Source organism: Ascaphus truei, chromosome 12, assembly GCF_040206685.1.
Source record: "Ascaphus truei isolate aAscTru1 chromosome 12, aAscTru1.hap1, whole genome shotgun sequence".
In the NCBI taxonomy this organism is placed as follows: Eukaryota; Metazoa; Chordata; class Amphibia; order Anura; family Ascaphidae; genus Ascaphus; species Ascaphus truei.
In genome coordinates this window covers 39355781-39499959 of record NC_134494.1, presented here as the reverse complement: position 1 = coordinate 39499959, position 144179 = coordinate 39355781, and the positions used below count along the sequence as shown (strand labels likewise).

The 144179-nt window shown below is 45.1% G+C and overlaps 1 protein-coding gene across 2 annotated transcripts; it reads right to left on the bottom strand.

Annotated features, from left to right (window-relative positions):
* Positions 1 to 24974: 24974 nt before the first annotated feature.
* Positions 24975 to 125613, bottom strand: SYT9 (synaptotagmin 9). 2 transcript variants are annotated; one of them, XM_075567378.1, is made up of 7 exons: positions 124767 to 125609; positions 103586 to 103928; positions 88930 to 89476; positions 37682 to 37802; positions 34631 to 34802; positions 30890 to 31019; positions 24975 to 25757 (listed from the first exon to the last, which is right to left on the bottom strand). In XM_075567378.1, the coding sequence occupies exons 1-7, from the start codon at positions 124912 to 124914 to the stop codon at positions 25686 to 25688; spliced, it is 1533 nt and encodes a 510-aa protein (XP_075423493.1). In that variant the 5' UTR covers positions 124915 to 125609; the 3' UTR covers positions 24975 to 25685. The 2 variants fall into 2 exon arrangements, 1 of the variants encoding a protein (XP_075423493.1); XR_012787608.1 differs by having other exon boundaries at positions 25742 to 25757; positions 30890 to 31014; positions 124767 to 125613.
* Positions 125614 to 144179: the final 18566 nt, after the last annotated feature.

Sequence of the window (144179 nt, the reverse complement as noted above, 5' to 3'; positions counted from 1 at the left end):
GGGTTAATTCCTTCAGGAGGCCTGGTGTGCGTTTGCAGCCTTAGATACATTTGATGTATCCAAGGGCGGGCCTAGCAACAGCCAGAAAGTGTCAGCTTGAGGGGTGGATACTGGTTGGGTCACATGCTGGATGTGATGGCTTGTCAGTATCCAGACCTGCTCTGTTATCGGGCAGGGTTACAAGCAAAACTCCAGGGTATAAATACTGGCACTTTCCTAAAAGTGGGTGTGTCTCTTTCCTCCCTCTGTGGAGTGAGTAACAGCTACCCTGGGTCTCACTAGGAGGCCTAAGGTGGAGCACCACGCAGAAAGCCTGGTATGGGAATCAAGACCTATCAGTAATACCTTCACTAGGGGAAGCAAGGAAAGATATGCACTGCTATAAGAACATACAATAAATACCACGGAACGAGATACCAGAGTGATTCACTGTCTTGCGCTAAAGAAAGGTCAGTTTGGGCCACCCTACTTCTATCCAGAGGATCCATGCTGACTTGAGGCGCTGCAACCACTGAACAAAGGTATCCTGTGAACCTGTCCTGATGATTCTCCCCACACCACAGTGGAGCAACTAAACCCTCCTGTTACCTCACAGGTACGCACCAAACCACAGTAAATATGAAGTAGCAGACCTAATCTCACTTAGGGTGGGGATCCAAGGGCTACACAAGCAATTCTTAACATTTGGGAGATTTATTTTAAATGCTGCATGTAGCACTTCTTTTCCTACAATCCATTCTGGGAATATATTAAAATGGCAAATTCACATCTTGCAAAACGTGGCAACATCTATTGTTTCAAATTCAATTTTATACTATACTAAATTGTCTTGTATCCAATTAACATCCAATTGCAGCCTGCCAGTCATTTTGACTTATCATTCCGCAGTAGTTATTTTCATATCAAAGCTGTTCATTCCACCATCATTTCAGTCAAATACATTTTTATGACACTGCGGTCTTGCAGCCATAGTAGACTGGTGATAATTCCAAAGAAAATACTGCATTTTAATGGCTTAGAACTTCAAATAGAATTGTCAAATCTTGATTCTCTTTAATATGTTGGTTTCAATACACAGCACAGGACTTCCAATTTGGTTCAGTGGAATTGAACTGCAGTCAAAATTTAAGCTAAAAATAAATAAATAAATATATATATCTTTCATATTCTATAAATATTGCACGTCGTTCCCTTTTAAAGCGCACACGTCTTTAAATATTTAATATATTAAAAATTACAGATTTGTAAAGCATAACCTAGTAGAATAACTGTAATTTTTTTTTACGATTTTAGGTTTGGTATCAAATAGTTTCAACTATAGCCTGTTCCACTGCGGGGGCAGCATTACAGCAACAATTGTTACAAATCGGTCCGGCAGTGAATAGGTTTAAAAATTGCATTACATGTGGTGTATCTTTTAGATAAAAAGTTCAAAGTTTCACATCTGTAAAACAGATATGTACTGTAATGTTTACACGAATGTAGTCAATTTAATCTTCCGCCTTGTCCAGAAACACCTACCAAATACACCCACGAAATATCATGGTTTTATCACTAGTTTCAGCACTGTTTTTTTGTATAGCTCCTTTGAATATATGCTGTATTTGTGCATGCTAATTACCCGGTGTGCTGATTACCACCTCCTCTTACCGTGCACCTCGCAACTGGAACAGTCTACCAGAGACTCTCAAAGCCGCCTCCGGTCTACTGTATGTTCTTCTAAAACGAAAGCTGTCTCACATTTTAATGTGATCTGTTACATATACGCCTATAACTTATTTTATCTAATGCTAACACTGCATAGGGCCCGATGTACTGCTCGGCTAAGCTCTTTCCTACACGATGATTGTGCACACGATTCTGAAATCTCCAAATAGGTTTTTAGGAGTGTGAGGCATTATGCTGTTATATAGTTACATAGTAGATGAGGTTGAAAAAAGTCACGCGTCCATCAAGTTCAACCTATGCTAAATTTAGACGGCAGATACTTTGTCCTATAACTATACGTACTTATTGATCCAGAGGAAGGCAAACAAAAAACCCCAGGGACATATCATCCAATGATATCTCATAATGGGAAAAATAATTTCCTCCCCGACTCGTAGAATTGGAAATCACATTACTCCCTGGATCAACATCTTTCCCATGGATACGTATTTGGTATATCCCTATATACCTACCCCATCTAAAAAGATATCCAACGTTTTTTTGAACAAATCTATTGTATCTGCCGTCACAGTCTCCATGGGTAATGAATTCCACATGTTAACTGCCCTTACTGTAAAGAACTCTTTCCTTTGTTGCTGATGAAATCTCCTTTCCTCCAACCTTAAGGGATGCCCTGAGTCCTTTGTACTGCCCCTGGGATGAATAGTTCTTTTGAAAGCTCCCTGTACTGTCCCCGAATATATTTGTATATAGTTATCATATCCCCTCTTAGACGCCTCTTTTCTAATGTAAATAAATCTAATTTAGCTAGCCTCTCCTCATAAGTTAGATTGTCCATCCCCTTTATTAATTTGGTGGCTCTTCTCTGCACTCTTGCTAGTTCCATAATTTCTTTTCTATGAGGAGAGGCTAGCTAAATTAGATTTATGTACATTAAAAAAGAGGCATCTACGAGGGGATATGATAACTATATACAAATATATTCGGGGACAATACAAGAAACTTTCAAAAGAACTATTCATCCCACGGGCATTACAAAGGACTCGGGGCCGTCCCTTAAGGGTGGAGGAAAGGAGATTTCACCAGCAACAAAGGAAAGGGTTCTTTACAGTAAGGTCAGTTAAAATGTGGAATTCATTACCCATGGAGACTGTGATGGCAGATACAATAGATTTGTTCAAAAAAAGGTTGGACATCTTTTTAGATGGGAAAGGTATATATAACAAATAAGTATACATGGGAAGGATGTTGATCCAGGGATTAATCCGATTGCCAATTCTTGGAGTCAGGAAGGAATTTATTTTTCCCCTTATGAGATATCATTGGATGATATGACACTGGGGTTTTTTGTTTGCCTTCCTCTGGATCAATAAGTAAGTATAGATATTGGATAAAGTATCTGTTGTCTAAATTTAGCATAGGTTGAACTTGATGGACCTACGTCTTTTTTCAACCTCAGCTACTATGTAACTATGTAACTATATGGTGCCCATAATTGTACTCCATATTCAAGGTGTGGTCTTACTAATGCTTTGTAAAGGGGCATAATTATGTTCACTTCCCTTCCATCCATTGCCCGTTTAATGCAAGATAAGATCTTGTTTGCCTTTGCAGCCACTGCATGACTTTGGGCACTTTTGCTAAGCCTGCAGTCTACAACCACTCCTAAATCCTTCTCCATCAAGGATAGCTTACAATGCTTTGGCCAAAGGGTTAAACTAAATGACCCTTTTTCAAAAGAATATATAAGTATTTTACTATGTATTTTTGTCATATTGGATGTAGCATTGGGCTTCTCTGTCGCTTATTGAATACATTTGCCACGCTCAATAGCTCTCCTTTTTGACACTTATATACATATATATTTTGTGGGGGCTCAGGGGTTTCTATAATGAGCTTGCTGGGGTTCTGTGTGTTGTTAGTTAACTTATTTTCAGCTGTCTCAGCTGTTGGAGGTTAGCGGCTCCTCCTTCCCAGGGTTTTAAGCCCGCCGTTCCCCACTTCCCAAGTCAGTAGGTCTTTTTCATTCTACTGGATATAGATCCAATGTTGGTCTTTCTCCCTCCCAATCGAGGTAAATGAGAATTGTAATCCTAATAGAGGTATTTTAGTATTTGATCTGGTAGTGTTAGGACCTGTGAACTGGGTCTGCCTTGTCATGGCTTACAATGCTTTGGCCAAAGGGTTAAACTAAATGACCATTTTTCAAGAGAATATATAAGTATTTTACTGTGTATTTTTGTCATATTTGATGTAGCATTGGGCTTCTCTTTCGCTTGTTGTATACTGTACATTTGCCACGCTCAATAGCTCTCCTTTTTGACACTTATATACACATATATTTTGTGGGAGCTCAGGGGTTCCTATAATGAGCTTGCTGGGGTTCTGTGTGCTGTCCATCAAAAATTCCCCTAATATATCCCCAACTAACTTGTAAGTCGCCTGTTTACTCTTGCTTCCCAAATGCATAACCTTACATTAATCTGTATTAAACCTCATCTGCCATTTACCTGCCCAAGTTTCCAGTCTCTCCAAGTCCTTCTGGAGAGAAATTACATCCGACTCTGATTCTATTACCTTACACAATTTACTGTCATCAACAAAGATGGAGACTTTGCTCCCTATGTCAACCTCAAGGTCATTAATAAACAAGTTAAAAAGCAGGGGTCCCAGTACCGATCCTTGAGGTACTCCACCTACGACTTTAGCCCAACCTGAAAAAGTTCCATTTATGACAACCCTCTGTCTGTCTGTCTGTCCTTCAACCAGTTTTCAATCCAGGTGCATATATTTGTACTGAGTCCAATTTGCTTTATTTTGTACACCTGCCTCTTGTGTGGAACCGCATCAAAAGCCTTTGCAAAATCTAAAAAGACCACATCAACTGCATTACACTGTTCTAAATTCCTACTTACCTCCTGTTCACAATCAAAACCAAGTTGTTCCACTTGATGGATATGAAAGGATATTTTTTTCATGGCGTTTGTGATGCAATGAGAAAGCAGAAGGTGACTGGGCAAAAGGGAGACAACCAGTCCCTAATGTGGCATTATTCTTGTTATTCAGTTCTATGTGTCACGGTGAGCTCACCCAGTACAAACAAAAATAAATAAAACAAACTCTATAATTCTATAATTCACTAGTCCTGTTGGGGTGTGGTCAAAAAAGCCCAACGCAAAAAAACACAAAATCACATAAAACACAAAAGCAACACACATCCAAAATCCCTAAGGGGGGGGGGTCATGCTATAACTGTCAAAGCGTCTGTTCTGCGATTTGGGTGGGGGAATGTAACTTGTGTTTCCCCTACCCGGTGGGAGATTTGGCAATTACTAAATGTGTGGTGCATGATACCTGCTGGTAACAGGAGGGCTGAGTCGTCCACCAATAGTAGTGGGGACGCAGGACTAGGTAATTGTTCTACCGTGGGAGATCACCTGCAGTTCCTGGAGCCTACGGCAGATGGAGGCACTGCACTGCTAAAGAATATGTAGGCTTCTGGGGTTCATACCCTACATATTCTTTAGCAGTGCAGCGCCTCCATCTGCCGTAGGCTCCAGGAACTGAAGGTGATCTCCCATGGTAGAACAATTACCTCTCCCCCAGTAAGGTCACGCACCAGGCAGGAGGTATAACAGGAACGGTTTATTATCTCTTCTGTACAGCACAGTTACACGGCAGGCTTCTGCCCGATGCAGTCTCACAGCTCTCACTGAGGATGGTCCCTGGACCGTCACTTCAGGCCAAGGGCACCCGCAGCTGTCCTAGCTCTTCCCTGCTTCCCTAGCAGAGACAGAGATATGGTCGACACTCACTCTCCCCGGAGGGAAGAGGACTGGAGAAGGCCCAATAATCAGCCTCTCTAACGTGTGACCTGCCTTCTTCAAGTGGTTGAAGTCACTACTGAATTTGGGACGGCCCTGCGTTTAAGTATTGCCAGGAGGAGGGCACCAGGTCTGGCTCATGATTGGTCATGCCCAGGCCTGATGTAACCGCCTCCCGCTGTCACTCAAATGCAGCTCCTCGGAGGGGGAAAACCCAGTATAAGGATTCAGCCGGTTCGCACCGGTTCGTGCGAACCTGTACGTAAAATTCCTCCATTCGCACTTGTGTGAGTCACCATTCAGGAAGAACAGCTGAGTGATCTTGAGCACTGCTTTGATCGATTTTTGACTTTTCCATTATATTATGTTTGGGAATATTTCTGATAGCTATAATCTTATTTGAATAAATACAGGTTTACACTATACATGTCCCCTCCTCAATTTTATTTTGTGGCATAAAAATAAGAATTTCTCTTGAAATCCTAAGCTTATTTGAAGAGTCTGTGTTCTGCTTACCATATGTGAGCACATTAGCATGTAAACACCATTCTATTGATTAAAACACATATTGCACTATATGTTTTCTATACTTCGCCTTTTTATGCTCCGAAGGAATTTGGACTCCTGATTATCTGACATGGATTTTGAGACTTCCGGAAAAGTCTAAGGTAACCCTGTCTTTTCCCTTTCTTGGTTATCTTATTCATTAATACTGGGCAATCCTTTTCAGCAAATAACCCCTGTAAAAAAACAAAAAAAAAAAAAACCTACAACCCTGTCTAGAAAAAATAATAATGATGAATTTGGGTTACTAAACAAATTTCATGCAATCCCAGAGCTTTGTTATTTTTTTTACCCCTTTTATATTTTGCAACATGGGGACCAGGGGGGGGGGGGGGAAGGGAGGGGGGCGGCCCTCCTGCAGCGGAACCACATTATTTTCAGCTCCCTTGTTCTGAGCGTCTCCGCCCCTCCTGGGGAAAACAAGATGGCTGTTTAAATCTTGTGGGCCACGGGAGCCAATAGGAAGCAGAAGTGTCATCCGTTGCGGCTTCCTATTGGATGGTCATTTAAATCCCCCAGGAGAAACCAGTAAGTACTGCCAGTAACTTCCTGTAAAAAAAAGGATCAAAATACAGAATTGCTGCTTTAAAATACGGACTTGAATTAATATAATCATTTGTGTGTCTCTATTTGACCAATTAGCTGTCATGCTACTGTACGCAGTCAGTTCAGTAATGTATATCCCACCTAGAATTTTTTCTTCATGAAAATTCTGCTCTGTGCCATGGCACGATTTCATAGTAATGATATAATTTGTGATTCAGGCTGGGGATACCACTTACACATGAACAGTTTCCAGTAATTATATCTTTCCGTGGACTTCAGGCTGTTGTAATTACTGTTGGAAGCCTAAATTATAAACCAACTATAATGATAGACGGAATATACATATGTTGCTTTTCCTTTGAATACTTACAGATATTTTTTCAAATGACAATAAATCCTATAGTTCAGTGAACATTGTTTATTTGTATTACATAACCATTTAACTCTGATTTCCAATTCTATTTTCACGTCATTGCGCAATGATATAGACCTTTCTCAAGCGTGCAGTTGACTTATTCTGTGTGTTTAAGGCTTTTTCTGGGAGAAAACATTTATGGTATTTGTTAAAAGTCATTTACCATCATATCTTCTCCTAAGATTGAAATGTCAGCATTCGGGTTTGGCACATAAAGAAACGTTTATTTCCCTGAGTATTCACAGATGTATGGTATATAAATCAAGTTGTTACATGTGTTCTCATAGATGGCGACTTGTCATTCCATCCTTCAAATGTCCTGTCTAGATGAATTCTTGTCCTAACTGATCTGCAATTCTGCTAAGTTTTGATGCAGAGAAAAACAAACCTCCGTGAGCATTTCCTGTTCTCAGTGTTATCGCTGAATAAGGCCTCAACATGTGTCTTTGTCTGTCTGGATCGCCTGAATAGCATCTTTCATATAATTCTTGTCAGATGATTCCCACCTTCATATGAGTTCAAAATCTGCTGTAACTCCTCGTAAAATGTGTCTTTGTCTTCATCATTGCTGATCTGTGCTGGGGCGTAGACCCCAATAATGGTCGTTGGTATTTTGCTGGCAAGCTCTAATACGGCGATTCGGTCTGAAATCGGTTGGAAGCAGGTGACAAATTTCTTTAGACTAGATTTCAGCATGAAAGCTACGGCTCTGTTAAAACTATCACCGCTGGAATAGTATAGGTGAAAGCGAGCCGAGTGGTTAGGGTTTAAGACAGTACGTTACCCTTGTCCAGGGAGTCTGGCTTCAGAAATTGTGGCTATATCAATATTGAATTTTTTACGTTTACGGAGTATATACCATATACCATCTTTCATATAAGGCGCTCAAACTTTATCTGAGCTATCGTCACAAATCTTTTTCTTACCAACAGCTGTCTGTAATCTATCTCAGCCACTATTATTAGGTGTTAATCACACCCCTTTACTTAAGATATCCTCCTCCAACAGCTGTTATTATAACCAATCATACACTCCGGATATCATTTCTAACAGTATTAAACTTTTGCCATCAGCAGGGAGAAGGTGTCTGTCCCATCTAGGACAAAATATTGAACGGCTTCACTGTTATAAGCTCTAATAGTATAACAGTATAAAGTTCCGACTTGGAGGGTTGGACTTCAGATTGTAGAAATCATGACAGACGTAGATAATATAAATTGTGAGCGCAAAACATCAGTCTGTTGGTGCAATTCCATAGTTATTTATACTGTTGGTGTTGTCTTACATGGCTTCACACAGCAGGATGGGTCTTATTCTCAGAACTCTGTCATTTGTAAATCCAGGGTCAAAATTATTACAGAAGTCAGTTTTTGTACTTTGGTATATATCCTTGCTATACAGTATATGCTTGCTATATATCTTTGCTATATATGCTTGGTATATATGCTTGGTATATATGTTAGCTATATACTTGCTATAGACACTTGCTATAGATACTTGCTATATATAGCTTGTGTTTTTCCTTTTTTGTGCCCTTTTTTTGTTTTATATGTCCTGGTTTATCCCGCTGACCATGGGAGAAAAGGAGCAGGAGAGGGATAACCATCCCTGTTTGGAATCAATGGAGATGGCTGGGACAGCGCGCACTTTATTCCCTTATTACAAAAAAGGGGATGTAAGAGTAAATATCCATACAGTAGAAATGATCAAGAAACAGTTAAAATGCAGCACTTACTCTGGGGGAGTCATCCCCCAGTTAAATCTGCATGCGTGAATATGGGCAGGGAGGCACTATGTTTTGGGTCATTATCCGGTAAGAACTGATGACGAGATGGGAACTGAGCCTGAATATGGTCAGCTATGGAGTCTATAATCTCTTCTTGAATTTTTTTTGTATCCATGATTCCTGTACAGAAAAAGGGATATAATGTCATACAGTACATTATTATGACACATAAAATTTCATTACCAAAAATGATAAACTGCTAATTACCATCAAATGTGATTATGGACCCTGGTCCAAGTCTAGAGATAGCACCCCATACATGGACCATGAGTGGGTGCTTGGGATGTGGCTTCAGGGATAGACTTTTTTTATGTAAAAGGCAAAAGTGGAAAATCTTTCTAGGGCAACTGATGTCTCATCTGAAAATATTACATTGTCAAAAGTTTCCCCACTATCGATCCAAGCTTTCACTTGCTGTACTCTCTTAATCTTGTTGGGCTCCCTTATCATTGGATACACTCTGTAGTGACAAGATAGAATTGTACAGGTTCTGTTAACTCGCACATGTGCATACTGAACAACAACACTATTATTGCATTATACAATATTGCATTAAAACACTTTACTTGACACGTCTGTACTTCCAGCCCAATTCACGTCTCATTCTCCTGATGCTGGACTTCTTTAACTGTGGCAGCACAACGTTCATCATTGGAATTGCTGATCTCATCCACAAGCCGCTTTGCCTCCCTACAATCGTACCAAAACGTGAACGATTACAAGTGTGCATACGTATTTGACACACGACTGAAGTTAAATATGACAACGGATAAACATTTTTTATTTCTACATAATTGACCCAGAAATTGTTATAAGAAACGAAGGAAAAAGGAGGAAGAGGGAGGGGGATGAGGGAGAAAGGAGCGAGAGAGGATAATGGAGAAAGGAGGGAACCAAAACAATAATGTTTTATTCAATAATATACAGACTGTCTATACAGTACAGTACTTACTCTGCTCTGACAAGCGAATCCTCTTTTTAACGTTTGTCTTTGCATGGGCATGATAGCAGACACAGCTATGAGTGACGTCAAGGCCCGAGCTATTAAACCAGGCTTGGATATGGCTTATTTGTTCAGGTACATCTGCCGTATTCTTATTCCCACCTCTTTTGAAATAACTGTTCTGGGCACTGCTGCTTTTGAAAAGAAATGTAACAAAGCGCAGTGAACGTACAGTAAAGTACGCACAGCATTTGTCACGTAACGTTAATGTTTACACCCTCTTGTAACACCTGTACCATCGAGTCGGGGGATGCAGTGCATAAAAGGTCAACCAAAATGGATCTCCTCCACAATGGCTGATCTGTCTCTGAGACAACTGCCTTCTGTCTAGATACTATATTGTGCTTAATCTTTTGACATGGATCAGTCCCAATTCTACCCGCGCAACAAGCGGCTAACTGCTGCTGTCCCTGAGAATAGAAAGAGAAATGCAGCAGCTGTCTGCGTGCCAAAGGCAAAGATGGCCAGAAAGCCGACGGTGCCTAAAGAAAAGGCACTAAAAGTTCCCAAGGCAAAACATCCAGGGCCGGGCTTTTGCAGGTAGAAAATTGGAACCGTCATAAATAAGGACATTGAATGGGTTCAAGCGAACGTTGCTGAACCAGACGACCCTCGGTCTACCCAAGCTGAAGATGAACAAGAAGTCCCCAGCACCACCTATGCACAGTCAGACGTCCACCTGACAACAGAAGCCGAACCAGACATCCCCTGCTGCACTGATGCACAACCAGGCGGCCCTATGACAACAGAACATGAACAAGATGTCCCCTGCCCCACTGATGCACAACCAGACGGCCGTATGACAACAGAAGCCGAACCAGACGTCCCCTGCCGCACTGATGCACAACCAGACGGCCCTCTGACAACTGAAGCAGAACAAGACTTCCCCTGTCCCACCGATGACCCCCCCCCCGATCACCCAACCTCTTAGAGAGAGAACACTACTCCACCCTCACACCCTGTCACACTTGCCTCTGATCCGCGCGGAGACCGACTCAGGGAAGCACCACGGGGCAGAGTCATGCGCCCACGCACTGCCAGGACAGTGCAGGCGCAGCGGCGTGATGGCGGAGCTCCGCGAGACGCATCGCGCACGCGCACGGGTTGCTCGGCAACCAGGAAGCAGGAGAACGTGAGGGAGCTGCTGGAGCCTCCCACAGGCGGAGACTTGCTGAGTAAACCGCATGACGTCATCACGTCGCGACGCGCATCGCGCACGCGCGCGGGTTGCCCGGCAACCAGACCTAGCATCAGGAAAGCCTAATTGCAAGCTGTTTTTGATCAGTGTCTCTCTGACACCATTGGTGGACCAGTACACACCCCTGCAAGGTAATTGGACCCTTCCCACATATATACCTGCTTCTGCCTGTCCTTCATTGCTGAGCATAAACTCCTGTTTATGCATTGTGCTCACCGCTGCTGTCTAGTTTTGTCTTGAACTTTGTCTGACCTGTTTGACCCTGCCTGTTACTTGGATTTCTACACTCTCCAGCACTTTGACCCCGGCTTCGTTACTCGACTACTCTACCTTCTATTACCCAGGACCTTGGCTACGAAACTCTACCTACCCGGACTCTCCAACCCTGGAACACGGCAAGTACCCTGACTACCCTGACCTCTCCAACCCTACGACGCGGTACGACTAGGACTACGCATTCCGGACAGGACTGCGTGGTTGTGGGTCGGTGCCTATCAATCCCCACCTCAGCCCCGCGGTCTTCCGTCCTGTTTGTGGTGAGCGCAGCGTGACACACCCTTTGTCAGCCCGAGCTCCAAAGGTCGCATACTGGAATTTTTAAGTGACTACGGAAGAATTTGTAAAACAACACAGTAATACAGGGAAAGAATGGAGGTAAAGTTGGATCAACTTTTGTAGAGAATGGAGGGGATGCAGAGGGGCAGGGGCAACATTGACAATGACATTGGTGGGACCTGGAGGAACACCATCCACCACCTGCACCTTCTTCTTCTTTGGAATAGGCCTGCATGCCGCCAAGACAACGCACACCACCAGAGGAAAGCATCCTACCAGACACTCAACCCTCGCTCACTCACAGAAGCACACATCTTCAACAAACACCCGCTGCACCCAGAGGTGTACAGGTTCAAATGCAAAGACCCACAGACCATCTATCCTCACCCAGTGAAATAAGCACACCTGCTGCACGACCCGCAGCACCCAGCAGAGCACAGCTTCAAATGCAACTTGATCCTTACACGATCCCAGACATGACGCTAACAGACCTCCCGCAGAGCATACGGGAGAAATACTTTCCCAGAAGCGCAGGAAATGTGACCATACTAGCCCTTCTCATTATGAAACACCATGTCAGTTATGAGCTGTATCTTCGGTGGTTTAAGGTGGTTAATTATGATGGCACTAGGGGCAGGAAAGTGCTGCCGTCCAATTTGCGCTGAAATATTATGGACGAAATTAAAAGGCATTTCATTATGACCCCGGTTCTTTTCCTAGCTGTGAAAGACAACATAAATGCTCTTTTTAAGGCATAGAAGGCATCTTACCTGCAGAGGCCTGCATCATTGTTCCTGATACCTGCTGCAATCTTCTGCTTCCAGTGGCGTCCACTACTCACAGTTGTACCCGGCTAGGGGGTGCTGTTTGTGCTGATGTACTGGATCCCCTATCTCTCCTGCAGAGGCCTGCATCGGTGCTTCCTGTTACCTGCTGCATACTCTCCATTGCAGAGGCCTGCATCGTTGTTCCTGATACCTGCTGCAATCTCCTGCTCCCAGTGGTCTCCACTACTCACAGCTGTACCTGGCTAGGGGGTGCTGTTTTGTGCTGATACACTGGATCCCCCGTTCCTGTTCCTGTCTTTGTTGGAGCACCTTCGCTCAAGCGTCCTGTTGCCGAACCCCAGCATGGATATCGTTTACCCAGCCTTCTCCAATCCTGACCCCGGCTTGTCCACGGATTATCCGGCCTTCTCCAGTCCCGACCCTGCTATGTACGACCACCGAATTCGCAACCCGGATCAGGCTTCGTGGTCTAAGGTCGGTGTATATCTATCCCCACCTCAGCCCGGCGGTCCGGTCCAGGTTTGTGGTTAGCACGTACGTTACACCTCCACACTGGTGAAATTTGGTTTACCGCCAAATGATTTGAAATTGCACAGTCCCTTTAGCCTCCAAGAGCCTCAGCCAGGGAAATCCTCACTACAGCTGATCAGACTAGCGTGATGACGTGTGCCCTATGCGTTTCGTCAGCTGACTCATCACACCGCTGATGAAGTCAGCGCCAACGGGATTTGATAGGAAGCCAGGAGAGGGATTTCAGCAGGGGAGATGCTGAGAGATTTAGGAAAGAGTAAAGGGATTCTGGCAGCAGTGCTTAGCATAGTTTGTAGGGGAGACAGATGATAGTCAGGAAGGTCAGACAGCAGTAGATTACAATAGTCGAGACAGGAGAGAATGAGGTTTTGTGTCAGAGTTTTAGCAGTAGAGCAACAGAGGAAAGGGCATATCTTTGCACTGTTATGCAGGAAAAATACTACAGGTTTTAGCTACATTTTGAATGTGAGGGAGGAGTCAAATGTGACCCCTAGGCAGTGTGCTTGTGATACTGGGTGTATGATAGTGCTTCTAACAGTAATGTTGAAAGAGTTAGTAGGACGAGGTTTGGGAGGAAGTATAAGGAGCTCTGTTTTTGTCATGTTAAGTTTGAGTCGGCGGAGGGCCATCCAGGATGATATAGCGGAGAGACATTCAGAAACTTTGGTCTGTACAGCAGGTTTAAGGTCAGGGGTTGAAAAGTAAATTTGTGTGTCATAAAAATAGATGTGATATTTGAACCCAAAAGGTATGATAAGGTCACCTAAAGAGTGTGTAAAGAGAAAAGAAAAGAGGTCCCAGGACAAACCCTGGGGTACCCCCACAGAGATCGATGGAGGAGGAGGTGTTAGCAAACGAGACACTGAAAGTACGTTGGGAGAGGTAAGAGGAAATCTAGGATGGAGTTCTGTTATGGATAACAAGAGTATGGAAAATGTGAAGGAGAAGAGGGTGGTAGCCAGATTGTAGAGGGTCTAGGAGAGAATAGGTGTTGAGAAAATGGAGCAAGCGAGAGAATACAAGACGTTCAAGGAGTTTAGCAGCAAAAGGAAGGAGGGAGACATAGGTAGAGAGACAGATAGGTTCAAGCTTGCTGTTTTTGAGTAATGGTATAACTGTTGCATGTTTGAAGGAGGAGGAAAAGGTACCAGAGTAGATGGAGGAGTTGAAAATGTGTGAGTGTAGGGATTATAGTAGGAGCAAGAGGTTTTAGGAGATGTGAGGGAATGGGGTCAAGACGGCAGGTGGATGAGGGAGAAGAGGAGATCAGCAATGACACATACTCCTCTGTGACAGCGGAAAAAGAGTAGAGGAAGGCAGCAGGAGAGTTAGGAAGAGGTGGACGGGATGTCCTGATATATGGATTCCACCTTTTCCCTTAAATAGTCAACAAAGTCCTAAGGGGAAATGGAGGAAAAAAACAGGTACCACATGGTGGTCTGAGTAGAGAGCCAAAGACAGAGAAAGACGGCGTGGGTTTGACTTGTGAGTGTTGATTAGTGAAGAAAAGTAGGCTTCTTTGGCCTGGAAGAAGGCAGAGTTAAAACAGAATAGGATACATTTGTAGTGAAGGAAGTCTGCGAGTGAATGAGATTTCCTCCAGAAGCGTTCAGAGAAGCAAGTGCAGGAATGCAGCGTGCACGTGTGGGAATGTAGCCAGGGTCTGGGGTTAGAAGGGCGAGAACAGCAGAGAGAAAGCAGGGCATGTAGATCAAGAGTGGAGGATAGAGCAGGGTTGTAGTTCCTGGCCAGGTTGTCAGAGTCCTTGGCTGAGCTGAGAGAGGAGAGGGAGGAGCGTAAAGTGGAATCAAAAGCTGGTAGGTAAATAGAGCGCAGGTCTCTACAGAAATGAGGGGTAGGTGTAAAAGGGGAGACGTGAGATAGAGAAAATTAGATAAATTGATGTCAGAGAGAGGAAAGGGGGAAATGGAGAAATCAGAGAGAAAAAAGTTTTTAGCGAAAACAAGGTCCAGGTAGTGGCCATCCTTGTGGGTGCTGGATGAAGTCCATTGGGGAAGGCCAAAAGAAGAGGTTAGGCAGAGGAAGCGGGAAGCCCAAGGGAGAGAGAGGGGTCATCAATGTGGCAGTTGAAGTCCCCAAGGAGAAGAGTAGGGGAGTCGGAGGAGAGAAAGAAGGAGAGCCAGGATTCAAAGGGAGAGAAAGACAGAAGGGGGATGAGTAGAGGTAGGTGGGTCATAGATGACCACCACGTGGACAGGGAGAGGAGAGAAGATCTGGACAATGTGAGCCTCAAAGGAGGGGAAAGCAAGAGATGGAGGAATAGGAAGGGCACGGTAATGGCAGAGAGAGGAGAGGAGTCCCACGCCTCCACCCCTGCCATCAGGGCGCAGAGTAAAAGGGGAAACGGTATTTAAAAAAAGTATATTTCTTGGGTTTTTTTTGTCAAGAAATGTATTGTATCTGTATTTTATAGAGCCAGGCTTATACTGCCACTATTTACATACTTCAAGTATTAGTCTGCATAATGCCAAAATATACCATGTCGTGTTTTCATTATGACCAGCAAAATGGTCAGTGCACAATATAACATTAACTATCAAATTAGTCAAATCTATTCACTCATTGTATAGCAACAGCTGAAAGAAAGTTTAAAGCTCCCAACTCTGGTATACATTATGTAATAAAGAATGGTGGGATGAGCTGCATGGAAGACCGTGGAAGTGACTGGTAGTAATGACAGACCAGCCTGCTAAGCAACGTGAGGGTCATATCTCTCTGCATCATTGCTAAGTGCTGGAGCTCATGCATTATTCAGATGAAGACTTGCATGATTGGTTTTACCCGCTGAAAAGTGCTTTCTATTCAAGCATCCTTAACAGACAGTGGCATTGAGTTCAGAGCTACTTTCTAAGACTCTTTAAGGTGTGGTCCTCCCTACTCAATTTAAAATAATTTTTATTTTGTCTGAGCAGCTTTTTGCCAACCTTTTCTGGCGTATATGTGATTATTTTGTTTGCATGCTGTGAGCTCCAGATATATCTACATGCAAATGCGAGATAATCAGGAGCACGTCCAAATACAAAGAATAAAAAACATATAGTGCAATATGTCTTATAATCAATAAAATGGTATTTCGATGCTAATGCGCTTACATATGGCTAGCAGAACATAGGTTCTTCCAATAAGCTCAAGGTTCCCTGAGAAACTCTTATTATTATGCCTCAAAATGAAATTGAGAAGGGGACATGCATAGTGTAAACCTGTATTTACTCGTTAAATAAGATTATAGGTGTCGGGAATATTCACAAACATAATATAATGGAACAATGAAAAATTGATCAAAGCAGTGCTCGGGATCACTCAGCTGTTCTTCCTTGACGGTAACTCACACAAGCGTCTCTGTAACCGTTGCGCATTTCGTGCTGGTCGGGGTGATGTCACTTCCACAACTTCCCTGCCCGATCTCAGCTCTCCTCCAACCGGCCCTAAGCGTTTCGCTGTGGGTGCAGCTTCTTTTGAGGAATTTTCCCCAGCGCCCATGAATAATATACTCGCGTGCCGATGAAGCCATAAAATAAAAACATATACACAACTCGGCCACATAAAAACTGCAAAAATGCACGAGGGTGGGGTGGGGTGGGGGGGGGGGGAGTCCGATCCTCTGCTTATCAATCTTCTGATCCACGTTTCTTCTCTTCAAGAATTCTAGAGCATGTCTCCCACGTGGCTGAGCCCACTGATCTGGAGCCAACAGACCAGCTAATGCCTTCCGGCTATTGTCTAGCTTTAAAATGTTTTTTTTTTTTTATTATTATATTAGGTCAGTGGAGAATGTGTTTCCAAGACAATCATAGCATAATTGTAGTACCATCCGCCCCTGGGATGTCTGTTTGTGCTAACCACATAGTCCAGACTTTTAGAAATTAAGCGCCAGTATCATTAACCGAACTTGTTAATTTTTCCATCTGGCATACAGACCAAATTCTGTTTCTGATTACAGGGATAGTTGGGATTTCAGCTTGCTTCCATAATGCTGTCATCGCACACCTCGTTGCTGTTGCGAAATGCGCTATTAGTTTGCCCTGTGATCTGGGTATGCCCTCTATTGGTCTGTTTAGAAGGAACAGCCAGGGGTCCAGTGGGATGGTGAGGCCCAAAATCCTCTGAAGCCAATCTTTAATTTGCTCCCATATGGGAAGCACCAGAGAGCAGGACCACAGCACGTGTAAGAGATCTGCCTCTCCTCCACATTGTTTAGAACACAATGGGGAGGATCCTGGACCAAATTTAGATCATTCTGGGTGAAATATCACCCCATTAAAACTTTATACGCATTCTCCTCAACGTCGCACATATTGCGCTCTTTGCTGTCCTCTGTGTTAATGGCTTCCTTTTTATAAGTAGCTATAATAATAAAATAGCCATAGCTCCAGGACCATGACACATAGAGACCTGAAACTGTGCGTGCATACGAAGAGGACCACGTGGGGAAGGCACCTGTGGGGTTTTTTTTTATTCTGGGATGGTCATTTCCTTTTTTTCCTCCACTTTTTTATAACTGTTCCACCTCTGATTGGTTGTTCCCTACCCACAAGGCTGCTAATTGGTCGGTTTCTAGGCGTGAAGCCGCTGATTAGCCTTTGCTTTGCAGGGAGGTATGTGGTTGGTCTCCGCGCAGAGCTGGCGGCCTTACGGACATTCCATAGGGAGAGAGCGTAGGCTGTGGGGGTGTAAGAGAGGGAAAAGGGAAAGGTGGGTGTGTAATAGAGGGAGACGGGAGAGGTGGGGGTGTTAAAGCAGGAGCGGGAGAGGCGGGGTGTAAGAGAGGGAGGTGGAGAGGTGGGGGTGTAAGAGGGGGTTAGGGGGGAGGTGGGGGTGAAAGAGGGGGTTAGGGGGGAGGTGGGGGTGTAAGAGAGGGAGGGAGAGAGGTGGGGTGTAAGAGAGGGAGGGGGATAGGTGGGGTGTAAGAGAGGAAGGGGGAAAGGCGGGGTGTAAGAGAGGGAGGGGGAGAGGTGTGGGTGTAAGAGAGGGAGGGGGAGAGGCGGGGTGTAAGAGAGGGAGGGGGAGAGGTGGGGGTGTAAGAGAGGGAGGGAGAGAGGTGGGAGTGTAAGAGAGGGAGGGAGAGAGGTGGGGTGTAAGAGAGGGAGGGGGAAAGGCGGGGTGTAAGAGAGGGAGGGGGAAAGATGGGGGTGTAAGAAAGGGAGGGGGAGAGGTGGGGGTTCAAGAGGGGGAGAGGTGGGGGTGTAAGAGGGGGATAGATGGGGTGTAAGAGAGGAAGGGGGAGAGGTGTAAGAGGGGGAGAGGTGGGGGTGTAAGAGAGAGAGAGAGGTGGGGTGTAAGAGAGGGAGGGAGATGGGGGTGTGAGAGGGAGAGGTGGGGGTGTAAGAGAGGGAGATGTGTAAGAGGGGGAGGGGGAGAGGTGTAAGAGAGGGAGAGGAGAGGTGGGGGTGTAAGAGAGGGAGGGGGAGATGTGTAAGAGGGGGAGGGGGAGAGGTGTAAGAGAGGGAGGGGAGAGGTGGGGGTGTAAGCGGGAGTGTGAGAGGTGTGGGTGTAAGAGAGGGAGGGGGAGAGGTGTAAGAGGGGGAGAGGTGGGGGTGTAAGAGAGGGAGGGGGAGAGGTGTCAGAGGAGGAGGGGGAGAGGTGGGGGTGGTAGAGTGTCACTGAGGAGGTAGGTCACTGAAGGATCATATCAGTGAATAAAGGTCACAATAATTTGAGAGTCTTCGTGACTGGGGCTTGGGGTGCAGCCTCACTCACAGCAAGGTGGAATTACTGATCGGGTAAAAAAGGGTGCCATTATCGATTGCAATTTATATTTCCCAATGAAATAATGAAGAAAGGTGACACCGTTCCTATTTTTTTAAATATTCTTTTTATACATATTTTGAGTAATTCATTATTTAGTATATATTTGTATTTTTCGTGCATGCGTCACCATCCAGGAAGGAGAGCGGCGGGTTCCTTAGCACTGCTTTGATCAATTTTTCCGTCATGTTATGTGTGTTACTGTTCCTGTCACCTTTTTATCTTATTTTAGGCATAATAAGAAGAGTTTCCCTGGGGATCCTGCGCTTGCTTGACGCGCCTGTGTTCTGCTTACCATATGTGAGCGCAGTCACATTCTGCCTCTGTTTTATATTTTCATGTGACGTGCACGTTTCTGATCAGATGTTCTGGTCTTCACACGTTGCACGAGATTAATCACAATCCTGGGGAACACATTATTACCACATGTGACACCTCAAAATTGGCAACTAACTGCGAGTGTGAGGACTAAAAATAGCCTTTAATGAGTGACATAGATAGTAGCCAGTGACCCTATCAGTATCATTTAGTTTCACTTAATGTGTTTACATTCTCTGAAAAGATATACACGTAGCCCTTCTGCTACACGTAGCCACTCTGCTACACGTAGCCCTTCGGCTACACGTAGCCACTCTGCTACACGTAGCCCTTCGGCTACACGTAGCCACTCTGCTACACGTAGCCCTTCGGCTACACGTAGCCACTCTGCTACACGTAGCCCTTCTGCTACACGTAGCCACTCTGCTACACATAGCCCTTCGGCTACACGTAGCCACTCTGCTACACGTAGACCTTCTGCTACACGCAGCCCTTCTGCTACACGTAGCCCTTCTGCTACACGTAGCCACTCTGCTACACGTAGCCCTTCTGCTACACGTAGCCACTCTGCTACACGTAGCCCTTCTGCTACACGCAGCCCTTCTGCTACACGCAGCCCTTCTGCTACACGCAGCCCTTCTGCTACACGTAGCCCTTCTGCTACACGTAGCCACTCTGCTACACGTAGCCCTTCTGCTACACGCAGCCCTTCTGCTACACGTAGCCCTTCTGCTACACGTAGCCACTCTGCTACACGTAGCCACTCTGCTACACGCAGCCACTCTGCTACACGTAGCCCTTCTGCTACACGTAGCCACTCTGCTACACGCAGCCCTTCTGCTACATGCGGCTTCTGCAAGCCAGTGGACATTATTTTATGGTTGCTACAATGTTGCACATGCATAGCGTGATATAACTGAAGCAGCGAATAAAAAGTGAACACAATCCGCGCTCAAGGTATTGATATAATATACATAAATAAGTGTATATACATATATTTAAACTACACCATATAGTGAAATAATGTGGTTATTTTAGTGACATATATAGTGCTTAGTGATTAACAGCAAGTAAATAATATAAAACCTGGTGATTCAATTGAAATGAATGAGGCTGCTGATGATGATTTCATGGATTGGCTCCGCAAACCATTGCGCTAATAACAAAAAGAAAAAGAGAAAACAGCGCATAACCTCATAGTGTATTATAAATAAATATATTGTGGAACAGTTTCAGCAGGTAGGTATCGCACGTACATCAATCAATAATTAGGCATGGCGTGTTAGGGACATGTTACCACAGCAGCATCTGTTCTACACCAGATCGCTTGGGTTCTTGCAGGGTTATGGGACCGAATTCCTCGTCCTCCAGGTGACGGTCTCAGCTTCCTCTTAGTCTCTGTGGATTCACATCTAGGGGGCTTTGCAGAGTAATACTCTGACCGGTGTAGAAGAATGCCGGTGCTCCGTTGCGTCCACGTGTCAGGCTTAGGAGGAGACTTCTGATGACGTCACATCAAGTCCGTCGCGTCTCTGGCAATACTGGCTGGTCAGAGAGTTTCGTATATAACTCCCACGAGTGGGATGTTGGAATGTCCACAATAAAGTATACAGACGTATACAAATACACCTCCTTCCAACGCGTTTCGTAAAACAAGTTACTTCGTCAGGGAACTGAAGCAGGCATGTAATAATAATCAATAGGAAGACACAAGGAATGGCATCACAGAATCCTATTGGCCCGCGTGACGAGGGGATATTTCAAGCCGCCATTTTGATAGCCCCACATACTGTAACACAGCCAAAGCTGTTAGTGGGACTACCTACGCAGGTATCTCGGGAAGCAGGGGGTCTGTGGAGCTGAAATTAAAGCGGTTCAGCTCCGGAGAACACCGGCTTCAGTCCTAGAACAATAACAAAACAAAAAAAGCAAAGCAGGATTGCTGTTTAAAGCCAGTGTAAAATTATATATGTAGATATTTATGTGGAAATGTTTTAGTTGCTGAACTCTTAGGTCCAGATTTATGAAACTGTGCTGAATGAAAGTAATAAGCAGGTAAATCTGGGTATAAAAGCATCGATTTCCCCCAACACCCGTTTTTAAATGTATTTTTCTTTACTTGCCTGATCCGTGGGGTCCTCCGACCTGTGTGGATGTTTGACACAAAAAAACTACGAATGTGGCTGCAAGGTCACCAATCGAGACGTGTGACGTCATCTCGTGATGACATGGCAGATTTCTATTGGTCGCAAGAGTGAGCCTACCCCACAGTCACTCTTGTGTCAGTACAGCGGAAAATGGGTGTCCCTGGAGGTCAAGGTTCAGGTACAAGAAGAACAAAATCCGCCCCAAATATTCAGCAGTGCAGACTTCTGCGTTAATGTGTTTTAACTAATTGTCAAATACAAATGATACTGTAGCATTTTGGCTCTCACATTTGTCTGGATGAAGTAAATATTGACATACAGTATCTCCCTGTTTCCTATTAATATAAGTGGGATGGTCCACATCCCAAATCACAGACACAGGCGTCAAATTAATAGTTCACATAAACACTGTTTAAATCAGGGGTGGGGAACCCAAGTCCTCAAGGGCCACCAACAGGTCAGGTTTTCAGGATATCCCTGCTTCAGCACAGGTGGCTGAGTCGAAGAGGATGCACCTTCAGTCAAATATAGCAGCAGAGGAATTGATGACATGATTTCTATATGTATACTATGTATACATGACATACTTACAGTTCAGGTTGAGTTATGGGAAATGTGAGTTGATGTTCTGTTTGTGAGTTTTGTTCTAGTTTGGTCTTTTCTTATCTCATGGGCCATTAACGCCTCCACCCTGGGTATTTATGCCCAAGTAATGCCCTCTCCGGGGACAATAACTTAACTCTAATTCTTATACCGTGTAAGTCTTATGTAATGTATTACCGTATATCGGCGCACCCCCCTCCCTCCCCCCCTGCGCTTCCCATTCCAGCTCGTACGGTAGTTCCATGAATAATTTGTGACGCTTAACTTCTGGAGTTGTGCCATTTGGTTACTGTTTCCTGAAAAATATAGTGTGCTGTGGGCAGCATGGGCTTGAAAGTGACATTCAAACAGTCTAGGAGGGAACACACATACAGTGATTTTCTAAGCCTATTTTTCCTGGGAAATCTGGCTAGAAATGTCAGTGACTGTGACACAGGTCCGCGTGACTTCTGCGTTACGATGAGATTATTTTGCCTCTCCGCTGCCAGAATTCCTGCACTTGTACAGTGCGTTTCTTTATACTCATTCCAGTTTTACACGGAATGTCTCAGCCTGACTTCCACGGTTTGGAAGACAAATGATGCCAATACGTTTGCCACACTGAAAGATAATAATTGTATTAATGCAGTAATTTCAAATAACATCTTAATGATACGAGAAAACATCAATATGCCTTCCTCTGCATCAATATACTCTAAGTACGGGTATTGGATAGGTATCTGTCGTCTAAATTTAGCATGGGTTGAACTTGATGGACGCATGTCTTTTTTCAACCTCATCTACTATGTAACTATGTGACTACATGTAACTATGTAACTACATGCAACTATGTAACTACATGTAACTATGTAACTACATGTAACTAATAGGAGTATGACCATAGTATGTATTTCTCTTAGTGATACTGGGAATTGTAGAAGTATGACCCATTGGTGCCTCTAGGGCAGAGGTGGGCATAGTATGGCCCATGGGATGGTTACCTGTGGCCCACCCCACGAGGTGGTGCAGGGGGTGGAGGCAGCGGCACGGCAGGAGCCCACCCAGGTGGTCCTAGCACGGAAGTTAGAACCGACCGGAAGTCAGGCCCAACTTCCGTAATCCCTGCCTGGGTGGGATCCCCCCCGCCGCCGCATAAGGAACCGCATCGGGCCCAACTACAGGAAGAGAGGGCTTGGGATGAGGGGAGTGGGAGAGAAGGGGAGTGAGAAGAGTGAGAGAAATGAGAAGAGTGGGGGGGTATAAAAGGAAGGAGAAGGGAGCAGCGTAGGCGATAGGGGGAGAAGCGTGAGAGAGGGGGAGTAGTGAGAGAGGGGGGAGAAAAGTGAGACAGGGGGAGAAGAGAGAGAGAGGGGAGAAGATTGAGAGAGGGGGGAGATGAGAGAGGGGGGAGTGGCCACGCAGCCACGGAACCCGTAGGATGTTTCTTGGTGCTGGTTGAGGCTTTGTGCAGTATTGCCATAGACTTGCTTGAGTCTCCACTACATTTGTGAACATTGGATTTTGTATTTGCCAGTCTGACAGGGCTGACTTCACCCGTATACGTCACTGGAGGTGTGTCGATAGCTCGGAGGTTCCCCCTGCCCGGTGAAACAGCTCCGCTGCCCGGGGAGCGCTCAAGCAAACATTTTCCTTCTGGAGGACTTGCGAACAGCCCCCATAGCGGATCGGACAGAGAGAGAGAGAGAGATACATGAATGGCTGCCACGGACAATAATCTCCCTCCAGAGAGGACGTCACCGGTGACCTACTTACTATCTGGTCTGATCTGGACCGTGCAGCAGCAGATCGTGGTCCCACTCTGGCCAGTTACAGTGTTTTACCCATTGCATATTTTATCATTGTTTTTGTAAATACATCTCTTACCTCTGCACACAATACTTTTATTTTTTTTTACATACTACAACATGAGAGTATTTGCGCTTTGTTTTCTTTCTCTATAGAGGGGAGAAGAGTGAGAGATGGGCATGAGGATTAAAAGAGAAAGGATAGTGGGGAAGAGTGAGTGAGAGAAAGGGAGGCTTAGAGTGAGGGTGGGTCAGAGATCGAAGGGATTAAGAGAGAATGGGTAGGGGGGGTGCAGGTGAGAAGTGGAGTATGTAGGGGGGAAGCTTAGGCCACTACTATACCCGAAACGACGCATGACGGCACCCGCATCGTGTAGGAAAAACAACATTAATAAAACCAACAGCAGCGCACATACCTGCTGCGGCGTGCGCATCGCGTGGAGCTGCAAGGCGGCTTTCTCCTGGCGCGATCTGCAGATTTGTTCTAGGCTGGCGACGGCCACATCACGTGAGCGGTTCCAGCCAATGAGGGCGAACCGCTCACGGCCACGCCTCCACCACGCCTCCTACCCACCGGCTCCCTGGTATAATCACTATGCATCTCGGCGGCAGCGCTGGGTGACGTCACAGAATAGCGCTGCCGCCCTGCAGCATTTGGTATCATTGAGCCCTTGGGGCGGGGAGAACTGATGAGGAGGGGAGCTTTGGTAAGCGTTGCGATCCACACACAATGTAGATTGTACAAGTGGGCCGCGAAACTTACCAAAGCTTGTCGGCTAAAATAATTGCCCACCCCTGCTGTAGGGGCCAAGAACGTTTATGAAATCTTCATCCTTCACTATGTCGGTTTGCAGCCATTCTTCATACAGAGAAAAAGAGCCAAGCAGGAGACTGGCAGCTGAGAGGGGCCACCGCATACAGGATGAACACTTTACAAGTCTAACTGTGACCTATGATACCAACCAGGGGTCTATGTACTAAGCCAAAATGTAGTAAAGAAGTCAGCACTTCAGTGTGTGTCTGCTTGAGTGTCTGTCTGTGTGTGTGGGTGCCTCTGTCTCCCAAGCGTTGACTGCGCATGCGAGGCGAGAAGCGGCAGTGTTTTTATGCGCATGCGTGAGCGTGACAGCAACAAGCAGCAGGCGCGAGTGACGGCGCGTGCCTATTACTATTGTGACGTCACTTGTGTTATGGTTTTTCGTTACAACGCGAGGATTTTTCCCCATGAAAACCCTGTAGGCGCCAGCAAAGAAGTTTCACTTAAAAATTTAGATTTCCATGCATCAATTTTGCACAAAATACGACACTTTCTTAGCATGGAAGCCCCCGGGAGCTGGAGTACTGTGGCTGAAATGGTCTGGAAAAAAAAAACCTCCCCCATGGCAATTGACTGGGAGTATATAAGTTTTTACTGCAAGTCCTGTACCAGAACCCATTGTAAATGGAAATGAAATAAATAATTCCAATGACACTGTTACTTACAATACATCATTTTATTAAGAACAAAATTATTTGTACATACTGGGCCTATATAAATAAAACACAGAACATTGAACTTGTGTTGATAAGATTTACACTGTATATAAAACTAGGAAAACGGTAATGGTATATTTCCTTTCTTATCTTGATTGACAATTAAACATGCACCACCTACAATACGCTACTGTATATGAGGATACACGGTTTCAATGCCAGATGCGGGTGCTCGTAGTCAATCTCATCTAGCAGTGAGGTACTTTAACAGTGCAAACAACATCATCAGAGGCAAGGTAGAGTTTTACGCTCATGAAACAGTGACCTATTAGGACTGATTATCAAACAGAACAAAGAGAAGTAAGAAGTGGAAAACATAAAGTTCTATGTGAACAGTATGTGCTATAAACCAATGTTATGGCAAAACAACACAAGTCTTACATAGGGATGTACTGTGAAGAGGCAGCATACTGTATGGAACTACTGGAACTAGCATGCAGCCGAAAGACACATTCCCATTCTAGAGATGTCTGCATTAGCCAAAAGGAAAATCAGCAAAGAAGAAAAGCATAGTAACATAAAACGCACGTCTCCTCTTATCTCAGCGCGACCCCTGTGGCGCGTTAGGGCGCTGGCTGCACTTGATGTCGGTGCTTCTTGATGTTCTGTATCAGGATCTCCTACAATGGATATGGTTCTATTTCATAAGTCTTTCTTCAAGGAGACGGGGGGCCTTTCAGAGAGTTGCACGACCCGTGGTTGGCAGCCGTGGCAGTTTGAGCAGACCACTGTATTTAAACACAACAAAAAACATTCGTTTAATTTGGGAAAAACATGTTATGATGGCAAACGTACTGAGGTCAGAGAACATTGAAGAAGGGGCGGTTTGTGGCATTGACACATTGGGCACTTGGGGCCTCATGCAGAGAGCAGCGCTATGAACAATCTCGCCATTTTCCGGCGAAAATCGCGCTAAAAACAGCCGAAAATGGCGAGTTTGGAAAAAAGCGCCATTTTTTTTTTCCAATTGAAAATCTCGCCGCGCGGCCGACGAGAAACTACATCTCGCAAGTCTGAAAAATATCCAAATTCAGAAAGGCGCGCTCGCCATCTAGCGGCTGTTTTTGGCGCGATTTTCGTCAATTTTCTCCGCCAACTAAAGTTGGCAAGAAGCCGGCTATAGGGGGAAAAAAAAAATGCGCGATTTTTTTTTCTCTCCCTTTCAGCTGCGCGCATCTCCTCATTTACAATTCTCCACATGCAGTAATGCTAAAAATAGCGGATTTCGCCCATTTCTGCATATGGAGAATAAAACTCTCCATTAAAGCTACTTTTTCTGAAACTCTCCAATTTTTAAATTCGCTGCTCTCTGCATGAGGCCCTTGGTCTTGTTTCACCAATACATGGTTTGTGTTGACCTTTATATTATATGTGTGCGTCTAACCTCTTCTTTTTCTATTTGGAGCTTAACGGGAATCCACACAGCTAAATATACAGTATGCCAAACCAACAGCTGTCAGCGATCTGATTAGCACAGGATTACCGCCATGTGACGTTAGCACTGACTTGTGTTAGCTTCGAATAACATGGCGTTAAGCAGATCTAAGCCCAAGGCAGGGTTACTCCCATGCAGACCCTGAATAGGGGTTTAAATAAAGTAACAAAAAAGAGAAGACAGGAGAAGCAAAGAGCCCTGTAAATAACAGTATGATAGTTAAATTATACCTAACTGGGGTCTTACATTTACCCAGATCCTGTAACAGACCTGTTTCCGGGGCGTGGATGTGAGTAACGCCGCCTTAATCTCTGACCTAACTAACGTCTCATTAAATCCCTGCAGTAACGATACCGGCGCTCTGAGGATCGGCGCTGTTACAGGGAACACCTCTTCTGCAGATCATTAGCACTAACGCCCGTTAGCACTTAACGAGATGTTAACTGAAGTTAAGTCATTAACAGAGCTGTGTGGATTTACCCCTTTGACTCGTGCTCAGTTCTGAAAGCCATATCGCCAGAAGGACAAAAATAAAGGAGGTTTTACCGCCGATAGGAAATTGGTCAGGCGGAGGGACGCGGCACTCCCCTCTTCCCTCCTTTTTCTCCCCCTTCCCTCCTCTCTCTCCCCCTTCCCTCCTCTCTCTCCCCCTTCCCTCCTCTCTCTCCCCCTTCCCTCCTCTCTCCCCCTTCCCTCCTTTCTCTCCCACCTTCCCTCCTCTCTCTCCCCCCTTCCATCCTCTCCCTCCCCCTTCCCTCCTCTCTCTCCCCCTTCCCTCCTCTCTCTCCTCCCCTTTCCTCCTCTCTCACTCCCTCTCTTCCCTCCTCTCCCATGCCCTTCCCTCCTCTCACCCCTTCCCTCCTCTCACCCCTTCCCTCCTCTCTTTCCCCCTTCCCTCCTTCCTCTCCCCCCCTTCCCTCCCTCTTCCCTCCTCTCTCTCACCCCTTCCGTCCTCTCTCCCTTCCTTTCCTCCTCTTTCACCACCCCTTCCCTCCTCTCTCACCTCCCCTTCCCTCCTCTCTCACCTCCCCTTCCCTCCTCTCTCACCTCCCCTTCCCTCCTCTCTCACCCCCTTCCCTCTTCTCTCCCCCTTCCCTCCTCTCTCTCCCCCTTCCTCTTGTCTCCCCCCCACTTCTCTCCGCTCCCCCCTACTTCTCCCCGCTCCAGCCTCCCCTTCCACCTCTCTCTGCTCCAGCCCCTCCCTTCCATCTCTCTCTCCCCATTGGTCAGACCAGGGTCATGTGACCCTGCTCTGAACTCCGAAGTAAAATTGAACTGTTTCCCTAAGCGCCAAGCTTTGGAGAGCGTACGTGCCCGTGCACGAGTGTGCGCACGCCACGTGAGCGGGGACGTGAAGATACTGATGACAAGAATTAAACTCGGCAAGCGCCGTGCACTCGGCGCGCTCAGTGCTAGCGTGGACACCGCCTTAGAGGGATGGTAGAGTGTATGAAAAGGTGAAACCATTACAAGAGAATACATCAGGTGATACTGACAAGCAGAATGCAGATCACAGTGACAAGTGTAATGGTTTTTGTTGCTCAGAAGATAGCACCACCAAAGAATGCGTTTGATTCTATGTTGTGTTTAATTATCATCAAAGATTCATAGAATAGTGTCAATGTGGCACTTGTCAATCTGACGTTCATTGTCTGTAGAATTAAAAAATGTATTTTTTCAGATGCTGTATCAGTAAGCATCTTCAGACCAGAGGAACCGCACATCCTAGAGGTTACACTAATCTTTTTGGAAGTGTCTGGATTCAGATTTTCTAGACTTAATGTCCTCTCTTCTCCTAAAGTTCCAGCTCTCTCCTAGATCCTCTACCCATGGCATTTGAATAACTTGCTATGTATATATAATTAATAGAAGAGAAATGGTATAATAAATATTTACTACCCTTGATGCATGCTTGTATTTTTTATATGCCATTGGTTCTTAACATTCTCGTCATGGCCTTGAGCGAGACAAGGTTTTTAGGTATCCATCCAAATGACTAATATTTAAATGTGGTGTATTTCTCCTGAGTGTACTATACATTGTGATACCATCACTGTCCTTTAGGTGCTGGAATAGGGCAGCTATGGCACTTTCCAATGCACAGAGAGTTAATCTCCCTAGAGAAGCCAGCAGCAGCTGCAAACTAATTGAGCAGGCTGAACTCCTGATTGAACAAGGAAGTGTTTTAAGGCAGACAGAGAGAGCTGCCATTGAGAGAGATTGCTGTCCCAGAGAAGGGGACAGAGAAGATTTCTCCCCAGCTGTGGAAGCTGGCACAGCCCCCCTAGACCTGCTGGACGGTGGTCACGGAGCCTGCTGGGACTGTCTGGGTTGTTAATCCCACGAAGACGAAGGAAGGTCGAGAGACCATGCTGAAGCGGGGATGTCCTATCATTAACATTGGATTTACAGAGGAGAGATTCTCTGAGTTCTCGTGGGGCCAGGCTCCCCTAGGAAGGAAGGACACGAGACCATGCTGAAGCAGGGACGTCTGCTCCATAACCTTGGAGTAACAGATAAGTGAAACACTTTATTGCTGTGTTCAGAGACTTTATATGTTCAGCTATAGTAGTACCTGTTTTGGGGTGGTAACCATCTTAGCTGTCCATCCAAGTAGTAAGGGCTGAAGCTGCATGTATAGTTAGTCTCCTAAGAGGAGTAGGAGTTTATTTTATGGTTTTGTTTTGACTTAAAGGGACGGTGGGCCTGGTAGTGTATTATTTATCCCTGTAAATAAACCCCATATAGAGAAATACTACATTTCCTGCCTTAATCTGGGACTAAAAGATGCTACAATGTGGTCTGGGCATCACAACATACATTAGTTATTGGTAAAACTTTGAATGAATAATAAACCATCTAAATATATTAAACATGGGCATTAGATACCTTTTGAAGTTGTCAGCCACTCTTTGATCTAACCTCTTAAAATGTTTGTTTTCATCATTCACAATTTCTTACTAAATATTTGACAATAGGCACAAACAAGATAAGCGACTTAATGATGAAGTTAAATGTAATTCTTATTTTGTCTCACAAACTCCCATAAAAATCAATATACCAAGGCATTTTTTATATATTAAACTCCTCGTTTAAGATTGAATGATTTCATTGCAAACATCAGTGTTCCAATCACCATGGGAAGTAGAAGTAAAGAAATAACCAATTAAAGTGTTTCAGTGCTCTGGAAATGACTAATGTTATGAGTTGTTATTAGGGAGATAAAGTGAGTTTTGTAACAGAATCTTATGTAATAATAAAGATGTCTTCGTACTGTCGCGTGGGACCTACGCTTTATACAGTATACATGAATTGGAGAAAATAACTAGGAATAATATTTACATTTACGACAGTAACTTTTAGACTATGCTTGTTATGGGGAGTGCAACAGGGTTCTCGTACCGGAAAGGGACATCTCACCACATCCAACTCGCCGCCGCCAATCAGTCACCGAGGGCAGCTCGCCGCTAAGGCAAGTTATTAAGGGGTTACGTTTAGGGGGTTTAGGGTAATGGGTTAAGCTTTTTAGGGTAAGGGGTTAAGGTTTTGATTTTTAGAGTAAGGGGTTAAGGGTTTTAGGGTGAAGGTTAGCGTTAGGGGTTTGGGTGTTAGGGTAAGGAGTTAATGTACGGGGCTTTTGGGGTATGGGGTAAGGTTAGGGGATACATTCGCAGTGGGACGGCGGCGAGCTGCCCTTGGCGGTGGCGAGTCGTCCTAGAACTTCTCGTAGTTCCTGAAATATCTGCATCTCAGAACAAGATGGCTGACGGGCCAGTTTTACGTGAGTGGCCAATAGAAACCATCAGATAAGAATATGGCTTTCTATTGTTGCCATACTGTATGGATATATAGTTTCGTCTGGAGGAATACTGTTTAAAACTACTAGCTGTTTAAGAGTCTGGCAATGAATTTGAGAAAAACACATTCTATAGCAACACACACGAACATGTGTATTCATACGGCAAAAAACGTATTAAGTCTATAATCCTGAAACACTAGGAGTCAAATTTCCTAAATGTGGTCAAACCAAAGAAAACTGTAATAGATTAAAAAAGAAAAATAACTCAAGCATATAATCCTGTCTAAATTCCATTCCTCGGTGAGAAAGACTTCTGTCAATTTTACTGTGGGGTGAACAGTCAGAATCTAGTCAAAAGACTGAAAGTGATTCATCTACACACACACCTCACTTTAGTATTTAATTTATGCATATATGAAAGGCGTAGGATGTCTCTCGTAGTGTAGATTTCAGCTGTTTTGACCCCAGAACAGCTACATTATGTTAACTCCTAATGGCATCAAATGAAACATTTCTATGAGACTGTACAGTATATGCAGCAGATAATAACCTTTTGTATCTACATTCAATCAAGTAATTTGGTGCCAGGATTTCAGTCCATTTCTGACAGATGAGACAAATCTTACCTCTGTAAGTGGATGCCAGTGAGCTACAGGTTTTCTAGGGTACGATAACATCTCGCTCCAATGCTCGCGGCCTAAGCTTCCTGCGTCGTTGCCAACTTGACCAACACCGATGACTTCATTGTGACCTACACTGTGAAAATGTTGCATAATGTTTTTTCTAAAAGTGTTACATCGAAAAATTACACTGAAAGCAAATGGTTCGAACTAGTGTTGTATTGGGTCCCAAAAATGACCGAAGACCTGGGGAAAAAAATTACCGGCCGGGTAGTTTTGACTTACGTGCAGCCGGCGGCAGAGGGTGAGGAGGACCGGGGTGGAGGGTGAGGAGGACCATGGCGACATCCTGGTGGCGGTGGGAGAAGCGGAAGACATCCTTCACAGCCGGTCACATGTTCCTCTGCTCCCACCAGCACCGGCTGTGAAGGATGCCTTCCGTTGCTCCCACCTGCTGAACAATGACATCCTCTGCTGCCACCACCTGAAGGATGTCTTCTGCTGCTCCCATCGCCACCAGGATGTCGCCGTGGTCCTCCTTACCCTCCACCGCGGTCCTCCTCACCCTCCGCTGCAACTAAGTCTTCTGCTGCTCTGTTCCTGCTATTCTCCAAGAGGAGGACCGAGGGAGCAGAGCAGAACGGGAATTACCCGGCACCGGGTCCCAGCTCCCTGGGCTGGTTCTGGTTAATTTCCGTGTACTTTAAATATGGCTGGGTAGGCCGGGTACCCGATACATCACTGGTTTGAACTTAAAGCAGCAGTCCAAGCTTCTGTTGTTTTTTTCATTCAATTTTTTCCCCTTTAAATATGTGCATCAATACAATCCACACACTGATAAGTAATTAGCTAAGTTGCCGATCGACCCGTTCTCTTGTGGTCGATCGGCGAATATTTAGTTTGGGGGTTCACAATATGGTTGTCAGTGCAGCAGAAGAGAACCAAAGATGCAAAGTACTGTGGGGAAAATCATGTGACCAGACAGTCACTAGATACAATTGGTGCACTGCTAGAGAGAGGGCAGGGCTCAATAAAAGAGGTGTGCCAGAGCCTGTTTCAGAAGAGGAACGGGATGTGACTTTGTAAATGGTTGCTATAGAAACAAAAAATGCTTGTTACATTATAGTACATGAAAAATTTCTTTAAAAATGATTATTTTTGTAAAAAAAATGCTACAAGTATTTTCTCATAGTACAGTGTTGAGGAGTCAGGGAGCGCAGTACACCAAGGTAGACATGAAAGGAGAAAGCATAACACAGGTGATAGTGCAACACTGTATTGTAAGGTGATAAATAGCTTGTGACTGGGGAAGGAAACAAGGGGAATAAGCAATGAATGGCAGGCACAAAATATGAAGACAAAAAGAGATTTAGTGAGCACACGTCATGGAGCACACAGATGCAATGGGGACTTACAAGAAAGCCCCAAATAAAGGCAGAATGAATAGAATACAGTCGGGGTCCGTTGTGTGCGGTGAAAAACCTGAGGGTGATGAAGCTGTTGCAGGGGGGTCAGGCTGCGCGGGCGATTCCTCCACTGCTACACATCACAGGACTTCCGGGTTAGAACCTCTCACTCAGTCTTCCGCTACACGTGACAGCGTCAGCGTCACACTGCGTCACACTGCGGACACCACGGGTTTCTAATTTTCTTTCTCTTGAGCCCTTGTTTCCTGTGAAATTAGAAACCCGTGGTGTCCGCAGTGTGACGCAGACAAGGAAGATCCACTGAAGGTTGAGCTGCATTTGAGCACTGGTTGTATATTTCCTTCCTCTTTTCTATTATACTGATTTTTATTGTATTTATATCACACCGGAAACACCCTCAGGAGCGCCTGGTGATTTTTGTGTTCTCATAGTACAGAACTGATTTATAAAAAAGAAATACACATGTAGGATATTGCTTGGTCTGCAGCTATAAAGCAAAAAGGGGACGGGAACCCGCAGTGGTTTTGCATTGATAAAGGGGCTTTCTTCTTCTACCCCACTGCGTGTTCCCTTCCCCTTTTTGCTCTCCAATTTCCCTTAGATGCACTCACCAAGCCCAATTAGGTAGCTACTGTGTGCTGAGCGGTGGGCTCCTCTATGTTTAGTTTTGAGCTTAAACTTAATCCCCTCTTCTCATTGACAAAAATAAATGGTATTTCCATTTTGTTATCGGCTGCCGTTTCCCTCACCGATATGAACCCTTCTCAGTTCTGCAGCGGCCCAGAGAGAACTGCGCATGAAAAAATTTGGAACATTTGAAATTGTTTTGGTGCTATTCACACATATTGAGCAAACTGAAATTGCATTACCCACAGGGAATGTCAAGTTCAAATTGTAAGAAGATAAACCCCCCGATACGCAGCATACATTATAAGAATGTTACTACTTCCGCCATTCCAGTGGTTGCTGCTGTAGCACATTCGGTATGTACAGAAGTAGCGGAATGAAATGTGAGGAACAAACCTTATTCTCTATTGTAAAAATAGGATAGTCAGGCGGTTCACTGCTGCCGTTGGGGTATGACATACCCCAACGGCAGCAGTGAACCGCCTGACTACCCTATTTTTGTCTATTTTCTCTGGGCTGGAGCACGCTTTGCAACACTTCCGGATCAGAGGAGCCCTACGTCATCGTTTGATCGGAGACCCGGCGCGTCAAGATTGTGAGTCATTACTCTCGTCTTCCCCCCCCCCTTCTCCTTGTGTGGTGGGGATCTTGGCCGTGTGTGACACCGGGTTAGTGAGGGCAGTGGAGGAGGGTTGCGGCATACTTAGCCGTTTATGGTTCCCTGGCAGGGGACACGGCAGTACCGCTGCTTCGTTTCCTCCCTACCACATCACAGCCCCTACCCGTGGGATAGTCACGTTACACGGCACAAGTGGGGTGTTCATATTACTTATTCATCAGTGGGACACTGGACGGGAGTGTGTTCATGAACTTATTTGTGCAGTAATTTTCCTGGACTGTTTGTAGTACGCATATGTGTACAATTAGTAGCATCAGTTACTCCTTGGAGCGATTCTGGGACATTTGCTATTTATTCTCTATTGTAAACTGCTTCTTTTAAGCCACTTCTAAAAATAAAAAAAGAAGTAACAAACCGCCCGGTTTAACAGCCAAAACGCGTGGGTTGCACTTGCTTTGGAAGAGGAGGGGGTGCTAACTCCACCCCCAGTCTGACTTAAGGGTTTTGCTCTCTCAGCCAAACCCATATTTCCGGCTCTGCATGTGACTCGCAATACTAATCTCACCCCCCCCCCCTCCCTCCCTGAGGTGGCGTGAAAAAAATGCGCGTTTATAGAAGGCACTAACAGAACTACAAGAATAGCAGGTTTAGTTTAAAAAAAAAAATGGAGTTTGGGGCTTTTTGACACACCGGTCGGATTAGCAGAGCCGGAGTGAAACCGGTTCTGAAGAAGCCTTTTAGACACAGATTGGACATGCGAGAAAAGCTTACAGAATACCAAAGTATGCCAATCCGATTGGAAAGGGCTCTTTAGAAGCGACACTTCAGACCTACGTACTAGATAGAACAGGCCCCTAAGTATTTTCTTTTTGTTCAAACATTTCGCAGTAACCGGATGACTGAGACATTATGAGTAAGTAGGTACGGTCTGTAACAGATGTGATGATAAATACAAGAGAAACATGAATATGTTAGAATAATGTTAGAAAACGATCATTGCACGTCCTGGGAGTTTGGGGGGGGGGGGGGCAGGGGGGGGCGGGCAATTGTATCTAATGCATGCTAATAGCTCACCGGTCGTAGTCCATAACAGCTATTAATAAACTTATTTGATCGATACTTTCTGGAGGAACATCAAAAACTATGGCTTCATTGTAAACTGGATTTAAGGTATTTCTCTTTGTGGATGTTTTCCTTTTCTTCAGCCTTCTCCCATCACACATTAAAGAAACTTTGACATAGGGATCTGTGAGGATCAGAAGGAAATACGGGTTAGTATTTTAGTACTTTTTCATGAAGAAAAGCACGTTTCCCAAAATCACCCCCACAAGACACCAGCTAAATATGTTTTTTTTTTGTAATCTGGGGAATGTGCAATCATCTAATGCAGGGGCGGCCAACTCCAGTCCCCAAGGGCCACCAACAGGTCAGGTTTTCTGGATATCCCTGCTTCAGCATAGGACTGAGCCACTGATTAAGCCACCAATGCTGAAGCAGAGATATCCCTACAACCGACGAAGCACTGCATAGTGTGAAATGCGTTGTGGTACCAGCCCCCCCCCCCCCCACCCTCCTGCGTCCTGTGCATTTGGGCATTGGGAGATCCACCATCGGAAGAAGCTGTGAGCGAGTGAGACGCACACTCACAAAGTGCATGTGAGACTTTTGAACCCGCAAGTATCATCGAGTCGGAGCTGATCCCAGCGCGCGGGATTTTCAGCGCAACACTCACTCTGCTCCCTACTCCACCTGGACTCGGTATTTGGCAACACGGGCATATTTTATCTGAATCCGCTGAAATGCAGCTACATTACATGTAAGTCTCTACACTGCCGACACACTTAATTGCAGTGCGGCCAGATCCGCAAGCCGGGAGATTTCCCGGCTTGCTAGTGGCCGCCCCTCGGCGTGCCGCGCGTCATAGACGCGCTGTCACGCGTCTTCGGGAGCCTGCGCCCCCTGCACGCGCGTCCAGGGCTACCCGAGGGAGCCCTGGTGTCCCGCGATGTGGGTGACAGCGGCAGGGGGTTCCGGGGGACCCGGCGGACCCGGCAGCGGTAGGGAGAGCGCCCCGATCGGAGGGCGCTCTTCCGCTGCTTCGGCGCGCGCCCGTCACCCTCGGGCGCGCGCCAGGCTACTGCTGCGGCCAAGAACGGGCAAATGCTCGAATAAACTTGGCCGCAGCAGTACTTGTTTATACTCGTACTGCATAATACATCTTTTACCTACCTTTGGTGCACTCTGTGTTTCCTGTCTCCTTATCCCTAATAGCTGGCCTGTTGGTGGCCCTTGAGGACTGGAGTTGGCCGCCCCTGCTTTAATGGCACAGGGGAAACGAGCTATGTAGCATGGAAACATAAACAGGATCCCGCAGAAACTGCACTGCATGGTGCAAATGTATCAAATGGGACTGAAACGTCTTTACTGAAATCAGCCAATGAGAAATCAGCTGAAATCAGCCATTGGGATCTTTACATGTACGATTCGTTTGTACTGTATGAAGCCGAGACCTTTTGGGGATTCAGCCATTAACATCCTATCCGCTGGGCTGTTCTAATGTTTCATCGGCTGATATTTGGAAGTATAGTTGAACAAGGTAAGTACTCTGTGAAAGGGACGTGCACGAAGATATTCACACGAGAATATGATGTTTCGCAAAGCCCTTTTAATCAGCATACAATAAAGGATAATGGAGTGGCGCCAATCCTATTTGACAAATGCAATAATTACTTTGAGTCCCGCAGCTGGTGTCCCAGGAGGTCAATCAAACTCCTCCTTATATATGATATCGGGAAAAAGAAAGTTGTCTTACAGCGGGTGGTCTTATTGCTCTTTTCCTTCCATATATGTAAATCAAAGAACACACCACAAACAAGTGGTATAATAGGCGTCGACAATCAAATTCTTATCTATAGAGAAGTAGAGAACGTAACAAACTTGAGGTCCGAGGACTACAGCTCCCAGCCTTCTTCAGGTGGAAGTGTGAGGTCAGAGAGGAGGTGTGGTAGGAGCAGTGCTGGGGAGAGTCAGTGCTTTTTGGTGCCTGCGGGAGAGAAGCTTCAGCTGCTGGAGGAGAGAGAAGGAGCCTGCATGGCAACAGCAGAAAGAACATAGAGGAGCACACACTACGGGAACCACACACAGGCAAGTGCTAAGTTCTCTACTTCTCTATAGATAAGAATTTGATTGTGGACGCCTATTATACCACTTGTTTGTGGTGTGTTCTTTGTTTTACATATACGGAAGGAAAAGAGCAATAAGACCACGCGCTGGAAGACAACTTTCTTTTTATCAGCATAAAGATGTTGCGTGTGTTTTTCATGCTGTGGGCCTGTATTAACATTTCCCACCTTTGTGATTTTTTGCTAAGAGTATATTGACGGAAATTGGCAACATCGTATAGTTTTCTATGGGAAATGTACTTTTAGTGACATTTTGTACGTTTGCGGAGTTTTCATGAGCGGCGAACGTCCAGCGTTTGCCACAGTCACAAACTTGGCTCACGGTTCTTCCCATCTCTAGTACATCTCTCCTTCACTAACTGCAGAACAGCGTGAGGCAGGGATTATGGCTGCGTTTCTTCACAGGTAACGCTGCCCCATATAATGTTACACTATCCCTGCCACCCAGCAGCTCTGGCGTGTGTCAACCAGGCCTGTAATCCTTATTTATCTGTACCAATCAGCAGTCTCCCCTGGCTTCAAAACCAGTATAACGTCAGTGCAGAAAAACAACTAAAATCCAGCTGAGTTTGTTGACAAATCTGACTTTCTTGACTTTTGAACTAATCTTCGGAGACTTTGATATGAAGACCCTTCATGTTTTATGTGATTTATATCTAATGCTTTTCTGTCCTAACGGACACTGACACTGTATACTGTATTCACGCTTGTATCCTGCAAGGTGTCAGAAGTGGGAGCGCTATGGAGAGAATAGCTTTTCTTTTGTGAGCTCTCGAGGGGATGGCATACATGTTTCTGCTCTTCCACCTATACAATATGTTATTCCCTCGGTTGATTATTTCCTGTCCCATGATTAATATGTTGTGTTTCGTCTGAAACTTTAGCTTTTCGTAAAAACAAAAAGGTGTCTAATTAAAGATCTGGCAGCTGGAAACTTTCTTACCTGAAGCTCCGGTTATATCCATTGCCTTGAGATTTCTTGCCTTTATGATGGTAATAGTGAGTCTTCCCGCAGTCGGAAGATAGCAGAGCGAAAACATCAAGTCTCCAAGATCCACGTTATCCTATCAAGCCGTCAAGATTTTGAAAGTAAACACAAGGTATATATATTTGTGGTTTACAAAAATAGAATCTGCTCTTTAACTGCAAATGCAGTCCAAATAATACTAATCAAATTTTAAGTGATCAATGCAATTTAAGTACAGTTCAACTAATTTTAAAGTATGTTCATTTTAGAATATTATTAGTTCTGCATTGAATGGTTAAAAGTTCTTTCCAATGTGCATCATTTGCTACAGTAGCAAGAGGCTTTCTATCGTTTGGAACATTGTTAACCTTTGTCGGTGCCTTTTTTCCTTTGGGTTCATTAGGTGACATTGCAAGAATGTATTTCTTTAGAATGAATTTGCCCTCCTAGCTAAAGTAACAACTGAAAGTCATTATCATACAAATTCTGAAAGACTTCAGGTTAACCAGTCAATAGTATATGCTTTAAGAAGACTGGTTACCATTTAAGACTGATGTTTATATATACTGCTGGATACATTTGTCATGGTTTAACTCTAGTCCTCAAGACCCCCTTCCCCAACAGGTCAGGTATTAAGGATACCCCTGCTTCAGCACCGGTGGCTCAGTCATTTTGACTGTACTGAAGCCGGGATATCCTTAAAAGCTGACCTGTTGGGTTTTTTTTGAGGACTAGGAGTTGGGAATCCCTGAATTATCTCACAGTACTGAATATCAGAAATCTAGTTATCATAATAGGTTTTCTATAATCTACCTATAATTTCCTAAAAAGGTAGTACTTTAACTATGATAAACAATACACTGGATACACTTCAGCCAAGTGAAGTTCTGCATCTTCTGCTGAAATTGGTTTTCCAATGGAGTGCATGGGGATTTATACACACTAATCACATCAATTGTTAACCGGATTTGCATAGAAAATGCTCCACCCATATAATGATTTGAAAATCACTCCTGTATATTTCTGTTTAAGCAGTGAGAATGTGACCTGACAGTCCTAAATACATTCCTTTGTTCTTGCTACACATAATTAACATTACAGATGCTGCTGTCCCTTCAGAACTGTCTCAGGATCTCCAGGAATTAAAGAGGCAGGACCACCACAAACAGGACAAAAAGGTGCTAAAAATAAAAAGAATGTTTCTAATTGAAATGGTATAAACGCATAAATAAAAGTAACCTACATTAACCTCTGCATAGGTGATGTTCCTCCCGGTAGTCAGGGCCGCCGACAGGGGGGGGGGGGGGATAGAAGGTCCTGGGCCCACTGGCTGGGGGGGCCTGGTGGCGCAAGTTTGCCCCAACTTCAGGCTATGCTCGGCTGCCGGTCCTCTCGCGGCTGGGCCCCCGGCTCTCTCTCTCAGATGCCTGCAGGCCTCTGTCACTGTCCCATGCTGAGGGGCCTCTGTGACGTCAGCACGCCGGAAGTAGGCTTGGCCTAACATCCGGCGTGCGCCAGCTCGGCATGGGACAGAGGGATAGAGACAAGCAGGCAGCTGGGGAGAGCCGGGGCCTGGCCGCGAGAGGACATTGCAATGCCGTCCGGACAGCCCCCTCGCAGACCATCCACAAGGTAAGTCTGTTTTATAAAAATATGTATTGGGGGTGTGGGGTCTTGTTTATATGTATTGGGGGAGTGGGGGTCTTGTTTATATGTATTGGGGGAGTGGGGGTCTTGTTTATATGTATTAGGGGGTGGGGGTCTTTTTAATATGTATTGGGGGGGCTTTTTAAAATGTATTGGGGGAGTGGGAGGCTTTTTAATATGTATTAGGGGAGTAGGTGTTTTTTTAATATTTATTGGGGGATGGGTGTAACAGGGGAGTTATATCTGTTCAGGTAATGTGCCTCTAATCCAGCAGTGAGGTGGTTAACTGCTGGTAGTCAATTAACAAACACCACCTGCCTGATTAGATGGCTTAGAAAAGCCTGTCTTTTGAGACAGGAAGTGAGACTCCTTAGATCACACCTGAGCTGAACTTGGAGACAAACAGTCTTGAGCCCTGCCAGAAGAAACAGCAGAGGTGCTTTCAAGACACAGAGGAAACTTCTAAACCTGAATGCTGACAAAACCCGAGGAAAGGTAGCAACGCAGGAACAGAGAAGATTTTCACTCCAAACCACAAGGAACAGATAAGACTTTCATTTATGAGACTTTTTATATCTGCTTATTTCATGCTATATGTTTGGGGCTGGGAGACATGCTTATCTTATCTAAAGGGAGTGGTGAATTGCATAGTATTTCACTAAAAATACTCCCAAGTGAATAGAAGCTTTGTTTACCCCTTGTTTGGATGGTTTCCTGATATTAAGGAAACATGCGCAATAAAAGGCTTATTTAATTTCACTATAATCATTCTCCCTTGCATACCTCTGTGAGCGTCCGCCTACATATGGTGTCCGAAGTGGGACGAGAGGTGGTGTTTGAAGTGAGAAAGGACCGGAGATTTTTTCTGTAAATTTTTTTTTATGCTTTTTTCCTACAAACAGTCTGAGCAACTTAAAAAAAAAAAAAAAAATCTCATGCAGCAGAGACCAGAGTTAAAGTGATACAAACCACTGCACTGAAACTTACAAAACCACAGATGGACTCTTTTCCCCGAATCCCAAGAGGAGAGAGAGAAAGACTGCTGAAGCAGGTAAACCTTATTTGTCTATCACAATAAAGTGTAATATGGTCATTGAAATAAGGAGTTTGCCATCCAGCCATAGTCAGGGTTCAAGAAGTGAGTTAGCCCTTGAAAGGGATAGGCGTTTGTTATTTTCAAATGTTTAGCTGAAGCAGTGAATACAGATGGTGACCCATGAGCGATACTGATTCTGCAACTAAAGGCTGCCACACCGCATAGGATTACAGTTGTGAATGGAGTATATGCAGAAAAATTTGAAAATTGATGCAAGACTGTGCTGAAGCAGGGGAATTTTCAGTAAACAAGTGCTGAGGGTAAAATTGCCTACTAGAAAAAAAGGAATTGCTGAACTGTGTAAAAGGTATCCCAAAGTGTGAAGAGTGAATGTCATAATACCCAAAGTTGAGACTGAACTCAAGCAGAAAATCACATTATTTGGCTGAAGCAGAGAGATTGCACCTAGCAAGTAAATGGTGTAAAGCAAACAGAAGTTTTTCCTAGCAACTACACATTCAGCATACCTAATGAGAGATTATACCTAGCAAGTAAATGGTGTAAAGCAAATAGACGTTTTTACCTAGCAACTGCACATCCTGTATACCTGATGAGAGATAATGCGTGCACAGTATTGCTGATATTGTAAAACTTATCCAAGAAAGAAAAGGTCTACAGTGATGCCTGTGAGAGCTACGACCTCTACAAGCAAAATATGCCCACCTGTAGGACTACCACAATTGGGGGTTCTAGCAAATACAGTGGCAACAGCTGCAATAGCGCCTCCTGAGGTCAGGAAGAAAACTACACCTGAGAGCCCCAAAATGGAGGACAAGATGCAGCGTTCCTGTAATGAACCCTACACCACGGAAGAGTGGCCCTTCCAGTCCAATAAAGAGGAAGACATCTCTTACGGGGAACCCGAACCGAAACACCCCAAGAATGCTGGGGGTGCCTGAACTTGGCACGAAACGAAAAGACCGCTCCCTTTGATGCCGATTATGATCAGCAGAAGAAAGAGCGGGAGCAGTGGATCACCGAATATTTCCGTCAGCTATTACAGTTGCAAGAAAAGCCGGGTGGATCCAGTGACGCTGCTAAAATTTCAAATGAAGATGGAGACCCCAGTATCCCTGAAGGGACGGTGTCATCAAAAACAAAAAGACGAAAAAAGTAAAGCGGTTCTTCATGTACCGTGGAAGGAACAGACACGTCCACAGATCCTGTGGAGAAAAAGGGGGACCGAGATGCCCTGCAGCCTAGAGAAAATGGAGAATTCGTCCCGCGGATAACCGAATATCCAGAGGTCCCAAGGCAGAAGTCGTGTACCCCAAAGAAGTGTCTGTCCGGTGCCAACAGTGAGGAACCCTCAACCAGTCATCCCAGGGAAGCGGAGCCGGAACCAGTGAGTGACGATCCCTTGACCAGCCCTGTAGACGCCCTGAAAATTGCCAGGCGTGACTGTGATCTACTTCGGGAACAATTGAAACTTGAGAGAGAAGATAATGCTGAGTTACAGAAGACAGTCCTCGCAATGTACTCTGAATCTGGAACAGAATTGGACGATCTCAAGACTGAGCTAGATACTGCAAATGCTACTATTTCCGGCATGGATGAAAAGCAAAGCCAATCTGATAAATTGATGACTAAGCTGAAGCGGAAGTATGAGGAGGCACTAAAGCAGATGACAGTCTTTCAGCAAGAGGTTCACATTCTTTGCGTAGAGCTGAATGCCTCACAACAGGAGGTCAACAATGTCCGGACAGAGGTGGACGTATTTCAGAAAGAGGTTCAGACACTCCGCAGAGCACTGGATGCCTCACATCATGAGACCAACAGCTGCCGCACAGATCTGGAAGTTTCCAGAAAGGATCTACACAGTCTCACTGAGGAGCTGGACATATCTAAAGAAACTATTGTCAATCTTGATACAGATCTCAAAGTCTCTCAGAAGGAGCTTCAGACCCTCAACCTAGAGAAGGAAGTCTCACGCCAGGAGACTGTCATTCTCAAAGCAGATGTGCGTAAATGGAAGGAGGACTGCAAGGAGGCCCTAAATAGTACAGAGACTGAAAAAGGAGAAAATTTAAGATTAAAAAGAAAAAACTTAAAACTCAAAGAAGAAAATTTTCATTTGACAGACGACGTCAAGGAAAAGAATGAAAAGCTGCACAAGCTTAAAGAAATAAATAGACTTTTGGAAGGTGAGAAGTTTGAAGCAGAGCACCGACTGCAGAACCAACTGCAAGGTCTGCGTACGCACCTCGAGAAGGCCGAGGAGAAGCAGCGAACTCTGCAGGAAGACAATCTGCAGGCTGTTAAAGAAATTCAAGTGCTGCAGGTACGTCTGATTACCCAGTATGTCCCCGCAAAGCAGCATGAGAAACTGAAGGCTACCCTGAGCGTCACCAAAGCATCGCTAGAGGCCAAGCTTAGAACACAGGTGATCTGGCACAAAAGGGAGCACAAGAAGGTCCAGAAACTAAAACAAGTAACTGTGGCCCGAGCAAAGAAATTCATAGTGCTTCACAATGCAATAAAAAGGTGGAAGCAAGCTCAGAGAAAGCAAAGCGTGCAGATAAATTCCCTGAGAAGAGACTTGCAAGACGCACTCAAAAAATAGGGATCTCTCGCGGATGAGATTACAGTCCTACAAGGACAAGTATTGACCCTGACTAAGCATCAGTATCCCACAGCCACAAAAACCCATGAAGACAAGGGTACAGTGAGAGCTGGGAATACCGCTCATCTGAAAGACAAGGTTGCAAAATTTGAACCACCTAAACAAGCACTAGCAAAACCTTCAGCCACCCAACAGGCAACAAAAGAAGGTACACGTGCTGAATCAAAACCAGAAGAATCCTTAGCTGATGAAGCTGAAAAGATGGGACATTCTCTGGAAGTGGGTGTGGAATTGCAACTTAACCCCAAAGAGGCTGAACTAGCAACCCCATTGAGAGGGAAAAGGGCAGAGAGACAGCTTCAAGAGCGGAAAACTCAAAGGGCTGTTTTTAAACGCTCTGCAACTGCTGCCATACAGTATGCCTACAATAAGACAAGCACCCGACGCGAGGGAAATCTCATGACCGCGCACATAGCAAAAAGACTATACTTAGAAAAAGTCCTCCTCGAGCGACTGAGGAGTGCTGATTTCAAGCACCTTCGGGAGGAGACAAGAATAAACTGGAGAAAGGGCTCCAATCCCAGCAGGACTGAGGGTTCTCTTCCTCCATCCACTCTCATTCAAGTCACAGAGATATCTAGAATGAGAGTAGAAGGATGGGCTTTGGCTGTGGCAAGCCCGAGCTTCCCACAAACAGGGGAGTTATCCCTGTTCAGGTAATGTGCCTCTAATGCAGCAGTGTGGTGGTTAACTGCTGGTAGTCAATTAACAAACACCACCTGCCTGATTAGATGGCTTAGAAAAGCCTGTCTTTTGAGACAGGAAGTGAGACTCCTTAGCTCACACCTGAGCTGAACTTGGAGACAAACAGTCTTGAGCCCTGCCAGAAGAAACAGCAGAGGTGCTTTCAAGACACAGGGGAAACTTCTAAACCTGAATGCTGACAAAACCCGAGGAAAGGTAGCAACGCAGGAACAGAGACAATTTTCCCTCCAAACCACAAGGAACAGATAAGACTTTCATTTATGAGACTTTTTATATCTGCTTATTTCATGCTATATGTTTGGCGCTGGGAGACATGCTTATCTAAAGGGAGTGGTGGATTGCATAGTATTTCACTAGAAATACTCCCAAGTGAATAGAAGCTTTGTTTACCCCTTGTTTGGATGGTTTCCTGATATTAAGGAAACAGGCGCAATAAAAGGCTTATTTAATTTCATTATTATCAGTCTCCCTTGCATAACCTCTGTGAGCGTCCGCCTACAATGGGGTTATATGTATTTTGTAGGGGGTGATTGAGTGAGAGTAGGCTAGCTGACGGAAGGTGGGCGCGAGTCAGAGAGGGAGTGAGTGAGGAAAAGAGGGAGTAAGAGTGACGTTGGAGAGAGAAATACATTTGAGGTGGGAGGGGCAGAGTTAGGGGGTGATTGAGGGAGTGAGACGGGGGGGACCCCTGAGGTGTGAAATGGGGGGAGCTCGCAATGCTGCCAGGTCAGGGGGGCTCCGGACGTAACTCTAGTCCTGGGCCCCGGGAAATCTGTCTGCAGCCCTCCTGGTAGTCAATGCCTCCTCCGGTCTGTCAGGAATAGAAAATCTCCCCTTGGAAACTCACATCCACTCAGACTTCAACTTTCTATTCGCGCTGAAGTTTGAGTGGATGCTCGGTCCCCGGAGCGGTGTAGGGACGTTTGGTTGCAATCATTTTGCTGCGACCAAATCTATGCAGGCATTTAGCCGCTACTGACCTTGCCACAGTGACCTCTCTCCGCCGTTCGCTTTGCCACCTAGGTAAGCCCCTAACCTTACCCCATACCCTAAAAAACCCTAATGTTAATCCCTACCACCTACCCAAAACCTTATCCCCTTACCATAATCCCCTACCCTAATCCCGTTGGAATGGGACAAATGTCCGCCGTCGCTTCACCGCAGACGGACCGCCGGCGCAGCCGATTCCCCGCTGGAATCCCCGCTGCCGGACGCTTCTAAGATAAGTTTAATTACTGGTTAGGGTTTTTTAAGGGTTTTAACGATTAGGGAGTTTTTAGGGTAGGGGGTTTTAGTGTAAGGGCCTTAAGGTAGGAGGTTTACTTACCTTAGCGGGTGGTGGATAAAGTGGCCAGCAGCTTCAGGCGGCCATTTGGTTGCGGCAAAACAGCCACGACCACACGTCCGATTCCGCCCCAGTGCAAGGGGAAGGCATCTCTGTCTGGGTTTTAGTGTTCCCAGAGGGGGCAATAATTACAGGACGATCATCACCTACACAGAAGTCCAGGCAGCTTCGGTTTTTACTTCTAAGTTGATATAAATGTTTAATTTTTTTTAAAATAAGCTATTTTTCCTGCGCGTTGGTTGGACTTCCCATTTAAAGACTAATAACCAGGTCACAGCTGTGAGCAAACTGGGAAGAAAACAGAAGTAGCATTCACACTGTGCTGCGATTTGTAACTCTGATATATCCTATCGACATGATTGGGTTTTGCTTATTTGCAGAGATAATGTCAGGAAACCAATCCTGCAATGTTTGGTACGCACCGCTGGCTATCACATGTAAATCCCGGTGATACCGCATGAAATCTCTAACCATTGCCGGGATATATTATCTCACTTAAAGGAGAAATTCATGCGCTTTTTCTTTTTTACTTAAGTAAAAAAAAAATTTTTTAAACAGGTTTGAAGAAGGGGGTCTCCAGAGCTGAACCCCGTTAATTTACGCTCCGGGGGACACCTGCTTCTTGGGATATTTACCTACAAAGGGGGTGCCGGTATGTCGGCAACGTTTAATGTTCCCGCGTCCTGCGGACCAATAGGAAGTCGAACCTAATGACATCACGGCTTCCTATTGGCTCGCAGGGAGCGGGAGCTTTGAGTGGCTACTGGCGCCCTCTACGGGAGTATCTCAGGAAGTTTTATTTTGTTTGGGGGGCGGGTGGGGGGAACAGAACTGCGTTAATTAACTTATCTGTGACACCGGACGTTCTTTCAAAGCAAATTGCAAACCTTTTTTTCCCCCTCCATTTTTAAATGAGTGGTACATGGAACATTTGTATATATATATATATATATATATAGATATATATATATATATATATATATAGATATATATATATATATATATCTATATATATATATATATATATATAGTCTCACTTATTCCACCACATGACAGCACAGAGCTGTTTCCCAGGGCGACTTCAAAGGTACTTAGCAGTTGTATGAACTAATATGGTGTATAATGTAATAAGGACTGTATTAAGTATGGGTGTAAAATAATGTATATCCATACATATCTCAACAAAATTAATGAAAATGAGGACACTATAAATAATGGGAAAACTTAAGTGTAAAAATATAAAATCTCTCAATATTATAACAGGTTTTGCATTTGATTTTTGTAACGCACGCGCGAGTAATGCGTCTTTATCGCATGCGTTAATAACCTGCGTTAACGTTTGACCGACGCGCATGTCCAGAGTATTGGAGAACGCGTTTCTGTGAGGAAAATCACCTCTGGCCGGGCCCCAACTTTTTTGCCCGGCACCCGGTCCACGCCGAGCTTCTGACGTCGGCTCGCGCCTGAAGCCGAGCCCTGCTTCTGGCGCGCACCGGCACGAGAGAGGCCCGGTGTGCGTCAGCGTCATAGGCTTGGCGTGGGACAATCAGTAAGGGAGGCCCGCAGCTGGGGGAGAGCCAGGGCGGCAAAGAGAGGACCGGCAGCCAAGCAAAGAAGTTGGGGGACAGCGGGGGCAGCAGAGGCCGGAGACCGTCCCAAAGATAGGTAAGTCTGTATTTATTTGGTGGGGTTTTAAAAAAAAAATGTGTTTTGGAGGGTGGGGGTTGTATGTTTTGGGGCGTGTTTTTTTTTTATGCATTGGGGGGGGGGGTTTATAATTATGTATTTGGACAGTGGGAGGGTTGTATTTATTTGGGGGGGGTCGGGTTTTGTTTGTATGCATTTGGGCGGTGGGGGAGGTTATAAGCATTTGGGGGTGGGGGGTTCTATGTATTTGGGGGGTGTTTTTTTAATATGTATTCGGGGGGTGGGGAGGATTTTGTATGTATTTTGTGGCAGGGATTGTGTGTGTCAGGGAGGAGGGGGAGTGAATGAGTGTGAGGAGGGGGAATTGAGTGAGTGGGGTAATTGATGGAGGGGGGGAGAGTGAGAGGAGAGAGGGGGTAAGGGAGTGAGTGAGAAAAAGAGAGAGTAAGAGTGAGACATGGGAGAGAGATACATGCAAGGCTGGGGGGGGGAGGGATTGAGTGAGAGTGGGGTAAGGGATAGAGGGGGGAGAGTGAGAGGGTTTGAGTAAGGAAGGGAGGGAGTGAGACGGAGGGCACAGAAATACATGGGAAGAGGGGATGAAATAGAGGGGGTTCGTGAGATGTGAAATAGGGGGACGGAGTGAGGTGTGAAATAGGGGGGGGGTTGAAAGACATGGAGGTGGATGCGGTCGTAACTCTAGTCCTGGGCCCCGGGAAATGTGTCTGCGGCCCGGCACACCCCTGAGAGTATTTCCGCCCCGTCTCCTGTACCAATCATTTCAAGCACTGTCAAAATATTATTTTTTTCTTGAGCTACAGTACCAAATATGTTTGAAATATCGTATCTTTTTAAGGAAATTAAATGTTGGAGTTTGGTTGAGGAAACAATGAGCTGCTCATTTCAAAAGCTCAACATAATTATTTTTAATTCTGTTAAATAAAATAACCCACTTTTGTAGCTCCCGTGTAAATTTAACCTGCAAATTATCGTGTGCCATTTTTTTTTTTTAGTTTAAATTAGCAAAATCCTTGAAAGGCAAATATGTATTGGTCGACTTTTTTTTCTGCTTCAATTGTTTGTAATGTGACAGTTAATTTTGCATTTAATTAAAATGTAATGTGTGTGTTACTATGTGGCACGGGGATTAAGCAGGGATTCCTCTGATTCTGGGTCCCGGGAATAATTCCCGTCCGGCTTAATCTGACCCTCAAACTCAGATATACATAATCGAAACGGAAACAAAATGCTTCTGCCTCCATTAACACGCCCCTCCCTTCCCCTGATGCCATTTTGCACCGGCAGAGAGGGGAGTGGGTTCGGCATAAAAGCAACAGAAAGATACAAAACTATATGTAACCCCCTGTGTGAGGAGATCCACACCCTCGCACTGCCCCCTGGCAGGTTCCTCTCCAATGTTCTATGAACATGTGACTGTTGATGGACATCAGAGCAGCCAATGATAATGGCTGTGGAAGAGGAGGGACTAAGAGGGAGAGGAGCCTTTAAAAAGGGTTGGCGGCCAGGATTAAATCAGATCTGCGCGAACCTGAGTGTTACCGGGTCAGGTCGAGGATTGCAGAGTGTTCACGCATGCACATGGCAGTAGGAGCAGCAGATCCCGGCCGGGACGTGATCGGTCGGAGGGGTCTCTCAACGGCTACAAAGCACAGCGGTACCGAAGCATCCTTTCTGAAGTACAGGCCTGCAACAGTCAATATATAATATATATATATATATATATAATGTGTTCTCACGGTGAGCCGGTCCCATCACTAAGCCACTATACCCAGGTTTGGGGGGCTCAATATCCACTGACACTGATATACACACGTGCAGTGTTAGTGTTAATTGTGATATTACATGTATGTTGTATAAGTTGTTTGGTGATCCTTTTCCTAGGATCACAAGGTTTTTTGGAGGGGAGTGGACAGGGTGGATATAAAACCCGTTGTATCACACACACCCAGTGTGCTGTCTGGTCGTAAGCCCAGTGTGTCACCTCAGCATCAGAGATACGTCTGGGGGGTTATAAGTTGCGTAAAGAAGGACAAAATCAAGAGAGAGATGCAAGGAGCAGCAAGGGAGACAACAGAGGAAAGGGGCAGCGAGGAAGGGAGCAGAGGAAAGGAGCAGCAAGGGAGAAAGCAGAGGAAAGGAGCAGCAAGGGAGAATTCAGAGAAAAGGAGCAGCAAGGGAGTTGGCAGAGGAAAGGAGCAGCAAGGGAGAAAGCAGGGGAAAGGGGCAGCGAGGAAAAGGGCAGAGGAAAGGAGCAGCGAGGAAGGGAGCAGAGGAAAGGAGCAGTGAGGAAGAGAGCAGAGGAAAGGAGCAGCAAGGGAGAAAGCAGAGGAAAGGAGCAGCAAGGGAGAAAGCAGAGGAATGGAGCAGGAGAAAGGTGCAGCGAGAAAGGGAGCAGAGGAAAGGAGCAGCAAGGGAGAAAGCAGAGGAAAGGAGCAGCAAGGGAGAAAGCAGAGTAAAGGAGCAGGGGAAAGGGGCAGCAAGGGAGAAAGCAGAGGAAAGGAGCAACAAGGAAGAGAGCAGAGGAAAGGGGCAGCAAGGGAGAAAGCAGAGGAAAGGAGCAACAAGGAAGAGAGCAGAGGAAAGGAGCAGCGAGGAAGAGAGCAGAGGAAATTAGCAGAGAGGAAGAGAGCAGAGGAAATGAGCAGCGAGGAAGGGAGCAGAGGAAAGTAGCAGCAAGGAAGAGAGCAGAGGAAAGGAGCAGCAAGGGAGAAAGCAGAGTAAAGGAGCAGGGGAAAGGGGCAGCAAGGAAGAGAGCAGAGGAAAGGAGCAGCAAGGAAGGGAGCAGAGGAAAGGAGCAGCAAGGGAGAAAGCAGAGGAAAGGAGCAACAAGGAAGAGAGCAGAGGAAAGGAGCAGCGAGGAAGAGAGCAGAGGAAATTAGCAGAGAGGAAGAGAGCAGAGGAAATGAGCAGCGAGGAAGAGAGCAGAGGAAAGGAGCAGCGAGGAAGGAAGCAGAGGAAAGGAGCAGCGAGGAAGGGAGCAGAGGAAAGGAGCAGCGAGGAAGAGAGCAGCGAGGAAGAGAGCAGAGGAAACACTTTCCTCTTGCAAACGCCTTTTTAGTGATGAAAGACAACTCGCAAAAGAAATCCAATAAATCTGAGAAACGCATAAAAACAAATAATGGCCAAGGCCGAGAAAAATAATTTGCCAGCATTATTTCTCCAAAATCCCAGAAGTAAACAGCAAAGGTCTCATCAAAGATTTAATCTGGGAATCTTCCAAACATAAAAAATAAGTGTGTGTTTCTGTATTGCTGACCTGCTGAGCGGGGACATCTTGTGCCTTTTCAGTATTCTGCCTGGCTCCGTGCTGACGATTTTAATATATTGCTCAGAGAAAAGGGACAGCTGAAGTGACGCACGCAGTCACTGGCTCACATTATCATCCTCTAAATGCAGCTCTACCAGCCCTCCTCATTTCATAAGGAATTCATTTCATTTTAAATAATGTGAATGGGAAGCTGGCGGGCAGCCAGGAAATGAATCTGAAGCATTTCTCACCCCTGTATCCCTCTGTCCTATATAAGTGCAGCGCTTTACACATGGTATTGTATGTCTTTATTTGTATAGCGCCATTAATGTACATAGCACTTCACAGTAGTAATACACGTGGTAATTATATAAATAACAAATAATATAATATAAATAACAGGTCATGGGAATAAGTGCTTCAGACAAACGTAACATTTAGGAAGAGGAGTCCCTGCTCCGAGGAGCTTACAATCTATTTGGTATGTAGGAGGAACGTACAGAGACAGTAGGAGGGCATTTTGGTAAGTGCTTCTGCAGGGGGCCAAGCTTTATGTATCATGTGTCTAGTAATATCCACAGTGCTATTCATATGCTTCTTTAAGCAAGTGTGTCTTAAGGTGGGTCTTAAAGGTGGATAGAGAGGGTGCTAGTCGGGTATTGAGGGGAAGGGCATTCCAGAGGTGTGGGGCAGTCAGTGAGAAAGGTTTAAGGCGGGAGAGAGCTTTAGAAACAAAAAGGGGATAGAGAGAAGACATCCTTGAGCAGAACGCAAGAGTCGGGATGGTGCATAGAGAGAAATTAGGGATTAGATGTAAGGAGGGGCAGAAGAGTGTAAAGCTTTAAAAGTGAGGAGGAGAATTGCTTGTGTGATACGGGATTTGATAGGAAGCCAGGAGAGTGATTTCAGCAGGGGAGACGCTGAAACAGATTTATGAAAGAGTAGAGTGATTCTGGCAGCAGCGTTTAGTATAGATTGTAGAGGAGACAGGTGAGAGGCAAGAAGGCCGGAGTGCAGGAGGTTACAGTAGTCGAGACGAGAGAGAATGAGGGCCTGAGTCAGAGTTTTAGCAGTCGAGCAACAGAGGAAAGAGCGAATCTTTGTAATATTGCGGAGGAAAAAGCAACAGGTTTTAGAGACGTTTTGAATGTGAGAGGAGAATGTGAGATAGGAGTCAAGTGTGACCCCTAGGCAGCGTGCATTGGCTACTGGGTGAATGATGGTACTTCCAACAGTAATGTGGAAGGAGGAAGTAAGGCCAGGTTTGGGAGGAAGTACAGTATGAGGAGCTCTGTTTTTGTCATGTTAAGTTTAAGTTGGCGGAGGGCCATCCAGGAAGATATCGCAGAGAGGCATTCTGAGACTTTGGTCTGTACAGCAGGTGTAAGTTCAGGGGTTGAAAAGTAAACTTGTGTGTCGTCAGCATAGAGGTGATATTTAAACCCAAGGGATGTGATTAGGTCACCTAGAGAAAGTGTGTACAGAGAAAAGAGAAGAGGTCCCCGGACAGAACCTTGCGACACCCACACAGAGAGATCTATGGAGGAGAAGGTTTTAGCAGAAGAGACACTGAAAGTACGATGGGAGAGGTAATAGGAGATCCAGGATAGAGCTTTGTTACGAATACCAAGAGTATGGAGAATGATGGAGAAGAGGGTGGTCCACAGTGTCAAATGCTGCAGAGAGGTCGAGTAATATGAGCAGAGTGTAATGACCTCTGTCTTTGGCAGCATGGAGGTTATTAGTTATTTTAGTGAGGGCTGTTTCAGTCGAGTGAGCAGTGCAGAAGCCAGATTGTAGAGGGTCTAGGAGAGAATGGGTGTTGAGAAAGTGGAGCAAGCGAGAGAATACAAGCCGTTCAAGGAGTTTGGAGGCAAAAGGCAGGAGGGAGACAGGTCGATAGTTAGAAAGACAGGTAGGGTCAAGCTTGCTGTTTTTGAGTAATGGTATAATGGTTGCATGTTTGAAGGAGGAGGGAAAGGTACCAGAGTAGAGGGAGGGAATAGATGGGAGCGAATGGGGTCAACAGGGCAAGTGGTAGGGGGAGAAGAGGAGATCAGTAGTGATACATCCTCCTCTGTGACAGCGGAAAAAGAGTCAAGGAAGGCAGGAGGAGAGTTAGGAAGCAGTGTAGGATGGGAGGAGGAAACAGAGGGGATGTTCTGACGAATGGATTCCATCTTTTCCTTGAAATAGTCAGCAAAGTCCTGAGGTGAAATGGAGGAAGAAGAGGCAGCTGGGGGTGGTTTGAGTAGAGAGTCAAAGACAGAGAAGAGTCGGCGTGGGTTAGATTTGTGTGTGTTGATTAGTGAAGTAAAGTAGGTTTGTTTAGCCTGAGAGAGGGCAGAGTTAAAACAGGATAGTATAAATTTGTAGTGAAGGAAGTCTGCGAGATTGTGAGATTTCCTCCAGAGGCGTTCAGAGGAACGAGTGGAGGAGTGCAGCATGTGCGTGTGGGAATTTAGCAGAGCAGAGTAAGACTGAGTGAGCCAGGTCTCAGTTATAGCAAATAGAAGCAGAGAGTGAGAGAGAAAAAAGTCATGCACAGAGAGACACTTGTTAGAGAGGGAGCGAGCATTCCAAAGGGCACAGGAGAAAGGGAGAGAGGAGGGAGGGTGGCAGGGGATGGGTATGAGGTTGGAGGGGATGACACCAGAGGGAGTAGAAGTTGCATTTGACAGGCAAAGGCGAGAGCAAGTAGAAATAAGGCAGGGACCAGGATTGTGAGAGATATCCCCACAAGCAAGGAGGAGAAGCATGGAAAGAAAGATGTGTGAGAATGATTTGTAGGGGTGTGTTTTAGTGCAGAGGGAATAGCTGTGTGGTGTCAGAGGGCACTAGGACAGAGAAAACCCGGGCGCTCCCTCCGAAGAAGATATTAAATGGTGTGAATGCAATAAATAGTTTACAACCTTGAAACTGTTATACAAGGATCCCCTCAGTGTCGTCGTCTCTCCTATGGCTCTGACCCCAATAGGATCTATCCAGGTGTCAGAGGGCGCAGGTAAGAAAGGAGTTCATGTGAACTGAGAAGCGGTGAAGAAAGGAGAGATGGAGATATATGACTAGAGTTGGAGACGGGGTTGGTAGAAAGAAATGTGTATTTTGAAAAGAAGCGAGGTCAGAGCAAATATAAATAGTAGCAGCATCATGACAGCAGTAGTTTAGTGCTGAGATGTGTGGTCTGGGATAGAAAATGTCCACCTTTCCAGCATAGTTCACATCCAAGATTGAGGGCCAGTGGGTGTTCTGTAGTCCCCTTGTTTCCTTCCTGTTGAACTCTGTTAAACTCTACACTGCCACTTAGAACGGGTCACTTTGAACATTGGGCTGCATACACAGCTAGGGCTGCTCTGTCTGCCCTTATAAACAACCTAATAAGTCACTGGACAGAATTTAATGCAGCCCAACCACCTTAATTAGCACATGTGAGGCATATTAACACATATGTTTTTTTCAACAGGGTCTTGTGTTAGTGTAAGTTAATTTAATTAAGACTAAACTAAAGACTACAACTAAAAATACACATAGCAGAAGATCGTTGGTAAGGCGTCTGGTTGGGGGGGGGGGGGCACGTGCACAGCGCTACACCGCGATCTGGGAGAAGAAGCAGGAGATTGCGACGGGGGGCGTGGCTGGGGTTTTTCAGGGGCGTGGCCATGACCACACACCGCTTGTTCGCCCTGATTGGCTGAACCGCCAGCAGGGGCGTGGCCACCCCTCCATCGCAAATTGTAAATACAATTTGAATGTATTTTAATTGAAAATATATACGAAATAGCGTTTCATGCTGGTACCGGTAAATAAACTGCGCTATATAATACAATTACTGTGACGCACTGTAACAAAACACATACATTTCTACTGTTGCAGAAAAGAAGGAAACAACTTACTCTTAGCATTTTAGATGACTGACTTTTCTCTCCCTCCTTTGCTATTGGCATGGAAACGGGTGGCACGCAGAGACAATTTGTCACCAAACTGCAGAAACCAGGGCTGAATCTTTCTGGCAGTTCTCCTTTGTTGTCTTATTACCACAGTTTGGGGCTATAGTCATTATTTCTTTTCTTTGTCGGACAGACGACTGAACTGAAAAATACCTGGCCCAGGCAGCATGACCGGCGGTCATTTCTGTCAAGCTGATAAAGCTTCTTGCTGGGGCAATCAGAGATTACCAAGTAAAAGTTGGGTCATGGCAATTATCCAATCATATGTTTGGGCGCTATTAGACAATTTAGAACATGAACCGTATACTGTATGAACTCTGTGGGTTGCATGACATATTTAATTCTGCCCTTATCCTTTCAGCAGTTGTTGATGAACTTGTTGGCACTTGATTCAAACAAAGTCCGGAAACTTTTATGGAGCAAAGATTTGTGCACCTGCAATCTTCTGCGTGCAGACTCCGTGACATGGCGCATCTTTCTGCCTTAAAAAAAGGACCCCCTGTCAGGACTTGTGGGGCAACCCAGCAACAGGGAAAAGAATTGGATATTGAAAGAGAACGAGACCCAAAACCAAAAACCTGACGTTGCTGGTGCACAAAGACTTTGCAAGGCCACCACTGCAAAACACTCCCACCTCCGCCCACCACCAAATGACCCTGTGCCATTTTCAACTGAAAGAGAAACAGCTATTGCCTGCACAAGGCATCTCTTCCAGCGTAACATAGACCTTACCTCTGAGTTGGGTAAGAGCATCACAGAAGTCCACCTGGAGGAGAACATCACCTCTCTGACCAGTGAGCGGGACATGGCTTCCTGAGTACTACAAGATGAGAATTTAACAGAGGTTCCTCTGCAGAACAGGGCATCACTAACCAGTGACCAGGAAGTGACCTTTGAAAAATGTGGACGCACCACTTAGCATGCCAATGGAGGTGCATCACATATGTTGTTGCAGTGAGCAAATTAAACTGTTATGGTGGGAAATCTTAGACTGAAATGGTTCATGAAGCACTAGCAGGCAATGGCAGCTGGACCTCTGGAGATGCACAGCACTTGAGTCCCCTTTTGTTTGAAGAAGTTGTGCCCATAACCTCTTCATGTACAGGGGAGGTCAATGCCACGTCTATTATTATCATCATCATCATCATCATCATCATCATATTTTATTTGTACGGTGCCAACATATTCCACAGTGCAGTACAATGTAGGAGGAAGGCCAATAACATTGTAAAACAAAAGAGTACAGTTTAAAGAAGGTCCCTACCCCAAGTGCTTACTGATATATTAATATGTATATATATATATATATATATATATATATACCTTTTTCTGTGTTCAATACACCACTTTGAATTTCATCCCGTGTGTGCTGTCTCTCCTTACTGGACCATCATCTGGTAATATTCATTTTATTATCTTCTATGGGACTAGCATCTGGAGTTTTCTTTTACATGTGTGTGCCAGCTGCTGTGACTATATATATATATATTGGAAAAAGAAGAGGAAAAGCGCCCGATCCATGTGTAAAATCCAATAACGTTTTAATATTAATAACACGCCAAATGCACACTCACAATTTGTCAATGCAAATAAAGCATTGTATGGGTAAACCCATGCGCCAACGTGTAGCCTGCTCGCCGACCGCTTGCTCTGTCACATCAGACCTCACTCTTGCTGGTGTCACCCGGTAGATCGTCCCTCTGGCAACCCGAAGATGCAGCCTGTGGTTCCTAGCAAGTTCAGTTAGTATTGCGTAATGCGTGCGATTCAGGGAATGTCTTCCCCTTCCTGGCAATTGGCGTATGAGCTACTCCACCACCGTAGCTCAATTAGACAACGTGACCCTACGCGTTTCTTCCGATACAACATTCAGCAAGTCATTTGCGATACCTGGATAATGGAGGCTTTCTGTACCTATGACTTGCTGAATGGGTCATACTGACCAAATTACATCTCTCCATGATATGACGTCAGCACTGGACAACCATCTCTAACACTGTTCTATGGTTTCGGCTGCTACTCCACCACAATTGATAGTTACCGTTTGCTCTCGCGCGATATTTTTATGCCTCCGCATTTGTGATTGGCTGAATGGGCCATACTGACCAATTGGGAATCTCGTTGTTGGACCGGGGATACAACTGGGTAACACAGCATACCCTTATTAATTCATTGCTTATCCCCCATTGGACTTTCACTCATCACCTGCTCTGCTGCTCGCAACGCTATTGGTTTACATTATATGTCAGCGTCCTTTTAAGCCTGATTGGACGCTATTACGTTAAGCCCCCGGACGAAGCAAAGGGGTGCGAAACGTACGTCGGGGCTGTGTGTGTACTCCCCCTGGGACCCCCCTAATCTTACATTGGACCTCAGCTGGGTGCTCCTGTCTGCAATTTATGCTGCTCCATTCTTTCCCTGAGGACTCTCATACCTTATACTATCTGGTCACTTGCAAGTATACTTCACATGAGGCTTTTCCATTGTGATTTTTTGTTCATGTTATTACTTGTCATTTGTGATTGAGTGGTACTTTATTAGTTTATCTTTTCAGCATCCTATAGGCAGATTATTGTTGTAATTTTCCAGCATAGGTTCTCACCTTGACCGGCCGGTTTTTAGATTATTGAGCAGGTTTCTATTGTAGGTTTTGCTTTGCCTAGCAACTTATATTACAAACTTTCCTCTAACATTGTATTCAGGCCAGATTCCTTGTCTCAAGGGTTCCTAGGGGACTGGTTGAAATTATTTTTTCTTGTAATCCATGTTTTTTCCTTTGAATAAATCTACTTATCTTGTCTTTCCTCTTTTTTGTATTCGTATTTTTTGTCCCCAGCACCGTCATCAGGTTATTATTAGTAATATATTACTTTTTGATTTAAGCAAACAACATTGTGTATTACTTTTCTAGTTAGTTGCCGGCTTTTCTGTGTGTGTTTTCGACACACACACACACACACACACACACACACACACACACACACACACACACACACACACACACACACACACACACACACACACACACACACACACACGATACAGTATCATTGTACGCTAGCCAGTCCACACACTTGCACTGTACTTACTATATTGTAGCACCCACTGTCCTTTCCCATTCACACCCCAGCATAAACCAACATTAATGTTTCTTTACCACTGACCACTTTAAAGCAGAATTTAATTAGTTCTCTCATAAGGGGGGACTAAGTGGGAATAAAAGCAGGTGATTGATAACATGGCCCCATTGTCAGTCTATTACAAAATCTTACAATTAAATAAGGGGTAGGGGGAATGGGTAAATGCGTCATGCAGTACGCTATTTATTGGCCCTTAAAATGTGAAGAAGAGGGGGGTTGGAGGAAGGTTAACAGTCAAAAGGAGCTTGATATGTGCATTACCTTTCTTTAATTTTATACAAGGATTTTCTCAATTAAAATAAAGACAGGCTTGTACATGAATATACAGTACTGCATGCTGAGTGCACTTTTAGCAGGCAGAAAGGGGTCACATTCACAGCCCAGGCTGTTAGCATTAAAAGGTCAGCTTCTTCCCCCGCCTCTTTCATACCCCACTAAAGGTTAATTTTGCAATTAGACACTAATCTCATTTCGCTCTCCCACCCCAGCATACATTTTGATTTAATGTACATTAAAAAAATAAACAAACAAACCTGAAGCTGCTTTATAATTCTTTATTGAAAAATAAGGCTGGGGCCATGGTGCCGCAGACCGTGCGGAGGCGTCCGCACGCTAAGCGAACAGACTGCCTTAAGGCAGTGTTCGCGTCCATGCGGCGTGCGGGCGCGTTGAGCAAGAAATCAGTTCAAACTGATTTCTTGGCACGACAGGCCAGTCACGTGAGTGGTTCGTCCAATGAGGGCAAAACAGCTCCGTGACGCCCTTAGGCACGCCCCCCACGGCATCTCGCCTCTGCGCAGGCGAAGGCACCATGGCCCGGGCCTAAGCCTCTCCGCCACCCACTCTCCTCTCTCTCCCCATACGCCAATATTACTCATTGTATCTGATGAGGAACATCCATGGTGCTGGTGCGAACACTGGAACCACAATGGAAACTGGGTCCATGGGGGGCATCTCTATCAGGGTTTCACTGTTGGCGACAGACCAGAGAAGATGGGTAAGGTGATAACTGAGGGCAGCTAAGGGAGAAAAGGAGATTCCAAAGGCGCCCCCCCCCCCCACATCTCTCATTTCTGAGGAAAAGAAGGGTGGGCTTCCTGGTGCGGATGGTCATGTGTGGTGGGCCCATCAGAGAGTGGCACCTGGCGAGAACATACTGGTAAGTTGACAGGTGTGGGCAGTCATCATTCGCAACATCGCCGGCCATGTTACGTGCTTGGCCATTGGTGTGGGCTTCATCAAAAAGGTCCCCATGGAGAAGAACGCCATATCACTAACTACCGAACAAGAAGTGGCCTCCTGTGAAGAAGGCAGTCTGGGCGTCGCCAAGTGTGGAGTGGCATCAGGTTGCGTGTGGTGTGCCAAGTAGAGTCCCAGCACTCAGCCATGATAAAGAGACTGTGAGAAACATCCTCCTCTCAACGTACAGTAAGAGGCAAAAAAGAGCTCTGAAGATGAATTTAAGAGCGGATATCTGTGCCTTCTCCTTTCCAGTGTGAAAACTGAAAGCCTAACGGGAACTAGTCTTGGTCTCTGTCGGGTTTTCAGTGTTACCAACAGATCAGTAAAAGCACCAGAGAAAGGGGGGCATCTTATTCTGGGCTTCGCAGAGCGTTCATCTCTCTGGACGAAACCCAAATAAACATGCACTGTACTAAACGCACATTACAGTTATAAAAAAACTTTACCTTTTGGGGGACTTTCTTCCAAATCCAACTTCTTTCATCTTAAAAACACAAACCTTTCTCGCGTTAAAGACAATGTGCCCCAGGTCACACGCACGAGACCCAAATATCTGAGACATCACCCATTTATACCCCTCTTCCTGGAGGGTTCTAGACAGGGCTATGGTTTCCATGACAACACAATGATTACAGTGTTGCATTTTTTAATGTACTTGAAGCACAATGGTGTACGCATGTGAACAATACATCTCGTCACAGCAGCCATTTTAGTTGGACACAATGCGCAATAAAATGTATAAAACATACTGTATTTAAATAATGGATATTTCATTCTTATAATGTGTTGTGCAAGTAATATACAGGTGGAACGGGTATTCCCTCTAGCCTGACCCACCCAATCTCATATTGGCCCGTGTGGTCTAACCAGCCCCCATTACATGGTCGTGTCTGGTGGTGCACCTGTAGGCAACAGGACTCCTGAGTCTGCCGCATGATGGTATTCGGGGATTGTCAATCCAGACAGGCAGTTGAGGTAGTGTGTGCGAGTCCTACCTATATCACGTGCAGCGCCTCCACCTCATCAGGATCTATGCGTCCGCAGGGAGATGGTCCTGATGAGGAACTCCTCGGTGGTGCCTTCCGCTGGAGAGTAACTTCAGTCTCACACAGTGGAATGTCTTTGATCAAGGGCATCTTTATTATAGTGGTATGGGCAAGCTGCCCCTCACAGCCAGCTGTCTCAGCCGCACATATTCCTTTGCTGTCCCTTTGACAGGTACGCCCTCCCAATGGAGTGGGATCCCCTCTCCCCGTAGGGAGATCACCCCTGTGCCAGGTCCCTGGACACAGTGTGGCTCTTATTCAGCTTGCGTAGAAACGGACCACTAGTTACTAGTTACTAGTGGATCCTTCCTTCCCAACGCACTCCAACAACTCAGCAACCAACTAACTTTGGGCAGTGCTGTGCCTTATGTACTTCAGGAGCTGTCACAGCTCTGATGTCACTAACTGTGGACTCAGAGCATGTAGCCACTTCCACCCATACATAGGGCACCTCACCAGGGTGTGAGGGCAAACCTCCATGATTACTGCTGGCATCCCTGTAACTTACCAGGTTTACTGCCAGCAGGGGAGACAACTGCAGACCATTTTACATGCATGGCTACACAGGTATATCCACTTGTGGACTGTATGTACCCAGGTTTTGTTGAGCATATCAAACCTATTATAAGGGATGATGTTTATGAAGGGAATGATGAAAATGTAGAGACTTTGTGGATAGAAATTAGCAGTGGAGGTAAAAGTATTAAGAAAATGTTTGTGGGAATATGCTATAAACCACCAAATATCTGTGAGATTGAGGAAGCTAAAATACTTTTGCAAATGGAAAAGGCATCAAAACTGGGTCATGTTTGCATAATGGGGGATTTTAATTATCCAGACATAGACTGGGGCAATGAGATTAGTGTTACAACAAAAGCAAACAGGTTTTTGGGGGTGCTTAAAGACAATTATATGACCCAGATTATTGAGGAACAAACCAGGAGAGGGGCAATACTGGATTTGGTCATATCAAACAATGTAGAAGTAATAATAAATATTCAAGTCCTGGAACATTTGGGTAACAGTGATCATAGCATGGTCTCATTTGAAATAAATTATCAAAAAATAGATTTCTTGGGTTCAACAAAGACCTTAAACTTTAGTAAGGCAGCTTTTAATAAACTGAGGTCTAATCTAGTAGTAATATAATGGAATGATGTTTTTGCAGGGAAAAATGTAGAAGATAAATGGGCAGTCTTTAAAACATTGTTAGAAAAGCACACTTATCAGTGTATACCCTTGGGTAATAAGTATAAAATAAATAAGTCAAAACCAATGTGGCTAAATAAACAGGTAGGGGAGGAAATGGACAAGAAGAGGAAGGCGTTTAGATTCTTTAAGTCAGAAGGGACGGAGACATCGTATCAGAATGATAAGGAATGTAACAAAAATTGCAAAAGGGCAATCAAATTAGCAAAAATGGATAATGAAAAAAGGATTGCAAAAGAAAGTAAGGTCAACCCTAAAAAGTTCTTTAAGTACCTTAATAACAAAAAAATAAGAAAAGTAAATATAGGACCCTTTCAGTGTGAGATGGGAAGGCAGATTATTGGAGATAAGGAAAAAGCTGAGGTATTAAACAAATTCTTTGTCTCTGTGTTTACCAGGGAAGAATCAAGTTCAATAGTAGTGCCGCAGGAGGAAGCCACAACCTCCATATTAATGAACAATTGGTTAACTGAGGAAGAAGTTCATAAGCGACTTGAAAAAATTTAAGTAAATAAGGCACCTGGCCCCGATGGCATACATCCAAGAGTTCTCAAGGAGTTAAGCTCAGTAATAGTCAAACCATTATATTTAATATTCAAGGACTCCATTTCCACAGGCTCAGTACCACAAGATTGGCGTAAAGCAGATGTGGTGCCTATATTTAAAAAGGGAGCTAGATCACAACCGGGAAATTACAGACCTATAAGCCTGACTTCAATAGTAGGGAAACTACTTGAAGGTTTAATATGGGATAACATTCAGGAATTCTTAATGGAAAACAAAATTATTAGTAATAGTCAGCATGGATTTATGAAGGATAGATCTTGCCAAACTAACCTCATTTGTTTCTTGGAGGAGGTAAGTAGGAATTTAGATCAGGGTAATGCAGTTGATTTGGTCTACTTAGATTTTGCAAAGGCATTTTATACGGTTTCACACAAGAGGTTGGTGTACAAAATAAAGAAAATTGGACTCAGTAATAATATATGCACCTGGATTGAAAACTGGTTAAAGGACAAACAACAGAGGGTTGTCATAAATGGAACTTTTTCAGGTTGGGCTAAAGTTGTGAGTGGAGTACCTCAGGGATCGGTACTGGGACCCTTGCTTTTTAACTTGTTTGTTAATGACCTTGAGGTTGGGCTCGAGAGCAAAGTCTCCATCTTTGCTGATGATACTAAATTGTGTAAGGTAGTAGAATCAGAGCAGGATGTAATTTCTCTTCAGAAGGACTTGGAGAGACTGGAAACCTGGGCAGGTACAGTACATGGCAAATGAGGTGTAATACAGATAAATGTAAGGTTATGCATTTGGGATGCAAGAATAAAAAGGCGACTTACAAATTAAATGGAGATATATTGGGGGAATCCTTGATGGAGAAGGATTTAGGAGTGCTTGTAGACTGCAGGCTTAGCAATAGTGCCCACTGCCATGCAGTAGCTGCAAAGGCAAACAAGATCTTATCTTGCATCAAACGGGCAATGGATGGAAGGGAAGTAAACATAATTATGCCCCTTTACAAAGCACTAGTAAGACCACACCTTGAATATGGAGTACAATTTTGGGCACCAATCCTAAGAAAAGACATTATGGAACAAGAGAGAGTGCAGAGACGAGCCACCAAATTAATAAAGGGGATGGACAATCTAACTTATGAGGAGAGGCTAGCTAAATTAGATTTATTTACATTAGAAAAGAGGCGTCTAAGAGGGGATATGATAACTATATACAAATATATTCAGGTACAATACAAGGAGCTTTCAAAAGAACTATTCATCCCACGGGCAGTACTAAGGACTGAGCTGAGCTGAGCTGAGCAATGGAGTCAAGCAGGAGGAGGTGTCAGGAGCCTGGGGGTGGGGCCAAGGAGAGGAGGAAACACATGGAGCGGAGAGATGTGAGAGGGGTGTGTGTGTGTGTGTCTGGAGCGCGTCGCACCTTTCACTATTGTGTCCAATATTTTCAGAGATGCCCCCTGGCAATCCTAGCGCCAACCCGCACATATAAATAAATAGAAATATTGCGCAATGTGCTGTTCAGTACTGTATATTGAATGTATATTTTCAAAGATACTGGTATGTGTGTGTATACATTATCCATTATGTGTGTGTATTTATATGCAAACAGCAATGTTCATGTAAGTTTATACCTCTGTATGCTGTGTGTGCTTTGCCCATTTTGAAGGAGCATGTTTATTGTTAAAGACGTACAGATATATTCACCGTACAAACGGATGTCTGTTTTTACCTCTCTAGTTTTGTGTTCTCTGGCTTCTTTACTACCAAACAAATGAGCCGAATTACCTACATTAATATGGCTGCTAATCCCATCTCAGGCCACATTACTAGATACCAGACACACGAAACAGCGGCTTCGGCAGCACAATACTGTCTCAGGGAAATGGAGAGATACGTACCCCGGAGCAGATTCACTACAGGGGGCTGAACCTTCTGCAGGCCTCAACTCCTATCCCTTCAAAAGGAGTCCAGTCCTCAAGGGCCACCAACAGGTCAGGTTTTCAGGATATTACTGCTTCAGCACAGGTAGCTCAGTCACTGGCAACCGATAAAGTGCATTCTCTTTTATTACTCAAATGTGTACAGCGTCTGTAAGGATTACTTATTGGGCCTCTTTCAGTATCATTGTTATTACTGTACGACTATTATCATTATATTTCAGGGGTCTTTCAGGATATACTATATTTTGTGGGCTTGCCATCAGGTATATTATAGGTGTTGCAATAAAAATGCACTAGTTATAATGATAATACTATAATGATATCATGATAATAGAAGAAATACAGTAGTGGCCTCGAAAATGGCCACCTGATTCCAAAAGGCTGTTCATGGTTCCAAGGTTCAGCAAAGTATCCGGCCGCTCCTCCTTCTCTTACCGTGCACCCCAAAACTGGAGCAGTCTACCGGAGACTCTCACAGCCGCCACCAGTCTAAGTTCTTTAAAAAATAAGGCTGTCTCACATTTTAATCTGGTCTGTAACTGTTACATACGCCTATAATATATATTATCTCTAACTGTGCATGCAATGTCTTGTATATAATGTATAACCCTGCTCATGGTATGTAATCATGTATTTGTAACCATGTATTATTTGTCATCATACCTCTGCGGCCCAGGACATAGGTGAAAACGAGAGGTAACTCTCAATGGATTACTACCTGGTAACACATTTTTATAAATAAATAAAATGTCCAAACACGGAGGCAGTTTTATACATTGGATATATGGAAGGTACTACTAATGAGGTTACGATGAAACAATAAAACAATACCCCATTCATTACCAAAGAATTTGACAAATTAATTGAATGTTTGGCATTGCATACAAAAATAATACCTTTCAAAGTCACACCTGCTGTACAGGTCAAAGTCTCGCACTTACCATAACACTTTCCTACTTTCTCTGTAAATTCTCCCCATTTACCACTTAGATTGTAAGCTCTTCGGGGCAGGGGCTCCTTTTCCTAATGTTACTTTCATGTCTGAAGCGTTTATTCCCATTATGTGTTATATTATTATTTCACGTGTATTACTGCTGTGGTTACGCTATGTACCTGGATGGCGTGTGTGTATACATACCATCACGTTTTAAGTTATGGTGGGTGAAAAAGGCAACAAGAAACCTCCACCGTATTGCATATAGCAAATAAAAAGATCACTTGTGAGCACATTCACATGTCTTAGGCAGGTCTGCACCCCTGCCTTTCACCATTATCACCCAGCATACAGTGCTTCCACTGCAGCAAGGGATTCTGGGAAATTACATGCAAATGAGCACACAATGTGTCGACACATTGTATGCACTAAAGCCACGTGGTATATCTGGTAGATGTCTGAATGGTACTGTATTACAGTATATTTCCTCTAGGAAAAAGGTTCACTGTGAGACTTTAAAGAGATTGTATAGAGACAGTATAGATTTGTATATGTACATTAATAGAAATTGTATAAGGATGTTCAATTCTCGCTTTGCCCCCCAAAATCTTGCCTTTTTATCTAATTTGACGATAAAATGGTCAAATTAATGATGACACACACTCTTTCATAATAAACGTAAATCTCTTGATGAATAAATGTTCCCAGAAAATTAACGTTTATTACCCTGTTATGCTCTGTAATTAACTTTTAGCTTACCCTTTAGGAAAGATTTGTCATGGTAATAGTACCAATTTTCCTGGAGCCCTGCATTCATATTTCTTATCAAGTGATAAATATTCTTCCAGACAGTTCAAGAGGGTGTCACAGCCAGAGAAGTTACACGTTTCATTATTTCAGTACAGTAGGAACCCACTTTTTGTCGTGTCGCTTCTCGGCGATTTGCCAATATGGTGGTACTGAGACGGGGGCCGCCATGTCTGCTCATGCGCAGAACGAGTTCGCCCATGCGCAGAACGAGTTCACGCATGCGCAGAAAGCTGAAAATGCGGCATCGCCATGCAACGGAACCCGCCTGTATTATCTAAACCAGCAATGATGGCCTTCCATCACGTGTTAAGCTGATTGTAAATGGCAAAATCTATTTAATCACTTTAGCAATATATGGTGAATGACAAATGATTTGTAAGGGTAACATCCAAAGTTAGGAACGTGAGAAATACTAATGACATCATTCACGTAGTAACAGGACAATCTAGATATGGAAAAAGTTTAAGAAAAATAAATAAAATGAAAACCCTTCTAAGATCATTAATTCTAACATGATTCTTGTCTTGGCGCTAATTATCCAGATTGTGGTTACAGAAAGTCCCTTCATCTTCTGGAAACACTACAAAAAAATATCTTCTCTGAAAAAACCTAATTTGGCCCTGGTTCCAGTTTTAGTATTTTATGCTGTACTTGTAATGGCAACTGTGCAAATCTCAGCACATGGTTTTTTCATTGTGTGACACCCCTTCCCTACTGCTGAGGGAAACGGCAGGCGTTATGTACTATGGTGCTACCTGATTGGCTTACAGGGGACGTAAGCCTCCGCTCCTGGGGAGCCTGGAGTGAATGGGTGCAGCGCCTCCACCTGTGAGGATCCCAGCTTTGGCAGATAGTTCCTCACGAGAACCAGTATACCTATTCTCTGTATACCTCCTCCTAATGAATCACACTCACAACCACGTATAATATATGCTTTACTGGGTCACCCCAGAAATGCCCACCCAATAACAATATACAACACAGTGAGATACAATAACTCTATACAGTATGGGTGCTTGTTCCCCACAACACTTAGGGTGCCCTTGGCACCTAGAACCCGATTTCCATAGAACCTCCCATGTCCCACATGTGTATGTGAGGGCAGCGCTACCCTTCCCCCTGTATGGTTGGTGTACTTGGTACCTTCCTGGTACAGGCCTGTAACCAGGGGATGCTATTAGTAGAATGGGGGGTGGTCAGGTCCCATGGCACGGGGTCTCCAACACCAATCCCCTCTCGCCTCACGTCCAGGCCGCACACACGGTGCTGTCTCCAGCCGGTGTAATTCACGGCTCAGTCTGGTGTCCTGCTCCGCTGCTGAGACCTTACTACCGGGTAATCCCTATACTGGGGGCGATCCCTCACATACTCAGCTACCTTGAGGGGCTACCTGGGGCCTAAGGGGTAAAATCTTGCCTAGTCCAGGAAGATGACTGCTCCCTGGACACTATCTCCTCCTTTCACGGCTCCCTCAGCACTGCCTCGCAGCCTCCAGTCCCACGGAGGATATTCCTGGTCCCCAGGCCCTCCCCTTACGATGGCGCCAACCACAACATGTCTGCCACCACTACACACAGCCCATACATAACATGCAGCACCAACTGCAAGATGGCCTGATCCTCCCGAACCATGGAACCGGCTCCCTATGGACATAAGGGGAGTGCCCTGCTACAATTGGAAGAAAAATCCCTGGTTCTTAATTGCACAGAATGCATTGTTGTATGTATGGAGACACATCCAAGACTGTGTCGGGATAATGTGGTTACAAGCCACCCAAAAATACATACAATTCTCTTTAGTGAATCTGCCTGACATTAGTATGTGAAGATAAACATGTTGAGGTCTATTTATCAGTCTCTGCAACCATGAACTTCAAATACATGTAACCGTTCCTGTCCGGCTTCTTGGGAGATTACATCGATGTGCAATATTTGGCTACTCGGCATAAGTTACCTCAATTCTGGGTGCTGGATTCAGGCGACCGGGCAATGAGGTAGCAGGGTGACAATGACGAGGGGCGCCAGGAACTTGTGCAGTACCACTCAGGCTTTATTCCCCAGGCTCGGGGACCCATCACACACACTACACTGCGTTGTACTGATTCTATATTCTCTTGGTTACTCATGAACACGGTGCTTCCCTGGGTGCCCACTCTTAACACTCACCGAGAGGTGTATTTACTTGGTTGTATTTCAGGTATTGGATCACCCCCCCCCCCTTTGGAGTAACATCCGTTGTACCCCCATCTTCTTTGGGCACTCACAGGGATCCTAGCCGGTTCTGGGATGGTAACGATTATATTCCGTCCCTAATCGAGAACTGCCACTTCCCTACTGATTGAGGAGAGATACTCTTATAGATCTGCTGACACCCAGGGACCCTCCGTGTATGGCTCGCTGTGGCGTGTCTGTATCTCCCTATGTGGTACTTGTGTGTCTCCGTTGGCCATATACTTATCCTCCTTATAAGGGCACTGTCCCTATCTATAACAAAATAAATAAGGGGGGATCTGTTCTATTACTTTATGGACATCATCCCTATTTACTCTCCCGAGGCTCCTCTACTCTTGTCCTCAAGGAATCCATCCTACAGAACCTTCCTCATATCTTATATACTCCCTTGTGATGTCAGTATCCCCATGACAACACTGGGTGTGGCCCAACATATACTATCCTGCTAACAACCTGGTAACCTCATTGAAGACGGGTTACATACAGTAAATCTGCCCTGCCAGGTTTCATTTTAATATTTCACTTATTCACTAGTTATTTTATTTCTGGTCTTCTGGTTGATGGCTACATACAGTGGCCCTTGCATCAGTGCTGGAGTCCTTATGTCTTAACCCTACATAATCAATTGGATTTGGAGTTACGCTAGGATGCCTGCCACCAATTATTTGCATTACAGTGTCTCTGAACCTATTTATAAACCTCTGGCTAAACAATATGCTTTATGTCGTTATCGGTCTATCGTTATGTTACAGTATGTCTGGGACTGCTTGCAGTACTCACCTAGTTAATTAAGTCGTAGCCCGACAACTAGGCAGCGGCTTGGTAGAAATATGTGTCTATATGTCCTCCCCTGGGGGATTTATAAAGTGTCGCTCCAGTTTTGCAATTATCTTCAATTCTAGTTAATCAAACGGATATTCAGTACATTATTCCACAATGTACCATATAGTAAATGCAGTAACTACGGGTGTGTGCGGGGTAACCAGGGTCATGTACCGCTAATGGGAAGAGCGAGAATGTGTTTTCCCTGCCTCCTAAAAGGTTATTTACACTACAGAATGTTCATGCTTTTCCATGGAATGAGCCGGGATTGCAGCTAGGAGGCGGTCACTTCATCCTCACAGTTTCTGGCTCGCAGGGTGGGTCAAAGCTTTCAAAAAAAGGCACCAAAATGATGGATTCACGGTACTGTATTTCAAGTCCTCAGCAGGGGGCTCAACTCCAGTCCCCCAGCTCGCCCAACGGGGCAGGTTTTCAAGATATCCCCGCTGCAGCACAGGGCAACTCAATCATTCACAGCTTCAGCACAGGTGGTTAAATAAGTCCCTGCTTCAGCACAGGTAGCTCAATCAGTCCCAGCTTCAGCACACGTGGCTCAATCAGAGGCTCATTCTTTTACTGAGCCTCCGACTGAGCCACCTGTGCTGAAGCTGGGCTATCCTGAAAACCTGACCTGTTGAGGGGGGCTTGAGGACTGGAGTTGAGCACCCCTGCTCTTAGCATAGAGAAGTGGTGAGCATTTGTAGGTACATAACATGCCAAATAAACATTATAGACTCTATCTGAAATATGAGGCGGCTGAATGGAAAAAAACAACTAGAGTTTTCTTTAAAGATGAGGATTTCATGTTTGCAATTGGCTACCTGCTTTTCCCTTTTGGGTGGGGGCATTGGGGGGAGCATGGAGGAGGGGGAGGGGGGAGCATGGAAGAGGGGGAGGGGGGAGCGTGGAGGAGGGGGGGGGAGCGTAGAGGAGGGGGAGGGGGGAGCTTGGAGGAGGGGGAGGGGGGAGCGTGGAGGAGGGGGAGGGGGGAGCGTGGAGGAGGGGTGAGCGTGGAGGAGGGGGAGGGGGGAGCGTGGAGGTGGGGGGGAGCGGTTAGGTTCTTTTCAAAGCACTGCTGGAAAAAGAGTAAAGCTGTCTCAGAAAAGGTTTGTTTTAGAGAGAAATAAAACACATTTGTGAAGTTAGCTTTAAAGATAACTTCAAACAAACATTTTTTTTTTTAACGTTGCTTTCAGTTACTCGGATGTCCCAAGGGTACAGATGCTAAAATACAAACAGGATAAAGTATGCAGCGCACAGAAGTTTAAAGCTACAGATCAGTCTCACATGGTAGCACTGTTTGGACAAGGAATACAGTCTGAGCAGCAGTAGGGAGGCAATTATCTGCCTGGTTTAGTAACTATTTAAAACAAATACAACCTCCTTGTATAGTATAATTTATATAAACAGTTTCTTTCGCCCTGTTGCTATGTTCAGCAAAGCTGAAAGGTTTTCTCCTTTTACCTCCAGGCATACAGTTCCTTGTTGTTACTATATATAAACCAGTTATTCTATTTAGCCTGTGACTCCTTTTAGTCCTATATTATACTGAGCCATGTTACTCTTTTAAGGGGAAAGGGTGTTAAGCACAAGCTGCTGCTTTTTTAGCTTTTCAGTTTTTAACATAACAGCATAGATTAAGACACAATTTGACATACAAGGCAGGTGAATGATAGGTATTTTCCTACAAGCCAATGAGGCGTGTGCTCGGGGACAGGCAGGAAAATGAATAGAAATGTACTTGTCAGATATGTTGCTACAAATGCAAAGCTACATGTTGTCACTTCTCTACAACAGTCTCTGTTATTTAGTTGATGTTCAGCTATGATTTAAGGTAGAGCCTTTTAGTAAGTCAAATTGCATTTGTCCATTAAAAGATAAAGCTTGCAGCACTGTGTGATAGCTCAAACTTGCTGCACGAAAAGTGGAACGCGTTTACTCATACATATATATATATATAAATATATATACGAAACCACTAAAACCATTCTGTGCAAAGTATTTTTGTTAGACATGGTGTACAACTAAATACCAATAATTGCCGCAGTGACCATTTCCCTGATTATGAAAATAGCCTGTTTACAGCATTGTGTAACAAACTCACATTTTCTGCTGTTTTTAACTTTATATTGTGGTATGATAAGGCGTAAAAGCTTTTCAGTGAAAACATGTAAATTACAAATAATCCTACATACAACAAATGTGTTGAGGCACCTTTTCTTCTGCATATTTGATGGGGCAAACATGGCTACAGAATTAGATGTTATTATTTAAAACAATAGCGATAGACAGCCCTCAAAAATAGATACTCCAATGACTATATGCAGGGTGCAAAGGGAACAAGGAGGACCCAAATTCCCCCTAAGACAACAACCAAACACCAACTAGTGTTCCAGCACTCACTGACTACAAGAAACTGTCAAACAGGTTATATGCCAAAATAGAAAATATAATGCAAGCACAAGATAATAATATACTTGGAGAGATGTCACACAAGCGGGTAATACGGAAATAAACCCTAAATATAGGTGGTTTGGGGGAAAAACACAGGGGAAGGGAGTGGGAGAAAAGGTGGATGTGGGTTTGGGGGGAAAAAATGCTGAGGAGGAACGTTTCAGGGTGAATACCCCTTCCTCAGGCCCGTTCCCTCAGGTCCAAATGGACCACAAGGTACTTCCCTAAACCCTGTGTCCCCAACCAACTGAGCAGAACCCACAAATAATGATAATGAGCAATTCTGGATTTGGTCATATCAAACAATGTAGAAGTAATAACAAATATTCAAGTCCGGGAACATTTGGGTAACAGTGATCATAACAAGATCTTACCTTGCATTAAACAGGCAATGGATGGAAGGGCAGTAAACATAATCATGCCCCTTTATAAAGCATTTCCAAAACCCCATCTTGAATATGGAGTAACATTTTGGGCATCACTCCTTAGAAAAGACATTATGGAACTAGAGAGAGTGCAGAGAAGAGCCCCTAAATTAATAAAGGGGATGGATAATCTGATTTATGAGGAGAGGCTAGCTAAATTAGATTAGTTTACATTAGAAAAGAGGTGTCTAATAGGGGATATGATAACTATATAGAAATATATTCGGGGACAATACACAGAGCTTTCAAAATAACTATTCATCCCAAGGGCTGTACACATGACACGGGGTCATCCATTAAGGTTGGTGGAAAGGAGATTTCACCAGCAACAAAGGAAAGGGTTCTTTACAGTAGGGGCAGTTAAAATGTGGAATTTCATTACCCATGGAGACTGTGATGGCAGATACAACAGATATGTTAAAAAAAAAGGTTGAATGGCCATTTTTTCTCCCCAGACAAGTACTTGGGTGGTCATCAGAGGATTGACCCCGGGGGAAAACCTGCTTCAAGTGATAAAACATAGGAAAGGGCATAGACTATAATGTATGTTTGTATGTATGTATGTATATCTTTATGTGTGCCATCTATGTTCATTAGAAAGGAAAGAAATACAGGGATATAAAAATGGGAAGGATGTTGATCCAGGGAGTAATCTGATTGCCAATATTTGGAGCCAGGAAGGAATTTATTTTCCACCTTATGAGATATCATTGGATTATGTGTCACGGGGAAGGTTTTGTTTGCCTTCCTCTGGATCAATATACTGTAAGTACAAACATAGGATAAAGTATCTGTCATCTACATTTAGCGTGGGTTAAACTTGGACATATGTCTTTTTTCAAACACTATGTAACTATGACTATTGTAACCTCCTGCTGTCCGGCCTCCCTACCTCTCACCTGTCTCCCCTACAATCTATCCTAAACACTGCTGCCAGAATCACTCTACTCTTTCCTAAATCTGTCTCAACATCTCTCCTGCTGAAATCCCTCTCCTGGCTTCCTATCATAACCCGTATCACACACAAAGTCCTCCTCCTCACTTATAAGGCTATACACTATTCTGCTGCTCCTTCCATCGCAGCCCTCATGCCTAGCTATTCACGGTCTCGGCAGTGGGTCGGACATATCGCAAGAAGAAATGTCCATCGTTAGAAAAAGATGGTACATGACTGAATTCCAAACGATGGCAAAAGACCAAGACGGCCAAAAATGGATGGGAAGATACAATCAGAAGATGTGTTGGAACAACGGGTAAGAGAGATGCTGCATCCGCAGTAAGTGGAAGATCATTGGGGAGGCTTCATCCAAATATTCCCATGAATAGAAACAGAGGTTGGCCAACATTTGGCAGCATTTCTTCAAACCGACTACATTTTGGGCTAAACACGTCCTTGTCCCAGTGTCGTGAATGTGGGATGAATAAATATTAATTAGAAGAACATTGTCCGTTTGCACGAAGGCTGCCAAATGTGAAGTTCAAAACGTGTGTAGCACTAGGTGAGCTGCTTCTAGTTGTAAAACTGACGAGTAAAAATCCAATCCCTCAGTTGCTACAGACAGAGAAAATGTTGGTTAATTCATCACGACTTTGGAAGCTTCTTTTGCACCTGATAGCTAAATTTATCGTTAGACTCACTGACTTCGTCATTCACACATCCACAGTGACATGTACTAGGTACTTTCTTGTTAATTCATTTAATTTAAATCCTCACACCTGCTTTTGACACAATATTATCCCTTAGTCATTTCTGTAAAGATTCTCTGCTTCCGAATTTTAAGATGTAACTTTTATTTGTACATATTTCTACATGTTCTATATTGTCCAATCGTGTTGCGTTAACCCCCGGGGTGACGTGCGGAGCCGATGCATAGTCTGAGGTATTTGTAGTTATTTGTGTCAATTTCTAAAAAAAAAAAATAGAAACAGTAGTGATCACCAATAAAGAGCCATGATAGCTTTCTATTGGCCAGTGGAGTGAGGCTATCCTTCATGGCCATTTTATCTCCCCCAGGCAAGTACTTGGGGGGTCATCAGAGGGTTGACCCCAGGGGACCACCTGCTTCAAGTGATAAAACATTGGAAAGGGCATAGACTATAATGTATGTATGTATGTATATCTTTATATGTGCCATCTATGTTCATAGCGCTTTATAGGAGTAATACACGTGACATAATAATATTACACATAATGTGATTACGCGCTTCAGACATAAAAGAAACATAAGGAATAGTAGTCCCTGCCCTGAAGAGCTTACAATCTAAGCGTTAAGTAGGGAGAACGTACAGAGACAGAAGGAGGGCGTTCTGGTAAGTGCGTCTGCAGGGGCCAAGGTTTATGTACGAAGTGTAAGTTATCAGCCACGGAGCTACTAATATGCTTCGTTAAAGAGGTATGTACTGTATGTCTTTATTTATATAGCGCCATTAATGTACATAGCGCGTCACAGCAGTAATACACGTGGTAATCATATAAATAACAAATAATATAAATAACAGGTCATGGGAATAAGAGCTTCCGACATAAAAGTGAAATTTCAGAAGAGGAGTCCCTGCTCCGAAGAGCTTACAGTCATATTGGTGTATTTTAAGATGGGTCTTATAGGTGGATAGAGAGGGTGCTAGTCGGATATTGAGGGGAAGGGCATTCCGGAGGTGTGGGGTAGTCAGTGAGAGAGGTTTTAGGTGTTTAGGGTTTCAGATACAAAAGGGGTAGAGAAAAGACATCCTTGAGCGGAACACAAGTCAGGCCGGTGTATAGCGAGAAATTAGGGCTGAGATGTAGGGAGGGGCAGAGGAGGGTATAGCCTTAAAAGTGAGGAGGAGAATTTTGTGTGTAATACGGGATTTGATAGGAAGCCAGGAGAGTGATTTCAGCAGGGGAGATGCTGAGACAGATTTAGGAAAGAGTAAAGTGATACTAGCAGCAGCGTTTAGGATAGATTGTAAGGGAGACAGGTAAGAGGCAGGAAGGACAGGAGAAGGTTACAATAGTCGAGACAGGAGAGAATGGGGGCCTGTGTTAAGAGTTAAAGCAGTAGAGGGGCAGAGGAAAGGGAATATCTTTTCAACGTTACTGAGGAAAAAATTACAGGTTTTAGCTACATTGTGAGTGTGAGGGAGGAGTCAAATGTGATCCCTAGGCAGCATGCTTGTGATACTGGGTGTATGAGAGTGAAATAACACCTGTCTGACCTAAAGGTGCTATTATTCCCATCCACACCCTGAAATATGGGTTTTGCTGGAGAGGAGAATAGATACCTCTCCAAACACCCCTTTATACAGTATGTGGAGAGGTTCCTGTGCACAGGAAGTAAGAGAGCAGTGGAGGTGGAAGGGGCAGAAAGGAGACAGTTATGGGCAGAGTGCACGAGACGAGCAGGGGCATAAAAATAAATAAAGGTTGATATACAGTATACGGAGGAGAAGATGAGGGAAGAGCCTTGAAGGTGGGAAGGAGAAATGTGCAGGTGATTCACAGTTTGATGGCAATCCAGAAGAGGGGTTAAAGGAGCTGAGCAGAGACTGTTCTGGGAGACAGTGAAATGATTCTAGCAGCACAATTTTGAACAGAAAGCAAATGAGAAGTTGCGAGTCAGGGAGAACTGTTAGCAGTATCTTACAATAATCTAGACAGGAAAGGATAAGGGCATGCATGTATGTATGTATATCTTTATTTGTATAGCACTCACAGTGTACTCTGCGCTTTACAAAAGAGACAGTATAGGGAATAATACAATACAAAAAAAGTACAATAAGTGCAACAAACAAAATCATACAATAGGAAAGGAAATCCCTACCCCGGAGAGCTTACACTCTAAGTGGTATGCTAGGAGACACAGACACAGGGGTGAGAAATAAGTGCAGTAGATCGCAGTGCCGTTGGGCCTGGGTCATTTCTCCTGCCTCCCCCAACCCCCACCCCCCCAGCCCTGTTGAGAGGCAGCAGGGGTATTATTCTCCGATGTATCAAGGTATTGTGCACTTTAGTTGCCTCTCTAGCATACGTGAGGGATCTTGGGAGTAATTATACAAGCAGTTATGCAAAGTACGTGTTCTAACCGGAGGCATGAAATTCTCTGTGTGCGTTACTCAGAAATAGACTTGAGAAAGCTAGTCAGCAATGGGAACAAACGTAAGAAAAATATTTTTCTGACACAGATACAAGTAAGACTTTGGGTAATCTAGATCAATGATTCTCAGACCCCTCGCTGTGGACCGGCAGTCACACCGGGCGTTTATAAATATCTAATATGTTTACACAGATATGGATGCATCTCATTTAAACCTGACTTTTCATTGCCAATTCCCCCCAAAAACGTGTCTGCTCAGGGCTGTTAATGAGAAGTTTGAGAATCACATGCCTTTATTAATTAGTAAACGCCTGCCACCAAATCTTAATAAAGATGTACCATAAGATATCTACTACAAAGTGACCATTCTCATTTTCTGTCTTTAATCCAATCTTACAAATGATTGCCTGAATTGTAACGTGGGATATTCTGCTTTTGGCTTTTTAGCATAAGTCCTTCCTTTTTAGTATAACCTTAAAGTCACACAAAACAATGTATATGTCACATGAGCACATCACCTGTCTCTCTCTACATACAGAAGTTCTTAACCTTTGGTATCCGTAGAAACACCCGCGAGTAATGCTAAGCCGTGAGCCTTCCTGCGGGGTTACCCATGGTGGATTTATCAATAGCAAATGTTGAAGTAATACGTTCTATTTCACAGGCGTCAGCTCATTGTCAAATTCAACTTCCAGCTCAGCCAGCTTAAGAAGAGACCTCATGTACAGGTATGTATATCTTTATTTACATAGCTTTGGGGAAGAGCGCGGGGCCTGTGTAACCGCCGCAACTCCCCCCCAAAACAAATCTCACGCCCCCCCCCCAGGGGGTGTGCTGCCCAGTTTGCGCACCTCAGTATTAAGCTATTTTTTCGCTATTGTTTGCTTTTGTATACTCCATTTATGAAAAGCCGGATATTTAAACAGGGGCCCTGCAGACGAGCAGTCAGAGCATGTTACACCGAGTGGGACTTGGGTCACATAAAAAGAAAAAAAGCGACTGACTCAAGACGGATTTTGATACGTCCTTATTTAGGGCCATTTCTACTAAGGAGCGCTGCTCTGCACTGTGGAAATCTTCCGGCCGCATTCAAGTAAATAGGCCATAGAGGGCAATATCTACTAAGCAATGCTGGGAGGTATATTAACGAACACCACTAAGTAAATATGGCCCAGAATGTTAGTATCCGGCGAATCTTCCCTAATTCACAGTGCAAGCTGGTGCTCCTGGAACACCAAGATAATTGATGTTTAGATATACGTTTACCAAATGTCTATTTTACAGCGAAACAGGTCATTTGCTTTTATTTATACATGGACCCTAGTGCCTAGAATGTCACAATAAGTACATGAAAGTATTTTCCATGTTCGATACCTGTCTTTATCGGAAGAGAAATTAGTAGTTTCTTCCTATTTTGACTTCTAGGCATCTACTGGCAGAACCTGCAATCCACTGCAAATCAGCACAGAGAGGAATAGTAACGGCTATCTCTTAAACTTAACATACACAAACAGAATAAAGTAATGCAGATAAGCTTCCTCCACTCTGACCATATGACTGTCCAATTGAATTGCTGCCATTCCATTTGGAAGAATGTATTCCCCTTCTGAACCTGAGCTACAAGTTCTGCGAGAATACTTACTGTACAAGAGAACCTCTCTAAGGCCTTGCCCCCGCTGCCTACTACAGCGGACGCTGCACGGACGAGAGCCCTCCCCTCAATGGCGCCGGGCCCGCTGCGAGGGGGGGCCGCAGCGCTCGGGCGAGAGCTGCTCCTGCTCTCAATAGAATTGAGAGAAGGACTCGCGTCGAGCAATTAGGCACGCCCCCCGGCAGTTCAGCCAATGAGGGCGAACCTGCCGGGTGACGTCATGGCCGCACCCCCGTTACTCCCCCGCCACGCCCCCCCCCCCCCGGTCTCTCCTCCTGCAGTGAGCTGCAGACCGGGGAATCGGCTGAACGCGCCTCCAATATCGCGGGCGCGCGTTACAGCGGCGTGACTGGGGCCTTAGCCTAAAGGCTTCAGCCGAAGCTCTACTTCTCCTGCCTGTAGCCGCTCATTTCTTTGTTGGGAAAAAAGACGGTTCTTTACGTCTTTGCATTGACTTCCACCTTCATGGTATGGCTGACAAAGTTGTATCCGACAGGGAAGTACAAGTCACATCGCAATTCTGGAGAAGTTTCTGTTCCACCCTGGCAATCAGGCTGAATTTGTCCTCCGCGTTTCATCCATAGGTGAATGACCAAACTGAGAGGATGAATCAGACCATAGGGCAGTACTTGCACTGCTTTGTCTGCTACCTTCAGAACAACTCGACCGATTGCGGAATTCACATATAACAATACCCAGCACAATTTGACCCAACATTGTCTGTTTTTTTGCAAACACCTGTATGGTTTTCACCCCACCTTCCTTCCGTCTTCCAGTTTCTGGTCCTATCCCTGCTGTCACAGAAAAACTCTCTTCCCTGCTGAAAATTCAGAAAACTCGAAAAAATACTCTTCAAGAGGCTCAGGAACGCTATAAAAAGACTGCGGACCAACACCACAGAACAACGCCGGCCTTTCATATTGATGATAGCCTGACTCCCGACTAAAACTCTGGGCAAAGGTTCACACCGTGATGATTGGCCCCTTCAAAATCTGTGCCCCTGAGAGATGGGCGAAATGTTCGGATCAGCCGATTCCTTTTGGTCCGTGGATTTCCGCAGACCTGTCGCAAAAAGACCACTGTTTCCAGATTTTTCCATACAGAGATCAATCCGCTTGCTGATGGATTTTTAAGGACAGAGAGAGAAAGAGAGAGAGAGAGACCTTTCTAATTTTATTAGCAGTCGCCAGCTGTGTATATATAACCGCAGTTATATCTGTGCAATCAGTAGAGCAGCAGTAGTGGCACCCATTTTCTTCTAAGTAGAACGAGGTAGCCCATGTTCTGTTCATCTTGTATTTAATGTCACCTGGCCTCAGTAACTCATAGCCCCTCAGTACATATTATTACTTTGTGCTTGAAGTGCTTTCAATGTTACAATCAACAACATAAGATATCCCTAGGTACAGTATGCTGTTAGTAAACAGTGTGCACTGCTAGCAATTAGGTGGTTCAGCTCACACTGCTAAAGCTGTTGTCCTCAATACGAGAGATTATGTGGGTTCAACTTCTGATCCGGTTGGGTCTGACACCATACTCCATTTCTAAGGTGCCTTAGACTTATCAAACCAATAACACTTTGTGTGCTGTGGGAAGCAAGTGGAATGACGTCCTGCAGTTTGTAGAGTTTTTATTTTATGTTAAAATAAAGTAGTGTATGTCTCACACTCTGGCAGATGGCACAGTGAATATTGCTGTCCCTTTTCTGATATACCGTAGCCACCTTTGTGCATATCCTTTAAGAATCACCAAAAGGAGTGCTCATACCTATAGTAGCTCGCTCCCCCTGGCTTCCTTTAAAAAGCAGACCACGTCCACTTCCTGGTTGACAGTTTAATGTTCCTTGTGGATCACACCTGAGATACCTGTGAGATACGCTAATAGCTAGATTAGCAACATGTGTGAGAAGTGAGCAGCTCAAAAGTAGGATGTGACAATGATACTACCCATCAGCTGGTTACGCTCACACTGCTGGAGCTGCTTGCTAGAAAAGCAATGGTTGTGGGTTCTAGTTCTGTTAGGTCCAATGCCATTTCAGTCATTGGGTTGGTGCCTTAGGCTTATTGGCTCTATGTGGTTGGTATGGAAATCCTTTTAGGAAGTGTGGAACGGGACTCATGTAAATACACTTTGCATGGCCATTAGTATATATCCCAGCCAGGTACCCCAGGTGTACTCCTTTTCAGCACAGGCGTGTCACCCTAATTTATTTGGAGGAATGTTCAAGGGGATATATACATACATACAACTGGTAACTGATTAATATCTCTCTCCCACTCTTTCCCTCTCCCCCTCTTTCTCATTGTAAGGGGCTAAGGTTTTTAGAGTTGGGAGTAAGATTAGGGGCTTACCGTAGTGGCGAGGTGTGGTGACTAAAAGCCGGCTGCGACTTGGTGAACGGCCGCGACCAAATGTGCCAGACCTGCAGTGCTCCTACCATTACCGCCAATTCTAAACAGCATGTGAGCTCAGCATATCGCTTCCATTTCATTCCATTACCATTTTTTATTTGTGCCGAAATAATTGTTATACTGTATATCAGTTTAAGCTTATGTAGGCGCCTTCATGTTCAGTATTTTATACAATTTTATCCTCGTGTAAACAAAGCAATTGGAAAAATATATATTTTCTCCACTGCTAGCAAAATGAATGCAATTAGGAGCCACGGGAAGCCTGGCACATCTCCAACTGCCGTACAACTCAGGACCTCGGCGATGTGGTTCATTTGTTCACAAGTGCTGCACACAGCGGGAGTTCAGACTCTGTTTTAGACTCTCGTCGAAGCAAGACACATTAAAAAAAAAAAACCTTATCCTTAAGTAATATCTGCTTTGCCATCCTGTGGGGAACACCCGAGAAGCAGCGAGAGTCATTGGGAGGGTCCCACATAAGTGCTAGGTTTCTATCGTCTTGTTCCATATTTCTGGTCTTCTAAGTCAGTCAAATTTGACAAAGCTAAAAAATGTAATTACCTGCGGATATGGACACAGGTGCTGTCCTAACCGGTTCTGGCCAAATCTTGTCCTCAAGGGCTACCAACAGGTCACGTTTTGAGGATATCCCTGCTTCCGCACAGGTGACTCAATCAATGGCTCCATCAATGACTGAGACACTGATTGAGCCACCTGTGCTGAAGCAGGAATATCCTTAAAAACTGGCGTACAGCGTACACCATAAAGAGTGGAAGCCTGGGGACCCTTATGACATACTGTAGGAGGACATGTGCAGAAGTAGACAATGGAGACTGTTTTAAGGTGAAATTAAAACAAGGCTTTATTGTGCCTGTCGCTTTAAACACAGCAAAAATCAACATAAGAGAATAAGCCAAATAAAAAAAACTTATCTCTGCTTTGGAGACTATCTACATATGTAGCTCAGCCCTCTCTGACTGGGTTGGTTAGCTAAGCTATTTACTAGCCCCAAATCATGGAGACATTTATCAATACACATAGACATAGATAATAGTCTTATACGAAAAGTCTTATCTGTTAGCTGGGCTGCTGTAGGGGAAGCTTCTCTGCTCTCTTGGAACCACACCCTTGTGTGCACAGGCAATGTCAGGCTCCAGGTTCGAATCTTGTCCCCTTTGTCTTGTGGTCAGCTTGTCGCTCAAGACATCTGTCCTTCCTTGGTTCAGACCAGTTGTGGACTAAGGAATCTCTGCTCTGTCTCCTGGTTCAGCTCAGGTGTGAGCTAAGGAGTCTCACTTCCTGTCTCAAAGGCAGGCTTTTTCTACCACCTGCAATCAGCCAGGTGGTGTTAGTTAATTGCCTACCAGCAGTTAACCACCACACAGCTGGATTAGAGGCACATTTGTGAACAGGTATAAGTCCCCTGTTACACATACGCTGTACATAATTGGGGTTTGCTTGTAGTCCAGAGGGTGTTTACGATCAGCGTGTCACACAGGAGTGTCGACCGTGACATAGGCAGAATGTGGAGGATACATCCCCTCTCTTTACACCAATTCTCTCTGCACGTCTGCATTAGTAGAAAACGTGTTCTTAAGGTTCCAATGTATATATTTTTTATCGCGTGTTTTGTTGACCACTTCACTATGCTTGAAAACGAGCGGTAACTCTCAATGTATTACTTCCTGGTAAAACATTTTATTTAGAAAAAAAAAACCCAAAACCCGTTGTGGGTTTCAAACTGGGTTTTTTAGGGGAGATCACATGATTGTAATATTTTATTATTTATTAGTGTTTATGATCTAAACATAATTCACTTGAAGTTAGAACTCCTTTTATAAAATTACTTTTATGATAATCCGAAAGCATGTCTCTCTGTCCCAAATAAATTATATAAATAAGTAATTAAAATGTTATAATCTGTATTTCACTATATGGATTAGTGTTCTCCTACAATGACGCCATTGAAGAATGAACAAATACATGAAATGTATTGCATCTCTTCCAAATTATAAATCTGTGACAATATGAGCAGCAATGTATTATACAAGTCTGATCTGAGGGCTGAACAAAATGTGCACTCACATCTGACAGGCTATATGAGATAGCGTGAGACTCATCACATCACTACCTCTGACGAAGCGAGATTCACGAAACGCGTTGGGTTGACTTTTATGAGCCACTGTACTCCTCCAATAACTTGGCACGGATCCAAGTATTTGCGTATTTCCGATACAGGGAGAGCAACTACCCTCCACAAACTTTCACGCAGAACGGAATTGCCCGCCGGGAAGCCAGCAGGGCAGACACAAGACGCTTCCTGCACTGGCTGTGTGAACCTGCTTTACCCCGGGGATCGCGTGAATTGCCCGGGTTGTGCGCGGAGTGCCCGGAGCGTGGAGAGAGACACCGTGGCTGTTAAGCATTACATTCTTATTGCTTAAAAAACATCTACGTTAGTGAGTGTGATCAATGCTTTTACTTTTTTCTTTATGTAATAAACGTATTATGCCATGTGCTCTTCTATATCTTTTACCCAAGATGCAGCTGACCTCTACGTGAACAGCAGGAACCGACGGTGCTTTAAACAAAGAAAAGGGTCTCTGCTTAGGATAAGCTAAGTATACCTCATGTATTGACATCTGTGCTGCCACAGAACATTTAATAGTGGACATTTCCCTTCTGATATAAACCTACCCGGTTCAAACGCCATTTCCGTCCCCTTTTTTCTTGCCATAGCAGGAAAGTGACGCCATCTGATGTCATCAGTGATGCTGCGATCAGGTGATCACTCCAAGGAGCGGTTACGTGATTGTAATGTGCCGCAGGGACTTGGGAGCTTTGGTGCTGCGGCCCCCCAGCATGCACAGGTTTAAAGTTGAAAATGTATTGTACGGGAGTTATTACTGAAGTTTGTTTAGGGCAAGGGAGCGAGAAGGTGGCGACGACGAAAAAAACCCGCCACATTGTCTAAGGGAAATTTCCAATAAATGTGCTGCTTATTCTTATTAAATTTCACTAGAGGTCTGATTTAGAGTTTAGACGTAGTCACAAAAAAATAACGTTTTCATAAAGCAGATAGCGCTGCGCCACCGCTATTTCAGAAACAAGACCCCGATTTAGCGTTCAGAGTCGCAAGCAAGTGTTCTAAAATTATTTTAATGAGGTCTTAGATTAGCGCCATTGGCAATGCGTAATTGTACGGTCCGTGTAAACATAGCGTCTGTACATGTCAATTATGTCGGTGTAACCGTAGCGCTTCAGGAAATAAGGGGAAGGCTCGGCGCTACTTACAGGTGCGCAGGCTAGTCGGAGAGGTCTGGTGCTATATTTTCAGTCAGAGCGTTTCGGAGCCTTCGTCATGGGAAGCACAACGCTTTGACTACTTCCTTCATAGTTTATATTTGAGTGTAAGACCCATAGATTGTGGTCCAAGAGGGCTAGGTTCCTCTATTTCTCTCACAAGAGTATTTGGCTATTATTTGTCAAACTGTTCACCAGGACAGACCTACGGACTCAGTGATTTCTGAACCTGGTGATCTGGTAACACTGTGTATGTGTATATAGAGGTTGGATTATGTAGCCCTGCTTCCTAGCGAACGCAGGCCGCTACCATATGCTGTATTACCTGTAGGCTCACAGGGTCTGAGCCTCTGCCACGGAGAGCCTGGGGTGCACACAATACCTAGAACTTGGTGCAGTGCCTCCACCTGCGACAGCTTCCACCCGAGGGGAAGTGGGTCTTCGCAGGACTTATGTACATAACACACACTCACAGCAATATCCCTTAACCAATTAACTTTACTTGCAGTAACCATATATGTTATACCAACAGGTGTCCCTCCCTAGAGGAGACACTATACTCGGCGTCTCGTCGAACGCTCACCCTCCCTTCTCCTTTCACCAGGTGATCCCACCCCGTGTCCAGTTCCCCTTGGGAATAGTTCTCCCACCCTCAAGTGAGTCAATGGATGTGTATGAGTGTGACTGCGCAGCCACTGTGTCCTGAGTGAATGTGTATGAGTGTGACTGCGCAGCCACTGTGTCCTGAGTGAATGTGTGTGAGTGTGACTGCGCAGTCACTGTGTCCTGAGTGAATGTGTATGAGTGTGACTGCGCAGCCACTGTGTCCTGAGTGAAGGATGGTACCGTTGGTGCACTTTAGAATTACCTGCCGGCTACAATCTTCACAAAGGATCAGCGAGGTGTAGATGACGTCACCCGTAGGTGTCTAGGGCGATCCCACCCAGACACGCTGCGGCTTGGTAGGGGGGTCTGCGCCCAGACCTCCCGCCAACTTAGAACTGTCCCGGTGGTGATAGTGTGGCAATAAAGGGAACCGGAACCTAACTATGGCCAGTCCCTAGCTCCGCTTGTCTCTACGGGGACTCAGGGCCTAACTGGGCCTGGGGCATGCGGCCTAAGTAGGGGGCGGTCTGCCTCCCCACACCGAAGCTCCTTCTCCTCTCCTCTCCAACCAACTCTGAACTCACGTGCGCGCAAACACTTCCTTTTCCTCATGGCCGCGCACCTCATTGGCCCAGGTGCATCACGGGGACCCGCGGGGGCTGCTGGGACCCGTCGTGCTCTACTGTACCTCTTTCATGGGCTTTTCCTCACCCTCGCTCTGCGCATGCGCAACCTCTGCTAGGCTAAGTCCGCGCTGACGCCAACCACAACATTATGCGGAACCTCCGTTATCGGAGTGTTCCCTAACTGCAACATACCCACCAATAACAACAAAAAGGGTGGAAAGAGGGTCCCTGCTACAATTATAATACACCACAGACAAGCATGGTTATGGACACACAGAGCCAGTAGCCCTCTTCTATTATCAACACTCTCACCTATCTAGGAGTAGTTATCAGACGACCTACAATTGTATTTGAATAGCTGTTACCACGGTTAATATAATTATATAACCGTGGGACAAGATAATCAATAATAGCCATTTCTTTATTTACACTGTCATTTTTGATAAATAGCACACAGACACCTCCCTCGTTTTTAATTTGTTGTAATCATTTGGTTCATTATATATTCCGCTGCAATAAATATATTTTAATTAGTTCATTAATAAATAGTAATTTTAATTTAGCTAAGGGTGTTTTCTCTAGTGCGACACATTAGGGAGCTTTCTTTCTTCTGTTAATCACAGTTCACATTCCCAGTCAACACCACCCTTGCACTCTTTATTGCAGTATACTTTTCTGTCATTATACAGGATATCCATTTATCCTCCTTTTTTGGTGTGGTGCGGGGTGCACACTTGACCCCTCTTAAGGTCATTCCTCCTTTTTTGGAAATAAATACACACCCTAAAAAAACGTTTCTTTTGGGGGTGCCCAACCGAAACAAGCTCCGCAACATCATGACGGTGGAAACAAGCCGACCGCTCGCTGAGAAACGAAAGCACAGATTTAATAGGCAGGAACTCAGCGTGCTCATTGAGTACATCAGGCATGCTAAATACATTAACTCTGTCCATTATTTCTCTACTTCTGCCGGTCCAGGTCTATTTTCCTCGCACATGCGCATCAAGAAATCCCAAACGTTTTTAGTATATTTCAAAATTCCTCCCGGACGGCGTCTTTATATTAAGAATCCCGACATGTCCGGGAAAATACGGGCGTATGGTAACCCTCCAGTTGGTGTATAAATAAAAAGTGTTCTTAAATTAAGAACAGCCAATGAACCAACCCGAAATTGGCTGCTAAAAGAAAGTGTACACACCCAGACTGATCGCATTGAAATAACTTCGGTGTAGGCACACCTCCATACCCAACGCATGTTTATCTGAAAAGAAGCCGAGGAACAGTTAGAGTTGGCTAACGACATTGTTATGGGCCTATTTTTGGACAACTGTAAATTAGGGTCCTTTTTCTTGCTAGCAACAAACCTCCTCCATATAGCACCTGTGCAATGAGTTTGTGTTACGACGCCACTGTCATAAGCCAATGCTAAATTGGCCCCTTGGATTTCTGTTCTGATGACAAATTGTAGTCTTGTTGCTGGCATCTATAGAGAACACCTTTGGCAAACATTCTTCTGGATCTAATTTCCTCTAAATATATATATGTTACTCTTCTCGGAGTCAAAAACATATCTCTAGTAAACAATGTATAACAAAAATGTAAAGGATGGACAGATTACCGATCTATACCACAGCCTGTACAAGGAGCTTCTTACTCAAATGTCTCTTAAAAGAGCAATCCAAGCCGTTTTTTTTAATATAGGACTGAAGTCTCTGGAACTGAACCCCGTTAATTTCCGCTCCGGGAACCCCCTGCTTCTAGAGATTCTTACCTCCGAAGGGGGTGCGGTGTCTCTCTGCAGTTTAAAGCTCCCGCGTCACATGGACCAATAGGAAGCCGGACCTGATGACATCACAGCTTTCTATTGGCCCGCAGGGCGCGGGAGCTCTGAAAACTTGTGAACTTTGGAGTGGCTACAAGCACCCCCTACGGAGGTAAGTATCTCCAGAAGCAGGGGGTCCCCGAAGCTGAAATGAATGAGGTTGTGGGTTCAGCCCCAGATATCCCTGCTTCAATCATGTACTTCAAAAAATGGAAAAACAAATGAAGAAAGAAAATGGAATGGATTTCCTCTGTAATAACATACTATAAAAACATGTCAGTCAGGCGTGTATATTATCTATCAGATGAGCCGATACAAACAATTCAATCATGCCAGTTTCCTTTTTTGCCCATGTATATTCTTTTGCAGATAACCTGATGCTCGACACAGTGTGACATATCTTCAGAGGCTCGATGGTAATTAATGATGTTAGGATTCTTCCTGTTGACGTACTAGGTTTTGAAGGGACTTGCCATGAAATTGACACACTGACAAAACAAAAAGGTCAGGGAACGTGTCCGTGCAAAACGAAAGCGTGTTTGACTGAATTACCAGAGCACTGATGCTATGGGATTTAGAACTGGACACATGAATAATATACCACAATCTGAGCTACTTAGTCAAACACTGACAATTACAGCTGTAAACGCCACTGAGTTAAAGGAGCAGTCCCTCCTACTGTTTTTTTTTTTTTTTTTTTAACCCCTTTGAGCCAAGCGGCACTATTTCTGTTTACGGGGATTCGGAAACTTACAGGCGAAGTTATCGGGTTTAAATCTCTGTCAGGGGAAAACAAAATAGCTGCCAAATCTTCGGCCAATCGGAAGCTGCGACATCATCGTTCGTGACTTCTTATTGGATGCTATTTAAATCCCCTTTAAAAACCAGGAAGTAATACCGGTAACTTCACCAGTAGGTAACTCGGGAGCCAGGGTGTCCAATAGAGTTAAAAATACTGGGGGGTTCTGGTGGATTGCTCTTTTACGAGTATAAGGTGTTTAAAGGCATAACATGATAAACGTTTGCGTTTTCCCGACTAAATATACATACAGGGGTAGATTACTGATCTTTGTTCTGTAATGTATGAAAGGCAGAATATTTTGAAGGCAATAATACTCAGCCGATTGCTTAACTATTTCTGGAATTGTGTTAGTGTAGCCCCCCTTCCCCTATTACAATGGGAACCTGGGGTGAGCTCTTCCTTCCTTGGTACAGCGCCTCCACCTGGGAGGGATCCCAACGCAGCGGGATAACCCCTCACAGGAACCAATTACAGTGAAGAATACGCACACGGGTATATATAACTGGTTTACTAACAAACGCACATTTATCAATAACAATAATACCCACCACACACGTCCCCACAATACAATAACCCCAACACAGTGTGGGTACTGAGAGTGCCCCTCTCATGCTTGAGAGACGTGCATTTTTTTCATGTGACCCTTCGGCGCGCCTGGAAATCAATTTCATCTGTCTCGCCAAGCACATTGAGACGCACATGGCCAGACACATTGAGATTTATGGAACTCAACGCGCTAAGCGCGCTCAGCGGCAGCCTGGATGCAGCCTAAAGTGCCCTCTACCTTGTCACATCATCTATTCAGAACGTGGCAGGCATAATTATGATGACATAAGTGCAAGGCCAAGGGTGGAATAAACAGCTGGCTGGCAAAACATGGCTGAGCTTCAATGAAAAATGACAAATGTACATAACGTTCAAAGAATTAAAAAAAAAAAAATGCAATTTTCCACTGACCTCATCCACATGGGAAAACGTTATTGATCATATTTTAAATTATGTAAATAAATAATACAATGGTACATGGAAGCAAATCTGTTATATGCCTGGGCAGCAAAAGCCCAAAAAGTGATAGGAAAATCTAATGCTAATGGGTTTTTATTTTATCTGTGTACAGTACACTTCACAGATAGTATAAACACTATTATGCGCTTACTGGATGTTGAGACAAGAGTTTGGGTGACCCAGATTTATCTTGGAAGCGATTAGATGCACAAAGCCTGCCGAGCCTCGCTGCGTTTCCAGTGGCTTCACAAAACTAAAAGAGGATACCATGCATGTAGTGTTATTAAATGCCCATTGGTCAGCAAGGAACGGCGGCATCATCAGTAAAATATTTGCAGTCCTGTAGAGCAATGTTTTCATGCGTTGGTCTGTCTGTCAGTTGTAGCGGTTTAACACCGGCTGTGGACACAGTGATATTCTGTGCAGATCCTGGCTCACTCTGATCATTATTTGGATGTGGTACATACTGTACGGTAACTATAAACGCTACTTTGTTTCAATTCAATCATGATTTGAACCAGGAGATCCACACGGTCGTCCAACAGGAAGCCGCAATATCACCGCCCTCCCCCCCAACCCCTCTCCCCTCCTCCAATACATATATAAAATACCCCAACTCCCTCCCAATACATATACAAAATACCCCAACCCCCCCAATATATATAATAAATACCCCAACCCCCCCAATACATATATTAAATATCCAAACCACGCCCAATATGGTGGGCTGGTGACTGCAAGGGGGGAGGGGGGCAGTGTGCTGGCGGCTGCAGGGGAGGGGGTGGCGGTGCTGTGGGGGCCGGAGGCGATGCGGGGGGGCTGGCGGTGCTGCGGGGCTGGTGGCTTCGGGCCCGATGGCTGGCGGTGGCCCGTCGGTGCTGCAGGGGGCAGAGGGGTCTGCGGGCCAGGCGACTGGCGGTGGCCCGGCGGTGCTGCAGGGGGGCGGGTGAGTCTGCGGGCCCGACGGCTGTCAGTGGTCTGACGGTGCTGCGCGGGAGTGTGGGGTGGTGGGTGTCTGTGGGTCCGACGACTGGCAGTGGCCCGGTGGTGCTGCAGGGGGGGGTGGCTCTGGGTCCGACGGCTGGCGGTGGCCTGGAGGTGCTGCGGGGCGGCAGGTGGCTGCGGACCCGATGGCTGTTGGTGGCCCGGTGGTGCTGCGGGGGGGGGGGGAAGAGGGCGGGTGGCTGCGGACCCGGCGGCTGTCCCACGCTGACACACGCGCCGGGCCTCCCTCTCACGTCGGCGCGCCGGAAGCTTAGCTCAGCTGACTTCCGCCGCTGCCTTGAGACTTGGCGCAGTGTTTTTTGTTTTTTATATATATATTTATTATCAACTGGTCGGCTGCGCAGGGGGCCTGACTCACGGGGCCAGGGACACCAGCATCAGCTGTCCCCCCCTGTTGGCGGCCCTGTGTGTAGCCTATTATTTCCTGGATAAAGCTACCAATATCTAACTAACATTACACAAGTTACAGTACCTGTATACTATTTGATAGATTGTTAGTTATATTATTATGAATTTACCATATGGTCATACCTTTTGTATGACAAGTAATGTTAGTTAAATAAAACTTGTGACTGTAACTTTTGAAACATATTATATTACTGAGGCATGAGACCTGAAACGGGGTCATAAACTGGTAAATGAGTCAACCGTGGTAAAATAAAGATGTATCTACCTATTGGAAGACCCCCATGTATCCTTAACAAGTTATGAGGTTTCCTATCATAGATATTACAAAGACACCGTCTACGGTACAGAGACATTACAAAGTCCAATAATTCTGTCATTTGAATATTTAACTGAAGTGAACTGACCAAGCCAAAAAAAAACCCAAAAAAAACATTTCTTCACAAAAGTGGTTTGTTATACTTACATTAGTGACGTGTTCAATGTCCCTCGAGATATTACTTTCCCTGGGGAAGTCCGCCAAGTCTAAAAAATTATCCACTATGATCTGACCTATGACATCGTGTCTCGAGAACCTGTCAAAGTCGTACACTGAGAAGTGAAGCTTGCGGGTGGATAACTCGCTGTATGGCACAGGGAATAAAAAAACTTCGTCAAACACGGGGTTAAGCGTTTTCCGATGCACTTTAGTCTGATGCTTTGTTTTTCGGTCCGGAAGTAAATAAATCTTTACGTAAGGGTCTGACGTCCCGGAGAAATCCTTTGCCGGCAAGTTGACGGCTTTGTGTATCTTAACAATAAGTTTTTCCAAGTCACAGTCGTACTTAATGATGAAATTGAGTTTCCCGCAGGATTTGCTGTTGTTCCTTCGTCCATCGTCGGTTTCCACGGATCTCTGCTTATACAGCTCAGGTTTTATACGCCCAATCCCAGTCAGCTGCTCTTGCTTTTGAAATTGCTGGATGTTGAAATCTGGGTTAGAAAGATTGAGCTGTCTTCTAATTGAAGTGTGTCTTGAAAACAAACAAACAAAAACAAAACCAGTTATTGACACTATAAATACAATATAAACCTTAAAACGCGTTTACATCCACAATACTATGCTCTTTTCGTATTTAAATGACTTTTAATAAATAATAGTTTTTCAAATAAGGGTGGGGTGGCTCAGTGAGTAAAGACACTGACTGGCACGGAGGGGAAACCTGGTTTAATTGCCTCAGGCACCAAAACATAGATTGTAAGCTCCTCTGGGCAGGTATTGTGTGTAACAATCCTATGTGCTGCGTACCATGCAGTATACCAGGGCTGCACAAACGTTTTTTATTTGCTCTCCCCCCCTGCTCACGCCCCCACCCCCACCCCCTACTTTTTCTCCCGCATCTGCGCCATTATTTGACGTCACGACGTCGCGTTACCATTTGACCCCGCGACGTTATTTGACTCCGCGTTGTCACGGAGAGAAGGTAAGAGGCCCTGCGCGCTCCCCAGGCATTTTATTTAAATGTTGTGGGGAAGAGCGCGGGACCTCTGCAAGCGCCCGGCTCCCCCCCCACCCCAAAAATGTCGCTCCCCCAAGTTTGCGCGCCCCTGCAGTATACTGTAATTGTGACATGCTTTGAGTCCCATTGCGAGAAAAGCACTATCTGAAACAAAGTTATTATTATAAGTGAAACAATTATGGTTAACCCCAAAACAAGCCCAGATTGGCGTTTCTCAACTCACGTGGGGAACCCAATCTCCATATTTTTCTCCTAAAAAGCAAGGAATGGTTTACAAAAGCACAATCAATAGAGCTTAGACTATGAATCTGTTCTATAAATGATCTTTAGTAGACTGACAGCCAACTATAATGTACAACACGTGGTCTCACTGTGCTGTAGTTCATTTAGATTCAAATTACATCAATACACATTAACTGGTTCACTTTGACATCTCAGATTATTACCTCTGTAGGGTACAGTAGGTCAAATATTTGTATTGTATTTTTAGCTACTCTAAATGATATGTCAGAATCTATTACGTGGAGGTATTTGATTACTTTAATCAATGTTTCTATTCTGAGGATCAGTGACAGCGTTCTTTCGCTTCTGGTAATACCTGTCCTATATTGAACACAATTCTCTGGCCTACGACATAACTATTCACTTTTGTTTCTGCCTTTTTATGCAATGTTTTCCCTGCACCTTGGAGTCCAAAGTATCTTCCTTGATTTTAGCTTATCTATGCACTGTATAAAACATACTGTCAGGCGTTACTGTACACGGTTATTAATAGATATATTAATAGATATATTAATAAGGAGAAGGAGCGGCTCAGTGAGTAAAGTCACTGACTGGCAGTGAGTTTGAAGCAGGGGAACCTGGTTCAATTCCCGGTGTCGGCTCCTTGTGACCTTGGGCAAGTCACTTTATCTCCCTGTGCTTCAGGCACCAAAAACATAGATTGTAAGCTCCATATCTCTGTAAAGCGCTACGTAAAACTAGCAGCGCTATACAAGAATATGCTATAATAATAATATACATATGGAATTAGCATATTCCAGACTACATTAGGGGACCTGTCCTATACAATAACCAGGAATAAATGGAGAAACAAAGCGCACAAGCAAAAAGAGAGCAGGGAGGACCCAGAATAAAAAATAGAATACAAGGGCACTTTAATGTGACAAAAGACCCATCCAACGCGTTTCGAACGTCACAGCGTTCTTTTTCAAGGCTTATAATATTCTTTTATTCCTGGCATTGGAGCGCTTTAGCCTATTTTCTCTATCTTGCTATACAATAACCACACTTATTCTGCTGTTTTCCTCTTTCTACAAAAGGAAATATAAAGACTATATAAAGACATTAGTCTTAAAGGTGCAGATGAAGCAAAAGCCCACATTCCCCCAAAATAGGCCCAAAGTACTGTCGTTAGCCAACTCTAAATTGGGCCCTTGACTTATTTTCAGATAAACATGTGTGGGGTATGATGGTGTGTCTATACTGAAATTATTTAAAGCTGTAGACAAAGCAATATTTTTTTATAAATCAGTACTGCACTATGAGATAATAATTGTAGCATTTTTTTTAAACAACTCTGAATTACATTTTTAATGTATTATAATGTAACAGGCATTTTTGATTCTATTGAAACCATTTACAAAGTCACATCCCCTTCCTCTTCTGAAACAGGCTCTGGCGCACCAATTTTTGAGCCCTGCCCTCTCTCTAGCAGTGCACTAATTGTAGCTAGTGACTGCCTGGTCACATGATCTTCCACACAGAAATTTGCACCGTGGCTACTGTTTTGCAGCAATAACTGGATTAAATAACCCCGAGCAAAGCGATCGATTACAGGAGAACGGATCGATCTGCAACTTAGCTAATCACTTGTCAGTGTGCAGATTGTATTGAATGGGAAAAAATCATATTGAACGGAAAAAAATTAAATAAAAATGTAAACGGCAGCTTGAACTGCAGCTTTAAGATGTCAGCATAGGTATGCATCTCCTTTTATTTGTATGGTAAGTGATCAATAATCTTACCATTTGTTGTATTCATGTCAAACTGGATAAAGGGCTGATGCCAGAAACTATGAGATATGGGGCGATCAGTGAAACTAAAACAGTGGAAATAGCTACTTTGAGGTTCATCTCCGTACAGACACCAGTGTTGTAAACACCGTACTGGGCATATTTATCATCCTGCATCCCAATTCTGTTGACAGTTGCAAATGTGTTTTATAATGTCGATCATTTGGAGGCAATAGAAAAAGGTTCCCTGAAAATGGAATTGTACCATGTGGTGGGGTTGGCAACCTTCCATGATTTCTTGATGGAGAAGTTTGATATGATAAGCTTATTTCACAATACCTCAACATATGGTCAAATGGCTTCATTAAAACTGATGTCAAAACACTCGTTTTCAAATTAAGTCGATTTCAAGAGAAAACATTTTTTTAAATGCCTTAGCTGGAGAATAATCTCAGTTTTAGGTATACAAATTATTCCACCGATATATTTGCAGCATCTTCTGTGCTGGAAATAGTGACAGGTTGTTTGTTCTTTGCTCCGTTCCATGAAGAAATGCTTCAGAGATTCATGGAATGGACCTTTTTCATAGCGTGCACTCAAAGAACGATTTTCCCGCTTCATGTTTTCTCCTGGGCATTTTAAACAGATGATTATTATTATTATTATTATTATTATTGATGGTGTTACCAAAACTATAACGTTTCCCATATGATCACAGTTTGACTTTTCTGTTTATGTCGACAATATCATACATGAGGCGGCAGAAGTGTTTGGACTGAGACAGTTTGTGTGAAGGTGGTACTTGACCCTATAATTCCATTACAATTGTTCTTGCAAAAAGAGAAAACACAGCGCACGACTCTTGTAGTGTAGTAAAGTAATTATATTGTGACAGTATTAAAATGTAAATGATTGCACGTGCAAGATAAATTAATCATAAAAGCAGGACATGTTTAGGGTACATGTTACCACGCTGGAGATGGATAACTTGCTTCGTGAGGATCCCTCAGCATACACGCCTTCTGCTCCGGGCAGGAAACTGAACCCCAGTTGCAGCAAGAGTATCCAATCACGTTAGTGTAGCAAGGTCCGTTACATAGTACCCACAGGGTTACAATGAAGACAGCAATGGAGAAAACCTCTCCTCCACCGCTAGACCCACTTCAGCTTTGAACCGTCAGTATACTGTATACTGGACACTCTCATGCAATTATCTCAGTGCTTTTGACCTTGTACAGGCTGCTTATGGGAACACTGTTTGGCTGATAATTGAATTGGCTGCTGCAGACTTGCGACGCACTGAAGGGGACGTCATTACTCTGATCCACGATCGCAACAGGGTGGAGGTCTGTGGCTGACTGACGGTTCCAAGCTGATGCGGGTTTAGTGGCATTCCAAAAAATAGGAGAAAAGATACCTTTATGTGAATGTACACCTTTGTCTATTTGTAAGTGGGCATGACCTCTTTCTATCATAAAATAAATCCCTATTTTTTGTAATGCACTAGGGCTCTGCGCTGTTGTCTTGTTCTTTTACAGATAAATGTAAGGTTATGCATTTGGGAAACAGGAATAAACAGGTGACTTACAAGTTAAATGGGGATAAATTGGGGGAATCCTTGACGGAGAAGGAGTTAGGAGTGCTTGTAGACAGCAGGCTTAGCAATAGTGCCCAATGTCATGCAGTAGCTGCAAAGGCAAATAAGATCTTATCTTGCATTAAACGGGCAATGGATGGAAGGGAAGTAAACATAATTATGCCCCTTTACAAAGCACTAGTAAGACCACACCTTGAGCATGGAGTACAATTTTAGGCACCACTCCTTAGACAAGACATTATAGAACTAGAAAAAGTGCAGAGAAGAGCCACCAAATTAATAAAGGGGGAGGACAATCTGATTTATGAGGAGAGGCTAGCTAAATTAGATTTATTTACATTAGAAAAGAGGCGTCTTAGAGGGGATATGATAACTATATACAAATATATTCAGGGACAATACAAGGAGCTTTCAAAAGAACTATTCATCCCAAGGACAGTACAAAGGACACGGGGCCATCCCTTAAGGTTGGAGGAAGGAGATTTCATCAGCAACAAAGGAAATGGTTCTTTACAGTAAGGGCAGTTACAGTGTGAGATTCATTACCCATGGGAGACTGTGATGGCAGATACAATAGATATCTTCAAAAAAAGGTTGGACATCTTTATAGAAAGGATAGGTATACAGGGATATACCAAATAAGTAAACATGGGAAAGATGTTGATCCAGGGAGAAATCTGATTGCCAATATTTGGAGTCTGGAACACATTTTATTTTTCCCATTATGAGATATCATTAGATAATGTGTCACTGTGGGTTTTTTGTTTGCCTTCCTCTGGATCAATAAGTAAGTACAGATATAGGATAAAGTATCTGTCGTCTAAATCTAGCATAGGTTGTACTTGATGGACGCACGTCTTTTTTCAACCTCATCTACTATGTAACTATGTAACTATGTAGCTATGTAACTATGTAACTTTTATAGCATGAACACGCATTGCGGTGTAAGCCGCGTCACAGTACAGAGGATCCACATTGCCCTCCAATTGTCAGTTTTATCCTATTCTTTGTACCTCCCTGCAGCCTAACGCATTCATCACACACCTCCTATACTCATTATTCCTTTCCCCTGCTCGTTACCCTGCAAATTGGCTCCGTGGCTTCTCTTTCCTTCACCTAAGCTTGTTCCATGTTTCCTATGGCTGAAATGTCCCATTATTACATTATATTATGTTCTGCTTCCCTGTATGTTTTATTACCCTTCCCCCTTTCTTACCCCCGCTGACAAGCGTTGTAGCATGTGCTTGTCATAACACAACCTGCTCCGATTTCTCATTCAGAGGTGTTTGACTTATTTTAAATGTGTTATTTGGTTTTAATTTAGCACCCAATAGATTTAACCTAGATAGCAGAAGGCAGACAAAGGATTTTAACACACATTTTGCATTTAACCCCTTCAGTAAAGGATGGTGCTGTTATGCATTCTATGACAATGACCTAAAAAAGAATAGTATAACCCAGTGTTTCCCAACCCCAGTCCTCTGGGAACCCCAACAGGTCAGGTCTTAAGGATATCCCTGCTCCAGCACAGGTGGATGAGTCAGTGGCTTAGTCATTTTGACCGAGCCACCACTGCTGGAGCAGGGATATCCTTAAGACCTGACCTGTTGGGGTTCCCTGAGGACTGGAATTGGGAAACACTGGATAACCAGTGATGCAATTATTGGTGCTCCCGTGCTTGAACGAGAGCCTGTGATGAATCCAATGCAGGTAGTAACTGATGGAACACAGGGCACACACGGATTTAAAGTTACTAAACAAATTTATTGAGCCAAACACAAAGTTTCGACCTTAGCGGTCTTTATCAAGTGGCATAATAACACAGTCCTGTGAAGTCCATTATATAACACCCATAATGCTCTCTGTTCAATCATTCCGGATGATATTCACGTGTGCTGGAAATGCCCTCATCTTCAATCATGGAGAACTAATTGGTGATACACATCACAAGGAGGTTACAAGAGTGTATGCTCCATCCGGGTCCTTTGCCTGCAGCTGAGTGGATAGATCCTTCATTTTGGCCATTGAGCCTCTCCTGATCCCTCTCGCTTGCCGTAGTCCATCCGGATCCTCTGTGTGGAACGCATTCGGCGCGCTTTGCGTGTCAGTATTGGCGCAGGCTGCTCCCAGTGTCTCTCACATCCGGATCCTCTGTGTGGAACGCATTCGGCGCGCTTTGCGTGTCAGTATTGGCGCAGGCTGCTCCCAGTGTCTCTCACATCCGGATCCTCTGTGTGGAACGCATTCGTTGCGCTTTGCGTGTCAGCTATTGCTGTCCCAATTAGTGACATATATTGGATTTGCAGAGAATTGAAAGCGCTCAATAATGTAACATCCGCTTTATAATGTAATATGTGCTTAAAGCAGCAATACTACATTCTCCCTTTTTCCCCCTTATTTTTATTATATTTATATGTAAAGCGTGTGATTATGTATAATTCTACATTCTTATCTAAACTGGCAGTCATTTGGTGCTCCTGTTATAAATCTGTAACTATCCTGATTGTGTGCCTAACATAATGGCTGCTTCAGTCAGTGTAACTCAGCAGCTACAATGTATCCTTATATTACTAAGGTAACATTATCTATTGTTACAGTTTGCAGCTCAAACTGCTGGGAACATTGGCAACAAATGATCACAAACAGGAAAATGTTGCAAAGATCTTGCACTGCTGGGGAGGTGTGCCAACGCCTGCTATAGAAACTAAAGGACGCTTTAGAATTTATAAAGAAAATGGCATTAAGAGTTGAATTTAATAAAAATACAGTAAGTATTATCTAATACCACAGAACTGATTTTTTTTTAAACATACGTTTTCACGTGTTTGCTGCTTTAAGAGATTTATATTACAAATACAGAATGACCTCTCGATGCTTTCTGTTCTCACGCTAATCGAGGCCGCCTCATATCGGGCATGTTTAAGACTAACCGAGTCACATTTCTCAGTGTTTACTGATCAATCGCTATCACTATCTTATTCTATCACTATCACATTCTACAGTATCACTATCTTATTCTATCACTATCTTATTCTATCACTATCTTATTCTAGCACTATCACTATCTTATTCTATCACTATCACATTCTACAGTATCACTAGCTTATTCTATCACTATCACATTCTATCACTATCACATTCTATCACTATCACATTCTATCACTATCACATTCTATCACTATCACATTCTAGTACTATCACATTCTATCACTATCACTATCTTATTCTATCATCATCACATTATATCACTATCACTATCTTATTCTATCACTATCACATTCTATCACTATCTTATTCTATCACTATCACATTCTAGCACTATCACATTCTAGCACTATCACATTCTATCACTATCTTATTCTATCACTATCACATTCTAGCACTATCACATTCTACAGTATCACTATCACTATCACATTATATCACTATCACATTCTGCAGTATCACTATCACTAGCATATTCTATCACTATCACATTCTATCACTATCAGATTCTACAGTATCACTATCACATTCTACATTATCACTATCACATTCTATCACTATCACATTCTATCACTATCATATTCTACACTATCACTATCACATTATATCACTATCACATTCTACACTATCACATTATATTACTATCACATTCTACACTATCACATTCTACATTATCACATTCTATCACTATCACATTCTATTACTATGACTATGACATTATTCAGTCTCACTATCACATTAAACAGTATCACTATCACATTCTATCACTATCACATTCTATTACTATGACTATCACATTATTTAGTCTCACTATTACATTACACAGTATCACTATCACATTCTATCACTATCACATTCTATCACTATCACATTCTATCACTATCACTATCACATTCTATCACTATCACATTCTATCACGATCACATTACATCACTATGACTATCACATTATACAGTATCACTATCACATTCTACAGTATCACTATCACATTATACAGTATCACTATGACATTATACAGTATCACTATCACATTCTATCACATTCTATCACATTCTATCACTATCACATTCTATCACTATCACATTCTATCACTATCACGATCACATTCTATCACTATGACTATACAGTATCACTATCACATTCTACAGTATCACTATCACATTATACAGTATCACTATGACATTATACAGTATCACTATCACATTCTATCAAATTCTATCCCTATCACATTCTATCACTATCACTATCACATTCTATCACTATCACATTCTATCACGATCACATTATATCACTATGACTATCACATTATACAGTATCACTATCACATTCTACAGTATCACTATCACATTAAACAGTATCACTATCACATTCTATCACTATCACATTCTATTACTATGACTATCACATTATTTAGTCTCACTATTACATTACACAGTATCACTATCACATTCTATCACTATCACATTCTATCACTATCACATTCTATCACTATCACTATCACATTCTATCACTATCACATTCTATCACGATCACATTACATCACTATGACTATCACATTATACAGTATCACTATCACATTCTACAGTATCACTATCACATTCTAACACTATCACATTCTATCACTATCACATTCTATCACTATCACGATCACATTCTATCACTATGACTATACAGTATCACTATCACATTCTACAGTATCACTATGACATTATACAGTATCACTATGACATTATACAGTATCACTATCACATTCTATCAAATTCTATCCCTATCACATTCTATCACTATCACTATCACATTCTATCACTATCACATTCTATCACGATCACATTATATCACTATGACTATCACATTATACAGTATCACTATCACATTCTACAGTATCACTATCACATTATACAGTATCACTATCACATTCTACAGTATCACTATCACATTATACAGTATCACTATCACATTATACAGTATCACTATCACATTCTATCAAATTCTATCCCTATCACATTCTATCACTATCACATTCTATCACGATAACATTATATCACTATGACTATCACATTCTACAGTATCACTATCACATTATACAGTATCACTATCACATTCTACAGTATCACTATCACATTATACAGTATCACTATCACATTATACAGTATCACTATCACATTCTATCAAATTCTATCCCTATCACATTCTATCACTATCACATTCTATCACGATAACATTATATCACTATGACTATCACATTATACAGTATCACTATCACATTCTACAGTATCACTATGACATTATTCAGTCTCACTATCACATTAAACAGTATCACTATCACATTCTATCACTATCACATTCTATTACTATGACTATCACATTATTTAGTCTCACTATTACATTACACAGTATCACTATCACATTCTATCACTATCACATTCTATCACTATCACATTCTATCACTATCACTATCACATTCTATCACTATCACATTCTATCACGATCACATTACATCACTATGACTATCACATTATACAGTATCACTATCACATTCTACAGTATCACTATCACATTATACAGTATCACTATGACATTATACAGTATCACTATCACATTCTATCACATTCTATCACATTCTATCACTATCACATTCTATCACTACCACATTCTATCATTATCACTATCACATTCTATCACTATCACATTCTACAGTATCACTATCACATTCTAACACTATCACATTCTATCACTATCACATTCTATCACTATCACGATCACATTCTATCACTATGACTATACAGTATCACTATCACATTCTACAGTATCACTATCACATTATACAGTATCACTATGACATTATACAGTATCACTATCACATTCTATCAAATTCTATCCCTATCACATTCTATCACTATCACTATCACATTCTATCACTATCACATTCTATCACGATCACATTATATCACTATGACTATCACATTATACAGTATCACTATCACATTCTACAGTATCACTATCACATTAAACAGTATCACTATCACATTCTATCACTATCACATTCTATTACTATGACTATCACATTATTTAGTCTCACTATTACATTACACAGTATCACTATCACATTCTATCACTATCACATTCTATCACTATCACATTCTATCACTATCACTATCACATTCTATCACTATCACATTCTATCACGATCACATTACATCACTATGACTATCACATTATACAGTATCACTATCACATTCTACAGTATCACTATCACATTCTAACACTATCACATTCTATCACTATCACATTCTATCACTATCACGATCACATTCTATCACTATGACTATACAGTATCACTATCACATTCTACAGTATCACTATGACATTATACAGTATCACTATGACATTATACAGTATCACTATCACATTCTATCAAATTCTATCCCTATCACATTCTATCACTATCACTATCACATTCTATCACTATCACATTCTATCACGATCACATTATATCACTATGACTATCACATTATACAGTATCACTATCACATTCTACAGTATCACTATCACATTATACAGTATCACTATCACATTCTACAGTATCACTATCACATTATACAGTATCACTATCACATTATACAGTATCACTATCACATTCTATCAAATTCTATCCCTATCACATTCTATCACTATCACATTCTATCACGATAACATTATATCACTATGACTATCACATTCTACAGTATCACTATCACATTATACAGTATCACTATCACATTCTACAGTATCACTATCACATTATACAGTATCACTATCACATTATACAGTATCACTATCACATTCTATCAAATTCTATCCCTATCACATTCTATCACTATCACATTCTATCACGATAACATTATATCACTATGACTATCACATTATACAGTATCACTATCACATTCTACAGTATCACTATGACATTATACAGTATCACTATCACATTCTATCACTATCACATTCTATCACTATCACATTCTATCACTATCACATTCTATCACTATCACATGCTACAGTATCACTATCACATTCTATCACTATCACATTCCATCACTATCACTATCACATTCCATCACTATCACGATCACATTATATCACTATGACTATCACATTATACAGTATCACTATCACATTCTACAGTATCACTATCACCAGTGGTCGACAAATCACCCAAAAATCTACTCGCCGGACAAAAAAATCTACTCGCCACCTAGTACCACACGTGTGCTGCTTGGGCCAATAGGAGCTCGCCACGATGTTAAATCCACTCACCCGTGGCGAGCAAATGTATAGGTTTGTCGAACACTGACTATCACATTATACAGTATCACTATCACATTCTATCACTATCACATTATATCACTATCACATTATATCACCATGACTATCACATTCTACACTATCACTATCACATCCTATCACTATCTTATTCTATCACTATCACATTCTATCACTATCTTATTTTATCACTATCACATTATATCACTATGACTATCACATTCTATCACTATCACATTCTATCACTATGTTATTGTATCACTATCACTCTCCTATTTTATCACGATCCTCTTCTTCAGAGCTTGGTTGAAACTCACTTTTTTTTGCAATTCATTATTTCAGTAACCTTAGCAACACTGCAAAAGACAAAGGCTTTTGTGCCGCACTCTTACTGTACTGCACCAGCGCTTCTCACTCCAGTCCTCAACACCCTCCAACAGATCACACTTTCAGGATACCCCAGCTTCAGCACAGGTCATTGACTGAGCCACTGATTAAGCCACCTGTGCTGAAACAGGCACTGATTGAGCCACCTGTGCTGACGCAGGGATATCCTGAAGACCTGCGCTGTTGGGGGTGCTTGAGGCCTGGAGTTGAGCGTCCCTTTACTGGACCACATGTGCACGCACATTTACTAAGGACGGGCGTGTCGAAGGCTTCAGAATCCTATATTTGCAAATTGGACTTTCAATTTGAATTCCGGGCCGAGCGTTTTGAGAATTCGACGTTCGATTCGAGTCAGAACCGAGTTTTGAAACCCAGCAAAAATTGAGCAAAAACCAAAAAAGGCTGATTATTTAAATCGTTTTTTTTTTTTTTTAAAGGATTTTTAATTTTTTGCCGTTTTCTTTTGGTAAATAAAAAATAATACACTTGTGTGAGCACATCCACACGTCTCAGACAGATCTGCAACTCTGTCTTTCCCCGTTATCACTTAGCAAACAGTTCTTCCATGGCCGCCAGGGAATCTGGGTAATGATATGCAAATAAGCACAGTGTCACTCTTTACTTCTTATCCATTTTAACATGGACCCCTACAAGCTCGTGCCCACCGTATTACATAGCTTTCCAGCACAGCCTGGGTTTACAGTAAGAAGTGCAGTCAGTAGCCCTGCTCACAGACAGCTGATTTGACCTTTTGGATGTCATCAGTGCGACATTGGCTGCTGGCTCTGCAATGCGAACTTGGTACATGGGGATAACCAGACAGTAAAATAGTCAAACTTTTCAAAAAGCTTGCAAATTATTGCACACAAAATTGGCCAACATTCGGAAGAAAGTTCCATTTGTTTCATTTGATAAAAATCCCAAAACATGAACATATATTTTTTTTTAATGAACAGTACCTCAGACAGACAGAAAATATACAATACTTCATATATCATCTCCGGTTTCTATTTCTGTCGTACCCGACGCACAATCCCGAGGTTCGAAAGCGGCGAAACCAACTATTTGTGTGTGTGTAACGGAAATGGAATTGAAGTGAGTCGGAATCCATGGTGTCTTGTTTGTGTCCATTTTGTTTCTCCGCGCTCTGTTCGGACTGAACTGAGAAAGATTGTGTAATATAAGAACTCCCTTCATGGAAACAATGTACTTTGTAGAAAAGTTAGGGCAAGTGAATTGTTCCTGAAGCTTATTTCTCACTGCCGCTAAAATAATAAATGATATTTGGAACTGCAAAGGAACCGGTGTCGAGCCAATAATTATTGGATCAAAGAATCTGTATTTTCACACACTGGATACATGTTCCTTTTCATGTAATAAAAATAATAAAAGCTATCACCGTCCCTATTACTCCTACCTCCTTTACTGTATGGAAGAAAGGACCTACACAGCTAGCCAACCTTCTGTGCCTGTTCTTTTCTACACATCACTGCTGACCCTATATTGCATAATCAATCCCAATATATTGCAGTTTGATACTTACAATCAGTACCTAGGCGGTAAGAATGGACGCTTTCCTTTTTTGAAACATTTTATTTTACATTTTGTTAATACGTAGGATTGAAGCAGGGGCGTCTCTGCAGCTGAACCACATACATTTCAGCCCCCGGGAACTCATTTCAGCCCCTGATATACTTACCTCCTTAGGGGGTGCCGGTATCCCCTGCTCAGGTCTAAAGGTTACCGATCACATGTGCCAATAGGAAGCCGCCTATGATGCCATGGCTTCCTGTTCGCCCTTGTGATAGGACATCTAAACCTGAGCAGGAGATACCGCACCCTCTCAGGAAGCAGGGAATTAATGAGGTTCACTCGGGAGACCCCCTGCCTCCTACCTCGAGGAGGGTTGTGAACATAATCTCGGGGAAATGTTTTATTTCTTCTGGCGGGGGGGGGGGGGGGGTTCCTCCTTAGTGCTTGCATAAGGGGGGCACATACCCTAGGGATGGGCCTGATTACCATACAGCGCTGTGTGCAGATATGCTGGGAGAGGGAGTGGCTCAGTGAGTAAAGACACTGACTGGCATTGAGCGTCAGGGAGGCCTGGTTCAATTCCATGTGTCGGCTCCTTGTGACCTTGGGCAAGTCACTTTATCTCCCTGTGCCCCAGGCACCAAAAACATAGATTGTAAGCTCCACGGGGCAGGGACTGTGCCTGCAAAATGTCTCTGTAAAGCGCTACATAAAACTAGCAGCGCTATACAAGAACATACTATTATTATTATTATTATTATATGCTGAAATCTAAGAATAAAAGTCAGAAGTAGAATAGATACTGACCGAGCAGAGGAAGTTGGGTCTGTGATTTGGCGATGCATCCGAACATTATGGACACAGTTTTCCTTGGTACCCGTCTTGGCTTCTAACGGAATATCGGGGGAAGTGTGACTGATCTTCATCGAGGATTCTGGGAAAATTGAGGGTTGTCCCAGGAAGTTGTCACTGTAGTCATGCTCATTGGTGTCACTGTCCGTGTAGTTCAGGTGCTCGTGTTCTTTGCTCACTTTGAAGCCACGTTCACGCCACGGAATCCAGCAAAGTTTCCAAGACACAAAAAGAGAGACGCCAAAAAGTGCAAGTCCGCAGGCTGTGACCAGTAAGGAGAGCAAGCTTATTGAAATGTCTGCAATGAGAAGGATACAAGTTAAAGACCAGCATCCACGGCTATACAGAGACCACCACAAGTATTCCATCCATGGCTATACAGAAGGTATTTATGAGACTATTTTCAGCATATCGCCATTTTTATCTTGGCATTATTAAAACATTTTTATTACTGTTCTTAACTTCCTAAAAATACGGTTTAATCATGAAGATATTCATAATCTTGCTCTACTTTCTCTGCGTTTTTTACTCCACACTGGTTTTGCATTTTCTTGCATTTTTTGTTAGGAGACTAATTTGTGGTAAGGGCTATTTAAATACAACAAAATAAAATTAATATAAATAAATCTCTTGTATAATTAGATTAAAAGCTAAAAGTCACTGTGCACTGCAAGAAAAGCATTATTAAAGCTGCAGACCCAGCAATATCCTACATGTGTGTATTTAAAAGAAATCAGTTCTGTACTATGAGAAATACTTGTAGCATTTTCTTTAAACAATGCTGAATAACATTTTTAATGTATTATAATGTAACAAAGCATTTTTGTGTGTCTATAGCAACCATTTACAAAGTGACATCCCCTTCCTCTTCTGAAACAGGCTCTGGCACACCCCTTTTTGAGCCCTGCCCTCTCTCTAGCAGTGCACCAATTGTATCTAGTGAATGCCTGGTCACATGATCTTCCCACAGAACGTTGTCCTATTAATATGCAAATACATTCCACTGACTGCAAAATACTCCTCTGCAGCCATTTAGTGAACCCCCGAGTCGAATCTTCGCCGATCGATCACAGGAGAACGGATCGATCGGCAACTTGGCTAATTACTTATCATTGTGTTGATTGTATTGATGCACATATTAAAGGGGAAAAATACAATAAAAAAAACGGCAGCTTGAACTGCTGCTTTAAAGTCTGGCATCAGCAAAAGAAATGCAGTATTTACATAGAGAAGTGATTATACAGTGACAGACAGCGAAGAACTCTGCCAATGTGTAACCCCCACCCAAAGCTTATAAACTGCGGGGATGTGGGAGAGGGAAACCCTCACCCAAGGCTGCCAGGCTGCCACATCTCTGCAGATAGCACTAAATGATACATTAAAAATCAATCAAGTACAAGCAAATATTGGTTTAACAGTGGAAGATACATTGTATAATACTATGCAGTGTATAAATGATCAGCATCGATGGGCTGCTGGAATAACGGAAATAGTTTATGCAGCACAGTGATGATCAAGGCGGACACATGAATAAGATATTTGGTGTTCACATGTGACAAAGTGGGAAGTGAATCAGGTTCTCAGATACATTCCTATGTGAGGTGTTAGTTGGGTTGTCATAGTTACCGGATACATTTACAGATGCACAAGTATTTTATCCCATTGCCATAGTAGCCAAGAATGACTGTGAGATCTCTGCTAGGGGCTCCAACCTCAGTATGATCCAATTAGCAACATTGCCTGGGTGCTTTTTTACATGATACATTGCTCTGCTGAATTAATGTATGTTTGACTTCCTGCACTTTCAAACAACCATCATCTTGTACTTTGTGTTTCCATTTATCCAATACTACCGGCTATTTGAAGAAGCCCCAGCTTCATTCTATCGTGACCGACAATTTTCTACCTAACGATGCAGCGGCCGTTATTTTAACAAATCACGCGGTGTACACCTCGGAATACCCATGTCATGGCGCGGGGTTTCTTCCAACCGTACCGCCTTAAGACGCGAGTGCAGGCGAGTGCAGAATATGGCATTTTAGTGTTGTGGCTATTAAACACCTGAAATTGACACAGTAGCACGGTACTGTACACATTGCAATTCATTCATTTCATTGCATTTAATTGCACACAAGCTGTGAAATTCAAACAAAGCAACCGCAATAAACACGTGTGCCTGGGGCGACTGGCCGCGTTCATGCCGCGCGGAGTACAGCAGCGCGCACGAAAACGGCGCCGGGATGCCTTAAAATAACGGCCGCTGCATCTGTACCTACTTATCTGAACATAATGAAAGGACAATGTCTACCTACTTTGCATTTGTTTTCTGCAAAGTGTTTATTTTCTGCATTGTAACTATTTTCTTTTTCCACTGTTTTCCTTTTGTTCGCCATCCAGGTGTTTCTCTCCTCCCCCCCCCCCCCCCCCCCGCCCCCCAATGTTTTCAGCTACTCAGTATCGTTCCCCTGTTAGTGCTGTACAATGCTTACAGATGGCAGCATGGAAACCCACGATTCCTTTCCTGGGACTTCAATGTAAACATTAGAATACATGTGAATGTCATCATGTACGGTAGTAAAGTAGACTCTTCAAGTCCTGAAATGTTACTAAAAAGAACCATATTTGAAAGTGTCTACTTTACTACTGAACATGACGAAATTCAAACCTATTCCGATGTTTACATTGAAGTCCCAGGCAAATAGTTCCTTACCTGCATTTAGTGCAGTACTGCAGCTGCACACGCAGTGTGATGATATCTACATTATGAATCCTTCACGTTGGTAAAGACCTGGAAGCATACTTACTACTGTCTGTGATCGAGCTTCTTACAAAGAACATTTGCTTCTGCACAATTATTTCACCGAATATTCCTACTTATTTATTTACTGACGCTTTTGCAGTGCTAAGTATATTACTTACTGTTCTTGGAAGGACCGAGCACCTAGTAAGGTCCCAAACCGCACATCGGCGTGCAGGTAGCGTGGGTGGAATAGCTGTCGATCACCGTAGGAGCTTCCCGAGGCATGCCCCACAATGCCTTGCAGCGGCTGATGCAAAGGACTGTGGGGGAAGGCTTTGGAAGCTCTGGCAGTAATTGATAAGCGTACCAACCACAGGGAGGGGCAGTTTGGGACTTTAGGAAGCACATAGTCACTCCTCTGACTCAGCAACCCACGAGATCCACCATTACATATATTTTTTGGCGAACCCCTGGGAGAGACCTCATGAAACCACGGTTGGGAAAGATGGATGTAAGATGATAGCTTTATTATGTGCCTTCATTGCCTTTCTTGGTTTTGGCACGTTAGCGTTGTCACTAAAACTTGCTGTATGTTATGGTGGGTGAAAAAGGCAACAAAAAAACTCCACCGTTTAGCATATAGCCAATAAAGAATATCACTTGTGAGCACATTCACATGCCTTAGGCAGGTCTGCAACCCTGCCTTTCAACCATTATCACCTAGCATACAGTGCTCCCACTGCAGCAAGGGATTCTGGGAAATGACATGCAAATGAGCACGTGTCACCTTTTGACTAAAAAGCCATTTACACAGAGCCCATATAAGCAAATGCAACACTGTTCACACCGCTTTTAAGCACCGCATGGGATATACAAAGCCAATAAAACCACTCACAGACATGTTTCAACCTTGATAGGCATCATCAGTGTGAGGTTGGTTGTACTGGCTTTGCCTATCCCATGCTGTGCTTAAAAGCTGTGTGAACAGCGTTGCATTTGCTTATATGGGCTCCATCAGAGAGATAGTAGGATCATTAGGAGTGGCCAAATCAACAGCTTGGTACATTCTGAGAAAAAAAGAATGCACTGCAACACAAAAAGGCTTGAACGTCCACGGAAGACAACAGTGGTGGATGATTGTAGGATCCTTTCCATGGTAAAGAAAAACCCCTTCACAACATCCAGCCAAGTGAAGAACACTCTCCAGGAGGTAGGCATATCATTATCCAAGTCTACCATAAAGAGAAAACTTCACGAGAGCAAATACAGAGGGTTCACCACAAGGTGCAAACCATTCTTAAGCCTCAAGAATAGAAAGGCCAGATTAGACTTTGACAAACAATATCTAAAAAAGCCAGCCCAGTTCTGGAACAGCATTCTTTGGACAGATGAAACTAAGATCAACCTGTACCAGAATGATGGGAAGAAAAAAGTATGGAGAAGACTTGGAATGGCTCATGATCCGAAGCATACTACATCACCTGTAAAACACGGTGGAGGCAGTGTGATAGCATGGGCATGCATGGCTTACAATGGCACTGGGTCACTAGTGTTTATTGATGATGTGACAGAAGACAGAAGTAGCCGGATGAATTCTGAAGTGTATATGGAAATATTGTCTGCTCAGATTCAGCCAAATTCAGCAAAGTTGATTGGACGGCGCTTCACTTTACAGATGGACAATAACCCAAAACATACTGTGAAAGCAACCCAAGAGTTTTTTAAGGCAAGGAAGTGGAATATTCTGCAATGGCCGAGTCAATCACCTCATCTCAACCCGATCGAGCATACATTTCACTTGCTGAAGACAAAACTTAAGGCAGAAAGACCCACGAACAAACAACAACTGAAGACAGCTGTCCAATTACATTTGAGCCCCTGAAATTAGGGGACTGTGTATGAAAATGGTTGCAATTCCTAAACGTTTCATACGATATTTTTGTTCAACCCCTTGAATTAAAGCTGAAAGTCTGCCCTTCTATTGCATCTCAGTTGTTTCATTTCAAATCCATTGTGGTGGCATACAGAGCCAAAACTATGAAAATTGTGTCAGTGTCCAATTATTTCCAGACCCAACTGTATATATATTATATTATATATATATATATATATATATATATATATATATATATATATATATATATATATATGTAACACATATCCCCCCCCCCCCAGACATAGATGCTATATCTAGGGTGTGTGAGGGCTGGCTACATGTTCTTGAGTGGTGCGTACCTGCCGGTAACAGGAGGGCCTGAGCTTCCCGCGTAGATGTTGGGGACACAGGACCAGGCTTCTGGGGTAGTTGCCTCATTCTTTAGTGGTGGTGCAGCGCCTCCATCCTCTATAACTTTCCAGGGATATGGGGTAGGACCCTTATAGAAGAAATAACCCTGGTCCCAGGGTGGATGCTCCAGAATCACACACAGTCTCTGGTGAAATCAGCAATGTCTCTTTATTGTCTCTAGCTAGCACACAGCAGCCTTGGCAGCACACAGCAGCAGCAGCACACAAGGCACTCCAAAGGTGTACAGGCCTTCTCCTCTCCTCTCCTTTCCTCCAAGATGCACCCCAGCAGGATGGTATGTGAGGGGCCTCAATACCCCAATGCCCACCTCAGAGGGTATCCTCTGGGTGGGGGTAGATACTCCCCATCACCCCCTCATCAGGGTGGGGGGCATTGGTCCACCGGAGCTCTGCTCACTCTCCAAACTAATAGGCCAGAGTTCTCTCTCTCTCTCTCCTGCTCCCAGGACAGAGCTTGACCTACTCCTCTCCTCCAACTCCCAGGACAGACTCGAACTAGAATGACTGTCACTCATAGGAACTGGCTACTAAATAGAGTCAGCCCCACCCCTCATGATGTCAGCAGGACCTCCCCTCTCTCTCATGCCTGCAGCAGAGTCAGGGGCCTGCATCTATCACTCAGGGCAGGGCGTGAAGGGGGGAAAACCCATGATTACTACTGGCGCCTGCCCTTAACAGGACTTACCACAGTAGTAGAAAGATATATAGCCAGTTCTGTTTACAGGGGGCTACATATATATATATATATATACAGTGGTTGACAAATCACCAAAAAATCTACTCGCCACACAAAAAAATCTACTCGCCACCTAGTACCAAACGTGTGCTGCTTGGGCCAATATTTACTCGCCCGGGGGTTATATCCACTCGCCCGGGGCGAGCAAATGTATAGGTTTGTCGAACACTGTATATATATATATATATATATATATATATATATATATATATATATATATATATATATATATATGTAGCCCCCTGTAAACAGAACAGAATATATATATACAGTGGTCGACAAATGACCGTTCAGGTCACAGGTGGTAACAGGACTTACCACAGTAGGAGAAAGATATATAGCCCGTTCTGTTTACAGGGGGCTACATATATATATATATATATATATATATATATATATATATATATATATATGACGTGGTGGGTTCTGGGGTTAGAGCTTGCTGGGGTTGTGCGTTTGTTAGACCAATAGTTACACTTTAGTTCCAGAGGGATGTGCAGCATATTAAAATCAAAGGGATTACATTCAAAAGGCCTAATGTGCACTGCATGTTTTCATTTTACTTGGTATAAAAAAGGGTTCTGAATAATGCCAGAAGTTAGGCATGAAATGTCCCTTGTTTAAAAAGGTTACATCGTATTATTAACATCTGTTCTTTGTCTTACTGTTACCATTTCTCCATTGGAACAGTACCACTGTAGTTTAAAAAAAAAACTATTGAAACTTCTGAAAAATGTATTCTTTGTGCAGAAGATAGTGTACAAGCAAATAGGTAAAATTGGATGATGAAAGCTGGCACCAGGATAAAGGATATCTTACAGCACTTTGAATGACAAGACAAATACAATGAAGACTAAAAAAGGTCTTACATAGGGCTCCCACCAGTTCTGAAGAGTGGGATACTTGCTCAGATAAGATTATTTCCAAATTTGATAAGAAAGGGCTAATACAATTATGTTATTTAACCAGATTAAAGAAAAGAACACGGCAGGACTAGATGTTCTCAATTCTATAGGAGATGTATGAAAGGATGCTGAAATATCGCAGACTTCAATCAATATCAATGGGGCTAGCATAACAGCCGGAAAGACTATTAACCCTCGAATGCACGGTGGCATGTTGCAGAACAGTCCAGAACTGAAGGGGTTAAAGACAGTGGATCAAAACAGTAAAAGTAGCACAATACGCCTTGCTTAATGTGCCCTGCGCTAGAGGGTTACCGCAAATATTTAAATGCATACTTTATAGATAAAATGATCTATTCATGTGCCTAGCATTTTCATTTGAGCACAATAGCAGCAGTATAATTTGAAGGCAGGGTAAAAATCCCAAACCTCCCCTCCCCCCCCCCCCCCCCCCCCAAAACTCCATTATTTATTTATTTTTAAAGCATACTGAAATTATCATTATTTAAAGGAAGTGGAACAAGGAGACGCCCCGTTACCAGTGACGGATTTCCCATGAAGCCCGGGCCGGCAAAATTTGGGGGGCGGCAAAATTGTCCGCCCCCATATAAATTTGCCGCGCTCTCGGGCCTGATGGGAAGGCCCTTACACGTGGCGGCCGCCTCCTTGCTGCCGCCCTTCTTCTCCCTCCGAATCACAGCATCAAATTACATCATGACGTCGCGTTACCATGGCAACGCGACACCGTGCGACGTCACGTTGGTGACGTCCGCGGCATCATTTGACGCTGCGATTCAGGAGGAGAAGGGCGGAAGCGAGGAGGCGGTCACCACGTGTAAGTACCATGGGACGGAGGAATTTGCAATCCGCCACTGCCCGTTGACACTTTGTTGATGGTAGCAGTTCCAGGTATCATACGTTAGACATCAATGTAATTTTACGTGTCACCTCTCCATAGATGACAGAACGATACATTATAACTACATTATTTGGCAGCATTGATAACATCAATACAATACTGATAAAGAAACTCAGTCTCAACTGAAAACTCTTTTTCACATGCCCCTTTGTATCACCAATTGCACGGTCCCCTCACAGGTAGAGCTGTGCAAAGTTTGGGGGCGAATTTGGATCCGAAGTGGATCGGCCGGTTCCATTGGCCCGTGGATTTATCTCAAAAAGGGTGATTCGCGTTTAGTCTCAAGTTGAATATATAGCCCCTCCAAATAACATAGGGAGGGACACGTGCTCAAAAAGGCGCATACCTGAAGGTACCTGGGAGATGTTCTAATGATATGTGCAAGGTATATTTAAATGAATCTAACCGCCTTCCTCAAAAAATATTTCCATAAGACCAATATTGACAAGTATAAGGCTGAGTCCCCGCTGGCGTTGAGCTCGCTTGGCGCTTGGTGCTTGGCGCGCTTACCTTCCTCTATGTGAATCAGCACATCCCCTCTCCCGCTGTGCTCGCGCGCTCATGCGCGTGCACACACGCTCTCCCAAGCGTTCTGCTTGGGGAGACAAGGGAGAGATACTTTGGTGCTGAGAGCAGGGTCACATGACCCTGCTCTGACAAATGGGAAGAGAGAGGGGGCGTGTTCTACTCTCCTGTCACACACACACTGAATTCAGCAGAGAGAAGTGGAAAGGAGGGAGGGGGAGGGCAAACGGACTGAGAGGGGGGGTAAACGGACAGAGGGGGGGGGCAAACGGACAGAGGGGGGGGGGCAAACGGACAGAGGGGGGGGGCAAACGGACAGAGGGGGGGGGCAAACGGACAGAGGGGGGGGGCAAACGGACAGAGGGGGGGCAAACGGACAGAGGGGGGGCAAACGGACAGAGGGGGGGCAAACGGACACAGAGGGGCCAAACGGACAGAGGGGGAGGGGCAAACTGAGTGCTGCTGTTGGTGGAGGGGGCAAACAGAGTGGTGTGGTTGGGGAGAAGGGAGAGAGGGGGGAGAGAGAAATAGAGGGGGGAAAGAGAAATAGAGGGGGGGAGAGAGAGGGGGAGGGGGGAGAGAGAGGGGGAGAGGGGAGAGAGAAGAGAGAGAGAGGGGGGGAGAGAGAAGGGGGGAGAAGGGAGGGAGAGAGAGGGGAGGAGAAGGGAGGGAGAGAGAGAAGGGGGGGGCAGGGGGAGAGGGGGGGTGAAGGGAGGGAGAGAGAGAGAAGGGGGAGAAGGGAGAGAGAGGGGGGGAAAAGGGAGAGAGAGGGGGGGGGGGGAAAGGGGGAGAGAGGGGGGGAGAAGGGGGAGAGAGGGGGGATGAGAGAGAGAGAGAGGGGAAGGGTACTTATTTGGTATATCCCTGTATACCTTTCCTGTCTAAAAAGATGTCCAACCTTTTTGTTGTTGTTGGAAGATATACTGTATATTGTATCTGCCGTCTCTCTCCATAGGTTAATTGCTCTATGGGTGGAATACAGGTTTAAACTGTGAAGGCAAGCATGTGGGTACTTATAAATATATATTGCCATTGCCTACTGTCATTAGGGTGTCAATGAAATTCAATTCTTCACAGGAGAAATCTATTTTGAGCATGGATAGAAGGTGTTAAAACAATTGTTAGCATTGTTCTCCATCTGTTTCCATGCATCACCAATGTGTCTTTCTCTGTGAAAGTTTGTTGCAGGGTTTCTTCTTTCAGATTTGCCCTGACCAGATGGCTTACTGCCGGATTTTGCAACTTGCTCTTGACAACTGATTTTTCAGTCAGGAAAATGTTTTCCTGCTTTGCTATCATACAGTGTGCGCTGCTAACTATATGATGGGCAACATAGACCATGGGTGGGCAGCAGGCAGCCCTGGGGAGCTTCACCCAAACCATTGCCCACACCGGCAGCCCAGTCTCCCAGTGCGGAGATGAGGCAGAGCTCCTCCCTGCTCCCTCAGCTGCTTCATGACTGTGCTCCGATAAATACTGTCCCACTCCTCTCCTGTGCTGATCACTAGTTCCCAGTGTAAGAAGTGGAGCGGGCAGTGTTGACCATCACGCCAGCATTAGGCCTGGTCCCCGCTGGCTACTGCAGCGCCCGCTGCGGCGGACGCTGCAGGGACAAGAGCCCTCCACTCAATGGTGCCGGGCCTGCTGCGAGGGGGGGGGGGCTGCAGCGCTGTGGCGAGAGTTGCGATTGAGAATTGAGAGCAGGACTGGCGACGGAGAGCTAAGCCACGCCCCCCGGCGGTTCAGCCAATGAGGGCGAACCTGCCGGGTGACATCATGGCCGCGCCCCCGTCACTCCCCCGCCACGCCCTCCCCGGTCTCTCTTCCTGCAGCTCACTGCAGACCGGGGAATCGGCTGCACGCGCCGCCAGTCTCGCGGGCGCGCGTGCAGCGGAGGTACTGGGGCCTCAGCCTTATGCAGCTGACCAGACTGGGGAGAAGCTCCTATCCCTTTCTGCGCGTGCGTGTGTGCGTGTGTGTGTGCGTGCGTGCGTGCGTGTGTGCGTGTGTGCGTGCGTGTGTGTAGAAAAACAGAACGATTCCTGCGCTCCTACCAATTAGGCTAAAATAAAATAATAATCTCATGAAAAAGGGTATTTTGTTAAACCCTTTGGCCAAAGCATTTATAAGCCTGCATGCCACGACAAGGCATAACCGTATGCAGGTACCTACACTATATATATGTAATAGTTGTCCCATGGACTGGTGAAAAAGGTGTGAAAGCCCTGAAGGGGTTAAATAAAGCATGAGCTTGTGTGAGTAGTGCAATTAAAATCTGGCTAAAGCCAGTATCATACTTACCTTTGCTATAAAGGTAAACAGGGTGCACAAATTCCCTGATGTGAATATAATAAAACTTACACATATATATCTCTCTGTCAGCCTTACACATTCACCTATCATTCAATGGAGGGCGATGTCCAGACTGACACTGGGGTGTATTATACCTGTACTAATTGGAAAATTGGTAGGGGCTCAGTAACTGCTATGTAAAGCAGATGAGCCAATAAACCTACCCCTATATATATGACAGAGCCTGTTACACAATGTAGGAATATGTGTTAGATGTACGTAAACCAGACAAGGTGTGTTAATTATTGCAGAGTGAGGTACAGTATGCAGAAGAATTCAGTAGTTGTGACCTTGGCTTATTAATACCAGATCATATATGCAAACCAATACAAATAATAAAAAGGCCTGAAAATTGTACCACGGTACAATACAAAGTGTAATATGTATAAAAGCCAATATAAATGTCCTCGGGAGTCCAGGCTGTCTTCTTTAAGGATCAACTACTACCTCTAATGAAGCTGTTGCTACAACAAAATGCGTAAGGAAGGAAGTCATCACACACGCCAAGAGACGTCACTGCGTCATCATGCCCGGAAGTGCGGAAAAGGTACCTATCGAAAGTGGACTGTATTGTATGCGTCTTCAGTTGCCGGAGGACAAGACCTAAAGGTGCTACCATCAGTCCCGGTTTCCGGAAGCACCGTCAGTGTCCCGGAGCGCGGCTCAAAAACATCTGGCGTTTGTGAGTGAGATGATTTTAGATTTGTCCAGTTAATTAAATTGTCGCATTGATTTTATACGGGGAGCGTGCGCTTTCTTTTTTGCATATATGTAGCTTTGTGGATAGCCGCTAAACTCAGCGACCAAAACATCCGTTGCCTAATTAGGTAACACCTCGTTATTTGCCCTGATTTAACAGAGATCTGTGGCTCTGGTTCTAAGTATGAAGCATTTGACACAGTTGTTTCGTTGTACAAGGTTCCACAACGGCCTTCTCCTGAAAGCGCTTAAAGCAAAAGTCTAAGCTGACGTTCCCCCCCCCCCCCCTTTAATATGTGCATCAATACAATCCATGCAATGATAAGTAATTAGCTAAGTTGTCGATCGATCCATTCTCCTGTGATTGATCAGCGAAGATTCAGCTCGGGGGTTCACTAAATGGCTGTCAGTGCAGCAGAAGATTAGCAAAGATGCAAGGTTCTGTGGGGAAGATCATGTGACCAGGCAGTCACTGGATACAATTGGTGCTCTGCTAGGGAGGGGGCAGGGCAAAAAAAAGGGGTGTGCCAGAGCCTGTTTCAGAAGAGGAAGCGGATGTAACTTTGTAAATGGTTGCTATAGAAACAAAAATGCTCTTTACATTATAATACGTAAAAAATGTAATTCAGAGTGGTTTAAAAAAAAAAAAAAAGCTACAAGTATTTTTTCATATTATAGAACTGATTTCTTAAAAAAAAAACACATGTAGGATATTGGTTGGAAGCAGCTTTAAGGACAATTTCCTCCTAAGTTTTTGTTACTAGAGAAAAAAAAGTGAAAAGAAAATGATTTCTAAATCTCTGCACTCAGGCGTGTTTTACCGCCCTTATGGTGAATGTAAGAAGAGGGATTTCGGTTGCTTTTTTAGCTCACTCATTACGTGGCCGTAACAAGCAGCCTATGCTCCGTTTTTAACAAGCAAAACCGCTCATTAATTTAGGCGTTTTTGGTGCATTGCACAGAAATGATGAGAAGATTTGATCAATATCGGTGGACATACGTTAAGAAAAAACTTAAAGCATTTTGCATTCGTTTTAATATTTTGCCCTGTGTTGTTTAAATGGAATCTCATTTCCTTTTTCCACTTGGGTGTTTTTTTCGCCGTGCCTTTATGGGTTTCCTAAATATCTTCATGGATCAGAAATGAAAGTAGGTGAAATCAACTGCAAATATTTAAATCAATAGAAAGACAAGCCAGAGTTATAAAGTATTACCATTGTTTAATATGAGAAAACACTTATAGTATGTGGCGTACATATTAATTGTTCCTCAAGCTTCCTCAGTTGTGCCAAAACCAGTCCTGTCATTATACAATCCTGTATCCCTCGCCATCTGGAAACCAATCACTTTCCTAATCTTTAGCAACTGCTCTCATCTTTAAGTCTCAGGGTCAATATAACAGTGACCTGAATCACAGAAGAACATGTTACAGCAGCTGTAACTCTCTGCAACATGTGATTAAAAACCCCAAGATATAAATCCTTCCACAAATACGTTTATGCGTCTTAGTGCGTGTCCTTGTGATAACCATATTTTGTATGCGTGTATTAATAGTTGATTACTCAAAAACATTTGTTCTTTATCACTTGAACCTCATCTAGAGCAGGGGGGCGCTCAACTCCCCCCCTCAAGCCCCCCTCCTCCACCACCCAACAGGTCAGGTTTTCAGGATATCCCAGCTTCAGCACAAGTGGCTCAAATCAGTCCCTGCTTCAGCACAGGTGGCTCAATCAGAGGCTCAGTCTTTGACTCTGCCACGACTAGCCCCTTTGCTGAAGCAGGGACTGATTGAACCACCTGTGCTGAAGCTGTGATATCCTGAAAACCTGACCTGTTCGGGGGGGGGGGGGGGGGGAGGCTTGAGAACTGGAGTTGAGCGCCCCCCCTGCTCTAGAGTATGCAGTGCGCAAAAACGCTTTGTTAGTGGTCTTGCCGAATGGGTCACGCCTTCAGTCGATGGTGCATATGTACAAAGATTTTTTAATGTGGCAAGGTGACATCGTGCCATCAGAGCAAGGGCCACATTGAGTAAGCAGTGCTTTTCTATCAGCCACTTTCCATGCCAGATAACACTTTGCACCCTCCCCCTCACTCCCCCCCCCCATTCAAGTGCATTCTAAGTGTAAAAATAAATGTGAACGTGTGCCAGCTGTAATACTGGGGTGTGTTTGTTTTACCTGTCATTGCCCTGTGTGTGACACTGTCACACGTTGTCCGGATGCTCAGCATTAGTTCTCAAAAAAAAGTTTTAATCATGTAAAATATAATGTGCGTTTAATAAAGGGGGGTGGGGGTGGGGGGAGAGGGGGTCATTTTAACTGGTTATTCAGTTTAACCATTTTTGACTGTGAAACAAAATTAGAATTTCACCCGCTTTTGACAACAACCGATAAGGAAGGGGTGTTAGTGAAAGTTATGGAAGTGTGTGTATATATATATATATATATATATATATATATATAAACAGAAAAAGAGAGAGAGCGCACGCCCCATAGCATAATACTGCGCAATTTATTATAAAATTAGGGAAGGGATGGAGGGGGGGGGGGGGAATCGCACTCACAAGATAAAAAGTTTTAAAATGCAGTTTGTGAATTATATCACCACCATCCGGTACTGCTGGGCGAAATCACTTCCAGATAGCTGATCAATATCACCGCCAACCGGATAAGGACGCCGTTATACCGTCTGTATGCTGTTCCAATTCAGCTCTCCACTCCGAATGGCCGCTGTAATCTTCCCGCGCTTGGTATATATATGTCATAATGTGCTGTATTTAATGCATATTTAATAGGTCACTTATAACAGGGGGCTAACTCCAGTCCTCAAGACCACCCAATGGGGCAGGTTTTCAGGATATCTCAGCTGCTGCACAGGTGGCTCAGTCGGTCCCAGCTTCTGCACAGGTGGCTCAGTCGGTCCTAGCTTCTGCACAGGTGGCTCAGTCGGTCCCAGCTTCTGCACAGGTGGCTCAGTCGGTCCCAGCTTCTGCACAGGTGGCTCAGTCGGTCCCAGCTTCTGCACAGGTGGCTCAGTCGGTCCTAGCTTCTGCACAGGTGGCTCAGTCGGTCCCAGCTTCTGCACAGGTGGCTCAGTCGGTCCCAGCTTCTGCACAGGTGGCTCAGTCGGTCCCAGCTTCTGCACAGGTGGCTCAGTCGGTCCCAGCTTCTGCACTGGTGGCTCAGTCGGTCCCAGCTTCTGCACAGGTGGCTCAGTCGGTCCCAGCTTCTGCACAGGTGGCTCAGTCGGTCCCAGCTTCTGCACAGGTGGCTTAGTCGGTCCCAGCTTCTGCACAGGTGGCTCAGTCGGTCCCAGCTTCTGCACTGGTAGCTCAGTCGGTCCCAGCTTCTGCACTGGTAGCTCAGTCGGTCCTAGCTTCTGCACAGGTGGCTCAGTCGGTCCCAGCTTCTGCACTGGTAGCTCAGTCGGTCCTAGCTTCTGCACTGGTGGCTCAGTCGGTCCCAGCTTCTGCACAGGTGGCTCAGTCGGTCCCAGCTTCTGCACAGGTGGCTCAGTCGGTCCCAGCTTCTGCACAGGTGGCTCAGTCGGTCCCAGCTTCTGCACTGGTAGCTCAGTCGGTCCTAGCTTCTGCACAGGTGGCTTAGTCGGTCCCAGCTTCTGCACAGGTGGCTCAGTCGGTCCCAGCTTCTGCACAGGTGGCTCAGTCGGTCCCAGCTTCTGCACAGGTGGCTCAGTCGGTCCCAGCTTCTGCACAGGTGGCTCAGTCGGTCCCAGCTTCTGCACAGGTGGCTCAGTCGGTCCTAGCTTCTGCACAGGTGGCTCAATCAGAGGCTCAGTCACTGACTGAGCCGAAGCTGGGATATCCAGAAAACCTGACCTGTTGGGGGGGGGGGGGGGGGCTTGAGCACCCCTAACTTATAACACCAGACCTGTTAATACAGTCTGCTTGATAAACAAACCCCTCTACAAATGTATGTGCTGCAAGTATAGCTAACAACTTCCACAGCGATTTACAGAACAGACAATGCTGAGAATTATTAAACAATGTAGGTATAAGTCTCTTTCCTAAAGGGCTTACAGTCTTTATCCCAACAGATGCATGTCAGGACACCAAGATGAAGTAAACATGACCTATTGTAGCATCGCTAAAACCAGAAACATGTTATGCCGGTATTGCTAGAAGTTATAGAAAACTGAATGCAGTTACCTGTAACCTGTAACCTGTAACCTTACTGCTATCACAGTTCCGTAATGCTATACTAACAACTTTATTTCATATAGTAGCTTTACTCAAAAGCGCGTCACAATTACAGTGTAGTGTGCGGTACGCAGCACATAGGAATGTTACAGACACAGTCCCTGCCCAGAGGAACTTATGATTTGGGGAGGCACAGGGAGATAAAGTGACTTGCTCAATGGAACAAGGAGCTGACAGCGGGAATTGAACCTACAGATGTTGCCTTAAACCACGTAAATCTTGTGAGTAGGCTATACAGAAGAGCCAAGAATATATCAGGAATATATCCACGTATTAATCACATCTACACTTAGATCGGTGTGTATTGTTGTTGTTTTTTCTCCCTATATGCTCCCTCTGGACTGTGAGAGATAAAGTTTTTACATTTTGGGACAAGTGAAGACAACCCCTACCAGAGGGTGTGAGCAGGGAGTTACAACCTTTATTGTATCACTTTTTTTGCACATTTGTTTGCACAAATATTCACTATTATAATTGTGTATTTAGTCACTTTTTGTCACTTCATAGTTAGTGACCATTTATAGTGTCTAGCGCTTTTTTTCACACCATCACTTTGTCCGATTCTACTACCTTACACAATTTAATGTCATCAGCAAAGATGGAGACTTTGCTCTCGATGCCCACCTCAAGGTCATTAATAAACAAGTTAAAAAGCAGGGGTCCCGGTACCGATCCCTGAGGTACTCCACTCATGACTTTACCCCAAATTCCATTTATGACAACCCTCTGTTGTCTATCCTTCAACCAGTTTTCAATCAGGTGCATATATTATTACTGAGTCTAATTTGCTTTATTTTGTACACCAACCTCGTGTGGAACCGTATCAAAAGCTTTTGCAAAATCTAAGTAGACGACAGATAGGTAGGAGTGGAACCAGTTTAAGGCATTTCCCCCTATTCCAGAGCACTGGAGCTTGTTTAATAAGATAACATGATCAACAGTATCAAAAGCCTTCGCAAAATCTAGGAATACTGCACCAGTGAGTTGTCCCCGTTCCATTCCACACTGGATCTCATTGCAAACTTTTAGGAGGGTAGTTACGGTGGAGTGTTTGGGGCGAAAGCCAGATTGGAATTGACTAGGGAAATTGGTCTTGGTATAGTAATCGCTTAATTGGGAGTGAACACATTTTCCCATGATTTGGATAATTTTGGGAGAAGAGAGATTGTCCTGTAGTTTGATACAGTGTTTATGTCCCCACTTTTGAAGACAACTCTGGCAGTTTTCCAGTTCTTAGGCCTGTAATATAGTGCGTGCGCACGTCAATTATAATTGGCTGTGTTAGCCAAATGTTTCTGTACTAGTGACATGTGTGTGGCCGTGAGTGGCGGCGTGGCAGACCAGGGAAAGTACAAGAGAATTGTATTTCCGCGCTGTCACTGCACCACGTGACACTGTGAACCAATCACAGCGTGGCCTAGCGCTGTGATGCCCCCTAGCTGTGCGTGTTACAGCTCGCCCTCTACACACGAAACGCCCACGCCACATGCACGTGCAACGCCCTATATTACAAGCCTTAGGCTGCGCTTATACAGTAGTGCCGGCGACGTTGCATCAAAACAAATGCATTGCCGCCATCGTGTGTGTTTATAGTAAGCGCGACGCAACGGAGCGACGGCTTGGTCGCGATCGCTGGAAGTCATCTCAATTTGATTTTTCCAGCGACCGCAGCCTGACATCACCGTCGTGTCGCCGGCCCTAGAAGCGCAGCCTTTGGGATATGGCCTGCAGACAGAATAGAGTTGATTAGGGAGACAAGCAGTTTGGCAATGGCTGGGGCACCAAGTCGTAGGTACTTAGATTGCAGAGGGTCAGGTCCACATTGGCTGCTTAGTTTTAGTTTGAGGAGCACTTGTGTAATCTCTTCTTCAGATACTGGGACAAATTGAAAATTGTGGGCAGTGTTGGAAGTGGGTGGGGCTATAAGGGTTCTCCCAGAATAAGGTTCATGTTCGTAGTTCGGGTTGTGCTTTGCCAATGGGGCAGTAGCACACCCCACAAAGTATTCATTGAATGAATTTGGAATGTCAGTGGGGTTTGTCAGAGTAATATCCTCCTTAATGATATTACATAGTTGTTGATGGCTAGAAGGCTGGAATATATTGTTGATGATCTTTCAGAAGTTTGCTGGATTTGATGTATTCTGGTGAAGATTGTCAGAGTAATATTGTGCTTTTGCGTGTCTTGTTTGCCTTGTGCACATATTTCGTAGGCATCTGTAGTTATTAAGATCCTTGATAGTGCCAGTTACTTTGTAGCTTTTCCACAAGGCATCCCTAAAGGGGTAAAGCATAATAAGGTTGCTTGTAACCCATGGAAGGTGAGCCCCCCGTACTCTTATTCTGCGTAGAGGAGCATGGGTATCACAGAGTTTAAAGAACTCTGTTTGCAAATAATCAAGCACAGAATTGGGGTCAGATATCAAGTTGATTCTGTACCAAGGGCAGTTGGTAAGATCAGCCAGAAACTGTTGTAGTGAGTAGAACGATAGGGCTTGATATTTGGTTGGTCTAATTTTATTTATACAGTACACTATTGCATGGTCACTGAAAATGTCAGGTAGGATGCCGGAGGATTAGATTTTGTTGGGACTAGGGCAAAGAATGCAGTATAGCAAGGAATGGTTGTGAGATTTTAGGTTTGTGCGTGTGGGTTTGGAAATTAGTTGAATTAGGTTAAGTGAATTGAGTTGTGTCTGTTGAAATCCCCAAGAACTAACAGCTCACCACTTCCCATTCAGAGGAAATTGAGCCAAGAAACTGAGTGATATCAGTCAGGGATTGTAGTGGGGCTTTAGGGGGTGTTCGATGCCAGCAATAAGAACGGGCTTAGAGAAAGGGAAGCACGTTTTGCCAATTAGGATTTCAAAAGAGGGTGAGCTTGGGGGGCAATTTCACAGCGTAAATTGTAAGGCGTCTGTAAAATAAAGTAACACCCCTCCTCCTCTCTTTGACTAGAAATAGAGTATCCCTGAATGGTGATATTTGCATGGAGAATTTTAGGGGTTAGCCATGTTTCTGTGAGAATGATGACTTTGGGTTTATGCATAAGGCACCATGCCCTTAGTTCATCCAGTTTGGGCACCAGGCTCCGGATATTTATATGGGTGAAAGATCGCCCTTTTTGGAATTGGAAATATTGGTCTCTGGCAGTGGGAGGGTTAATTTTGCATTGAATTCCCCGCCATCAGCACAATGATTTTTACCATCCTTATATTTCAAAACAGATCTGTTTATTTTGAATGTGATTTATTGAAGCTACGTTTTTATAATATTTCAGGCCGCAATAGGACATTGACTTGTGGAAAAGCTTAAATGTTGTATGGAAACTCACAGTTTACCTTGTGACATTTTCGTGAAAATACAGGCTGCTGGTATTCCGAGAGCTTATGTGCCAACTACAAAAATAAACGGCACTCATATTGATCCATTAGGGAGAACTGCTATGTACAAATGGATCTTGTAATCTCAGTTACCATGCACATCATTAATTATCAAAGACACGATGGCACTTACATGGTGTTAAGCTGTTACTGATTCAAGACACCCCACTTTTCTCTTGAAGTATTTTTTCCTTTAACTGGTAACATGCCCGGCACCATGAAGCATTGCCACAAATAAAAAGGCACAGTGTCTCCAGGGCTTTCATAATGTTTTAATGCAGTAAGAACATTAATGTAATAGCTTCATGGAGACCTGTATCTTACTATCAGAGATGTGATCCTGTGCAGAGGTTTGGCGATAGGACCCCAAAGTGACAACATACAGCACTTTCATCCCAACTGTGAGACATGGTATTTCTTGCCATGGTAGAAGACAAGTTTGTGCAACACCTATTAACTGATTATAAATAACATTAACTTTTTTTTTTAAGTCTATGCACCTGTCTCTATATCTGTATGTAGTGGATGTTTTAGAATATAAGCGGTCCTTGAAAATTGATGGGATACAGTGCTCTGGGAGGAGGTGTTGGAGAATTATTTTGTAATCAATAAAATGGAGCCCTGGGGTGTTGGCATTGCAAGATTGTATTCCTAGGCAATGCTCTAGAAATACTCCCTGGGTGGATAACAGGTACTTACATGGGAAATACTGTAGTAGTTCCTTTCCACACACAGTATATTTGTAGATCTCGCTAATGGGATAACAACAGATTGGTATATTTTTTTATTATTTCAATGTCTACCTCTGGGATATGGTAGGGGAGCCTGTTTCATAAAGGTGGTTGTTGTAATGTCTCTACAATAGAATACATTCATTTAATTCTACAAATTAATGTCGTTTCTAGGTAGACTATTTTGTAACAACGCTTCTATAGCTTTAATTAAGGAGCAGAGATGGTTAAACTCAATAAAATGTAGGCACAACATTAACTCTTTGAACATTGCTTACTAACTGGCAAGTTACATTCTGCAGATGCATAGACTTGTGTAGAACAAACATCTATTCAGAATACTTATTGTAATGGGAATTCTATGCCTTGTGTTGGCATGGAAATCATTTTGATGACAAATGTTTTCTATTGGTTGTTCTTGAGTGCTTTATTTTTTATTAAGTTTCATTTATAGCTCTGTCCTGCAGATGTAGGAACAGGATTTTTTTCCCATCACGTGGATTAACCAACAAAAAAAAAACAATTAGTTAATGGACTTAACAGAAGGGCTGAGAACGCAATCTACCCAATAGAACTTGTTTTCACTGAAGATTGTGACTTTTGCAGCACTGTGTAATAACACATAAATATGTTCCATGTTTGTCTAAGTAAATGTACAAGTTTCAGCTGAAATGTATTCAGAAAAACAGTGTGCACTAGAAAACCAAGAGGCATGAGAACAGTCATTACTCTGAGAACATGGTATAGTTTCACAGACACCAGGAGAGCAGAAATAACACATTTATATTACTATAACTGTATGTGGTGTGCCTAAAGAATCTGTGTCAGTGTAGCAAGAAAGTGGGGGTACAGAAGAGCAATATTCATGCAGAAAACCCTACAGATATCTGAGCACAGTCCCCTGACCCCACTGTATATTATACACAGGCTGTATGACATGGTTATAGTGATTATACACAGGCTGTGTGACATGGTTATAGTGATTATACACAGCTGTATGACATGGTTATAGTGATTATACACAGGCTGTATGACATGGTTATAGTGATAATACACAGGCTGTGTGACATGGTTATAGTGATAATACACAGGCTGTTTGACATGGTTATAGTGATAATACACAGGTTGTATGACATGGTTATAGTGATTATACACAGGCTGTATGACATGGTTATAGTGATTATACACAGGCTGTGTGACATGGTTATAGTGATAATACACAGGCTGTATGACATGGTTATAGTGATAATACACAGGCTGTGTGACATGGTTATAGTGATAATACACAGGCTGTTTGACATGGTTATAGTGATAATACACAGGTTGTATGACATGGTTATAGTGATAATACACAGGCTGTGTGACATGGTTATAGTGATAATACACAGGCTGTATGACATGGTTATAGTGATAATACACAGGCTGTGTGACATGGTTATAGTGATAATACACAGGCTGTATGACATGGGTTATAGTGATAATACACAGGCTGTATGACATGGTTATAGTGATTATACACAGGCTGTATGACATGGTTATAGTGATTATACACAGGCTGTGTGACATGGTTATAGTGATAATACACAGGCTGGGTGAGCAGGGGGACCCTGCTGCACTTTACCTGAGTCTGGGAGTCTGGGTCTGGCTCGGTCCCTCAGGTAGTAAATGAAATCCAAACAGTTCTCGTCGTCCACGATTCCACTGGAGCACAGATCCGCCAGCAGCTGGACAGCTCTCAGACAGATCTCATGCTCTCTGTCTCCAGGCATTTCCTACCAGCATCCTGAACCCAAGAGCTCGCTGCCCTGCTCCTCACCACACTCCCTCCCCTCCCCTCCCCACAGCCAGGGAGCAGCACCTCCCCTCACTCAGCCAGAGAGCAGCACCTCCCTCACTCAGCCAGGGAGCAGCACCTCCCCTCACTCAGCCAGGGAGCAGCACCTCCCCAGAGTCAGGCAGGGAGCAGCACCTCCCTTCACTCAGCCAGGGAGCAGCACCTCCCTAACTCAGGCAGGGAGCAGCACCTCCCCTCACTCAGGCAGGAAGCAGCACCTCCCCAGACTCAGGCAGGGAGCAGCACCTCCCCTCACTCAGGCAGGGAGCAGCACCTCCCCAGAGTCAGGCAGGGAGCAGCACATCCCTCACTCAGGCAGGGAGCCGCACCTCCCCACAGTCAGGCAGGCAGGAAGCAGCACCTCCCTCACTCAGGCAGGAAGCAGCACCTCCCCTCACTCAGCCAGACAGCAGCACCTCCCCCCACTCAGGCAGGGAGCAGCACCTCCCCTCACTCAGCCAGGGAGCAGCACCTCCCCTCAGTCAGGCAGGGAGCAGCACCTCCCCACATTCAGGCAGGGAGCAGCACCTCCCCTCACTCAGGCAGGGAGCAGCACCTCCCCAGAGTCAGACAGGGAGAAGCACCTCCCCTCATTCAGGCAGGGATCTGCACCACCCTTCACTCAGCCAGGGAACAGTACTTCCCTCACTCAGAAAGGGAGCAGCACCTCCCCTCACTCAGGCAGGGAGCAGCACCTCCCCTCACTCAGCCAGGGAGCAGCACCTCCCCTCACTCAGCCAGGGAGCAGCACCTCTCCTCACTCAGGCAGGGAGCTGCACATCCCCTCAGTCAGACAGGGAGCAGCACCCCCCCGATTCAGGCAGGGAGCAGCACCTCCCCTCACTCAGGCATGGAGCAGTGACTTCCCCTCACTCAGGCAGGGAGCCGTGGCCTCGCACTCAGGCAGGGAGCAGTGACCTCCCCTCACTCAGGCAGGGAGTGACATAGTGCAGCACTCCAGCTCACACTCCCCAGAGGAGACACAGCCTTGCAGCCCGGCTCACCTTCACTTTGCACAAGGGACCAGGTCCGCCTCTTGTGCTGAGGGAGGATAAAAGTGTCTGCTTGTTCTGCTCATCTCCCCCTGACAAAATCCTTCCTAAGGAATGGGTGGGAGAGAGATACAGCAGGGGACCCGGGGAGGAGCAGGGATACAGGGAAGCTCAAAGGCAGTCAAGGCTCCCCAACTTTTGGGCAGTCTGAGATGCCCCCTGCAACTTGTGTACATGAGCTGAGTGACTCCTGCAGCTCAGTGCGGCTGTAACCGCATGGACAGCTGCCGGTGCCACCCTCTTCCCTGTGCGCTCTGAGCTAGCTCTCTTCATGTTGCTGCTCCTGCTGATGTGGGAGTGGAGGAGTGAAAGAGGGGTGGGGAAGGGGATAGGAGTGTGGGGGGGGGGGGGGGGGGGTTGGAGGGCAGGAGGGAGGGGGAGTGGAGGAGTGGGGAGGGGGCTGGGGGACGAGCGCACGAGGGGGGTGGAGGAGTGCAGGAAGGGGGGTGGAGTTGGGGGTAGGAAACGCAGGAGGGGGTGGAGGAGTGCAGGAATGGGGAGGGAGAGGGAGGAGGGGGAAAGGGAAGAGGGGGGGAAAGGGAAGAGGGGGGGGAAGGGAAGAGGGGAAGGGGGTGGGGGAGGGGAGGGGGGAGGGGAGAGAGGAGGGGGGGGAGGAGGGGAGAGAGGGGTGGGGGGAGGGGGGGAGGGGAGAGGGGAGAGGGGGGGGGGAGGAGGGGAGAGAGTGGTGGGGGAAGAGGGGAGAGAGGGGTGGGGGAAGAGGGGAGAGAGGGGTGGGGGAAGAGGGGAGAGAGGGGTGGGGGAAGAGGGGTGGGGGAAGAGGGGAGAGAGGGGTGGGGGAAGAGGGGGTGGGGGAGGAGGGGAGAGAGGGGGTGGGGGAGGAGGGGAGAGAGGGGTGGGGGAGGAGGAGGGTGGGGGAGGAGGGGAGAGAGGGGTGGGTGAGGAGGGGAGAGAGGGGTGGGGGAGGAGGGGAGAGGGGGGTGGTGGAGGAGGGGGGTGGGGGAAGGGGGTGGGGGAGGAGGGGAGAGGGGGGTGGTGGAGGAGGGGGGTGGTGGAGGAGGGGGGTGGGGGAGGGGGGTGGAGGAGGGGGGTGGAGGAAGGGGGTGGGGGAGGGGGGTGGTGGAGGAGGGGGGTGGGGGAAGGGGGTGGGGGAGGAGGGGAGAGGAGGGTGGGGGAAGGGGGTAGGGGAGAGGAGGGTGGGGGAAGGTGGTGGGGGGAGAAGGGGGTGGGACAGGAGGGTGGGGGAGGAGGGGAGAGGGGGGTGGGGGAAGAGGGGAAAGAGGGGTGGGGGAAGGGGGTGGGGGAAGAGGGGTGGGGGAAGAGGGGAGAGAGGGGTGGGGGAAGAGGGGGTGGGGGAGGAGGGGAGAGAGGGGTGGGGGAGGAGGAGGGTGGGGGAGGAGGGGAGAGAGGGGTGGGGGAGGAGGGGAGAGAGGGGTGGGGGAGGAGGGGAGAGGGGGGTGGTGGAGGAGGGGGGTGGGGGAAGGGGGTGGGGGAGGAGGGGAGAGGAGGGTGGGGGAAGGGGGTAGGGGAGAGGAGGGTGGGGGAAGGTGGTGGGGGGAGAAGGGGGTGGGGGAGGAGGGTGGGGGAGGAGGGGAGAGGGGGGTGGGGGAGGAGGGGAGAGGGGGTGGGAGAGGAGGTGAGAGGGGGGTGGGGGAGGAGGGGAGAGAGGGGTGGAGGAGGAGGGGAGAGAGGGGTGGGGGAGGAGGGGAGAGGGGGGTGGTGGAGGAGGGGGGTGGGGGAAGGGGGTGGGGGAGGAGGGGAGAGGAGGGTGGGGGAAGGGGGTAGGGGAGAGGAGGGTGGGGGAAGGTGGTGGGGGGAGAAGGGGGTGGGACAGGAGGGTGGGGAAGGAGGGGAGAGGGGGGTGGGGGAGGAGGGGAGAGGGGGTGGGAGAGGAGGTGAGAGGGGGGGTGGGGGAAGCGGGGAGAGGGGGAGGAGGGGAGAGGGGGGTGGGGGAGGAGGGGAGAGGGGGGTGGTGGAGGAGGGGGGTGGGGGAAGGGGGAGGAGGGGAGAGAGGGGTGGGGGAGGAGGGGAGAGGGGGGTGGTGGAGGATGGGGTGGGGGAAGGGGGTGGGGGAGGAGGGGAGAGGAGGGTGGGGGAAGGGGGTAGGGGAGAGGAGGGTGGGGGAAGGTGGTGGGGGGAGAAGGGGGTGGGACAGGAGGGTGGGGGAGGAGGGGAGAGGGGGGTGGGGGAGGAGGGGAGAGGGGGTGGGAGAGGAGGTGAGAGGGGGGTGGGGGAAGAGGGGGTGGGGGAGGAGGGGAGAGAGGGGTGGGGGAGGAGGAGGGTGGGGGAGGAGGGGAGAGAGGGGTGGGGGAGGAGGGGGGAGGGGGGTGGGGGAGGAGGGAAAAGAGGGGTGGGGGAGGAGGGGAGAGAGGGGTGGGGAGGAGGGGAGAGGGGGGTGGTAGGGGAAGGGGGTGGGGGAGGAGGGGAGAGGAGGGTGGGGGAAGGGAGTAGGGGAGAGGAGGGTGGGGGAAGGTGGTGGGGGGAGAGGGGGGTGGGACAGGAGGGTGGGGGAGGAGGGGAGGAGGGGAGAGGGGGTGGGAGAGGAGGGGAGGAGGTGAGAGGGGGGTGGGGGAAGGGGGTGGGGGAGGAGGCAGGGGGTGTGGAGGAGGGCAGTGGGGGGTGTGGAGGAGGGCAGGGTGTGTGGCGGAGGGCAGTGGGGTGTGTGGAGGAGGGCAGGGTGTGTGTGGAGGAGGGCAGGGGGTGTGGATGAGGACGGGGGGTGTGTGGAGGAGGGCAGGGGGGTGTGGAGGAGGGCAGGGGGTGTGTGTGGAGGAGGGCAGGGGTGTGTGTGGAGGAGGGCAGGGGGGTGTGTGGAGGAGGGCAGGGGGTGTGTGTGGAGGAGGGCAGGGAGGGTGTGTGGAGGAGGGCAGGGGGGTGTGTGGAGGAGGGCAGGGGGGGTGTGTGGAGGAGGGCAGGGGTGTGTGGAGGAGGACAGGGGTGTGTGGAGGATGGCAGGGTGTGTGTGTGGAGGGCAGGGGGGGTGTGCGGAGGGGGGTGTGAGCAGGGTGTGTGTGTGGAGGAGGAGGGTGTGGAGGAGGGCAGGGGGGTGTGTGGAGGAGGAGAGAGGGGGTGGAGGGCAGGGTGGGTGTGGAAGAGGGCAGGGGGTGTGTGGAGGAGGGCGGGGGGGTGTTTGGAGGAGGGCGGGGGTGTGTGGAGGAGGGTGGGGGTATGTGGAGGAGGGCAGGGGAAGGAGGAGGGGAGGGAGGGTGTGGGGAGGAGGGCAGGGGGAGGTGTGGAGGAGGGCAGGGAGGGTGTGTGGAGGAGGGCAGGGGGGGTGTGTGGAGGAGGGATGTGTGAGCGGAGGAGGGATGTGTGAGGGGAGGAGGGATGTGTGAGACGAGTAGGAGGGATGCGTGAGAGGAGGAGGAGGGATGTGTGAGAGTTGGAGGAGGGATGTGTGAGCGGAGGAGGGATGTGTGAGGGGAGGAGGGATGTGTGAGGGGAGGAGGGATGTGTGAGCGGAGGAGGGATGTGTGAGGGGAGGAGGGATGTGTGAGGGGAGGAGGGATGTGTGAGTGGAGGAGGGATGTGTGAGGGGAGGAGGGATGTGTGAGGGGAGGAGGGATGTGTGAGTGGAGGAGGGATGTGTGAGTGGAGGAGGGATGTGTGAGTGGAGGAGGGATGTTTGAGCAGTGAGGTATGTGTGAGTGGAGGAGGGATGTGTGAGTGGAGGAGGGATGTGTAAGGGGAGGACTGATGTGTGAGTGGAGGAGGGATGTGTGAGTGGAGGAGGTATGTGTGAGGGGAGGAGGGATGTGTGAGGGGAGGAGGGATGTGTGAGGGGAGGAGGGATGTGTGAGGGGAGGAGGGATGTGTGAGGGGAGGAGGGATGTGTGAGGGGAGGAGGGATGTGTGAGTGGAGGAGGGATGTTTGAGCAGTGAGGTATGTGTGAGTGGAGGAGGGATGTGTGAGTGGAGGAGGGATGTTTGAGCAGTGAGGTATGTGTGAGTGGAGGAGGGATGTGTGAGGGGAGGAGGGATGTGTGAGTGGAGGAGGGATGTGTGAGTGGAGGAGGGATATGTGAGGGATGTGTGAGTGGAGGAGGGATGTGTGAGTGGAGGAGGGATATGTGAGTGGAGGAGGGATGTGTGAGTGGAGGAGGGATGTGTGAGTGGAGGAGGGATATGTGAGGGATGTGTGAGTGGAGGAGGGATGTGTGAGTGGAGGAGGGATATGTGAGTGGAGGAGGGATGTGTGAGGGGAGGAGGGATGTGTGAGTGGAGGAGGGATATGTGAGGGATGTGTGAGTGGAGGAGGGATGTGTGAGTGGAGGAGGGATATGTGAGTGGAGGAGGGATGTGTGAACGGAGGAGGGATGTGTGAGGGGAGGAGGGATGTGTGAGGGGAGGAGGGATGTGTGAGGGGAGGAGAGATGTGTGAGGGGAGGAGGGATGTGTGAGTGGAGGAGGGATGTGTGAGTGGAGGAGGGATATGTGAGGGATGTGTGAGTGGAGGAGGGATGTGTGAGTGGAGGAGGGATATGTGAGTGGTGGAGGGATGTGTGAGTGGAGGAGGGATGTGTGAGTGGAGGAGGGATGTGTGAGTGGAGGAGGGATATGGGAGTGGAGGAGGGATGTGTAAGTGGAGGAGGGGTGTGTGAGTGGAGGAGGGATGTGTGAGTGGAGGAGGGATGTGTGAGTGGTGAAGGGATGTGTGAGCAGTGGAGGTATGTGTGAGCGGTGGAGGGATGTGTGAGTGGAGGAGGGATGTGTGAGCGGAGGAGGGATGTGTGAGTGGAGGAGGGATGTGTGAGTGGAGGAGGGATGTGTGAGTGGAGGAGGGATGTGTGAGTGGAGGAGGGATGTGTGAGTGGAGGAGGGATGTGTGAGTGGAGGAGGGATGTGTGAGTGGTGAAGTGATGTGTGAGCGGTGGAGGTATGTGTGAGTGGTGGAGGGATGTGTGAGTGGAGGAGGGATGTGTGAGTGGAGGAGGGATGTGTGAGTGGAGGAGGGATGTGTGAGTGGAGGAGGGATGTGTGAGTGGAGGAGGGATGTGTGAGCGGTGAAGGGATGTGTGAGCAGTGGAGGTATGTGTGAGCGGTGGAGGGATGTGTGAGGGGAGGAGGGATGTGTGAGTGGAGGAGGGATGTGTGAGTGGAGGAGGGATGTGTGAGTGGAGGAGGGATGTGTGAGTGGAGGAGGGATGTGTGAGTGGAGGAGGGATGTGTGAGTGGAGGAGGGATGTGTGAGTGGTGAAGGGATGTGTGAGCAGTGGAGGTATGTGTGAGTGGTGGAGGGATGTGGGGAAATGAACACAGGACTCCATAACCTCAATCCTGAGCTTTCCATTCCGCGCTGTCAAACCTATCTACAGATTGTTCCCATTTCAATCCGATAGTGGATTTTAAGAATCCAATCCGTGGATTCACAGGTTGGAATGACGGTAATAAAAAAAAAATATTCCAGAAAAGATAAATCACTTGTTTGAGACTGATTCGTGGAAATCCGTGGACCAAAGCAGCCGGCTGGTATGCAGCGAATCGAAATCAGATTGAGCCACCTGTGCTGAAGCTGGGATATCTTGAACACCTGACCTGTTGGGGGAGGTGGGGGGGGGGAGGACTGGATTTGAGCACCTCTGAGGTACATTAACCAGTTGGATAATATTCCTGTCCACCATGTGAGAACTGCCCCTTTAGAAAGGAACAGGGGGAGAAGGAGATAGCAAGAAGAATATAGAGACAATTGGGGAGAAGATGAAAGGGCAAAGAAAATGGGGTGAAGATAAAAAGACTAAATCACACAGACAGCGGCAGAAGACAGAATGGAAAAGCAAATAAGGAGCTGGGAGGAGAAAATGTGGGGAGAAGGAACAGGTGGCAAACAGATAGATTTGGTTTAATTAACAGAAACACGGAGGATTTAGTAGCATAAAAAGTGGGGCGCGTAAAGGGACACAGCAAGAACATGAGAATAATGTCCCAGGCAAACTCAGCCCAGGGAGAAGGTCAACCCAGTCGTCCTGTGCGTCGGACGCAAAGCGCCGCGTAACGAAAATACTTTCTCTTCTCACAAAACCTCCAATTCCTGTGTGTTCAACAGTACCTCTCTGTACCTCTGCCTACCTCTGTGTACCTCTGTCTATCTCTGTGTACAGTACCTCTGTGTACCTCTGTCTATCTCTGTGTACAGTACCTCTATGTACCTCTGTGTACCTCTGTCTATCTCTGTGTACAGTACCTCTATGTATCTCTGCCTACCTCTGTGTACCTCTGTCTATCTCTGTGTACAGTACCTCTGTGTACCTCTGTCTATCTCTGTGTACAGTACCTCTATGTACATCTGTGTACCTCTGTCTTTCTCTGTGTACAGTACCTCTGTCTATCTCTGTGTACAGTACCTCTCTGTATCTCTATCTCTGTGTACAGTATCTCTGTGTACCTCTGTGTACAGTACCTCAGTGTACAGTACCTCTGTGTATCTCTGTGTACAGTATTTCTGTGTACAGTACCTCTGTATCTCTGTGTACATTACCTCTGTGTATCTATCTCTGTGTACAGTACCTCTGTGTATCTATCCCTGTGTACAATATCTCTGTCTACCTCTGTGTACAGTACCTCTGTGTGTCTCTGTGTACAGTACTTTCATGTATTACTTTGTACCTCTGTATATGTGTTCCTCTGTGTACTGTATCTTTGTATCTCTGTGTACAGTACCTCTGTACAGTACTTCGGTGTACCTCTGTGTACAGTACCTCGGTCTACCTCTGTGTAAAGTATCTGTGTACCTCTGTCTATCTTTGTGTACCTCTGTGTATAGTACCTCTGTGTATCTATCTCTGTGTACAGTACCTTTGTGTATCTATCTCTGTGTACAATATCTCTGTCTACCTCTGTGTACAGTACCTCTGTGTGTCTCTGTGTACAGTACTTCTATGTATTACTGTGTACCTCTGTATATGTGTTCCTCTGTGTACTGTATCTGTGTACCTCTGTCTATCTTTGTGTACCTCTGTGTATAGTACCTCTGTGTATCTCTGTGTTCAGTACCTCTATGTAAATCTCTGTGTACCTCTGTCTATCTCTGTGTTCAGTACCTCTATGTAAATCTCTGTGTATCTCGGTGTACAGTACCACTGTGTTTCTCTGTCTATCTCTCTGTCTATCCCTGTGTACAGTACCTCTATGTATCTCTGCGTACCTCTGTGTACCTGTCTATCTCTGTGTACAGTACCTCTATGTATCTCTGCGTACCTGTCTATCTCTGTGTACCTCTGTAATTAGGGGAAAAGCTCTCTGCATTTATATTATAAATTATATTTATCACTCTTTCAGATAGCTTCCCATTGGAGATTTTTCTCACTTTCCAGCGTATGCAAATGAGAAGTTTATCACACTTCCCAAATGTACATACAATTCTTATTGAATTAGGTGAATTTTTTTTTTTAAATGTATCCCTGCAAAGCCGTCAGTTTTGGCGAACACGACGCGAGGTAGGCGAACTTCTGTGAAGCTGGCCCTAAGACTTTTGCTTCTTGTCAATAAACAACATTACACTCGAATTGAATTATGCTCCTTTTATTGTCAGTATAATACAGATTACTGGCATTCCCTTTATCATATTATACCCGAGACACCAAAGTGAGATTTTATGACAAGGTGAACATACCTTCCAAATGTACAAGTGCTTATTTTCTGATTCGTGGTGTGTCACTAGCAATTAACGACATCCTAAAACACTGTATTTTCTACCAATCTAGTGAGCAGGCTTTGACAGCAGGCTGAATGAAAAGGCTGGATTGCAATTTGTGTACAAAAAGTAATGTAGAAACACATAATGTTGAGACTGATATTATTACAGAGCGTTCGGTTAAAACATTTGTATAAAGTAAAATATCCATTTATTTGGGGAATTATACTTAATTACCTCCAGTAAGCATCTTAAAGCAGCAGTCCAAGCTGCTGTTTTTTTTTTTATTTGATTTTTTCCCCTTTAATATGTGCATCAATACAATCCACTCAATGATAAGTAATTAGCTTAGTTGCCGATCGATCCGTTCTCCTGTGATCGATCAGCGAAGATTCGGCTTGGAGGTCCACTATATGGCTGTCAGTGCAGCAGAAGAGGACCAAAGATGCAAAGTTCAGTGGGGAAGATCATGTGACCAGGCAGTCACTAGATACAATTGGTGCACTGCTAGAGAGAGGGCGCGGCTCAAAAAGGGGTGAGCCAGAGCCTGTTTCAGAAGATGAAGTGAATTTTTAAATGGTTGATATAGAAACAGAAAACTGCTTGTTACATTATAATACATAAAAAATGTAATTCAGAGTTCTTTAAAAAAAATGCTACAAGTATTTTCACATGGTACAGAATTGATTTATTAAAAAAAAAACACGTAGTATATTGCTTGGTCTGCAGCTTTAAGAACTTTTAATCAGCTCATCAGCTAACAGTTTATTCAGTATACCCGCTAAGAATGTGTCATACGTGATATACATAGCATTAGTTGAAAAGATGTGATGACTTCAGTGTTACTCAGAAATGTAGCGCTGTGCTTCTTTTTAAATACCATCTTATTAAGCAGCACACTGTGTCCAGTTCTTTGTGCTTCGTACCTTTTGTTTTCCTATATCAGAGACTGGTCCCCATTGTAATGGGGCATCCTGGGGTGTCATGAAAACATTTGAAATCCCTCTTCTTTACCAGATGTTGGAAGACTGCGGAGTTAAGGGAAGGTCGGTTTGTGCAAAGAGATTTGTAATGAATCCCAACGCACCACAGAATTCCAATGGCATAAATTGTATCACATATCCGAGAGCAGGGGCGGCCAACGCCAGTCCTCAAGCGCCACAACCAGGTCAGGTTATCAGGATGTCCCTGCTTCAGCACAGCCGGCTCAATCAGAGCTCAGCCAAAGACTGAGCCATGTGTGCTGAAGCAGGGATATCCATAAGCCCTGATCAGTTGGTGGACCTTGAGGATTAGAGTTGGCCTGCCAATGCCTATACCAACTGATTGCACCACCTGTGCTGAAGCAGGGATATCCTGATAACCCGACCTGGGGGTGGCCCTTGAGGATTGGAGTGGGCCACCCGTGTCCAAGTGGGGTGCGTCCCGGTTGCAGAATACAAAACACTGGCGCTCAAATGTATGTATGTGTGTGTATGTGTGTGTGTGTGTGTGTGTGTATGTGTGTGTGTATGTGTGTATGTGTGTATGTATGTATGTGTGTATGTATGTATGTGTGTATGTGTGTGTGTGTGTGTGTGTGTGTGTGTGTGTCTGTGTGTGTGTGTGTATTTGTGTGTGTGTGTGTGTGTGTGTATGTGTGTTTGTGTGTGTATGTATGTGTGTGTGTATGTGTGTATGTGTGTGTGTATGTATGTATGTATGTATGTATGTATGTATGTGTGTATGTGTGTGTGTTTGTGTGTGTCTGTTTCAATGAGTGCACAAATAAAAAAAAATTATTTATTCAATTTTTTTCTTTAAAAAATCTTATTTAGGACTTTCTTCACTCACACAACCCATGCACACACACATATACTCACACACACACACACACACACACACACACATGCGGCACGTGCACGCGCGGTCGCACAGGCATGCGCGTGCGCACGTCCGCATGCAGTATAGAACGGGCCTAAGGCTGCGTCCATAGAGGGGGGAGCAGGGCTGAAGCTGTGCGATTTCATGCACATGCAGGCGAGCCAGCGGGCGCGATCGGGAGGCGGGGGGAGGTGGGGGAAGGCGGGGCCGTGAGGTCGCTGGGCCAATCGCCCGCAACGCACTGACGTGAACGTCACGACGCTGCTTCGCGCTGATTGGAGGTTTTCAGCCGACAGCGCGCTGAAAAACAGCTTGGCTGTCGGCTGAAAAATCCAGCGCTTCAGCACGCCTGCGGACGCTCGCGTGAGCCCCCTCTCAAGACATCCTCATTGAGGATGCAGGGGCTCAGCGCGGAGCGTCCGCACGGCTCAGCGCGGCCTGTCCTTCTATGGACTCAGCCTTAGAACTACTTCCACATTGGTCATCTTTCTGGTTCTGAAACCTTCCTGCTCATGTCTTCGAAGGGTTTTTATCCCGATGCAGATCGTCGTGTTAATGTCTGCACTTCCGCACACACCCTTGTGCTTGTAGGTGTTCTCCCAGTGTATTAGGCATTTCCCAAAGTAAAGACAGACTGAATGGTTTATTATTATTTTTTTCAAGATAAAGAAACAGAGGCTTTCTGGGAAGAAACTGCGCCCTCCGGGAGAGAGAATTAGGTTAGTCTTCTAAAGGATGGCTACTTCTGTATAACACCTAGGATATTTCTAGTTATTTTTGAGAGCAGGAACTTGATGCTTTCCCATTTTCTGATATTATCTGGTACACACTTGTGTCACTAATGCAACGGGGTTGAAGGGTAGGTTATGTAGCACGTCTTGTTGCTAAGATGATCTTCTCTGATTTCTTTGATGCTATGAAGAGCTAGTAATGATTTTGCTATTATTTGTAACTACACTTAATGTTTCCTAGGAGATAAAGAAAGACAAGTGCTGATCTGTTGACTTTTTAAAAGTGTTTAGTGGAATATTTGAAGGCAATACTATCAGAATCTGAACAGGTTTATAGATTCACTTAGCAAAATGCTCATCAGTATTTTATCAATTAAATGTTTAGAAACATTAAAGGATTAATCCGAGCGCCTTTTTCCTTCTCTTCTTTTTAACATGTATTTTTATTGTTTTAAGGATTGGGTAAAGCAGGGGGTTTCTGGAGCTGAACCCCATTCAGCAGGGGGTTTCTGGAGCTGAACCCCATTCAGCAGGGGGTTTCCGGAGCTGAACCCCATTCAGCAGGGGGTTTCCGGAGCTGAACCCAATTCAGCAGGGGGTTTCCGGAGCTGAACCCAATTCAGCAGGGGGTTTCCGGAGCTGAACCCCATTCAGCAGGGGGTTTCCGGAGCTGAACCCCATTCAGCAGGGGGTTTCCGGAGCTGAACCCAATTCAGCAGGGGGTTTCCGGAGCTGAACCCAATTCAGCAGGGGGTTTCCGGAGCTGAACCCCATTCAGCAGGGGGTTTCCGGAGCTGAACCCAATTCAGCAGGGGGTTTCCGGAGCTGAACCCAATTCAGCAGGGGGTTTCCGGAGCTGAACCCCATTCAGCAGGGGGTTTCCGGAGCTGAACCCCATTCAGCAGGGGGTTTCTGGAGCTGAACCCCATTCAGCAGGGGGTTTCCGAAGCTGAACCTCATTCAGCAAGGGGTTTCCGGAGCTGAACCCAATTCAGCAGGGGGTTTCCGAAGCTGAACCCCATTCAGCAGGGGGTTTCCGGAGCTGAACCCCATTCAGCAGGGGGTTTCTGGAGCTGAACCCCATTCAGCAGGAGGTCTCCAGAGCTGAACCCCAGTCAGCAGGAGGTCTCCAGAGCTGAAACCCATTCAGCAGGGGGTTTCTGTAGCTGAACCCCATTCAGCAAGGGGTTTCTGGAGCTGAACCCCGTTCAGCAGGGGGTCTCCAGAGCTGAACCCCATTCAGCAGGGGGTCTCCAGAGCTGAACCCAATTCAGCAGGGGGTCTCCAGAGCTGAAACCCATTCAGCAGGGGGTTTCTGGAGCACAACCCCATTCAGCAAGGGGTTTCTGGAGCTGAACCCCATTCAGCAGGGGGTCTCCGGAGCTAAACCCCATTCAGCAGGTGGTCTCCGGAGCTAAACCCCATTCAGCAGGGGGTCTCCGCAGCTGAACCCCATTCAGCAGGGGGTTTCCGGAGCTGAACCCCATTCAGCAGGGGGTCTCCAGTGCTGAACCCCATTCAGCAGGGGGTTTCCAGAGCTGAACCCCATTCAGCAGGGTGTCTCCAGATCTGAATCCCATTCAGCAGGGGGTCTCCAGAGCTGAACCACATTCAGCAGGGGGTCTCCGGAGCTGAACCCCCTGTTTCCGGAGATACTAACCTCTACTGTAGGTGCCTGAACCCCATTCAGCAGGGGGTCTCCAGATCTGAATCCCATTCAGCAGGGGGTCTCCAGTGCTGAACCCCATTCAGCAGGGGGTTTCCAGAGCTGAACCCCATTCAGCAGGGTGTCTCCAGATCTGAATCCCATTCAGCAGGGGGTTTCCGGAGCTGAACCCCATTCAGCAGGGGGGTTCGGGAGCTGAACCCCATTCAGCAGGGGGTCTCCAGAGCTGAACCCCATTCAGCAGCGGTCTCCGGAGCTAAACCCCATTCAGCAGGGGGTCTCCGGAGCTGAACTCCATTCAGCAGGGGGTCTCCGGAGCTGAACCCCATTCAGCAGGGGGTTTCTGGAGCTGAACCCCATTCAGCAGGGGGTTTCCAGAGCTGAACCCCATTCAGCAGGGGGTCTCCAGATCTGAATCCCATTCAGCAGGGGGTCTCCAGATCTGAATCCCATTCAGCAGGGGGTCTCCAGAGCTGAACCCCATTCAGCAGGGGGTTTCCGGAGCTGAACCCCATTCAGCAGGGGGTCTCCAGTGCTGAACCCCATTCAGCAGGGGGTTTCCAGAGCTGAACCCCATTCAGCAGGGGGTCTCCAGTGCTGAACCCCATTCAGCAGGGGGTTTCCAGAGCTGAACCCCATTCAGCAGGGGGTCTCCAGTGCTGAACCACATTCAGCAGGGGGTCTCCGGAGCTGAACCACCTGTTTCCGGAGATACTAACCTCTATTGTAGGTGCCTGTAGCCGCTACGGCTGAGATAGCCGGGCTTTAAAGTTTAGAGCTCACAGGGGCCAATAAGAAGCGGAACCTGATGATGCCACGGCTTCCTATTGGCTCGCAGGGAGCATTGAACAGCGGCTGTCACATGATCCCTACTAGCCAAGCGGTTAACGACTACCAGCACCTATTACAGAGGCAAGTATCTCCGGATGCGGGGGGTCTCCGGAGCCGAAATTAATGGGGTTCAGCACCAGAGACCCCCTGCTTCCATACTCGGTAAAGAAATTAAATTAAAAATGCATGTTAAAAACAAAACCAAAGCTTGGATTGTCACTTTAAGGCAGGGGAGCGCAAACTTTTACGGCTGCGCCCCCCTTTCTGCCTGCTCCGGAGCTTGCGACTCCCCCTCCTACCTTTACCACGCGTCAAATTACGCTCCGAAGTCACTGCGTCTGTATCCAGGTGCGTTTTTTTGTTGTTGCAGGGGTCTCACGTGATCCCCCGACATTTAATTTAAATACCTGGGGGAAGAGCGCGGGGACCTCTGCAACCGCCCGCGCCCCCCCCCCAGACAACTCTCCCGCCCTCCCTCGGGGGGCGCACCCCCCAGTTTGCGCACCGCTGCTTTAAGGCGCAGTTATTTTTTTTTACGTTTGGTCAAATTTCGGCAAAACACGTTCTTTTCTGCGACTGTTTGTGAAACCGTGCGTGCAACGCTCTGCATTGTACTCTGCAGATGTTTATGTCGACTAAGGAAGAGGAGGGTGTAGCCGCGTGATTCATATGTTTAATAATATTAGTATTTAGTTGTGTCTGTTACCATTCTTCTTTTACCATGTTTCAAATTAAGATTGTTCCACGGAATTTTCAAGATAAATTTATTGCCAACAAATTGACTGACGTTTCGGCCACAATTGGCCTGTCTCAAAGCATTCTGCTTTGAGACAGGCCAATTGTGGCCGAAACGTCAGTCAATTTGTTGGCAATAAATTTATCTTGAAAATTCCGTGGAGCCCTGTTTCTTACACTTTCCATTGTAAGCTGGATCATCACAGAGAACCAGGAGCACCGCTAGGTGTATCTTTTTTACTATTGTCATTGTGGTGTGCAGCTTTTTCCCTTTAGTATAAAATAAGATTGCCACATCTTGGCTTCTGCTAAGCGAGTTTCACTTCACGCTATATTCACACTGGGGTATTTGTGCACCCCCAGCTCACCTTTATAATAAGGGAACTCTGATACTGGCTTTGGCCAGATTTTAAAGGCACTAAGGGCCTCATGCAGTAAGCGTCGATTATGTGAAATCGGCAATCTTACCGATTAGTCATGTTATTGGCGATTTTTCCTCTCCGTATGCAGTAAGTGCCGAATACATTCCAAATCAAGCCGAAAACAAATCCGCCCACTCTCACGATGATTAGCCGATCACACACAGGTGTATCGGCGTGCGTGGCGCGGTGCTGTTAGGTTGCCCAATCACAAATCTTGCTGAATCAGGCGAAACAAGCATGTATTGGATTGCGCGCCATATTTAAAGGCAACGTGTACTGCTAATCATTCTCTGTGTTGTTGGGAGTGAGAGAGAGAGAGACGCACAGAGCTGGCTGTTTGAACATTTGCATATTGACTGAGAGACTTGTTGTGTATTGGGTGAGCTTTGTCCATTGTTGTTTTGTTTACATCTTTGTCTTGTTTTATATGTGGAAGTGTTTCGTGTGATTGGCTGTACATTTCTTGTCTGTTTTTTGTGAGTGCTGGAAGTATGCCCGCAAAGCGTGGGAAGAGTGATGCTGGTGGGAGTGGGAGTGCTACTCGTGCGAGTACGCGTCGGAGTGAACGTACTGTTCAGGGGAGTGATGTTGCTGAGAGTGAGAGTGGTGTTGCAGGGAGTGGGAGTGCTGGTGCTGCGAGTGGTGTTGCTGGGAGTGGGAGTGCTGTTGCTGGGAGTGGGAGTGCTGGTGCTGGGAGTGGGAGTGCTGGTGCTGGGAGTGGGAGTGCTGGTGCTGGGAGTGCTGGTGCTAGGAGTGTGAGTGCTGGTGCTGGGAGTGGGAGTGCTGGTGCTGGGAGTGGGAGTGCTGGTGCTGGGAGTGGGAGTGCTGTTGCTGGGAGTGGGAGTGCTGGTGCTGGGAGTGCTGGTGCTAGGAGTGTGAGTGCTGGTGCTGGGAGTGGGAGTGCTGGGAGTGGGAGTGCTGGTGCTGGGAGTGGGAGTGCTGGTGCTAGGAGTGTGAGTGCTGTTGCTAGGAGTGTGAGTGCTGGTGCTAGGAGTGGGAGTGCTGGTGCTAGGAGTGGGAGTGCTGGTGCTGGGAGTGCTGCTGGTGGCGCAGTTGCTGATGGGGTGGATGGTGGTGGCGTGCTTGCTGGTGGGCAGCTTTTGGAGGCTCTTCCATTGGAAGAAGGAGAGTCCAGTCAGCACCAGCCAAGCTCTGACCCTAAACCTGCTCGGAAGAAACGTGTGGAGAAGCCACGTAATCCTCGCTTCAATGACCAGGAAAATACAGCTCTTGTCACTGGCATTCTGGAGCACTATGACAGTATATATGGACATTTACTAGGTAAGTGTACCTTTACATTTATTATTCAAATACATGTGATCCTAGGTCATCTGAGTTTTGTTCATATGCAAATATGGCTTCACAATATCTTTCTATGTTAATTAGTCTGGAAACACAGCTTTTTATCATGCCTTACAAGGACAACTAAACACAGGCGGTCAATTTGCCATAACTGCATACAATATGAATGCAACCTTGCTTACATGTATAGGTTTAGTAGTGAATGCTCATGTGCTTCACATATTACACCTAAAACAGCATGTTTGCTATCTCTTGGAACAGCTAGCAGTGTAGGAAACTGGTGCTTATATTATTATTAATTTACCTCATATATTTTATATGTTTTTCAAGGGCGGACAAGTTCAGCAAGCAGAAAAGAAATGTGGGACACAATAGTCATTGGTGTCAATGCGTGTGGGAATCATGTGAGTGACAAGCGGAGTTGTCACAAGAGATTTGATGATATTAGGTCCAAATTGAAAAAGAAAATACAACACCAACGCGTGCATGCTACTGGCACTGGAGGTGGGCCCACACCACAACGTCTCATATTAAGTCCATTGGAGGAGCTGCTTCGGGCAAAATTACTTCCCGTCGTCGTGGAAGGCTTACCTGGTGACCGTGATATTGGAATTTATCCCTCACAATTTCCACCAGGTGAGAAATATTAATGTACTAGGCGTGTCGTTGCTTACAGTTATTTTGCATATTTACACTGCTTTTTATACTGTCTTCACAATATAAGCATACCTGCATCTATATATGTATATGTCTGATTCTGTATATATATATATATCTAAATAGACATATATGTTGTAGTCCTACTAAAAGCAGTAACTAATATAGCACGTGCCATTGCGTGCTCATTTACATGTGAATTCCCAAAATGCATTGCTGCAGTGGAAGCAATTGATGCTGGGCGAAGATGGGGAACAACAGGGTAGTACACATGTGTAACACATGTTAATGACAAATTATTACTAGCTACAGGTACAGAACAGAAATATGTAGAATATTATTGTGTATTTTATTTATTTTACTCCGACAAACATGACATTACTGCCTATTTTAAGCATGCATCAAATATATTGCATGCAACGGCCTACAAACATCACTTGCACTAACACATCTATAGTTGTTAATGAAAAGGTCCATTTTTGATTTAAGTCATATACAGACAGCATAATGAGGCACACGTATCATATGTTATGTCATTGTTTTCATAACTTAAAAACTGCACACGACTATTTAGCTCATCTACCATTGTTTTAAAGCAGCTGCAATTAATATCTCATCACAGCATACACTTCAACAGAGGGGGTGGGGTTCAGAACACACACTAATTACAGCCTCATTTTAGTGTCAACTTAGTTCACACCATTTTCACCTGTTTCAAGTAATTGAAAGGTCTGGCTGATTAGGCTTTTTGGGGAAGGGAATACCGTTCTTACAACCTCACTAGCACAACTGAAGTTAATCACACTCATTTGAAAGCTTCACTTTAGCTACTAAATGCCCCAACAACTCATTACTTATCAAAGCGTACGTCCCACATTAGTTCACTCATATCTATAGTTGAACTACTATCAACGACACATTATCACACACTGCATGTCTTGTCTTGTTGAGTCACAGCCACATTCAGGTGTGCCACATCTTATATTAATGTACCACACATATCCTCTACCAAAAACAAAACTTTTTCCAATATGACCACCTTCATGATAACCATTGTGAATGGTCATCTCATGATAGTTATGTACATTATGATACTGATATCACTACACAACATATGATTTTTATGTACAAATTTAATCTATTTATCCTCACGCATTACTGCAGAAACATAGTATGTTGTATGTTAGGGAACTCAAAACTTCTAACTACACAGGCATGTACATTGTTATTACAACTATTTATGTTCACTTTCACACACACATTTTGGGTAAAGGAACTGATGCTGTTAGGTACTCATAAATACAGAACATACAATAACTGTTTGTTCAATATTTACACATGTAATTGTAAAGCTAATGTTATTGTTAAATATAGTTGCCCCTGGAGGACATGTGTCACCTGAGACGGAACAAGTGTCTTCACCTGGGTCAGCCAGCTCAACACACCTAGAAGGTGAGTGTATCAGTTGGTGGCCATATAATATGTGCTCTTCTATATGTTATGTTGTCATGTTCATTATTTGTTTTGCACATCTTCTTTAAATAGGATTACTTAGTGTATGTGAAAATGAAGTGTAAGGCAACATGTATTGTGTTAGTGATGTTAACTATCATGTAGGAGTTCTGAGTTTAGAGCAAGTTTTCATTCATTCATATTTCATACTGAGTCCAAACATTATTCTTAAGTCAAGGTAGTTTTTAATGTGAGGTTATAAAACGTATGGAAACATGTTAGTTGTTACTTATGACACAGTAGAATTACATAGTAACACAGCAGAGATTAACATGACATTTAATAATGTGTACATTTATTTGTAGAACATGATGAAGAGGATTATGATGATGATGATGATGATGACGCCACCGCCATAGACACACAAATAGAAGCAAGTGACCATGAAGACGTTCCAATTGAAACTGTTTTACCGCCAAATCGTCCAGCAATACGACATACGATGCAATTGTAGCTTCTGAGGGAAAAATTGTGGAAGCAGAAAATCGTCGCCATTCTGACCTCATGACAGTGCTGGAAAGGATGATTGCACTGCAGGAAGAAACAGTTTCACAATTGGCACATCTCCACAGAGTCTTCATTGAAGTGCCGAAACAGTTGCAAAAAATCAACACCTCATTCGAAGCATTAGTAGTTCAGCAAACACAAGCTAATTACTTGAGAATGACGAATGTAGCACAATTCAATTTGAACAGCTCACAGGCAGGATCTGTTCATGCTGGTCAGTTTTCACCACATGCTTCTGATCTTCATTCACCAGGTCCAAATGTTACCGGTCAAGTAGCAGACATTGCTGTGCAGGTTCCTGACGACATACTACCGCTGCCATCTGTACAAAATC

Bases quoted from the DNA above. Each gene is read 5' to 3' on its own strand.
- SYT9 (XM_075567378.1), bottom strand. From the start codon at position 124,914: ATGCCTGGAGACAGAGAGCATGAGATCTGTCTGAGAGCTGTCCAGCTG. The intron at 31,020-34,630 runs GTGAGCTATTAG...ACATTTTCACAG, and splicing joins GCTGTTATGGACTACGACCG to TGTAGGTCACAATGAAGTCA. The intron at 25,758-30,889 runs GTAAGATTTGTC...GTTTAAATACAG, and splicing joins ACTGGCATCCACTTACAGAG to TGGTCTGCTCAAACTGCCAC.